Below are 144,179 nucleotides of genomic sequence, written 5' to 3'. Positions count from 1 at the left end.
GAGATTGCACCCAGATCAGGCATTCGATAGAGCCAAATGGCGAAGCCGATCACGACGAGCCGACCCCGCTTGTGAACGGGACAAAGGCTGAAGAAAGAGAAGATTAGCACACTATCGTAGAATCCCAGCCAGATGTCCAGCCCTAAGATGGATCCTTGTGTTACCCCCTTTCACTTATCCTCGAGCAGAGAGGGATCTCTCAGATAAATTTTCACAAGAGATACATAGCTCTGCAAGTGGAATGAATTTTCTAGTTTGCCTAGCGTATCGATCCATCTTGGGGAATTGAAGGCACGAACAGCACTTCCCGGGGAAATCGATGGTTGTGTGCCTTAGCTCGATGAACCGGTTACATGACCTCTATAACAGCTTCGTATTGGTTCAGAAGTCTCCCCCTTATGAGCTCTTCGAACACTTTCCCAGCTCCGTCAAGTATACACACGGTCTGCTGACGGCAAATGAGGTAGTGGAATATCCTTTCCCTTTTCTAATCAACGCGAACCTCGTTACCTTCCAGCGGTAAAAAAATACAGTCCTTCAGCATTAAACACGCGGAGTAGCAAGTTTGGCCAATGGTAGAACACCAGTGCCCGGTTTCTGCAGAGCCCCTGTTTTCTGGGTGGTAAATCTTAAACTGAATTTTCACTGATTCACGATTCCACATAAACTGGGTTCTGCCAGCAGCGATCCTCCTGACCGTGTCTACGGCATGCTATCCTGTTGCTAAATCTCCAGAAGGTTGTTGTTTAAACTCATGTAACACTTGGTAGACGTTATCCGCATTCGACTTACTCATTTTCTACTGAGCAGTTTGCTCGTGCATTGCTCGGAAAGTTCCTTCACAACGAGTTTTTGAACTCAAGAATTCTAAGAGGTGATACCGATCCGGGTATTGGTTACCTCTAGACATTCGCGCTTCCTCTACTTCAACCTTTTCTGTGAGGCAGTGAAGACTTTGGAGAGCGCATAGGCTCTAGATTAGATGCTTGAGCCTTCTCTCCCAGTAGCCCGGTGGTCACCTAACAGAACGTGTGTGGCAGGTATTTCTGCTCCACTGTTTTGGGCTTGATCTTATAGCGGATCTCGCTGATAATTTCCGCAAATGTCTTACGTACCATCGGTTTAATGAGAAGAGTCGGCAGTGTAGTCCTCTTCGTTTCTTCGTCTTTTCCTTTGGTAGTCCCCCATTTGCAGCCGCCTTAACTTTGTACGGACGGTTTTCTAATGACGCCGTATGTTCCTTCCTATGGTCCTTCTTTAGCTTCTTTTTTGAGCTCTGGAGACAATCTGGATGAAACCTCCTGCATACGCGTCTTCCTTTTTCCGCTTTTTTTCCCAGCTGGCTTTCCGAGGGACTGCTTCTGATCTGTTTGACATTTACGATGTTCTCAGCAGGAAGTGCGGTTGTTTTTGGTTTTGGTACCCACGTCCTCATGTAGAACAAAATGTGGTCTAGGAGTTCTTCCAGTTCCCTTTTTCATGCCTTTCCCGACATTTTTCTGGAGAAAAGTTGTAAACAGCATACGTTTCACCTCTGCCGCGCATTTCCTGATACACCTTCGGCTTATGTCCGAATTTACTTGCTCAGTTTCAGAGATTATTTCTAGACTTTTTTCCGGAGTGAAAACACTGCAGGGTACTGGTTAGCCGTCCCCGCTTTAGCAACCGTTCACATTGCGAGACTTTCTCTTTAACATATTTGGACATGAGAATCCCGGTCACCCATTGAGTGCTTCAACCCTTGTTGCCTCTTTCGCTGAACGCTTCAGGTAGCGAAGCAAAGCGGAACTCACAGACGGATCAGCGCTCACTCGAGATGACGCGGTCTGCTTATACAATTCGCTGCACAATATCTGGCTAGGGTGTCGAGGGGGCTGGCTCTTAAGACACGGTACAACTAGTAACTTGGCAGAGTTAAGCTCACATCCCCGCATCGACGTCGTCAGAGAGCTGTCGATAGCTCCAAGAACTTTCATGGTGTGCACTGGTCACTCGCGATTCTCTCTTTGCGGGGAGACTTTCATAAGTCTACGAACTTTTCGAGCACCTCGGCGACGTTACCTGTATCGTGACCGGCCTGTTAAAGATCGCAAACGACCCCTGAGAGCCACTTTAATGACTAACATGACAGTGCGACGATAAAAAGGGAATCCTCAGTGAATAAGCAGAAACCAAGAAGAAGAATGACTAAAGGCTGAAAAGATGGAAAATCAAAGTCCAAAAGATGAGTTTCTCTCAGAGTGCAAGCTGAGGTTACCCTTATGTTGCGTGGAGAATTGGTGGTATCGTCAAGGAGCCCCCCCCCCCCCCCCACAGACCATTATACGTATGGAAGAGTTTTGGAAAAATTACCATTCGCTTCACGGAACTTACTGATTCAAAAGTTGCGCTATGATGGATTCGAATCCAACAAGACCTTGAGAACAAATAGGTTCGGAAACAGAGCGCAACCATTTGGGCAACATTTTCCCCGAAGAATGTATATCATGTGAAATCTAAACCAATACTGCTGACTGTGCCTCTCGAGGAATATATCCAAAAAAAACTGCTTGACCCGGCTTATGGTTTACTGGGCAGCAGTTACTCCAACACGGACGGTTTGGAACCTCTCTAGATAAAAACCCCTCATGTTGCGGAAGCAACCAAGTCGCAAACTATATACTGCAATCACGGTTTTTTAGATTGGTCAATGTCGTTGTACGTTGCCTGCAGTAGAAAACCCGAATGTCAGGCAAATTCTCGACACATGAACTCAAGAATGGAGAGAGACGCATCATTATCGGGAGACGCTGTACTCACTTTGGTTTGCCGGCCGTGATGCAGTAGGCGAATGTTCCAAAGGCCTAATTAGGGCGACAAGACCCGAGTCTGCACGCGGACTCATCTGAAGTGGCAAATTGGCCACCAAACCTTACCAGGGGTATACTCGTACCATGGGAACCGGGATAGCTCCTGGACTCTCATACTTCGGGTGAACTCCCGTTGTCTGTGAGTACAGCTCGGTTATTTGCGGTAGGTCCCCTAGTGGGAGCTTCATGGAGCTATGGTTATGCCCAAGTGAGAGGAGACCTTCGGGTCTCGGCGTGGTGTTGCGTTTCAACACGGGTGCCGTACTCGTTAGTTCGGTAGAGATTTAGGTATGGCTTGCATCCACCAGCATGAATGCTGAGCCATGCACCTGGTATAGACTGGTACCGTTGTCGCTTGTCTCAGCGGGGCCCTGATTGTGGTCACAAAATCAATCCGCGTCTTAAGAAGACCGTGGAATTAAGTCGCATGACAGGTGCTCACGTTAAACCCTCAAGGACTTAACTTCATTGTCTAAGTTCTGCCAGCAACGAGCTTTTCTTTTGTTCATTGCACTATGGAGTCTTTGTTTAGCTGATTTGTACCACGGTGGTGTATGCCCTCTCCCTGGTCACTGCGCCTGATGGCGGAACTCATGACACTTTTTCCGCAGAACGTCAATTTCTGCCGTTCACTAATACAAAACACGCCTAGGTGCTTTCCGGGCATAGAAGCTCCGCAGGCTACTGTTATTACGTTCATCATCGAAGTACCTTGCAGCACGGCTACGCCTGTTTCAAAGCCTTCGACGAGTTCCACGCGCAGGGAGATCGTTGGAGATACTTCCTTCGCAGTCTAGAAACCGGAACATTGGCGGGGATTCAATGTTTAAAACTGCGAACCCCATTCTCACTGCCATTTTCAGGATCCGTTTCTTTCTGGAGTCTGGATGAGATACGCCGCATTCAAGAGCCCTAGTATTGAAGTTACCCCATATCAGGATCCACCCTCCGTGCTAGACGTCAAGCATACCTCAAAAGTCCAGCATCGTCTCACTCGGTATTAGATAAACACCAAAAAACGTTATCCCTATGCACCCAATCCAAACAAACTCAAGAGCTCGAAATCCCCGATAAGTTGGGATACCGTAAAGTGGTAGCATTGCTTCGTTAGTGTTCGCTGACTACCACTAAATCAGCTTTTACCGCCATAGTGAACTGCGCTATCGACCCGTGAGAGGTTGCATTCTAGTGTATGCTACTTTATGAGATGCAGGGGAAACGGAAAGTTGGTGTACTGCCCCTGTTACACATCGATAGGTTTGAAATAAAAATAAAATCAAAAAATGACTCACCTATCTCGTTGATTTCCGAGCTGCCCCAAAGCGTATGTCCTGCACTGGCGTCGTAGCCTATCAACAGGTTGACTTTCTTTGTTGCTATGGTGTTTGTCAGATGTTGTAGTACTTTTGGCGGACCTGATCGGTCGTGAGCCATGTAAACCGAGGAAATATACACGTTCTCTGCCCCCGCCTACTCCAACTTGACCACGACTAGGTCGATGGAGCTCAGGTCCGAACCCAGAAAAGCGTGCAGACTCTTCCTCGCGAGAATACATGCTCTTCGTCTGTCCTGATCAGCGTCTCCTGCTTTAGAGCCCTTTGATGGTTCGGTCGCCTCCGACCCAGGGCTCCTGTATTAATGCGATGTCGATGTCTTCCTCTAGGTGGAAGACAAGCAGATTAGCCGAAGGGCACTTCGAGTGCTGAAGATTTATCTGCGTTAATTTCAGCTTAATCTGCTTGCGTGGGGGGTTCGTCAGTCCCCGTCGGACCGTCGATCGTCACCTCCTTTAACAGTTCATTGACAGCGTCGATTGGATCTAGGTCGTCGTACGGTTTTGCAGAGCGGAACACTTTTACCTTTCCGAACTTCAATTTTCAATGCCTCCAGGCACTCTTCGTTTATACGCAGTAGAAAAGGTTGGCTGTTTGTCTGAGGTTCTTCCTCCTTGATAAAAACTCAGTCGTCCATAAGAATCCTGGGGTTTTGAAGGCGCAGGAATTGGACGAACTTGACCTTATCCATGCGAATCTTCGGCAATCAGATGCGAGCGACCGGTCTCCTGGGAATCTCGTCGTGAGGGATGAGTTTGAGCTTTACGCCCTCCCAGGCGTCGCTAATCTTAGTGACGCACGAACCGAGAAAGTCCCTAGAGAATTGGTTCTCGCAAGCTATAACGTGAAACTCACGGACCACCTGAGGGGAATCAAAGCAGGGGATGAGTACCGTGTTTGCCTTCGGTGTCCGGGAGATGCTCAAAGACCATCCTCGAGGACCTGACCTCAACACTGGTCCACAACTTCGGCGCTAGTTTACCGCTAGCAGAATTACCTGGCGTTTGTCATTGTATTCCTCAATAATCGCCTGGTATTTAGTGAGGTCTTTTTCATCCCGCTCGTCGGCAGTACCGACCTCCTTATTCTTAGCAATCTTACTGAGAATATGCATGGCCTTCTGGTACTGGCTCTTGAGCAGGACGCCAGTGAACCTTCGCTTCTTAGTCGGTTTTTGTGGAGGCCGACGTTCTTGTCGGTTTTCACTTTCGAGGGATCCCCCGATGTCTAGGGTTTCGGGTTAGGAATATTATGTCTAGTAGAGCGAAATAAAGTCCAACTTCGCCCCTATTTCATCCTTGAATTAACACCGTAATTCTAAGAAACAACAACCAAATTCCCTTAAAAGTTTCCTGTTACATTTCGCAAATGTACTTTCAGAAGTAAGTTAGATCAAAATTACAGAGCATACCCCTGAATAAGAGAAAGGAAAAAGAGCTCTAAGGGTAGTTTCTTAGGTAATAAATTTTTTCATTTGTTAGTTTTAGGGTCGGTAAATAACATTGTTTGGTGAAATAAAAACTTCCCTCCTTTGTTTCAAACCGCAAGATATACGCTCTTCTAGAGGATCCTTGAAATGGAAAGCTCCTTTGATTATTTTCAGGATAAACTCTCGGAAGTTACGTGGGATTATTTGCGGGGGATATCTCTAGGTCTTGGGAAGAGTCAATAGTGACGTGATTGTTTCATCCTGTTCGTGAAGTGTATCTAATGTGTTGAAGGAGCGCCGAAGGACCTTTCCTCTTAAGTTACTAAATATAAATATAAATTTCGTAACATCATGAGAGAGTAAGACCCAAAAAACAGATGAAAATAGTTTGAAGGTTCATTTCATCTACAAAATGCAAATAACAAAAGTTAACGCAGGAATCTCGAACTTACCAGAAGTTATTAAAGAAAGTCAGTACTTAGGAAACAACCTTAAATTACTCAAGAACTAACGCAAACTTTGCCGGTATGAAGTATTGCGACAAGTACCCACCGGTCACAATCTTAATTTTAACCTGTCTTCATTTTCCGACCCAGTGAAATATTTGTCCTTCTTAATTGACTTTACACAAGTTGCTCAGGACATTTACTAACAGAAAACTACTTCCCTTCCAAGACAAATTCCACCATTATTTCCTACGATAAGGAAGTACGTGGAAAAAAAACCCTCAATCCTAAAATAATTTCAAACAACAAAGCGACAAATAGGATTCACTTAAGGGTTTTTTTTTCGTCCTTCCTGGTCTTCGTCCCTCCCAGACTTTCTGTCCATTGTAGTAGTCGTCGTTGTGTCTCTGGAAACATCATAGGGACGAAATCGAACAAGAAAATGTTCAGTGGCTCCTTTTTTTTACAACAGAAAGGTCAGTCATTCTCCCCGTCATCGTCATCTGAGTTCTTTATCCTTTCAGCTTCCTCTTAGTGGAGCCTCCGTGGTTTCACGAGTTGGAGCAAACAAAAGGAGCTACGACAACAAAAGATTGAGAAAACTTCTTTCTTCTTGTCGTTTGACGATGGAATATGGAGTGAAAAAACTTTTGTCGTGCTATTGGCAGCCACTTTATCGCGACCAAGTGAAATTAATGATTTAAATGGGGGGACGAGGCGAAGATGGCTATAACGAAGAGGTCAGAAAGAATAAGCTTTTCCGGGAATAATGTCTGGAACTTTTCCTTTAGTCGAATAGGAAAAATAATATAAGTTGGAAATATTAAAATTGTCTAAAGTAGTGATCCTGCCATCCTGATTTTAGTTGCAATTTTACAGAATGATGAAGTAGGTTGTCTGATAGTGCAATTAAATGCAAGGATTACCTTCAAACTGATGCAAGTATAGTTCCTGAAACCCAAATAAAGACATGACAGTTATTATTATTATTCTGTTAAGGGAAAGTCGCACTGCGTCCTTGAAGAACTATTGTGCCCCTTTCACTGGTTATAGTGTACCTGTTGATCATAGTATCTCAAGCAGGCCTGTTTTTTTTTTTTTTTTTTTTTATGGATGGAAGTGGAAATCTTAGAAAGACGCTGCTGCGCCAGGTTGCAGCAATGTGTGGGATTCACACCCACTAAAACCACCTTCACTCTTACGCCCCTCCCCGCGGGACCACCGTAAAGTATTACTTCGCAGGGGAGGCTCTGGTTTGCTATACCAGCTCGTCCATGTCACGTCTCCGTCGCGCCGCCTTCCGAGCTCGATCCAACTCCAGGAGTTTTGTCTGCACCACGGCTACTGCCTCATTTACCGCCATCCAGTTTTCCTCCGACTTCAACATCTCTTCCACCAGGTTGGAGGGCTCGATGTCCGCCTCTAAGATGCTGTTCAACCTCCTTTTCTGCTGCAGAAATCTGGGACAATGGAACATAACGTGCTCCGGGTCCTCGAGTGTAGCACCGCATTCAGGACAGTTGGGAGACTCGTCTAACTCGAAGCGATGCAAGTACTTCCTATAGCCACCGTGTCCCGTAAGGAACTGTGTCAGGTGGTAATTCAATTCTCCGTGCTTTCAGTTGACCCATTTCTCGATGCACGGGATCAATGTATGGGTCCACCTGCCCTTGTCGGAGTTATCCCATCGTTGTTGCCACTTGCCACACAACTCTCTCCTGATGGCTTTTCGGAAATCCACATTCACTTCGGCTGGATTTGCCTTCCGTTTTTCGTAGAGCCAGTGTGCCTCGCTCGCTAGAAGATCTATAGGGATCATTCCTGCGATAACACACACTACCTCCGTCGACGCCGTCCTAAATGCGCTGCACACCCTTAGCCCAATTAGCCGGTATGCCGAACACATCTTCTTCCGGTTGACAGCGTGGTTCAACGCTCCCGCCCAGACAGGGGCCGCGTATAGCAGGATCGACCTCACCACTCCCGCCATGAGTAACCTGCGACTATACTTCGGCCCTCCCACGTTAGGCATCATCCTTGCAAGGGATGAGCTAGCATTTGCTGCCTTCTCTCGCGCATAATCCAAGTGTCCCTTGAAACTCAGCTTGGCATCGATCATCACCCCCAGGTATTTGACAACCGATTTTGAGACGACCTCACGATTACCAACCTGGATGGTAACCGTATTGTTCTTCCTACGGTTGGTAATGAGGGCCGCCTCCGTCTTTTCGCCCGCCAGGTCCAGCTTGGCCATTCGTAACCATAACTTGATGGTATGAATGGCTTCATTTGCATAAAGCTCCACGTCCTCGGGATGCTTTGCAATTGCAACTACCGGCAAGTCGTCCGCAAAACCAATCAGCGTTGTCTCCTCCGGCACGCGAAGGCCAAGCACTCCGTCGTACATTATGGTCCACAGCAGCGGTCCCAATACAGAACCTTGAGGAACACCTGCTGTCACAATGTACTCCTTCGGCCCGTCGTCCGTCTCGTACCAGAGAAGTCTGTCCGAAAAGTAACTCTCGATGAGCCGAGCCAAGTAGCTAGGAACACCCAGTTTGGCCAAAGCGCCCTTAATCCAGCCCCAGTTGGCTGAGTTAAAAGCATTTTTGACGTCCAGTGTCACCAGAGCACAGCATTTGCCCGTGGCCATTGCATTTCGAGCCAATTCCACGACCTTTACTACTGCATCGACCGTAGAACGGGCTCGCCGAAACCCATATTGCCGCTCTGAAAGGCCACCCGCAAGCTCGATGAACGGGAGCAGCCTGTTGTATATCACCCTCTCCAACATCTTCCCCATGGTGTCTAAGAGACAAATAGGGCGATATGAAGAGGGCACGCCGGGTGGTTTTCGGGACTTCGGTAGCAAGACCAGCTTCTGCCTCTTCCACTGGGCGGGAAACACTCCTTCTACCATGCACGATTCGAATGTGCTTGCGAATCACCTTGGTCTGGCCTTGACCGCCACCTTCAGAGCCCCGTTCGGAATTCCGTCCAATCCCGGAGCCTTGCTGTCCCCAATAAGTCTGCAGATTTCCCAAAGTTCCTCTTCGGTAACATCAGGGATCGAGAATACGTCCTGCTGAGCTGCCAGTTGGGGTTCTCTTTCGTCCTGCTCCTGCTGCGGGAAAAGAGTTGCAATTATTTGCAACAAGAGCCGCGGGCATGTCACCTGAGGTGATTTTCGCCCGCGGATCTTCTTCATTACAACTTGGTAGGCTGTACCCCACGAATTCGTATTAGCCTCCATGCAGAGCTTCTGGTAGCATTCCCGCTTGCTTCTCCGAATGGCCTTCTTAAGGTTGCTTCGCAGATCCCTGTATTCCTCCTCACGCTCCTGGTGCTCCGGCCTTCCCCTTGTCCTGTGGGAAAGTCTCCTCGCTCGGAGACAAGAGGATCTCAAGGCAGCGATCTCCGTGTTCCACCAGTAGTTTGGCCTCTTGCCGTGGTGCAAACGTCGTCGTGGCATCGTAGCGTCGCATGCTTCGGTTACACACTGAGACAGCTGTGTGACCCTTTCCACCGCTGTTCCATCCGGATCATGGGCTCCCTCCAATGCGGCCAGGAATGTCTCCTCGTCGAAAGCTCCGATAGACCAGCAAACCACCTTAGCCTTTCCACCTCCAGAGCGTCGTTGACTGCTTCCCCGGTTCCCAATGCAGAGGAAGATGGCCTGGTGGTCACTGTGGGTGTAGTGCTCACTCACTTGCCAAGCCATCCCCCTCACCAGTGAAGTGCTAACAAATGTCAGGTCAACGATCGAACCCGACCCTCTTCCTCGAAAGGTGGGCACGCATCCAACGTTGGCCAGCACGATGTCCAGCTCCGCAAATGACTCCAACAGAATTTGACCTCTGGTGTTCGTCGATCGGCTTCCCCACTCCAGGGCCCATGCGTTGAAATCGCCCGCAATGATTTTAGGGCTGCGGTCTCTAGCATCCAACACCAGACTGTCTAACATCTCCTCATATTCTGCTAAGGTTGCACTAGGAGGAGCGTAGCAGCTGTAAATATGGACACCGTTGACCTTCGTCCTTATAAAACCGGCTGCCGGGGGGGCCATGACTTCCTGAATGGCCTGTTTTCCGCACGCCCAGATTGCGGCGTTGCCAGACGCATCCACCGCCCAAGTCGCACCGCCGTAGTTTCTGTACGGCTCGCAAATAACCGCGACATCGACATTCGACTCCCGAATGGTTTACGAGAGCAGGTCTGCCTCACAGTGATTGAGATTGATTTGTATCAATCTCATTTGCCTGTGCGGTTCAGCTCCCTCCTATATACCGGACATCTGCTGCTTCCCGCGACATGCCGGTCGTCCACGCCCTCTTTCCCACTGCATAGCAAACACCGTGGATCTCCGGTGCAATCTTTGATGAGGTGGCCCTCTTCCCCACACTTCCTGCAACTCCTCGACCTATCATGCTGGCTAGTGCATGCCGCCGCAAAATGGCCGAAATCGAGGCATCTGAAGCATCTCTTTAGAGAGATTTGCTCCCTGAGCCTGCACACGACCCAACCTACTCTTACCTTGCCCGCGGTAATTAACTTAATAGCTGATTCCGCCGGCAAACTAATAATAGCAGTCTGTGTGCCACTATATGCCTTCTTCATCCTTTTTATGGCACTCTGGTCTATATCGCCAAGGTTGAACTGCTGCTTTAACGCAGCACAGATGTCCTCCCGTGAGGTGACTTCATCTAGGTCCTTGCATTCAACCACTATCTCCTGTTTCCGAGCTCTTACCTCAGCTTCCTCTCCAAGTACACTTTTCACATTCCCGCGGAAGTTATCAGCCGACTTGTCGGCGGATTTACTTAACTCCAACATCAGATCCCCTCTCTGTGTTCGCCTGATACGGCTCACACTATCCCTCAAATCCTTCAATTCCAGGTCTGACTTCACCTTTCGGAGGATGTCGGCATAGGACATATTTCCCTTCTTGGAAATAATTATTATTTCCGGGCGGAGCTTCTTTTTGTCCTTTTTTCTCTTGTTGCTCACCTTAGTCCATTGTTCGGGCCTCCGGGCGTTGGTTTCTTCCACTTTTGTAGGTGTTGTGGCTGCAATCGTGAGATTCCCGACTTTCGCGGGAACTCTCGCCGGCTCCGCCTTCTTTGGTGAAGAGGCTTTTTTCTTCTCCGGGACTTGCTGTGGTCCAAGAGGCTCGCTGGTACCGTCTCTAGCCCGTTTTCCTGTCTCCCGCCTGCTTTATCACGGGGAGGTGTCACCTGCGTTTCCCTTGTGACCTTGCCAACTGACGCTTGGAAATTCTTTTCTTCGAGTGCCTTGATATAAGACAATTTAATGCCTCTTATCAAGGCTCGAATATTTTGGTGGATATTCCGCCTCTCCTTGATGAACTCGCACAGTTCATTTATTCGTTCCCCGAGTGTAACGAACGCCATTCCGGTATGTTCCCGTTTGCTTTCGCGCCTTGCGCCACAAGGAATGATCTCGATTAAGGGACTATTCGTATTTCTTTCAGAATCCCGCGGCGAATCTCGACTACCAAAAAGAACCATTGTTCTCGGTGGTGATCTCCCAAGTTTCGAACTCCTCCTAAAGGGATCCGGTGTGGACCTAATTTCCACTCCACCATTATCTCTTGTAGCATTAGATGCCACAGTAGCCAAGTTTCCCACTACTAAGGCACTGCGGTCGTTGGATATCGACGGCCGGGAGCCCGCTTGCTCACTCCCAAAAACCGCCGGCGCTGGGTTTCCGAAGCCCTGCACCGTAAAAAAACGACTTTTCTCCTCTTCCATATTTGGTTTAATTTCTGGGTGTCCTTCCCATAACCAATTTTTATCCACGGGTGGGCGTTTACTTCCCACCTACCCGGCCTGCGCATAAGCATGCCCATACACGCACATCTCCGGATGCGTGCATGTGCACACCCATGACACATTCGCCGAGCATTCCCTTATCCGCACGAAGGGACGCGCCTGATGGGAGATTTGGCAACTCCGCACAGGTCAAGCAGGCCTGTAACCGTTAGGAACTTTAGTATGTTCCCCACTTCCAGACGTTTCAGCTTTGCATCTGGTATTAAGTGTTCTCCCAGATGTATCGACCTACTTTGCACAAGTGCCGGACACTGTCCCAGGATGTGCATAGAGGTTTCGTCCTCCTCCTCACAAAACCTGCAGGCAGTGTTCGTAGATATCCCTAGCTTCCCTAGGTGATAGTTCAGCCCACAATGACCAGTGAGAATTCCCACTATGATTCGGAGGTTCTTTTTGGTGAGGTTTAAGCAATCCTTTGTACGCATGGGTTCGTATCCCCCAATAAGCACCCTGGACTGCTCCATCCCTGGTAGGTCCCCCCAATATAGTTTTCTCAACCGGTTCTCTTCGTTTCTTAGATTCATAGCCATGAAACCGTTTCCGATTCCACAGAAGGGTTCTGGTCCGTGTAAAGGCATCCCTGCTCCCTTCTTGGCTAGTTCGTCCGCTGCTTCGTTGCCTTCCAACCCAGCATGGTCTGCAACCCAAAGTATCCAGACCTTGTTGGACGAGCCGAGTGTATTCAGTCTCTCAAGGCATTCCCATACCAGTTTAGAGTTCACCTGGTTGGACCTAAGTGCCTTGATCGCTGCTTGGCTATCGGTGAGAATAGCTATGTTCTGCCCCCTGTAGTTCCTTTGCAGATAAAAGGAGGCACATTTGTCTATGGCGTAAATTTCCGCCTGGAATATGCTAGTGTACCTGCCCATTGGCTCAAAGTACATTTTCCTTGGACCAATGACACCGGCACCCGTTCCCTCTGCTGTAAGGGATCCGTCAGTGTACCAAGTAATCAGTTGCTGGTTTAAGCCATATGTCGCAGCCACGCTCTCCCAGGTTGCCTTGTTACTCCAACGTGTTTCAAACTTCTTATCGAAGTGAAACCTCGTTGTCATGTTGTGCGTCGGTATCAGTAATTCGGGATACCGGCTAGAAAGGATATCATTCTTCCTTCGATTTAGGCAACTCCCCGCCTCACTCATACTACCGGCCATCCTGAATATTGATCTCCTTGCCTGCATCTGTATGTGCAGATGGAGAGGGGTTAATCTCAGAAGGACCTCCAGGGATGCCGTTGGGCATGTCCTCATTGCCCCACTGATACACACGCAAGCTAGCCTTTGGAGCTGATGTAATTCCCTGGCTTGTGTGCTGAGTTGGGTTCTTTCTGCCCAGATTACCGCTCCATAGGTAATCATTGGCCTTACTATTGCAGTACATATCCAAAGTAGTATCTTCGGGCTGCAATCCCATTTTTTTCCTGCTATGGATCTGCAAGTCATCAGAGCCCTCGTGACTTTCCGACAAGTGTTTCCGACATGTGTCTTCCAGAGTAATTTTTGGTCTAGCGTGATTCCCAAATATTTGACCTCTGTTTCTCGTTTCACCTCCATATCATGTAATGTTATGGGTTTCAGGTGATCCAGCTTACGTCTCCTAGTGAATGGTACTATGATGGTTTTGGTTTGGTTCCTGCACCAAGCACTAGTAACCCTTAATCCAGTTTGGATTCTATCACATAGAGTATCTTCATATTTGCCCCTACAGATTAGAACAATGTCGTCCGCGTAGCCCCGGACTTGTATTCCAGTATTAGTTAACACGTCCAGGAGTTCATCTACTACTATACTCCACATCAGCGGCGATAGTACTCCACCCTGTGGACAGCCTTGAGTGGTGTTCATGATAATAGAATTTGTACCTGTTTGTACCTCTATTTGTCTGCTTTCTAGCATTTTGCCCATCCAGAGTGCCAGGGTGTTTCCCACTCCTTTGCGGCTCAGGGCATCCTGTATCTCTGCGTGCGATGTGTTGTCGAATGCTCCTTCGATATCCAAAAACGCGCACAGTGCAATTTCTTTTGTTTCTATGGCGTCCCGTAGTACCTCTATCAGCTGGTACAGAGCAGTTTCAGTTGACCGTCCTGCCCGGTAAGCGTGTTGACAATGATGACATGATGTAGGGGATTACGCTTTAGAACGTTAGTTCTAATATAGTTGTCTATGACCTTCTCCACCGTTTTGAGTACGAACGATGTTAGGCAGATTGTCAGAAAGATTTAGGGTGAAAAGGATCCTTTTTACCCGCTTTCGGAATAAAGACCACTTTTGCCCGTCTCCATGCCCTTGGTATGTAACCCAGTGCTATGCTCCTCCTTACCACCCTCAGAAGAGACTCTAAGATAATTCCTAGGCCTCTCTGGATAAGTGCTGGGAAAATGCCATCTACTCCGGGAGATTTCATTGGTTTAAAAGTTCCCACTGCCCATCTTAGTCTAGCTTCTGAGCATACCTCTTTTGTTAGTTTCCAGCTCTCTTTCCTTCCCCTTTTATTCGTTGTTGGGGTGTCAGGCAGATTGTTGTCGCCTGCCGCCGAGGGGTAGGACCCCGGGAAATGCGTTCTGAGAAGCAGGTGTACCCTATCCTCCTCATTCTCGGTGAATGTCCCATCTTCCTTTTTCAAGCAGACAGAGGATATTCCCCCGTGTTTGGCTACAGCCTTGTACAGCCTGGTTGCTTCTGTGATCTGTTCAATCCCTTCACAGAATTCCCTAAAGCTGTTCCGTTTCGCTTCCCTGATCGCGTTGCTATACGCAGTCAATGCATTTTTATACCTCCGCCAGTCCCCGGTCTGTTTTGCCCGGTTAAAGAGTTTTCGTACCTCGGTTCTCATTCTGGCTAGGTTCTTGTTCCACCATGGTACATCCCTTGATGACTTGACTGTCTTAGTCGGACAGCTGGCCTCATATGCGTCAATGACGATTGTGTTGAGGTCTTCCACCACCGTTTCTAATTCCAGTTCGCTCCTGACGTCACCGCCCCCTTGAAGGTGGGCAATTTTGTTGCTCAGGTGCGTTGCGTAGGATTCCCAATCCGTTCTCTTGGGATTCCTTATTATTCTTTTTATTTCGGAATTACCCTCAATGTTGAATCTGATTATCCTGTGATCAGACATTGAGGGTTCATCCGACACCCTCCAATTCTTGACCATTCCGTTCATTAGGGTATTTCCTAGAGTTATATCTAGTACCTCTTGTCTGGTGCTGGTCACAAATGTTGGAGTGTTCCCTACGTTGTATATTTCTAACTTATTGCTAAGAATAAATTCGAGAAGGTACTCACCTCTATGTCTCGCTGCTTCCCCAGACTTCGTGGTGGGCGTTGGCATCGCAGCCGAGAAGAAGTGGTAACGCCCTCTCCTCGCAATACTTCGTCAGCTTTGCGCCTTGTTCCGGTGGAGCCCGGCTCTCGTCTCCTGGGAAGTATTCCGATGCTACAACTGCCTCTCGAGTGCTCCTCCCGGCTTCCAATGAGACTTGCATAGAAAGAAGGTCCCCGGTTAAGAACTCTGAAAGACATATGTATTTTAAAGTACGTTTAAGAATTATGCAAGCTCTTGGTTTTCCACAAGAGGAGTCCCAAATTACCTGCATGTCTTCTCCTTGCAGACCGCGAATCTGCCCCCGGTACACCTAGGGCTCCTGAGCCAGCACTATACCAATGTTCTCCTTGGAATTTGCCCTTGCAATCACTGCAGATGCAGCTCTCGCATGGTGGAGACTTATCTGGGCTATCTTAGTGCTGGCCATTGGCTCCGTTATTGTTTGGAGCTCTTCTCCACTGTCGGAGTGTCACCCTCCTCCTCCGACGTGGCGCTTTCCTGCGCGTCGCTGTCCACCCCGAGCCCTAGGAGGTCTAGGTCTAGGTCGTCCAGCTTCTGCTCTTCACTGGGCAGCAGGTCTATTTCCCTGGTTGATCCCGTTCTTTCCGCCTCTATGGCTTCCGCAACTTCTTCAGGGACCTCGGTAAGTTTTTCACTCGATGGCTCCTCCAAGGTCTTTTTCCTGGGCTTTTCCTTGTGCACATGCACGGGTATGTTGCCAAATCGGTAGTTGATATGACAACTCCGACGTTTAATTGCCTCCAGGGATCGGTCATCTGCCCCGATCGTGAGGAGTTTACCCTTGCTCTCCACCTTGCTTCTGAAGACTCTCCATAGTCGAGTACAGAGATCTTCATTCTGAGCAATTAGGAGTCTCATAAGGTCTTCCGTTTCTATTGCCGCGGCCTTTGGCAGAAAAACTGTCACCATGTGAGCTCCTGGTATATCATCCCCAGCACATGTCGACAATTCTACCCCTTCCCAGCCTGGCAATCTGGGAACTATGGTTCTAACCTATTCTGTGGTTCCTTCCGTCGCACAGTCCACCAGTATAAGGTCTGGTCGAAAGCGTATCCCGGTGAACACCAGTTTCGACGTCCAACCCTTGATCATAGCAATCCAATTCAAAAGGAGACCTAGTTAGAGAGCTAACTCCACCCCGTGGTATAATATCTAATAGTGGTTCCACGTGGCGGCGGAAGGGAGTCGGGGGTGGTTTTAGTGAGTATAAATTCCACACCCTGACGTTCCCAGACCCACCGTGGTTTGAAACCACGATACCGAAACGCCCCCAAAGTTTGAGAGATATCAAAAAGCAGCCGCAGAAATTTAATGTGGAACTTATTTCAGTTCTTAAAGAAAAATTTATAAAGGAATCCCCCTTCCGCTTCTTTTCTGGATATAGAAAAAACAAGCCTCCTTTTCGGTTCATTTGTTATGAAAAGCCACCCACAACCGTCTTTATCCACCCCCGAACTAAATGTGTTCCGAACATTATTATTGCAAACCAAATTATATTGAATACCCTCTCCATCAACCATCATGGTGGAATTAGTTGAGTCCTGAATGGTATATTTTCAATTGAATTTCGATTTGAGCTTCCATAGTTGAAAATCGCACCCTCTTGATAGTAATAAAACTCCAATTTTCATGTAAATTGACTATCGAAATCAGCAAAGTACTCCTGTTCGGTGGGAATACAAAACCAATCCAAACATTCTGTAATTATTTTCAACTAACCTCAAACAATAGCTTCGGTCAGATAGTACCTATCGATGGTCAGTTCCACCCCACCGCACGTGCATTATTTAAAATAATCATTTATAACTTTTGCTGCCGCCATAAAACAAATCAAGGTAATGTGTAGATGGGTTACAAAAATAATACAATTTTCCAAAACGTACCCAGCTAAGTGCTGCACACACAGAAATCCTGTTAAACAACAATTATTTTAATTATAAATATAAATATTAAATTTCATCACGCCTACGTTATTGTATTATGCCGACTTTTCCGTCTCCCCGATGCAATTGTGTTAATTCATTCCGGCAAGCGGCCCAGTTCATTTTCCCAGCGCAAATTATATTTTCATTTCACCCTCATTTCTGCTTTCATTGCGGCCCATCAATTGCTCAATTCCATCGTCCGCTAACGGGCAGGGACCATCAGACAGTCGGATAAGGTGGGGCACTTTATTAAGGACCATACATGTCGTCCGTTCAGAGTTCCACAATGTGATAGCCCAGAATAATTTCCTTCTTTTTTCCTCTCCATCCCTTTGTGTGTTTTTACCATTTGTTTAATTCCATCGAGATGGGATTTCAGCCACCTGATATGGGGATGAAATGGTTGGCAGGGAGGATGTTTTCGAGATGAAAGATCGATGTTTCATGCTTCGAGTGTGTATTGATTTCAATTACTCACTCCATTAGGGAAGCAACTAGGATGGGGTGACTGTGATTGTCTACGATTTATAACTTCAAGTGTAATGCCTCGAGGAAAATCTTTGAAGATATACATCTCTTTCAAGGATTTTGATTTCGAGAACGATGATCCACTGTTTTCTTTAAAGCATTGAGTCCGCATGAAGTCCTTGACCCCACATGAAGTCCCAAAATAAGTCCCCAACTCCCAGCTTATTGAAAGAGGGGCGAAGACGGCTACGGTTTCGTATTAGGGCAGAGGCAACTAATCAGACACTGCCTCACTTCTACCCTGGGAGCAGCGTGGCCGAAGTGGCTCGTAGATGTTACACGCTCCCTTTTATAATACGCAAAATACGACAAGGGACCCCCTGCAGTTCGGACCAAAGCTTGGTCGGAGTTAGACAACTATTCTTTTATGATTGGAGAGTTCTAAGTCCGCATCTACTTGATGCTGGACCGACAGCGTCTGATGAGTTGCCTCTGCCCTGGTACGAAACCGTAGCCATCTTCGCCCCTCTTTCAATTTTAGAACTTTGGATGTTAAACCCAAAAAAAAGGGTCCCTGGACCATAAAGAGTGGGAGCAAGTTGCTCCCCATTTGGTCCGTTCCGGCATCAAGTGGATGCGGGCTTAGGACTTCTCAATCCTCCCATCTTATTTGTTTTCGCCAACAACTGCCTATATCATTTCTGAAGTTCAAGTTTTACTCAATTGGAATCAAGTCAAATTTTAGTTCATTAATAAATTGATACAAAATTTCGTTTCAGAATAAATGACCCACAGTTGACTTCTGCGCCTCCATATTGTGATTATCTTCTCCAAAGGGTATTCTCGTTAGGCAAAGTTCAAACTCGTCCCTGTCACTGACAAATTTCAGACACGTGGAAACTACATGTTCCAGATCCTTACCTTCACCTTGACATTCAAGAGGGAGTTTTCATGCCCACCTTGTCCTATCAGAAAGTCAATTGATAATGGACATCTCTATGATCTCACACAATCTAAAGCTGGATATTTGAAATCAGATTGTGTATCCCCCCCCCCACCCTTTTTTTCGTAACTATCCTAATGTTCCCGCTACACTTTGGTTCCAAGCGTTCTCCCCTATCATCGCCAGCGTACTCCATTACCAGGCAATCTTCACATCTCATCAGCCAAAATGTCAATGGGCATCATCCCCGCAAGCATGAATGATGCACTGTCTCATGCTATTCGAAATGCGTTAGCAATTCTTACCGCACACAGACGGGGGAGTTTCCAGCCTTAACATTGAAGTCCTGCGTCCAAATTACACGCTCTGACTAAGGCTTCACCTACTTCTCTCCCCGTTTTCTCGCTCGACTGAGTCAGGTGTTTCTCGAAAGTAAACCAAAAAACTGGCGCAACACGGAGGTAACTGATGTAATATCAGCGATCCTTACATTGGCCTAATATCTCACATGCCCAGACAATCTTCAAATTTTTTTTTTTTTTCGTTCGCGGAGGTGAAACATCTTAGGAAGACACTTAGGACTCCTGTTCGGCCACACAACAACGGAGTTAGAGCGGACCCGTGCTGGATTTGCACCCATTAAAAACCACCCCCAGTCTCTCTACCTCTAGCCCCGCGAGACCACCATTTAGGTGTTGCTTCACGAGGTGAGTTTGCCTCTAGGCACTCACGATTCTCGTCCTTTGAGCTTTCCTCATCCTTCTTTCCTTCCTCAGCTTATTCTGTATTTTTACGATTGCGGAGAAAACCGTAAGCTAATGATCCTTTGACCTCAGCAACTATACTCTGTCGTGTTCCGATAGCTGAGTGGTTAGAGGACAAGACTGTCGTACGGAAGGTTGCGGTTCATATCTCACTCGTGGTAGTGGGCAGTGATTTCACGTCAAATACCAGTCAACTCAACTGTGAATGAGTACCTGAGTCAAAACAGGGTAATAATCTCGGGCGAGCCCAATACTGACCACATTGCCTCCTATAGGATGTTGTCATCCTACACGTCTTGAACGGAGTGCTCTAATACACTTCAAGGTCCTGATCCAATTGGATTGTTGGGCCAACGATTATTATTAACTCTGCTCTCGCGGCTAATGTTCCTTCCCAGCGTTTGGTTCAGGCTCATTCTTTCCATTGTAAACTTTGGGCAGTGAAACATCAGATGTTCTGCATCTTCCGGTGTGCCACTGCAGGCAGGACAATTCGGCGAATCATCCAGCCCGAAGCGGTGTAGATACCGCCTGTAGTCACCACCATATCCCTTGAAGAACTGGGTAACGTGGTAGCTAGTTTCTCCTTTGTTTCCGTCCAAGTCATACCCTAATGTTGTGAATAAGCCTGTACGACCACTGGCCCTTAGAAAACTCGCCCCATTTGCGTTGCCAGAGATCATGCGACTTTGACCTTGCAACGGAACATAGGAGTTCCGGATGCCCCTCAATACATTTGGCATGGTATAGTGCACTCATTTTATTCGCCAGAATGTCGACTGGCATAATGCCTGCCACCACCAATAAAGCCCCATCTGAAGTAGCTCTGAAAGCATTGTAAACCTTCAAAGCCATCAGCTAGTAAACCGTCTACATAGGACACGCGTACTCTGGCTAAAAACAATCTTCTACAGTGTTTCGGCCTACTGACATTCGACAGCGTTCTTGTAAGTGCCGTGATGGTTTTAGCAACCTTTTAAAATGAATACTCTAGTTGCTCCTTAAAGCTCCACGAACTCAACGAACTTCCACCTTTATAGTTTATTTTTTCTACGATTCGTTATTAAGACCGCTTCCCTTTTCTCATCCCCCAAAGTGAATGTGGCTCTTTCCAGCCAGCTCATAGGCAACGCCTACAATTGTAGCCTTCTGGGAAAGGAAGCTGTGACGATGCACTCTTTAGGAAGCTCATCCGTCTCGCATCAAAGAATTATCTCTGAGAGGTATTTCTCTGCCAGACTCGCCAAGTATCCAGGAACACCTGTGTCAGTCACGATTTTTTTTTCCACTGGGCAGAGAATATTCCTTCTTTTAGACACGCCTCGAAGGTGTTGGCGAAAAGGTTGGACCTAATCTTAACTTCTAGCTTCAGAGCTCAGTTAGCGATACCATCCAAACCTGGGCCCTTATTGTCATCGATCCTGCCACATATTTCCCGTAGCTCCCTCCCGGTGACTCGGGATATTAGACACTCATGTATCTGAAGCACCGTTTGTCTTCTGCTATTTTCATGGTGTGGAAGCAGAGTGGTAATAATTTCTTTAAGGCGACGCAATTGCCTGTGCGTCTCCTTTTGATTGTCCCTACCGGGCTTTCCCCTTAGCATGAAAGTATTTGAGCAACCATTGCAGCAGCCTGCGCAAAGTATAGTCATGTCACCTTCACATTGCAGAAACGAGCATATCCGCCAGTAAAGCTGGCCTACCCGTTCCTTATTATACGAAGGAATATACCTAGCCAAGCATCCACAACGGCTACGCACCATCGTTGAACGAAATGCACTGTTGTGGGTTTATGCGTCGACAGAAAAAACAAGAGTAAATAATATGGCGACGAAACGCAACCTTGCCGAACTTCGCTGCGAACTTCAAACTTCAAATTTATCTCGAGGCAACATGTAACGTTTTGCGCCATCATATGTTGCCCTGATAATAGCTATTGATTTCTCCGGAATGCCTCTCCTGTGTAGAACATTCCAGACACATTCCCTGTTGCCACTATCAGCAGCCTTCTGAAAATCGATGAAGAGCAGATGAAGCATAACTAATGATCTGCCCCATAATGATCCGTAGAGTGTTAACATAATTAAGGCAAAATATGTCATAAAAAGTTCGACGGACAGGCTATATTGTCCAGTACCTTTACGCCGCTTAAACGCATTGATGATCAAGATAATTTCCCTTCTGTTTGGAGTAGTAGACCATACCCCCTTGTTAGGATGAGACACTTCATCCGAAAGAGGCGGGCCTTCACCAGATGCGGTATATGGTAGCGAAATCGTAGTTATTTGCGGCAACTTCTACTCTAGCGCAATAGTGAATTCCTTTTTGTCACGGCATACGCTACCTATTATTTCTAGGGATTCGCCCTGACGCTGTTGCTTAAACGAGTTTCACGTTCACCATCGTCCACACTAGCAGTAAAAGCTTCCAGTTCCCTACGCTTCTGTATCCGCCTCTATATCCCTGCAGTCAGCTAAACCCTAGGACGCCCCTTCAGGATTGGAGAAAAGAACAGCAAACCGTGTTGAACTTTGGGGTCCTATCTCCCACTGCGAGAAAATGCGGACGCGATATGTGAGCGAATGCATTCGAGAAGCGATGTTCTCCATCGAGGTCAATGTCAATGGTTATGTTCCACATATCCAGAGGCTAATTCCTAAATCTATTGTTGGTCACGATGTGGTCCAACTGATTTGATGCAGGCTCTGTGCCCAAACAATGTTGCCAGCAATGACGGGACGATGGAAGCTTCTGCAAATCTCCCACCACTATCTTTGTGATATCCATATGTCCAAACAAGGCATTATCGAAGCCCACTCTCGCTTAGGTTACCCATCATTACCGCAGTGGCACTTTTATGAAGCCTCTCTTGGACTGCGTTGAGTTGCTCATCGAAAGCCTCCTTATCTCCATTGATATGCAAAAGTGCACTATTTGGATGTTCCTCATCATGAAGCGGAATTTCACACTAAGTATTCTGTCTAATGCGGGTTCCCAGGGCAAGAGGACATGACCAACGGATGCGGTGAACATCAATTCAACACCAAATTCACACCTACATCCGGCGGACTTATTAGAATGCAACAGGGCAGTGCCCTAAATGGGAGAGAAGTACTCCCCAGAGTCCTAGCATATTAGCGCGCCCAGCCTCAGAATGTTTAGCCTGAATTGTTGAAATCCTCATTTAAGTTGAAGGATGCGAGCATTCGCTATTATTGTTCAACTCCCCGAATCAGAATCCAATCATAAACCCTTGAAAAAAGCAAAAAGTCGTAGTCGAAAGATCAGTCCGATTCCGAGGCGTGGTAGCCAATGAGGAAACATAATTGATTTCGAGAGTTCCAGGTTGCTAACACAAATCTCTGCCCAATTAGTCGCCTTTTATGACGAGCAGGGAATAGTTTGAGTGAATTCTATAACCCCCAACTCACTGGAGAGTCTCTACCTCAGCGGGGCACCGACTTCACGTCTTAATAGAAAATTATATTAGTCCGGATGGGTCTGATCCCACCAACCCCTGAGATGCCACGGCCATTCAGAATTTAATAACTCTTGTGGGAAATTGCTAAACCTCCCATCATGCCCATCCCTTCGTGCAGATAAAGCAATGCCCGGTGGTTGTACGCATTCGGAGGTTTGCATGCGTGGACGTGTTTATGCACAGGTGGGGTAGGTGGGACAAAAACACTAACTATGGGAAGGGCACCCAGATCAAAAAGTCAATATAGAGGAAGAAAGGAGATTAGAACTTACGAGGCAAGTGCCCGAAACCCCAGTGCTGACGGCTTTTGGGAATGGGCAACCTCGATATCCTTCAACTCCAGTGCTCGGTTGTGGATTACTTGCCCACCGTTGTATTTAACACTTTAAATGGTCTGGAGTAAAAGACGTCTGAAAAAGTACATCACTCCCGAGAACACCGGTTACAAAGTCATGAACAGATGCTTCGCAGACTGGATATTCGTCAGCTCACAGTGGGGAACTACTACCGCTAGAGCCACTTTGGAGAAGCTCGATGAGCCTACGATCACCTCCGAAACTGAAGTGGAAATCAGGGATGCTTCTGGGAAGCTAATAAATTCGGAGGCAACGACACTGCTCAGGCAACACAGGTGACGCCCCCTTAAAACCGGAAGGGCGCTTAACTCGAAAAAGGAGTAGAGCAGCAAACCAGTTTTCTTCTCGCAAGACGCAAAAAGGCATAAGGGCCTATCATCGGAAATAGGAAAGTTCGACAAAATAACCAAAATTGGGAAACAACGGGGCCGACTTCAATGAACTCAAAAAAGATAAAGCCCTAGAAACGAACGAAAGAAACAAGAACCAAGGTTGGCGGAAACAAAAACGCGACTCGTAAAAGAAAATTACGGCCCGAATCGATCATTATCTCTAAAAAAGTTGATATGACATACGCCGATATTCTTAGGAAGGTCAAATTCGATTCGGAACTGATGGACCTTCAAAAAAGTGTCAGCCAAATCAGACGTCCAAAAAAGGAGATTTGATGCTGAAACTGAAGAAAAGATTGTGATACCATGTGAAGACATTGATGAAATCACTAGAAAAATAGTTTGGACAAATCGAGTTAGTAAGATTCCTGAATCAGAGGACTGAGAAAGGCGTATGGAAGCGCGCAGACTGCAACTATTAGCTTACCGACTAAAGTAACGTTGATTCAAAGAACAGGTATCCCGCAAGTACTATTTTATATGCCTTGAATTTGGCCGCATTGCGCTGAACTGTGATTAGCATAAGTCAAGGATGGGCCGGAAATGTGGGGTAGATGGTCATATAATCAAGGAGTACAAGGTCGACTCTGTATGTAACTGGCAAGGTCCCAATATGGGCGTGCGTTCGTCAACGCAAAAAAAGCTAATATTTACATATATAGTTGCTATGCTTCACGAAGCGCGAATTCTAGGTATACTAATTTCGGGTGCAAGAATTCGAAACCCCAAAATCATAGTGTTCGATTTTAATGCATGGGCTGTGAATTGGGGTAGTCGCACTACAAATACTTGGTGACTGTAGCACTACACTTAGTGCCTGGAAACAGGTATCCCCTTTTCGAGGGACAAACTCGTACTCGCTAGTCGATTTGACATATGTGAGTACCACATTGGTGAAGAGAATGGCCTGGCTGGTTAGTGAGCACTATACTCATACCGATCGTCAGGCAATTTTTGTCCAGACCGAAAATGGGTCAAACGACGATGTCCGTTCCCGCTGAAATGGAAATCATGGCTGGTCTGTAAGAACATTTAAATCGGATACTTTCATAGAGATGCTATTGGGAGGCCATAATCTCGTTGGTGTTGTTTCAGAAAACGTAGCCCACATGATGAGACACATAATGAATGCATGCGTTGCTGCCATGCCGGAGCGTCAAATCCTCCCTAATAAGGAGTCAAACTACTGGTAAAACGAAGAAATCGCGGATTACGGGCTTTATGTTTTTGAGGAGGAAGGATCTGCCAACGATTTAAAAGAAGATCAGACTTCGGCGAGAAGTAAAGAGAGAAGAGAAGTAAATTCGAATCTTCAATGTAGGCTTAAGCAGGCTATATGTAGCAGCAAGCGAAAATGCCTTAAAGAGCTTTACACGGAGGCGGAGCAAAAACCTTAGGGTACATCGTACAGAGTTGTTATGCAAAGGAGAAGGGACGGACGCCACAACAGACCTGCCGGCATCTTCTCGATACCGTGATGTCGCTCTCCCCCGCCTCCCGCAAAAAGGGGAGCGCAAAAAATATAAACAAGAGTTGGACGTCTTTGCCATAGTAGCGGTTACTGAGGAAAATCTTGCGAAGATTTGGCGGGGAACGACTGGTTTGAAGCTACGCATGGTAGCAGGAGCTTTCTCCGTTCGATGGAAGACGCAAAAACGCCCAATTGGCCTTATAGAGAGGGTAGCAAGAAAAAGCAAGGAAGGGTCATGTTCAAAAGACGTCTCTCAATCATTGAATATACTGATGGCCTGTCGGAGGTGCAGTTTTGAAGCTGGGCTGTCCCGGACGTTGGACGTCAAAAATGCGTTCAATACGGCCAGCTGGAAGTGAATAAAAAGCTCATTGGCTAAAACGGGTGTCCCTAGTTAGTTGACTAAACTACTCGAAAGGTACCTCTCGGGAAGAACACTATGTCTGGTATGATACGAATGAAGAACCTTAGCAATTCACCGTCACGCCATGGCAGGTGTTGGGTTCTCCGGTGGAGTGTAATGCTCGAAAATTCTGAAGATGTTAAATTGTTTACTAATGCATCTGTTGGCGTCCTAAAGAGATAATCGAAGATGGTTTGACATTGTTGAACAAAAGACCGAATTTAGCCTTGATTGCCAATCGCAGGAAATGAAATTCAAGGACACCTGGACTATGCCTATAAGAAAGCGGAAAATATCAGTCTATCGTTAGCACGGTTGTTACCGAATATTGGAAGCCTAAATTGAATCCATAGATTATTTGCGGGTGGAGTGTTTCGCTCTACACTATTAAACACAGCACCGGTCTGGGAAGAAGCACAAGCGTGTGAGAGCAATCGGAGGGAGGCAAACATAAATTAACGCTTATTTACGCTAAGGGTGGGCAGTGTCTTCAGGACAATCTAAGGCGAGGCAGCGTGTGTTGTTGCGGGAATAGCCCCGATGGACATTCTGATAAGAGAGACACGCTCTCTGTATGAGAAAAGAATGAATCTAGATGGAAACGATACAGAATGCTGGAAAAGTGGCTGCAACTTTGAGGTGACACGCAAAGGGGTCCCTGGATCCACACTCTGGTTTCCAGTATTGTGGACTCGACCACTACACGACGAGATTAACTGGTGATTACAGGAAGCGTATGCTTCGATTCAGGTTGAATGATTCTCTCTTGTACCTTGAATTTGGTTGTACACCTGGGGACCCAGCACATGTCATGTTCTACTGCCCGCGATTTTGCTCAGAGAGGAAGAGTCTGTAACACCCTCTGAAAATCGGGATAAGCCTTCAACAAACTGATGCGCAGTGAAATCTGTAATCAAAAGAAGAGACAAAGCCGATGATATGATAGTTGTCATTCGATAATCGGGCTTTGATCTACAAAAGCATCTTCCCGTTTTCTCTAAATTCGATTCCCAGTGCCTTCGACCTGTTTCCAAAGGAACAGGAGAGACAAAACTGAGTTTTTTTTTGAGGCACAAAACACGACTTCAGAGACAAAATAAATCAAATAGAAAAAAAATGAACCTAATGGGGATTATTAAAAAAATAAATTAAATTTATAAATTTTTCATTAGTTTTGTATCTTTTGCTGTTAAATTTTCCATTTCAAACGTACCAATGGTTTCGATACATTTTCAGGTTGGTTTAATACCGATTTCGATCCTCTTCAAATGGTCAAACCACACTACAGTACTCCACTAGGATTACCCATGGACACGTCTTATCTCCAATGTCTCGACAGCATCTAGATAGTTTTCCTACAAGGTAGATATCGAATGTTCCTCCTCAAATATCTTTTATATTCTGAATAGTCCTTGCCACGCTTGGGTTTCAATGGAATGACAATGGAAATGGTAACAGTTGCTTGCTCCTGATATCGCTGGCCAGTTCGCCGGCATGAATGAGAATCAGCCTGAACTGGATTCCGACCAAGCTGTTGGTGTCCATCGTGGTTCTACACGATTTGCAGGTTTTATCAGACAAGGTGGACAATTTATATTCATTAGATAAATATTGTTCTTCTCTCGGGTTCATCTGCAACATCAGAATAAAATAGCTTAGCATGTGACTGAACTCGTATCGTGCTATCATAGGGAATCCCTAGCTCCATGTGGACAGCTCTAGGAACAATACAAACTCCGTGTATATCCCGTTGTATATGGTTCGTGAACATTTGCCATGTGAATCGTCGTCCTCTTTGAAAATTATTCAGTTGACCCACAAAATTTAGATATCGCCAGCACCGTTCGTGCCTATAGCTGGGAGAAACCACAAGCAAAAAAGGGCCACCCCATTCACAAGTCCACCCTGGGATAGGGTTATGCGGAAGGAAAAAATGTAGGAAGACATGGCCTGGGTACATTGGCAGAGTTTATCACAAAGAGCAATTTGAACGGAGGTGGAGCGAAAAGTTGTGTTTTAATTATCTGAGAATTAGATTGAAACGGTAAGCGTTTAATAAAACGGTGCCGGTGTTTATCTGTAGCAGGAAAATTGGAAACGGCCATGCAGACGTGCATATTTATAAAGGGTGAAATCCAGCAGTTGGTTGGGGATTTTATTGCAGTTTTTGCTGGAGGAAATCCTTGTCGTTAGGTGGAAGGGTTGGAGCGATTTGAATATTTACGAGAAGGCTATTGACTGGATGAAGCTTTCACTATATTTAGTCGCACGGTTGGGGTCGTAGTTTCTTTGAGGGTAATCGGCACCGTGCTGATACCATCTTAGTTTGTGAATTAATGTACTAACCAAACCCTATCTCCACTTGGTGACCGCTGGGAGCTCTTTCTTAACGAAAAGCTACAGACGGAGAAGGATGAAGGCGAGTCTTCCGCGCCTAAAAACGGGACAAACTGTACCAACTGGTCGTCCAGATTGGGGGTTGAGTAGGGCTGACAACCCTACACGGAAAACAACTTGTTACGAAGCCACAACAGGAGCCTCGGACAGGACGGACTTTAAAACGACGGACCCGATTTGCGCATTTTCTCATGGAACGTGTGCTCCCTGTACAGAGATGAAGCTGATGAGCAGCTAGCCGATACCCTGTCCCAATATAAGGCTGATGTAGCAGCGTTACAGGAGATGGGTTGGACAGGGACCGGTTTCCTGGAGAAGAGCCACTACACCATATATTATAGTGGCCATTCAGTAAACCATGTGCTCGGAGTAGGTTTCTTAGTCAGCCAAAAAATGAAAACCTGCTTTAACGGGTCACTTACGATACGGGGTGTGACGTCCCCGAGGTGCCCGAGTAGGTAGTTCTGCTCCCTAGCTGGCAGCATACCTGCGTCCTAGGTAGTAGCCTCGAGAAAGCTTCTCGGTGAAGAGCGAACCGCGAATGACCGGTACACGTCGGGACACACTGGGAGTCTCCGGAGCCGTCGACAACTCTCTGTCGGCGTCGATGGGGTGATGTGAGCGTAGCTCTGCCAAGGTGGTAGTTGCGACGTGTATCAGGAGCCAGCCCCTTCGGGACCCTGGTCGGGAAGTGTGCATTGAACCGGTATTAGTAGACCGCGTTGCCCCGAGCGAGCGCTGATCCGTCCGTGAATTCCGGGATCAGCTAAGCGTAGGTCAGGCCTCAGGGAACTGGGGTAGGGGCTGTGTCCCCGAGGGTATACCCGTTCTTGACTATTGCGACCCGCTCCCTTGCACACGATGCGCTGGTTACTTTTTCAAACTTATAAAAAAAACGACGAAACAACAGACAAGGAGGAAGAGCTGAGTGCGTTTGGACGGAGCACAAAAATGCGTCGTTCACCGCAGCGATCAGTGAAAGAGGCAACGAGGGCTGACATACCCGATGAGATACCGGGGCGCCCAAATAAAGAGGAAGCCTCATCAAGAGGCGCGACTGACCGTGCGGAGATGGCAACTCCATTACCTTGCAGTGCCCCTGTTTTGGAAGTAAGCTCAGTGAGAAACGCTAGTCCTGAGCAGATGGATTTGGACACAAATCGAGTGGAAGTGCATTCGACCGTCCTCGCTAGAGCCGAAGAGGAAAGGCTCATCAGAAAGTGCGCAGCAGTGGTGAAACGTATGCGGCCGGCAACGTTTCTTCAGAGGAACGTCAGCAAAGGCGTCAAAAACGGGCTGATGGAACTGGAGGAACTACTGGACCGCATTTCCTTTTATAGACGCACGTGGAGAGCAGCGGAAGACGATTGTAGAGCAGAAAGAGTCGCACTCCCCGCTGAGAATGCTGCTTCCGCCAAACGGACCGCAGATAGCCCTCTGCAAAGTGAACTGGGGAAAAAGCGGAAAAACGACGACGTGCCTGAAGGAGACCTTATCGAAGTAGTCTCCAAGGCCCAAAAAAAGAAGGCGAAAAAGGATAAAAAGAAACAACGGACTCCGTCGCCAGAGACACGTCTGTCCAAAAACAAGGAAGCTGCCAACCAAAAGCCAGTAGCGGAAAAAACGAAGAAACGAAGAAAGACTAGACCGTCGGCTCTGCTCATTAAGCCGACGGAAGGCAAGACATTTGCGGAAGTCCTTAGTGAAATCCGCTACAGGATGAAACCCGAGGAAAACGGAGCAGAGGTGTCTTCGATACGGAAAACGAGGAGTGGTGGAGTTCTCGTCGAACTGGGCCCAAAGACGACCAACAAGAGCACGTTCTGCGAAGCGGTCAAGGGGCTATTGGGGGAGAAGGCTCTTGTTTCCAGCCTAGAACCCATGTGCTCTCTAGAAATGTGGGATCTTGACTGCCTCACAGAAAAGGCCGAAGTAGAGGAGGCGCTAAAGCGTGAATGTCCAGAGGTAACCAATGCCCGAGTAGGTATTACCTCTGTAAATGCTCGAGGCCAAAAGCTCGCCGTGGTGGAAGTCCCCGAGCAATATGCGAGGAAACTCCTTAAAAGCGGGAGAATCAAAATCGGATAGATAGTATGCAGGGTACGAATGCGGATAGTCCCCACCAAGTGCTATAGGTGTCTGGACTATGGACACACGTCAGCAGCTTGCAAGGGTCCGGACAGGAGGACAGCATGCCGGAGATGCGGCCAAGTGGGTTATCAAGCGAAGACTTGCAAGAAAAGCGAAAGTTGTGTTCTCTGCAGGGATCGTGGCGCGTCTGGCGAAAGCGTCGCACATACTGCGGGCTCGGGACGGTGTCCGATCTTCAGGGCGAAATTGGAGAGGGCTAGGGTGCGAACGCCATGATCCACATTTTGCAAATTAACATGCACCGGAGTGCAACCGCTCACCAGTTGCTAGCACAGTTCGCTGCGGAAGTAAATGCTGATCTAGTGCTGATTAGCGAGCAATACCGAAACAAGTACCCGTCCTCATGGTAGCTCGACTTATCGGTACCGCTGCGATCTGGGTTCGGGAAGACGTTCGACTTCGACGGATTTGTCTGGATCCGGTGTTTAGGGATAACGTTTTTTAGCGTTTACCTGACGCCGAATGAGTCGATTCCGGACTTTCAGCGCCGGCTTGATGCTCTGGAGGACGCCGTTTCGAGCACGGAGGGATGAATCCTGGGTGGCGGTGATTTTAATGCCAGGGCTCTTGAATGGGGCATGCATTAGTCAGACTCCGGAGAGAAACGGATTCTGGAAATGGTGGCGAGAACCGGGCTCGTAGTTTCAAACACCGGATCCACGCCAACGTTTCGGCAGGTTGTGAAGGAAGCATTCTTGACATCACTTTTGCGTCGGAATCTCTGGCATCATCGGTGGACGAGTGGCGAGTCCTAGAAGACTTCTCGACAAGTGATCATCAGTACATTGCGTTCGGAGTGTTTGACGCTACTTACTGGCGAGCACCAACACGACGTTCCCCCTGCGTGTGGAATGTCGCGAGGGTGAACATCGGAAAGTTCGTCAAAGCTCTTGGAGCAGGTAGAGCCGCGCTGGGGGCACTCCGGGGGGTGGTGGTGTCGCAGCTGACACCGTCGTAAATTCAGTGATGAATCTGATAACGACGGCGTGTGAGGCTTCCATGCCCCGGAGAGGCCCCAGGCGCGACAAACCTTCTATGTACTGGTGGACGGCAGAAATTGCCGACCTACGGAAGGAGTGTCATAAGCTCCGCCGTTTGGCACAACGTTTGTACGCCAAAGAGGAGGCATGTGCCATAAAGGCACAATATAGATCAGCAAAAAGGAGACTCCGCAGCGCTGTAAATAAAAGCAAGGCTCGCGGCTGGCAAAATCTTGTTAATGAGGTGAATGATGACCCGTGGGGACTTGGCTATAAGCTTGTCACTCGGAAAATCGATGGACCGCATTGTGCGGGCATTGTTCCCCAGACACCCTGTACGGGTTGATGTGAATAGCGCGAAAGGCGTCGTGGATTGCCCCCTTTTCACAATGGGAGAACTCGAAGAAGCAATTCTCACTATGAAAAACAGGAAGGCGCCAGTTCCTGATGGTATCCCGGCGGAAGTTTACAAACTGGTGTTCCGCCAACGGCCAGAATTGCTGCTGGAAGTGTTCAACGCGTGCTTGAAGGAGGGCATTTTTCCTTGTCGCTGGAAAGTGGTCAGACTCGCGTTGATCAGTAAGGGTAAAGGAGACCGGGAACTCCCGTCTGCATACCGACCGCTGTGTATGCTTGACACGGCCGGACAAGTGCTCGAGAAGCTCATGAGGGGTAGATTCGCTGAAGCGATCCGTGCTGCCGGGGACTTATCCGCAAGGCAGTTCGGGTTTAGAACAGGGAAATCTACAGTGGATGGTGTTATGGAGGTCGTAGATGCGTTTAATTGAGCCGGGGCACACAGCCGCCGATCTCGAAGGATAGTGCTCCTCATAACGCTTGATGTCAGAAATGCCTTCAATTCCGTAGGATGGACAGATATGCTAGGCACACTAGAGAACTACTTTCACGTGACAAGCTATCTCTTGCGGATATTGAGGGATTATCTGAAAGACCGCTCCCTGCTCTATGAGACGCTAGAGGGTCAGAGGAGGATGGAAATCACGTCGGGAGTAGCGCAGGGATCCATCCTAGGGCCGGACATCTGGAACGCTTCCTACGATAGTCTGCTGAGACTCGATATGCCCGAAGAGTCGCGCCTGGTCGGTTATGCAGACGACGTTGCGACACTTGTTGCCGGACGCACTGTTGAACAGGCGCAAAGCAGACTTGGCATATTGATGCGACGGGTAAGCGGATGGATGACTGCTCACGGTTTCAACCTTGCGCTGGAAAAAAACCGAAGTAGTCATCCTGACCAGAAGGAGAATCCCGACCTTGCATCCCATATCGATCGGCGAGTTGACTATAGAGTCAAAACCAGCGATTAAATACCTTGGTTTAATGCTCGACTCGAAGATGAGGGCGGACAGGGCTGCAGCAGGAGTCACGGCCTTGAGTCGGCTAATGGCGAATGTCGGCGGCCCTATATCAACTAGGAGACGTCTCCTCATGGGAGCAACGCAGTCCGTCCTTTTCTATGGTGCGGAGGTATGGGCTTATGCCCTTGACAAGGAGGTGCATCGTAAACGCCTCGCTCAAATGCAGAGGCGGGGAGCTTTGCGTGTGGCGTCTGCAGACCTAGACCGGATACCGGTTGTTGCGCCGTTGATGATGAATTGACTGGATGAAGCACGGTTGGGGTCGTAGTTTCTTTGAGGTAATCGGCCCCGTGCTAATACCATCTTAGTTTGGAATTAATGTTCCGTAGTTCAAATCTAAACAGCTCATTGAGGCTCGTAGCTCCAAATAGGAAGATTAATGTTCCTTTCATCCTCCACGCGTTTGTTGGTTGGCTGTGGAAGTCATAAGTTTTCATCCGAGACGTGGAAACACACTGAGTTTTCTATGTTAGTGCATTGCACTATGTGCACGTATCCACATTTTCCCGTAAATCAGCCGGAATGCATCCGTCTAAGACTTTGTTTGTGTGGACGGAGCTGAAGGATGTTGTTAGTGGAGCACATCGTAATTCGTAGCAGAAGACAAATTCGTGGTAAATTATACATTGAGTTGAGAACTTGGGATAAACTTTCGAAGAAACTTCCGAGGAACATCAAAAGACCCGGCACTTGGAAGTTTTAAATTCACATTTGTTTTGTTGCAGCTGCTGACGGAAGCAATGGGAAAGAATGGCGCATAATGACATACTTTGTACAACTGGATCCAGAGGATTGAAGAGTGATGATTCCGAGATGTTAAAAGCATTGTATTCGCCGAAGTGTAGGTAGATGTGCCGCGAATTCAAAGGACGAACGTCGAAATTGAGCATCCTCTCCTGAAGCTAGACTAGGAATGCATGAACTCGATGGCATCCAATCCATTAAGCCCGTTTGATAGCTCCCCTCCTGCCTTGGGGGTGGTGGTACCTTTATAAGAACCCGGTCTGGCGTAGCTTCCAGATACACGACTGGCACGTTTGTATAATTGATGACTTTGTTGATGCTTCTTGTGCATGTAAATCCTCAAAGGCAGGTGATTAACTAAGATATTTACATCTGTTGCAGTTAGATCTCACCGAAGACTTTGCACTTTCCATTTGGATAATGATCCCTTTGAAATTCGAAACACTTGCTCTGTGTAGGTAGACAAAATGAAGTTCACTAACATTCCACCTTTATCATTAACTCATGACGGTGTTCCACCTAAAGGATCCTTCTCCATAATAGCTTTCTTCTTTCTGACGTACTTACTTCCCTTGCGTCAGCCCTCGTTTGAGAGAACCACAAAGGAGCAATTCACGCGGAAGGCTCATAACATTAAAGTCCTTTTAATAACCTGTGCTCGTTTTTCATTTTCCTCTCTACTTAGTGTCGCGGATGGACGGGGGATGAAACGAGAAAATTTCGATATTACATTCACAAACGAAGAAGGAGAAAACTTTCCCAGCAGACGACGACTAGTGGTAAATTTAAGGATATGGGAATTTCTTTTTCTGGAAGTAAAGGTTCTTTTGTTGTCACTTCGTGAGATTTATTTCGGTGAGATTATGAAGCCGTGAGTCGAGTAAGGAAGTGAGAAGAAATTATGGCATCAGGAAAGGACGAGAGGAATGACAGAGAAGTTGTTTTGGAATTTATTCATTTTCCTCGGTTATTTGGTCGTAGCGTGATGAGAGAGTTCGAATCGTAAGCTCTTCAGATTCGTTAGGTGAATAGGGGTTTCAAAAGGGATAATCTATCTGCTCTAGTCCTTGAGGAAAGATATGAACAAACATTATACGAATCTCCACTTACATCCCCTCGGACACCACCTTGTCGTGGTGGGGGAGCTTGTGGTAGTTCACCGCACACTGAGGATGTCCAAAAACACATGAAGCTGGAAACAAAGGATTGTAACTCGCCAAGTATAAGAAGTCATAGACTTCGAATCCCCCCGCGACTCTAAGAACTCAGGTCGTGGCCGAGGAACGGATTTTGGAGGCCTCACCTAATTCATGTTCTTCCACGGAGAAATCTGTGGAAGAACCTACACCCGGTGTCTAGGGAGCGGTCAGCCAAAGGATAGTACAGCAACTCCCTTAATGAGAGGAACTGGAGATCTGACTACGACCGGCCTGTTGGTGACACTGTTGCCTAACTCTTCTAAAATACGGGGGAAAATATGGCTCGGTTGAAGGAAACTTTAGCCGTAAAGGAGAAGGCACTACAGGCTTACCTGTCAGAACTTTCTCCTCCATATCTACCCGGAAAAATGCAAGAAAGGGAATCTGGCAATGTGGACGTAAATGGTCTAACGCCGGTATGTGAAAACATACCCATGCAGCCCGGACTTCGCGAACCCGGGAAGGCCCCAAGCCGACGACAACGGAAGGCACTGCCAAAGAAGGTAAAGTTTCTTGAGAATGCGGACATGGACGTTGCTACACCACCAAGTGTGGCGGTGTCACTTATGGCTACAAACATAAGAGTCAATCAAATCAACCTGCAGCATGCCAAAGTCTCTTCCTATCTACTGGCGGCAAAGTTGGCAAAGATGCAGGGCTGTCCTTATATATTTCTGGTTCAATAGCCATTGGTTTGGTTTAAACAGAATCTGTGGTATTGGATCAGGCAAGGGGGCTAGGATCTTCTTCGATGAAAAATCCTCGAGACCGATGGCCTGGGTTTAAATGTCAAAATTGTTAGAGGCAACCATATTGAGACAATTCTGTTCCCAGGACCATGTTGTAGTCAATTTTCAACACCCAGTTAATGGTAAAAGGAGAAATGTCATAGTTGCCCCTGCTTACTTACCCTATAACTCTTTGTGCCTTCCGCCGACGCAAGAACTAGGGGATCTGGTAGTGTATGCAGAATCAAGTGGCCTTGAACTTTTAATAGGTTGTTATGTGAACGCTCAGCATATTTGTTGAGGCAGTAGCAAATCTTAGAGGAAAGAAACTGTTTGATTTTATCACTTCAGCTGCTCTGACAACCGAGAACGTAGGGTGCGCCCCTAAGAACGTAAGGACGTTCGTAGGGCCAAGAAGACGTGAAGTAATTGACCTAACAATCTGCACTTCGAAGTTGTTACAGTTGATTAGAAACTGGGGAGCGCTAGATAAGGTCTCACTGTCAGATCACCGTCACTTAAAATTTAGTCTAACTATTGCAGGCGAACAGCCTTACTGCAAAGACGGAATCCTAGGAAAACGGATTGGATGAAGTTCAACGAACTTCTTGGCGACAAAGTTGAGCTCCCTAGGCGACTAAGGGCTCCTTTGGCGATAGAAGATCAATTGAAAACTCTGAATCGCACACTTTTAGAGCGCTTTGAAGAGGCTTGCCTTACTTCCCGAGGCCAACATGGTAAAACGGTTCCATGGTGGAACCAAGAACTGCAAAGACTCAGAAAATCAACCAGATGACTTCTAAATCGTGCTTGCAAAAGCAATAAAGTTGAAGACTGACTAAATTTCCGGAACTCACAGCGTTAAGGCTCGTTAAACGTTCGAAACGAGCCTCTTTTAGAGCATACTGTGAGGATCTGGAAGTTTAAAGGGAGACTTCCAGACTGTGCAAAGTCCTTAATAAGGATGAGTCGGCCAAGTTGGACTGGATGGTACTTTTGCGAATTCCGGAGTTGAGTCTATACAGACTCTCTTGGAAGTACACCACCCGGAAGAACAGCCTCAGAAGAAGTGAATTGGCAGTTTATGCAAACCCTTCAACGTGAAGGTTTTGCAAGGGGAATTGGGACACTGCGAGAGTGGTTGTTACCAATGAAAAGCCGAGCAGTGCCATATAGGCGTGCTATACTATCATTGGAACACTTCAAAGCACCTGGCATAGATGGCATCTTCCCAGCGATACTAAAGGAAGGTATAGAGCATTTAGAGCAACTTCTAAGAAATATTTTTCGAGGATGTCTTGCTCTGGGCTACGTGCCTTCCTCTTGGCAGAAGGTCAAGGTAGTCCTCATACCAAAGTCTGAAAAAAAGATGACTATTCAAATCCAAAGAACTTCAGGTAAATCAGCCTAACATCATTTCCACTGAAATGTCTGGAGAGACTGGTTGAGCGTCACATTTGCGAGAAAGCGCTAAGGTCGCACCCACTAAATGAAAACCAACGTGGAAAGTCCTCCGAGTCTGCTCTTCATTCTTTGGTTTCAAAAATAAAGGATTCAACTCTGAATGGTGAGTACATGATGGAGGTGTTCGCGAACGTTGAAGGGGCTTTTGACTGTGCGCCCTTCCAAAAGCTCTATAATGCCGCTAGAGAGCATGGTGTTGACGAAACTCTAATAAAGTGGATCTACACTATGCTAACGCAGAGATTGTTTGGTGCTGAAGTGGGGGTTGATGGCTACCTAACAACGGAAGCACAGAAAGACTGCCCTCAAGGAGGTGTGCTATCGCCACTTCTGTGGAGTATGTTCATCAATTCACTACTATGCGAACTATAAAATCTGCCAATACACGTTCAAGCTTATACGGATGACGTGGCTATGCTGGCTGTTGGTTGAGATCTCGGAATGATGTGTAGAAATGCACAACACGCGGTTGATTGACAGTTGGTGTCGCAGGCATAGACTTTCAATAAATCCAAATAAAACCACAATGGGATTATTTACAAAAAGCAGGAAACTGAATGAGAGAACTCTCCGAAGAAGTGAAATATCTGGGAGTTATTCTAGACAAGAAGCTTGTTCCGAACGAACATGTAGAGATAAAGATGAAATGAACTCTTACAGCTTATGGGCTGTGTAGACAGATCTTTGCCTATTCAAATAAACTTCAATCATTGTAGGGTCGTTCAAGATTTACTCGAGCAGACCATCTACGAATCCGAGGTGGAAATTGCCATCATTAGCGAACCCTATAGAAACCGTCACGGTGGCGTATGGGTTATAGATTCGTCTGGTGGAGCAGCGATATGGGTATGCGGTCGACAAGCCATCCAATGTACTGGGAATCAGACATACAGCGGCTTTGTGTGGGCGAAAATAAACGGGGTATATGTGTACAGCTGTTACGCCCCACCAAGCTTGACACTGCCTGAATTCGAGGAAATGCTTGACAGCCTTGCTCTCGACGCAAGGGGTCGTAGTCCAAGGGTGATTGCTGGTGACTTCACTGCTTGAGCCCGTGAGTGGGGTAGCAGAGAGACAAACGCAAGGGGCCGCAGTCTATTAGACACTTTCGCACAGTTGGATGTTGTTCTGGCCAACGAAGGATGTGTAAACACCATTCAGAAAGGGGGCTCTCAATCGTAGACCTAACTTTTGTCAGCCCTGCACTGGCACGTAGTATGTCTTGGTGTGTCAGCAACCACTACACCAACAGCGATCACCAGGCAATCTTCTTTGGGCTATGGATGGAATCAACGGGCATAAGATCATCATGCCCGAAACCGAGAAAGATGTCAGGCTGGTCCGCTAAAGCTCTGGATGAGCAGACCTTTATGGAGGTGTGGTTAGACCAACCTAATGAAGCAGGCGCCTCTACGGAAAGAGCTGCCCATGTTGTCCAATGCATCGCCGAAGCGTGTAACGCGTCCATGCCGAGGAGGTACTCATTCCCCAGTAGAAGACCAAACTACTGGTGGAATGCTGAACTGGCCAACCTTCGATCAGCCTGTCACCGAGCCAGAAGAGCGGCTCAAAGAGCGGTAGGCAGAATCGACCAAGGGCAAAAAGAGCGCGCCTATAAGGAAGCCCGCAAAACCCTCAAGCTCGCCATCCAACGGAGCAAGAGGGAATGCTTTAAGGAGCTCTGTTTAGAAGCGGACGTAAACCCGTGGAGGAGCGCCTATAGAATCGTGATGGGGTGATTCAGAGGCCGATCATCTCCGCAGATCACGTGTCCTACACTCTTGTTAAAAATTATCCAAGTGTTATTCCCTCAGCAAGAGGAGGGCATAGACAGCTTCCAGCGACCTCTGAACGACACGGCAATACCGCCAGTCACCAGTGACGAGCTGCTGGAGATCTGCACTAGAATAGGAGATAATAAAGCTCCGGGTCTGGATCGCGTGCCGAACAAGGCCCTTAAGCTTGCCGTGAAATCCAGACCGGACATGTTCGCTGAGTTGTTCGAAGCGATACGTAAACGAATAAAATAGACAGGGGAATCGAGTACAATGGACCATTAAGGTCTAAGTGCTCAGAGGTTTTCTCTCCCTCACCTCAAACACACACACACACACACTATACTATCTGAAATAAATAGGAGTCCTGTGTCCTATTCTTTTGATCCTTCTCATTAACCCTCTCTCATCTCCCAAAAAAACCGAAACCGATAGTCATCAATCTAAATCTCAAACCGAGACAATTACAATTGATCCACCTCATTATTAACTCCTAATGAAATCTCAACTCTTCCTCTTTCTAACTTCTACACGGAAAAAAAAGGATCCCGACTGCCTTTTCATAAGGACATTCTGAAACACTCATTCAAGGCATTCACCATTTTTCCCTTACCATAAATATCCATTTCATATTGGGGAAACCGCAAAGTAAAAATGGTACATTTCCATTTTTTATCCAATTAAAATTTATGATTACAGTTGTGCAATTCTTAGCCTAGTCCTTTCATAATTATTTGGAAATTAGGGACGCAATTAATTCTAGAGGTATTTAAATCAATTAACTCGACAGATTGCGAAAAGACTTTTTAGTTTAATTTTTTGTTTGTGAAATTATTCTTGGGGATGGTCTCACTGGACCGAAATAATGAACTAATTTAGTTAGTCAATTTGTCAATTAGGATTTATTAGATTTTGATGGGAAAATGGAGAAAAGGCAATGGGGTGGAAAGAATTTCTTCAAAAAAATCTCATTCTTTAAGGTTTTCTGTAAAATAAAACATTATTAGAATCCATTCGATATCTGTCTGTCCTTTTGCCTGTCTGTCTGTCAGTCTTTCTCAAAGTTAAATTTCAACCCTTCCTACTCCCATCCGGCTGTACAATTTTCAACGACACCATCCACCAAATAGTCCGTCAATACACCGCAGCAATTCGGCAAGTATGTGACGAACTGATCCCATCCCGTCCCTTAAACTAGCGTAGCCTCATTACCCTCCCTGATGATATTTTAAACGATATCAAATTCAAAAAGACCCTCAAGCGGAGATACTCTCCGCAATCCTCTCACCTATTTTCCGAAATCTGCGAACTGGACAGGTCCATCCACGAAACAGCACTGACCTTTTACACCCAATGGGGGAGGGGACCCCTGGAAGATACGAGTAGGGAAAGTGATCTGTGGGGATGGCCAGTCTCTCAACCGTTCCATCACAATTCAATAGGCACTCCCTCACGGATTTACATTCGCTTCAAAGCAGAGCTCCTTAAAACATTCCCTCTAGTTCCGCTGGATGGCAAGCTTCAGATTTTTCCGGGCTACCTTATAATCATGCTCCTTTCGTCCCTGACCACTCCTAGCTATTTCCCTATGAGCCGTTTGGCTGCTTCGGTGGCAGGCTGGCCAATTTACTATTCTACCAGTAGTTGGGTCTTCTACAGGGGAATGAGCACCTCCGATGCATTGTGTGACATGGAGAGCTCCCTCCGTGAGACCGCCCCTTTCGTCCAATGCTTTTGCAGACCAGCCTGATGTCCTTATCGGCTTTAAGTATCCCTTTTCCCCGGTCTGTGGTTGCCTATTCAATTCAGAGATGATTGCCTGATGATCGCTGTTGATGTAGTCCTCGCTAACGTGCCAGGGCATGCCACATACAAGTGCAAGGCTGACAAAGGGCTATGATTGAGGAAGACTCCCTTTGTGAAAGGTGCTTGCATCATTTTCATTGGCCAAAACTAAATCCAACTGGGCAAAAGCTTCTAATAGACTTCGGCGCCTTGCGCTACTCTCCCTACTTCCCCACTCGAGGGCCCAAGCATTGAAGCCATCGTCAGCCACCTTTGAACTTCGTCCCCTTGCATCGAGAACAAGTTTTTCTAACACGTCTTCAAATGTAGACAATGTGAGATTGGGCGGGGCGTAGCAACTGTACACGTACATACCGCTTATTTCCGCCCACACGAAACCACTGGCCGACTGACTCATAGAGCATTGTATAGTATAGCTTGGCAACCGCATACCTGCCAGTTGAGTCAGTGACCCATACATTACCGTCATGGTTTCTGTAGGGTTCATTTTTGATGACAATTCCCATCTCAGACTCGTAGGTGGTCTGATCAAGTAAATCCTGAACGACCCTACAATGACTGACGTTTATTTGAATAAACCTCAGTTTTTTATTGCAGTCAACGCCTTCCTAAATTCCGGGTATTTACCACTTTCGGCGATATGCCGGTTATCCCTTCCTTCCTCTCCTTCGCACAATAGGCATTTGGAGTCCCTATTGCACTCCTTAGCAATATGTCATTTCCCCCCACACATTCTGCGTCGATCGGATCGATTAATGCGACTTGTGCATGCCTTCGCGAAGTGTCTAAGCATGAGACACTTGAAACACCTCTTTAATAAAACCAGCTCTCGCAGGCGGGAGATAACCCATCCATTTCGAACCTTTCCCGCCAACAATAACAACAATTGTTCTTTCAATGCAGTGTATATTTCTTCTCTGGATGTTACTTCGTCAAGATCCTTTCACTGTATGTAGATAGCCTGCTTTTGGGCCCAAATTGCCACGTTTTTCCCAAGCGAGTTCATCACGGCGAAGCGTTCGGTGGCTCAAACATGGGATCGCTTTTCTGGATCGTTCGGGTTTTGCTGACATTTTCACACAGATGTTTTAAGTCGTGGCCAGATTTCACCTTTATTAGAATCTATGCGTACGACAAATTGCCGTTAGTGGAGATTGGAATTGCCTCTGGGCAAATTCGCACCATCCACCATTTTCGTTCCCCTTAGGTTTTCCTTCGATTGCTGACGTTCCCACTTGGGGCACAGGTTTTTACCTTCCGTGCTTTTAGTTCCGTTCTTCGGAACTGCTAGTGTACTTTTTCCTCTTAGGTGTCTGCTGATTCCCTAGCAGATCGCCGTCTTTCTCCCGGGCTCTTTTCTTTGATGGCAGCTCGCTTAAGCTAGGGTTCGGTGTCACTTGAGTCGCCTGTGACACTGTTGAAATGATAGGTTTTGCCTTTTGCTTGGCACTTCTTTCCTCCTGCTGTTACCTATTATAAAGAACCCTAATGCATCTCACTTTGTTTTTAATAGCTTGTTGCACATTGTGCTTGTCCTTGACGAACACAGTTAGTTCAACTATTTTTACTCCGAGTCAGGGCCCTGTTCTCTATGAGTATTGGCCGGATCATTCCTTCTAAATGCACCTTCACCCGTAGCACTTAACGTGCTTCCCCGCGTTTTATTTTTCGCTGTCTTTAAGATCGGTGGAAATCGAAAAATTGAGCAGCTTCTCCTGAATGGGTCCCCGCTTGGACAAATGCGGTGGGTGTCGAAACCGCCTTAGTCGGGCAACAATCTCCTTCTAACCTATCATATTTTGCCTTCGTCATTGGTGTTATTGGCGAGTTCTTGTTTCGCTTGAACACCCTCATCTCCAACTTTAAATTACTTGTGGCATTAGATGCCACGGTGACCAAGTGGTCCACCACCGAAGCACTGCGGTCTAGGGATATCGACGACCGGGGGTCCGCTTTCTCAATCCCAAACACCTCCGGAACTGGGGTTTCGAGCCCCTACACCATAAGTTTCCTCCTTCTCTCGTTTTTTTGTTATGGTTGTTGGTCCAGGTTATTCCGTGCCTGGGTGAATTTTTATATCAAATCTCATTTTTTTTTGGGGGATCCTTTTGAGGGGATTCTTCTTTATTACACTCATTTCTTCCATTGTCGGTACTGCAATTCCTCGATCCTCTGCCATTCCTTCAGTATCAGTAAGTTGATTTCCAGCTGCCGCCGGGCCTTCTCGATACTGGCGTACTCCCGACCCAGAACGCCTTGTGATCTTCCGACCTCCTCTTGGCCTGTGGCAGGATCGTTGTACATACCTCCGTTACCGGGGGCAGCAGGAAAAATGAAGCTATCCGGTGTCAAAATTCCATCATGAGATACCTAAGGGTAATGATCGACGCCAAATTGAGTTTCAAAGGGCACTTGGATGGATGATGGATGATGATTGGGTGATGTCTGATATCGGAGGACCAAAATATAGTCGGCGGCAGCTTATGTTCCTGTCTAAGTGAGAACACTGGACCGACCACACGGTAAACCGAAGTGTGAGTTCGGCATACCATTTTGCGCTGAGAGTACGCGGCGTATATTGGACAGTATCGTGAGAGGCAGTATGTGTTATGGGGGAATGATTCCCTTAGATATTCTCACGAATGAGGCACATTATCGCTACCAGAGAAGGACAAATCCGCCCTTGGTAAATGCAGACTTCTGGAAAGCAGGTGGTTTTAATGGTAGAATAATTTCAAGAAAGGTCGCGGCCAAATTGAATACCCACCTAGCACAGGTCCTTTCGAGACGCAGTGGTTACAGGAAGTATTTACATCGCTTCGGATGTCCTGGATGCATCACAACGCATTAAGACCCGAAGCATGTTATCCTCCTTTGTGCAACAGTTGTGGATGAAAAATGTAGGTCGATAGACGCTCTCAGTGTAGTTAGCCGGCCCCCTACTCTCGCGCAGGAGATAATAATAATGATAATAATCGCTGACGCAACAATCCAATTGGATTAGGTCCTTGAAGTGTTTTAAAGAACTTCGTTAAAGACCGTAACGGTACATTGCAGAATCATAGTGCATAGTGTTTACAATCTGCAGTTTCGGGCCAAAATAAACTGTGAAATATCCTAGAACCCTTGGCTGGTGAGCCCAAGAAGTCCAAAGCACAACAACCCTCGGCTCAGTGCCAACCAGAGTTGCTACGCCATTCTTAATATAGAGTCTCCAGCAAGAAGCCAGCAGAACTCTCTTCTAAAGACTGACAAGATCGGCTTTAAGCCAGCTGGTGACCAACCTGTTTAGTGCAGGAACTATGACAGGCATTTTCTCTATCCTCGAATCGACTTTTATTTAACTTTGTTGAGGAGTAGGAGAGTAGGGGAGCAGAGGAGTAGAGGAGGAGAGAAGGAGAGGAGGAGAGGAGGAGAGGAGGAGAGGAGGAGAAGAGGAGAGGAGGAGAAGAGGAGAGGAGGAGAGGAGGAGAGGAGGAGAGGAGGAGAGGAGGAGAGGAGGAGAGGAGGAGAGGAGGAGAGGAGGAGAGGAGGAGAGGAGGAGAGGAGGAGAGGAGGAGAGGAGGAGAGGAGGAGAGGAGGAGAGGAGGAGAGGAGGAGAGGAGGAGAGGAGGAGAGGAGGAGAGGAGGAGAGGAGGAGAGGAGGAGAGGAGGAGAGGAGGAGAGGAGGAGAGGAGGAGAGGAGGAGAGGAGGAGAGGAGGAGAGGAGGAGAGGAGGAGAGGAGGAGAGGAGGAGAGGAGGAGAGGAGGAGAGGAGGAGAGGAGGAGAGGAGGAGAGGAGGAGAGGAGGAGAGGAGGAGAGGAGGAGAGGAGGAGAGGAGGAGAGGAGGAGAGGAGGAGAGGAGGAGAGGAGGAGAGGAGGAGAGGAGGAGAGGAGGAGAGGAGGAGAGGAGGAGAGGAGGAGAGGAGGAGAGGAGGAGAGGAGAAGAGGAGTAGAGGAGTAGAGGAGGAGAGGAGGAGAGGAGGAGAGGAGTAGAGGAGTAGAGGAGTAGATGAGTAGATGAGTAGAGGAGTAGAGGAGTAGAGGAGTAGAGGAGTAGAGGAGTAGAGGAGTAGAGGAGTAGAGGAGTAGAGGAGTAGAGGAGTAGAGGAGTAGAGGAGTAGAGGAGTAGAGGAGTAGAGGAGTAGAGGAGTAGAGGAGTAGAGGAGTAGAGGAGTAGAGGAGTAGAGGAGTAGAGGAGTAGAGGAGTAGAGGAGTAGAGGAGTAGAGGAGTAGAGGAGTAGAGGAGTAGAGGAGTAGAGGAGTAGAGGAGTAGAGGAGTAGAGGAGTAGAGGAGTAGAGGAGTAGAGGAGTAGAGGAGTAGAGGAGTAGAGGAGTAGAGGAGTAGAGGAGTAGAGGAGTAGAGGAGTAGAGGAGTAGAGGAGTAGAGGAGTAGAGGAGTAGAGGAGTAGAGGAGTAGAGGAGTAGAGGAGTAGAGGAGTAGAGGAGTAGAGGAGTAGAGGAGTAGAGGAGTAGAGGAGTAGAGGAGTAGAGGAGTAGAGGAGTAGAGGAGTAGAGGAGTAGAGGAGTAGAGGAGTAGAGGAGTAGAGGAGTAGAGGAGTAGAGGAGTAGAGGAGTAGAGGAGTATGAGGAGTAGAGGAGTAAAGGAGTAGGGGAGGAAAGGAGGAGGGAAGGAGAGGTGAAGAGGAGGAAAGAAGGAAAAGAAGAGTGGAAGAGGGGAAAAGGGACCACTTTAGGCAAATGGCAAGCTACATAAAAACCTTCTTGCAAGCGAAAATTTGTATGAAGGATCTTAAGGACGAGTTTCATTTTTGACTATCAAGAAGAGGGTTACTCCTTAAACTATGTTACATGCATGTACATTTGTTAAAACATATGTCGATTTTTCTTTTGGGAGATGCTAATATTCGGCCCAAAGATGTCAACTACCTATTTAATGCTGTCATTCTTATCTTTCAATCGTACTGTCAAGAATTGGCATTCATCTCGAGCTTTTCATCCCGCCATAGCCAGGAGGAGGGAGAATGCAGTTGTCCACACTCCTTAGACATTTATTATTATTATTTTGTTAAGGGAAAGTCGCACCGCGTCCTTGAAGAACTATTGTGCCCCTTTTACTGGTTATAGTGTACCTGTTGATCATAGTATCTCAAGCAGGCCAGTAACCGTTAGGAACTTTAGTATGTTCCCCACTTCCAGAAGTTTCAGCTTTGCATCTGGTATTAAGTGTTCTCCCAGATGTATCGACCTACTTTGCACAAGTGCTGGACACTGTCCCAGGACGTGCATAGAGGTTTCGTCCTCCTCCTCACAGAACCTGCAGGCAGTGTCCGTAGATATCCCTAGCTTCCCTAGGTGGTAGTTCAGCCGAAAATGACCAGTGAGAATTCCCACTATGATTCGGAGGTTCTTTTTGGTGAGGTTTAAGCAATCCTTTGTGCGCATGGGTTCGTATCCCCCAATAAGCACCCTGGACTGCTCCATCCCTGGTAGACCCGCCCAATATAGTTCCCTCAACCGTTTTTCTTCGTTTCTTAGATTCATAGCCATGAAACCGTTTCCGATTCCACAGAAGGGTTCTGGCCCGTATAAAGGCATCCCTGCTCCCCTCGTTGGACCTAAGTGCCTTGATCGCTGCTTGGCTATCGGTGAGAATAGCTATGTTCTGCCCCCTGTAGTTCCTTTGTAGATTAAAGGAGGCACATTTGTCTATGGCGTAAATTTTCGCCTGGAATATGCTAGTGTACCTGCCCATTGGCTCAAAGTACATTTTCCTTGGACCAATGATACCGGCACCCGCTCCCTCTGCTGTGAGGGATCCGTCAGTGTACCAAGTAATCAGTTGCTGGTTTAAGCCGTATGTCACAGCCACGCTTTCCCAGTTTGTCTTGTTACTCCAACGAGTTTCAAACTTCTTATCGAAGTGAAACCTCGTTGTCATGTTGTCCCTCGGTATCAGTAATTCGGGATACCGCCTAGAAAGGATATCAATCTTCCTTCGATTTAGGCAGCTCCCCGCCTCACTCATGCTACCGGCCATCCTGAATATTGATCTCCTTGCCTGCATCTGTATGTGCAGATGGAGAGGGGTTAATCCCAGAAGGACCTCCAGGGATGCCGTTGGGCATGTCCTCATTGCCCCACTGATACACACGCAAGCCTTAGACATTAGATTAAGATACGTTGGTACGACCTTCCTCATATTGCTATTTCTGTGTACTCTAAAGCACCTGTAATTCGTGTCAAATACAGAATTTTTATCAATTCAAGAAGTGTCAGAATATATGTCCAATTCCATCCACCATATTTGAATCTGCATCCATCATAATTGTCTTATTGTATGGAATCTTTCGAGCCCGCACCGTTCGTATATAGAAACAAACCTTGCACCCCACCTTTTTCCTTAGAAAAAATTGCAAAAAATTTAGATTCATATCTACCCATTCAATTGAAATTCAAAACCCAAAGTAAATTCCACTGAAAAGCCAACGAACGTATGAATACGAACTGATAAATTCCCATACGTTTCGAAAGAGTATGCAAGCTTCAAGTGTATTTCCCCGATATCCCGAAAATCCCATTTGATCCTTTACAAAAACGCTAACAGCAACGAGTCCTGAGCTGTTCTGAAACAAAATCTCAAAACACTCTCTCATCCCGCATACGAGGACGAACAGACAGTTCGACGCTGTTTAGAACAACAACCCTTCATCCGTGCCTATCTGACACTCTCCCCTAAATGTATATCTAAATCTCTTAAAAGGTTTGCCGCCAAATAAAATGTTTCCTTGTAAAGCCGCCCACCCTTCCTCTACATTCCTTTTCTTTTTTCCCTTCCGTTCTGTTCGCATCATCCGGTCGATGTATTCAATCCACTAATGACGTAGGATTCGATGAAAGCCACCCTTGCCATCGTTCCCATCGAGAAAGAATTAAACACACCTCTCCCAACGCTCCAGATGCTCTAAACGCGACGAGGAAAATCTGCTGTGCTAATTTGAATGGAAACTCAGCGGAATTTCCCTGAGTTGCTGAGTGTATGCTGTTTTAAAATGTATCTTTTCCCAACGAATATGAGAGGCTGGAAGCGAGATTCTTTAGACTCAAGTGTAATGGCTGCGTCGGATTGAAAGACGAAAAGCAGCAGACCGCGCCGACAGCGGCTTTCATCTCTCCCGGGTAGTAATAGGCTTTCCCTGATATTTTCCCAGCAAACAATGGCTTGTGACCTGATAAACAATCCAACCACCGAACTTTACTCGAAATTCACAGAAATCCCACAAGAGTGACTCCATCCCAGCCCTTAACCCCTTCACACCTCATTGTTTTGGCTTGCAAGGGTTCAACCCCTATACGGTTGTGTAGATGTGGTCTTTGCACGAAAAAGTTCAGCGGTTTTAATTCAGTTCGAGTCTGGGTTCAACACTATGTTGAATTGCTTCCACCATCCACCTCACCCCACCGCCAGCCAGCCTAACCTACCCCGAAAAAAAAGTTTTCTCTCGCTAAGAAAAGTTTGTTTTCCAAAAAGTACTCGTCCCTTTTTCTGCTGAGTGTATATAAAAATTTGCTGGGGTTGTAAGGGGGGGAGGGGGTTCAATCTCTTACTCGACGAAAAGTGAATTGAATGGATTAGTGAATCCTTTGAACTTTTCGCACTTTCATAAGTTGACTTTGAACTGACTTTCGTGTCTGTTTGCTGGCATCGACACGCTATCGACATCAACGTCAAAATGAATTATAAAATGGAAAGCTTAAATGAGTGTTTTTGCCGAGAAAGTATTTTGGTCTGGTGGAGTGTAATGCTATTATGGAACACTCAAAGGAAGGAAAGGGTTTCAAGGAAAAGATGGTTCGGGGGACATAATTTACGCCGCAACTCATAAAGTTAGTACGCCACAAAGTGTTGTTCTAGTTTGGAAATTTTTGTAGCTCAAACAGTAATTTGGACTTTGCTGTTTCTGGCACAGCGTTAAGTCGTGTAAAACACTTACATCAGTTTTGAGAGTTTCGTATTTGATTACGTTTTAACTTTAAATTGTATGGCTTGGCCTGAAGCTTGGATGGTTTCGAACAAAAGATGTTATGGTATCACAAAGGTCATACCCATTTTCCTTAGAGAGTCTCTCCAGCCCCAGCCCCGCGGGACCACCATTGAGGTATTACTTTGCTGGGTAGGTTTGCTCTTAGGCACTCATCCTTCTCCTATTTGCAGCTTTCCTCCTTCTTTGTTCCTTCAGCAACTCCTCCTGCATCTGGAAGATTGCGGAGCCAACCGAAAGCCATTTCTCCTCGGACTCCAGCATCTCAGTAACCAAGCTCTGCGTGGTCCTGCTCCTACCCAGCACCTGGTTTAAGCTCCTTCTCTCCATCGCAAATCGTGGGCAGTGAAACATCACATGCTCTGGATCTTCCGGTATGCCATCGCATCTGGGACAGTTCGGAGAATCATCCAACCCAAAGCGATGCAGATACTGCCTGTAGCAACCACCGTGTCCCGTGAGAAACTGGGTAATGTGGTAGTTGGTCTCCCCATGTTTTCGCTCAAGCTACACCCTAATGTTGGGAATGAGCCTGTGCGTCCACCGATCTTTCGTAGACTCGTCCCATCTGCGTTGCCAGAGATCAAGCGACTCTGACCTTGCCGCATTTCTGCCGCTGTGCATGTCCCTCCATATGTCTTGCATTGTACCGGACACTCATTTCTTTGGTCAGAATGTCAACCGGGATCATGCCTGCCACCACCAACACTGCCTCATCGGATGTGGTTCTAAAAGCACTGCAAACCCTCAAAGCCATCCGCCGGTAAACCGAGTTCACCTGCTTCCGTCTCTGAGAGTTTGCAAGCGCCTCTGCCCACACAGGCGACGAGTAGAGCAAGATGGAGCGCACCACTCCGGCTAGCACCAACCTTCGGCAATGTTTCGGTCCACCAATATTTGGCAACATTTTTGCAAGTGCCGTGGTGGCACTGGCTGCCTTTTGGCATGCATACTCTAGGTGTTCCCTAAAACTCAATTTGGTGTCAATTATTATCCCCAGGTATTTGATAGCCGGCTTTGATACGACCGTATGTCCACCGACCTCCACTTTTACAGTGTTATTTTTCCTGCGTTTCGTTATTAAGACCGCTTCCGTTTTCGCGTCCGCCAAGGTCAGCCCGGCCTTTTCTAGCCAAGACTTAACCGCTCTCACTGTTTTCGTTGCGTAAACCTCCACATCTTCTGGGTGTTTTACTGCAACAACCACAGCTAGGTCATCAGCAAAGCCGACAATCGTAGTCCCCTCTGGGACGTGAAGAGCAAGCACCCCATTCTACATGATATTCCACAACAGGGGACCAAGTACCGATCCCTGTGGTACCCCGGCTGTGACAATGTACTCTTTGGGACCCTCATCCGTCCCGTACCAGAGAGTCCTCTCTGAGAGGTAGTTTTCCACCAAATTCGCTAAGTATCCGGGGACACCTATGTCAGCCAACACCCCTTTAATTCTATTCGAGTTGACCGAGTTGAATGCGTTTTTGACATCCAACGCCACCACGGCACAGCAGCCGCTTCAAATCAGTGCACCTTTTGCCAGGTTTACCACCATCTTAATTGCGTCCACCGTAGAGTGGACGCGTCGGAAACCAAACTGGCGTTCCGACAAACCATTGCTGACTTCGACGATAGGCAGGAGTCTGTTTTAAATGACTCTCTCCATCATCTTCCCCATTGTATCCAACAGGCAGATAGGACGATACGACGCTGGGTTTCCAGGTGGCTTGCCAGGCTTTGGAAGCAACACCAACTTTTGCTTTTTCCACTGTACAGGGAATATTCCTTCTTTTTGGCACGCCTCGAAGGTGTTGGCGAAAAGTTCGCGCCTAGTCTTCACTGCTAGTTTCAAAGCTCGGTTGGGGATGCCATCCAAACTTGGGGCCTTGTTGTCACCGAACCTACCACATATTTCCCGCAGCTCCTCCACAGTTACAGGCGGTATTATGTCGTCATTTAGCTGGACAAAAATTTGCCTTCCCCTATTTTCGTGGTGAGGGAACAGAGTGGTAACAATCTGTTTCAGGAGGCGCGGACAGGTCACCTGGGGTGATTTCCGCAGCCTTTTCATCACCGCTCTGTAAGCCTCGCCCCAAGGGTTTATGTTGGCATGGTCGCACAGCTGTTTGAAGCAGTTTTTTTTGCTCTTCCGAATGGCTTCCTTTAGGCGGCCACGCAATTGCCTGTGTGCCTCCTCTCGACCGTCGCCACCGGGTTTTCCCCTGAGCCTCTGGCAAAGCCTCCTTGCGCGAAAACATGCGGCTCGCAAACTTGCGATTTCGTTGTTCCACCAGTAGTTGGGTTGCCTACTGGAGAGCAATCGCCTTCTGGGCATAGTAGCATCGCATGCTTCCGTCACCCATCGAGCGATCTGGGTGGCTTTCTCTCCAGACGTACCATTCTGGGATATGTCGGATTTGAACACCGCGGAAAACGTGTCCCCCTCGAAAGCTTTCACCGTCCAGCCAAGCATACCACCCGGCATTCTACGAAAACTCTTTTTCGGGCTCGATCCGCCCTTGATCTCTATGCAGATTGCCTGGTGGTCGCTGTGAGTATAGTACTCACTGACATGCCAAGCGATTCTACTGGCTAAAGTGGCACTCACGTATGTCAGGTCCACTATAGACCCCAGGCCCCTTCCCCGGAAAGTGTACGAAGACCCAACATTCGCCAGTACCACGTCCAGCTCCGCGAATGCTTCGAGGAGAACACGTCCCCTGACATTAGTTATCCGGCTGCATTGAAATCCCCTCCTATTATGATCGGCCAACGTCCTCTTGCATCCAAAACAAGAGCGGCAAACATCCGCACACACTCGACGAGTGTAGCGCTGGGTGGAGCATAACAGGTGTAGATGTGGATGCCCTTCACCTTCGCTCTGATGAAGCCCTCCTCCGGGTGCTCCATTATTTCCTGGAAGGCTTGTTCTCCACAAGTCCACAGCGCTGCTTGGCCCGTTTGGTCTTTGACCCAAACGCTACCACCGCGGTTTCGGTATGGTTCATTTAGTATAGCCACATCGATGTTTTTCTCGCGGATGGTTTTCGCGAGTAGATCCTGCACCGCCTCGCAATGGTTGAGGTTGATTTGTATTAACCTCATCTGCGATTTGTGCTAAGGGCTCTCCTGTATTCCGGGCACCTGCTGCTGCCTGCAATGTGCCGATGGTCGACACCCTCCTTTCCTTTGCACAGTAGACAATTTGGGTCAGCTCCGCAGTCCTTGCTGATGTGGCCTTCCACTCCGCATCTCCTGCATTGCTTTGACCTATCATTTGGGTTAGTGCATGACTTCGCAATGTGACCAAAGCCAAGGCATCTAAAGCACCGTTTTAACGCCACCTGTTCCCTAAGGCGACACATTACCCAGCCTATACTCACTCTCCCTGCTGCTAACAGTTTGAGTGCGTTCGCCACTGGTAGGCTGATGATGGCGGTTTGTGTTCCCCCATAGGCTTTCCTTAGCGTTTTCACCGCCGACTCTTGTAGTCCGGCAAGATCGAACTGTTTCTCCAACGCTTCGCGAACCTCCTCCTTCGTCGTGATTTCATCGATATCTTTGCAGATTATAGTGATCTCCGGCCTGCTAGCTCTTATGTCAGCTTCCTGTCCTAAAGTCTTCCCGATTTGGCTCAAGAATTTGTCCGCGGTTACATCCTTGGATTTCTTAAGTTCCAACATAAGATCTCCCTTCTGGGACCGTCTAATGCGGCTGACGTTGTCTCCCAAATTGGTGAGTTCGGGGTTTGCCTTCACTTTCCTGAGAATGTCGGCGTATGACCCTTCGCCCCGTTTGGAAATGAAAATCACCTCCGGTCTAATCTTCCTCCGATAACTTTTTTTCCGCGGTTCTACCTTCCTCCAAGCTTCCGCATCCGCCTTTGAAGGTTCGATCCCTTTTTTCGAGGTAGCCACTGCAGTATTTTCCCTGGTAGCTTCAGACGTACTTTTCATGAACTCCGCCTTTTTGGGAGTTGAGTCCTTTTTTCTTTTCGGGGTTTGCTGGCCTGTTGAGTCATTCAGCTTCTCGCGCAGCCTCTTCCCCGGTTTCTCCCCTTTTGTGTTTTGAACCGGCGTTACTTGAGTTGCCTGGTTCACTTTTCCAATCGGCGACTTCCCTACTCGTTCATCCTGGGCCTTGCCGTACGTCAAACGGATGCCTCTTATCATGGCCCTTATATTTTGGTGAATGTTCCTGCGCTCCTTTATAAACTCACACAGCTCCATGATCTTTTTACCGAGGGCAGCAAAGGCAGCTCCAGACTGATCATTGCCCAAAACATCGCTCGGGTGAATCGGCGTCAGCGATTCTTCCTCATCGAAGACTCCCGCTATAAGCTTCCCACTGGGGGTAGCGATCGTGGGGGCTTGTGCCCGTGTGGGAGGGGATCTGCGAAAAATCAAGCTCCTTCTGAACGGATCCATCACTGGAGCCAGTTCAAGTTCCTCCCGTACGCTTGTAACATTGGATGCCACAGTAGCCAAGGTTCCCACTACTGAGGCACTGCGGTCGTTGGATATCGACGGCCGGGAGCCCGCTTGCTCACTCCCAAAAACCGCCGGCACTGGGTTTCCGAAGCCCTGCACCGTAACTTCATTCTTCTTCTGCTCCTCCATGTTTGGTTTTATTTCTGGGTATCCTTCCCATAGCCAGTTTTTATCCACGGGTGGGCGTTTACTTCCCACCTACCCGGTCTGCGCATAAACATGCCCATACACGCACATCTCCGGATGCGTGCATGTGCATGGCCATGACACATTCGCCGAGCATTCCCTTATCCGCACGAAGGGACGCGCCTGATGGGAGATTTGGCAACTCCACACAGGCGGCCACTGTACACTTAGTACCGATAGAAGGGTTGGGTATCGCATCTACTGGTATGAATTCTGAGCCTACACTCAATATAAACCAGTACCGCCGCGCCAGCCAAAATGTAGTTCTGATTGTGGTCTCCGAATCAATTCGTGTTCAAAGAGGACAGTGGGGTTAGGCTGATAAGGCAAGTACATTAAACCACCAGGTCTTAACTGCACAGGTGGCCGGTGGTCGATTGAAAAACAATCCTTTAGCTCGAAATAGTTCTGTTGATTAAAATCCCCATTCATTGTGGCGATATCGACATGAGGAATCAGATACCCTCCAGCCCCAATTGTCTGGGGTATCGCAATGACATGGAGCAGGACATATCTGTGCTTACCATGATGTAGAAAAAGCCGGAGACAACAAACTGCTCCTCTTCCCTTCGTAAGGATATGCTGTTTTGCGGGATCCGAGGTATATCATAGAAGGGTTCGATTTTCGATAGTACCCCATTGATGGTGCTGACCAGTACTTCCATCCTCACCAAGTCCATAATACTTCCGTGACCGTATAACGTAGCCATCAGCTTGTTGTATTTTGCATCCAGTTCATCACAAAGGTCGACAGCTCTCAAATATATAGATATGACTTGGACGCCTAAACTACATGATCGACTCTTTTGTATCCTATATCCGTGTCATTTACCGATGTAACCGCCTAATCCAGTTTCTCGGTAAATTCCGTTAACTTGTGAGTTCTGGTGAAATTGTAAGCCTGTATCCGCTTGTCCAGCAGCAGGTTGTGCTGAGTCATAGTCTGTACCATTGTAAGCTGATAATTCCGGAGGGGGTTGATGTCGTCATAGACTTCGTCATTAACGCAGAATATGGTGGTCAGTATCTTCCCCAGCAATCCTCTTCTGAACCTAGATGCTATGTTCAGAAGCTCGTCAATCTTGCGGAAAGGATTGTTTTATTTGAAAGCAATATGCTTTATTAAACGATCGCAACGGGTTCACAAATCTTCTTTGTTATGTTGAATACAGGGACTATATTCTGACGGTCCTTGGAAAATTAACCTGCATCCTCAAGCTACCTCGGATAACTCCAGCTTGACCCAGCTTTTCGATGTGGTACCCAGGACGAGGCCTCAAGATGTGTGCGCGAACACCCAAGTAGCTAGAAAAGAAATCCGGCAGACCAGTATGGGCAGAGACGTATAGAGAAATCCGGGCCGAAAAACGGGTGCCTGCTGCTTCTTCCGTACTTTCATTGAAATTTTTGTTCTGGGCCCCCGAAAATACTGCAGGCCTGGGGAAATTTGCCCTTTTCACCCCCCTCTAGTCACGTCTGGGTATGTGTATGGGTTGGGACGTCAGACCGACGGTCGTGTTTTGTTGTAAATGCTCGCACATAAAAACATCTTAACTTTACGTTAGAAAGCCTTTCATGGCCAGATTTGAACTGATAGTAACATCTGGCTTACCGTTTCATGTATGGGATTTTCAGTGTCACGCGACCGGATGGACTGTTCAGATGTAACTGACAGGCCTGCCTGATCGTGTATGGGAGGCCTTAGGAGCATAAATATCTTTTCCCGGGAGTACTAGAAACAATTGTAGGAGTAGCTTCGGATTTTCAGTAGACCGTGTACTAGCCATCGAACTGGATGGGAAAAAAAGAGAAAGAGGCGATTTTACTGGGTAAGAGTCTCACATAACCGTCTGGCAGGAGCTAGCGGTAGCTTTTGAAGCTTTCTATCTTTCATCGACCAAAAAAAAAGACAAACAGATTTCGATTGGAAAGAAGTTACTCGGTCCGAACGACCCATTAAGTTAGATAAAGAGCAATTGAATCACCTTATTGAAGAATAAAGATGCGCGCCAGGCGACAGTAGAATTGGCACAGCGGAATATCTTCACTGCATGAAAAAGGTTCACAATCTTAAAGCTTGGGTACCACACGTGCTGCGTGAAAACAATAAAAACCAACGATGCACCATTGTTCCTCATTGTTCAACTCATAGCCAACGCATTTCCCTCCAATTTTTCTTTATTTTTTTTTCTTTTCATCGCTACTAATGCCAAAAAATCATGCCTGTATGAGCAAAACAAAGAATGAGTAAACCTGAAAAACACGAGCGACACCGAGAGCCTAACAAGACCTTCGACCTTGGAAAAAAATCTAGTAAGTGTGTGGTGGCATTGGAGAGCCTTAATCCACTTTGAACCAATAGCCTGGGCCTTATATTCAGCAAATGCAACGTTTAAAGCCATCCAGTAAAAACAGCCTCAGCGCTGTCATAGGTTCGTCTTCAACATGACCAATCAAGTAAATCTAACGCTCGATGTGGAAGCGCTTCATCATCCTCCTTCCGAGTTCTTCTAGTCAAAACCAAATGATTTTTACGGTAGCGGGCCTGAGAAGCTTGTCAAGGAGTGAGAACAGGTCATAAGCAATCACGGAGTTATACATTGTTGACTGGTTCTTTGCTATATTCTGTTAAAAAAAATAAAGTCTTCAAAAAAATTGAAAAAAAAACAGCCATGACTTATGGAATAATTCAACCATCGTTCGCGGCTAACTGAAATTCCCTGAAGCTTCCCCCACGACTTGATGAGACGATGGCACTACTCCTTTATTGTTCTGTGCCAAGTGCCTTAGGGACGACCCACCCGTCGACCATCTTGGGAGAGTGGATTCCATTACATCATCATCATCATCAACGGCCCAACAACCGGTATCCGGTCTAGGCCTGCCTTAATAAGGAACTCCAGAAATCCCGGTTTTACGCCGAGGTCCACCAATTCGATATTCCTAAAAGCTGTCTAGCGTCCTGGCCTACGCCATCGCTTCATCTTAGGCAGGGTCTGCCTTGTTTTCTTTTTCTACCATAATTATTGCCCTTATAGACTTTCCGGGTGGGATCATCCTCATCCATACGGATTAAGTGACCCGCCCACCGTAACCTATTGAGCCATTTTATCCACAACCTGACGGTCATGATAGATAGATTTCGTCGTTATGTAGGTTACCGAATCATCCATCCTCATGTAGGGGGCCAAAAATTCTTCGGAGGATTCTTCTCTCGAACGGGGCCAAGAGTTCGCAATTCTTGTTAAGAACCCAAGTCTCCGAGGAATACATGAGGACTGGCAAGATCATAGTCTTGTACAGTAAGAGCTTTGACCCTATGGTGAGACGTTTTGTAACGTTTTGTAAGCTGAAATAGGCTCTGTTAGCTGCCAACAACCGCGCGTACCCCTCACATTTGCCTCAGCATCACGGATCACTTTCTCCAAGGTCATGTTAAAGAGGACGCATGATAGGGTATCCCCTTCTCGTAGGCCGTTGTTGATGACGAATGGTCTCGAGAGTGATCCTGCTGCTTTTAGCTGGCCTCGCATATTGGTCAGGGTCAGCCTAGTCAGTCTTATCAATTTCGTCGGGATATCGAATTCTCTTATGGCCGTGTACAGTTTTACCCTGGCCGCGCTCGAAACGTCTCACCATAGGGTCAAAGCTCTTAGTATACAAGACTTTGATCTTGCCAGTCCTCATGTATTTCTTAGAGACGGGTTCTTAGCAAAAAAATTGCGAACTTTTGGCCGCGTTCGAGAGAAGAATCCTCCGAAGAATTTTTGGCTCAACAGGTTGCGGTGGGCGGGTCACTTAATCTGTATGGATGAGGAGGATCCACCCCGGAAAAAGAAAATGAGGCAGACCCTGCCTGAGATGGAGCGATGGCGTAGGTCAGGACGCCAGACAGTTTTTAGGGATATCGAATTGGTGGACCTCGGCGCAAAACCGGAGTGTCTGGAATTCCTTATTAAGGCAAGCCTAGACCGGATACCGGTTGTTGCGTCGTTGATGATGACGGTGATAAGGCACTCGCTTTCGCTTTGAAACAAAAGCCCGACAAAGCCTTCCCTTGTCAACTTCGGGCATTTGAGGTTTATCAGTCAGTTCACTTCCGACATTCAACACCTGTCTGGAAAGGATAACGTGGTTGCTGACGCTTTGTCACGTGTTGCAGAGGTCAAGATCTCCGCCACCGTCGAGGCACAGAAGGTCAATGCAGCTCTTCAGAACTTGAGGACAAACTGCAAATACACTGCTGGAGAGTTTCCTAAGTTCAGCTCAACATCAAGTGTATATTGCGGGGCCTCAGACAAGAGAGCGAGGTCATATCTTCCTGCCTATTTTCGAAAGGAAGTATTTAACGCCGTTCACGATCTGGCGCACCCAAGCATTTGGGCAACGAATCGGTTAGTCACCGGAAAGTATTTCTAGCCGTCCATGAAGAAGGACATTCATTTGTGGGCCAGACAGCGCATCACGTGCCAGAAGTGCAAAACAACACAGCATGTGAGGAAAGACCTAGCGGTGTTCACTCGGTCCACCACGCATTCCCACACAATCCACCTCCACATCATCGATAGGTTCCCGCGCTAGCAAGAGGCAATACCTCTAAAAAACATAACTGCACAATCTTTTGCAGAGGCCCTCTGTCGAAAATGGATTCCACGCTTTTAAGTACCGGCGATTATAAAACTCCGCCATGCTATTAACATAGTATGCTGGTCCCAAGCCCAGGTAAAGGAGGAGGGTTTGAGGCAACGTACTCTGTACTATCCTCAGTAAAACAAAAATAAAATGCTGAGATCAGGGAAAGAGATAAATCGAGTATAGTTGGATTTATTCTACTATGCAAAATCCTACCTGATCTCTCTTGGTGACAGGCCCCGCGACAGGTCCACCAAGAAAATGCATAGAATGTCGTTACAAACATGATGATCGGATTAAGTCAGAGGCCTCGGAGAAATGCTAGGGCGTCCACCTCAGTCGACGCGGCAGGGCGGGCCCCGGTCCTGTCGAGAAATGGGCAAGGGTTCTTGACGCATGGACGGCGTCAGGACGTAAGCAAGTTAGTCCGCACACAACGAACAAAACAAATACGTGTCTGCACGCTAAATGTTGGTACCCTAACTGGAAAGACCGAGGAACTCGCAAGAGCCCTTCGGAAAAGGTGCATTGACATCTGCGCTCTGCAAGAAACCCGATGGTCTGGTGCCAAAAGCTGCGACATTGAACGCGAACGCGGTAAAAATGGCTACAAACTTCTCTATTTTGGTAACCCACACACTCAATATGGTGTTGGCATTGCCATCTCAGAGGGTTTCCGTGATGCCATTAAAGAAGTCGAACGATTTGATGATCGGCTGATGAAGCTCACCATTATATCAGCTGATCGCACTATTCACTTCTTCACCGCGTATGCACCACAGACAGGCCGACCTGATGCCGAGAAAGATGCCTTCTGGCAACTTCTCGATGAAAAGACTTGTCACGTGCCTGCTGATGATTACATAATCATTGCCGGCGACCTTAATGGTCATGTGGGTGAAAAGGCAGACGGTAGCAGGTGCCATGGGGGAAAGGGGTTCGGAGCGCGCAATGAAGGTGGCGAACGTATAATCGATTTTGCGGACACCCATGACCTTGTACTTATGAATACATGGTTCATCAAACGATTGTCTCATCTTCCCACATTTTATAGTGGGAACAATAAAACGAAAATCGACTATATTCTCATAAGACGCCAACATTTTACCACTGTCACTGATTGCAAAGTCGTTCCCTATGAGACCATCGCACCTCAACATCGGCCGTTGATTGCTGTCCTGCGAATTAAGCCACCGATAAAACGGCGTGAGGAACGCACTGGCCCGCCGCGCATTAAATGGTGGCGATTTGGTGAGAAGAACGAAGAAACGGTCTCACTCATACGATTGCCAACCATTACGAATGTGGAAGAATCATGGAACCAAATGAAAGACACGATCCACAAAGCGGCCTCTGCAACCCTCGGGGTCACCAAGCCGGGTAAGCGGTACATCAACCGAGAGACTTGGCTTTGGAATGATGATGTTGAAATGAAGGTCCGTGAAAAGAAACGCCTCTACCACAAATTTCTCGACGATAAAACGCCTGCTAATTGGCAAATTTATAAGAATGCCAACCGGGAAGCAAAGAAAGCGGTCGCTGTCACCCGAGCGAACCATTTCAAAAATCTTTACGATAAACTGGACACTCGGGATGGCGAGAGAGATCTGTACCGACTTGCTAAAAGCCGTGATGAACGCACACAGGATATCGAACACTTCTGTTGTGTTAATGACAAGAACGGTACTTTGCTTACTGACCGTCGAGCCGCGACGGATAGATGGCGAGAATACTTCGAGCAGATTTCAACTGAAGAATTTGCTCATCCTTCACTTCCACAATCATTGCCGACATTTGGAGCAGTTCCACCAGTCAGCGCAACTGAAGTCGAGGAGGCAATAAAACAAATGAAATCGGGGAAAGCAACAGGACCTGACGACATCGCATCTGAGCTCTGGAAAGCAAAGAGCTGGGACCCAACACCGTGGCTCAATGAATTCTTTAACCGGGTTATTCAGGAAGGAAGAACACCATCTGACTGGCAAGAAAGTACCACTGTTCCAATATGGAAAAAGAAAGGTAGCCCAGCAGAATGTTCAAATTACCGTCCGATCCGGTTACTTTCCCATACCATGAAGATTTTTGAACGCATTCTTGACAACCGTATTCGCGAAATCGTTGAAATAACCGTGAATCAAGCCGGATTTGTCAAGAACTGCGGAACTACTGACGCAATACACACTGCGCGGTTACTCATGGAGAAACACCGTGAGAAGCATCGCCCTCTTTACATTGCCTTTCTGGATCTTGAGAAAGCGTTTGACCGTGTGCCACACGAACTCATCTGGTATGCTTTACGACAACACTTCGTGCCAGAAGAACTCGTGCGCTGGGTTCAATTGCTCTACCACGATCCGAAAAGTAAAGTTCGAAGTATGGCGGGTGTATCAAAACCGCTTCGTGTCTCTGTTGGAGTTCATCAAGGAAGTGCCCTCTCACCACTCCTCTTTGTCCTTGTTATGGACACCGTCACACGGGATATCCAACGTCCAGCGCCCTATACACTGCTTTATGCAGATGATGTTTTCCTAGCATCTGATAGCAAAAATGATCTCGAGCAACTTGTTCAAAAATGGAATGATCGCCTCATGCAACACGGTCTCAGATTGAATTTAAACAAAACTGAATTTTTGACGACCGATCCCCATGAAACAGGCACAATCACTGTCAGCGGCAGTGATCTGCCCAGAACTGAGCGATTTAAATACCTCGGGTCAACGCTATCAGCCAATGGAGAGCTGCGTTATAAAATTGCTTCACGCATTAACGCAACCTGGATGAAGTGGCGTTCCACAACTGGTGTCCTTTGTGATCGACGTATCAACGAAAGTCTCAAATCTAAAATTTACCGCAATGTCGTCCGTCCAGTCGCTCTCTATGGTTCTGAGTGTTGGCCGACCATAAAAGACAATGAACGGCGTCTTGCGGTAATGGAGACGAAGATGCTACGTTGGACTAATGGCGTCACACGTTTAGATCACATCCGAAATGAGGATATCCGCGATCGTTATGGGGTTGCACCGATCGTGGAAAAGTTGCGAGAGAGGCGTCTTCGATGGTATGGTCACGCAATTCGTGCAAACGACAATTCACTTGCCAAGATTGGTCTGAACATCGAAGTCGATGGTAAACGACCAAAAGGCAGACCTAAGCAACGGTGGCTTGATACGCTGGACGGGGATTTGAAAGCCTCGAGATTGCACCCAGATCAGGCATTCGATAGAGCCAAATGGCGAAGCCGATCACGACGAGCCGACCCCGCTTGTGAACGGGACAAAGGCTGAAGAAAAAGAAGAAGTACCGGCGATTATAACCACCGAACAGGGAATGCAGTTTGGGTCCTCCCGTTCCTCAGAATTGAGCAGATTCCTCGTTTTTTAACGCCACCGGACAACCGCTTACCACCCGCAGTCCAACAGGATACTAGAACGGTGGCACAGGACGTTGAAGGCCCTTTTTGGTCGCAGGTCCTTCCAATCGTTCTTCTTGGCCTCCGAGCAGCCAATCCCGAAAAATTTGCAACAAGTCCCGCGGAGCTGCTATACGGAGAAAATTTGAGACGCACCAGCGACCCTGTTCTCTATATCAGGTCGGGACTCAACGCTACCGGTCTGTTGCGTCTGCTCAAGGACGCAATGCCAAAACTGGAGCCGTCACCACCCGCCAACCACGCGGAAAACCGTGCCTGACTTGCGCAGGGATCTCGAATCCAGTACGCGTCCGCTTTGATTTGAGGGAACCGTGCGCCTGGTTGTGGCGGTTAGCATTGGGCCCGCCCGTGATTATTGTCCTGATTTGACTCGATTGGCATCCGAAGGCAAGTCAGTAAAATTTAAACAGCGACCTTCCGTATGACTACCTAGTGCAGCTATCCAGCTATCCAGACACTAAAATCCAGAATGCCCTGCTGATATCACCGGAATTCTAGCTCGAATTACAGAAAGCAAGCTTATACTGCTTTCGATAGCAAAAAGTCGAAGCCGTGAGGTCAGTGCCTACCCATTTTTCCGTTCTTTTCTGAAACAAATCTTAAACTCACCAAGAAAGCATTGAACAATTTATGGCCAAAGAAAAATGCAAACATGAATTTCATTTTTTTATAAAAATATTTTATTTAGAAAAATATTCGGCTTAAATTAAGAGAAGTTCATTTCACTTCAGCAATATTTACTCACAATATTATTTAAAGATTTGGTTTTCTCGATTCTTTTTTCAATTTTAATTATTTCCTCTCCTACTCAATTTATTTCATAAAATCAAAAAAGAAGGAAAATTATTCTTCTCGTTTTTTTTTTCGCCCTACTTACACTGTACATTTTTTTACTGCATTATTTCGAATAATACAAAATTTTCAGATACATTTTAAATCTATTCTAGATATCTTTTTTTGTATTTTTTTTTATTTATTTGTTTCGTTTATCTGTAGCAAATGCATTTCACATGTTTTTACTTTTTTTTCATTTTGTTGGTTTTTTTTGTATCACTACTCGATGGAACACTCGATGTTGACTTTTACATTCTACTTTTTTCCATTTTCACTTACATACTAAAATGTTTTGTTGGTTCAGTGTGTATTGTTTAGTCCTAGAAACTATAGATTTATCATTTACATCCGAAAGAATAGAATAGGCACATGCAGCGTACACATGCAGTTCGATATCATGTATTTATACGTTTGAGAGCGAGTCGTTCGGAAGGTGGAAGGGGAAATGTACGATTCAAGTAAATTATTCAATGAACGGAGTTAAATGAAATTTTGATTGATTGAAGACTATTGAACAGTGGAAAGAATATTTACAAAGCGAAAGGTCACATTTTCGGAATATTCTATTTGGAACTATCAAAGACGTTTTCCGTTTATGGCGACAAGAGTACAAAGAATTATTTTTTTTCTCGGATTACTACGGCTCGTTATGTTACTTACTATCTCCATTAGAAGCTTTCAAGCAGAAACACTCAGAAAGTGTATCTTCACACAGAATTCAAAATCAGAACAAAAAGATATCTAAAAATCACAAGCTACTTTGTACTCAAAAGCTCATAGAGAATTTGGAATGAATTCGACACGGATAAATTCAATCTTGAGAAAATTGGATGGCGAATACAGAACCACATGGTATCCAATTTTATGGCACAATAAAATTATACTTCAAAAACCATATGAGTCATAAACCTAAGTAAACTTACTTTATCAGAAACTCATGAAAATTCGATTTGATTTTTGTTTGTTTATTGCTAACAAAATACAAAATGCAATGCCCTGGAAACGTTTATGCTGAAAATAATAAATGATTAAATATTTGTGCTTTAAAAGACTATGCGTAAAATATGCGTAGCAACAGGCATGAACACTTCTTCCACGATAATTGGCGTAAGCTTAAATTTCTAGCGATAAATGAGTAACAAATCACTGCTCCTCCTCCTGAACTCTTTTTAATCATTACACCATCATATACCCTCGAAACCTAAAATGACAATTAACCTTTTCTTCTTTTCTAATTAGCATTACAATGCTATGCACCTGTTCATGCTAGTATTCAATTTAATGCATTCCGCCCAAGGGGTCTTGTACAGCCAATAGAGAGAATTTTCAATTTGTAAGTTTGTGAAACTGCCAAATGCGTACTGTTCTATTCGCAGACCGGCAAGTCAAGTATGTAATTTCCGTTGTTGGGAGTGGTATTCGCATCTTTGATGATTCTTCAGTTTTTTTGTTTCGGATGATTTATCAATTGGTCCTGATGGAAAGGAAGCGACTGGCAGTATAAAACAAATCATGCTGCGCAACCTGAAGAACACGTGACCGATCGAGAAGGGCAAATCTTGAAACTGGAATAAGTAATCGACGGAAAGGAAACAAGTCGGAAAACCGGAAGCTTCATGTTTCAGGCATAAAAGGTTTTGTGTTTCCTTATATGAGGAGCATAACGCAGTTCTCCATTGGCCGATAGCGTTGACTCGAGATAAATCGCTCAGATCTGTCAGCGGCGGTGACCTGTGCAGAACTAAGCGATTTAAATATCTCGGATCAATGTTATCAGCCAATTGAGAACTGCGTAATGAAACTGCTTCACGCAATAACGCAATCTGAGTGAAATGGCACTCCACAACCGGTGTTCTTTATTATCGACGTATCTCTATACTTCTGAGTGTTGGCCCACTTTAAAAGACAATGAACGGCGTTTTGCGGTAATGGGGACTAACATGTTTTATTGGACTAGTGGCGTGACATGTTTTGATCATATCTGAAATGAGGATATCCGCGATTGATATGGGGTTGCATAGATCGTGGAAAAACTGCGAGAGGCGTTTTCGATGGTGTGGTTACGTAATTCCCGTTAACGAGGATTCATTCACCAATATTGGTCTGCACATCGAAATCAATGGTAAGCGACCAAAAGGCAGACCGAAACGACGTTGGCTTGATACACTGGATGGGGATTTAAAAGTCTCGCGATTATGTGGCGCGGCAGGATCCGCAGCATTGAAATTTATTTCGAATGTTGCGGATGCGGACGGGTAGATGGCGCAGAACTCTCGACTCACTTTAGAACTCGCCACTCATTTAGAACTCGCAACGGGAGTGGAGAATTGGCGGTGAGAAAGTGCCGTTGGTTGGGACAGAAAGGACCGCATGGAAATAAGCCGGTCTCTTCTGTCTCCAACCGTGGCATAGAACACTTCGGGCCTGTGTGAATTCATTTTGTTTCAAGTAATTTAGCGTCTTATAATTTATGTTAATAGGCTTATTGACGCAGTGAGTGTAATTTGTAATAAGAAACTGATTGAACAAACCGAACGATAAAGAATAATTAAGGAAAGTCATAAAGAATTGATCATTCCAAAATTGTTGTAAATGGAGTGAAATATTGGTATATCAATTGATTTGAATATAACAGACGCTATTGATCAAGTTTGACCTATTATTTAACCGAGAAAAATGTAAACAAATTCTTATTGACGACGTGTATTCATTAGCGCACGGAAAATACGGCAAAATTACATCCAAATCCAAATGGCGAAATCGATCTCGACGAGCCGACTCCGCTTGTGAAAGCCACAACGGCTGAAGAAAACCATGCCATGATACAAACAAGTCGGGAAACCGAAAACTAGATGCCTCAGGTATGAACGGTTTTTTGTATTCTGTTTATAAATACATTTGAGTGTGTGGTTATATTGGGTTGGGGAAAAATAAATGTCGTATTTTATCAATAGATGGCGACACTGAAACATATCTTGTGTTGTACTTATCGCATCGGGTCATACTACCCGGCGATTTGAAGACGACAATCTTCGCTGCAAGTGTATCTTTGACAGTGTTGTGATCGTACGTTTCAGTCTCAAGTTATAGCGCGTCAAAGATGGATTCCACCAAGCAAGAAATTCGTCATATTTTACCTTTTTACTACCTGAGAGGTAAAAATACAACGAAGGCGGCCAAAAAAAGCGTTGGTTCGATCGATTTCGTTCAGGTACACCCCATACTGGTAGGCCAATCGTCGTAGAAACCGATAAAATCGTCGAAATCATCCAAGTAGACCGGTATGTGAGCACTCGCTCGATTGGCCAGGAACTGGGTATAGACCATAAAACCGTTTAGAACCATTTGCAGAAGATTGGATTCCAAAAAAAGCTGGATGCTTGGGTGCCACACGAGTTGACGCAAAAAATCTCTTGGACCGAATCAACGGCTGCGATACATTGCGGAAACGGAACGAATTTGACCCATTTTCGAAGCGGATGGTGACGGGTGATGAAAAGTGGATCACGTACAACAACCTCAAATGAACAAAATCATGGTGGAAACGCGGCGAGTCGTCCCAAACTGCTCAACTATGTCCAGAGCCTCAGTTCGGGCCTCTACTGTGAGCAACTCGACCGTTTGAAGCAAGCGATTGACTAAAAGTGGCCAGAATTGGCAATAGGAATGGTGTTGTGTTCCACCAGGAAAACACTCGGCCTCACACGTCTTTGATGACTCGCCAAAAGCTACGGGAGCTCGGATGAAATGTTCTATCGCACCCACCATATAGTCCGGAACTGGCACCAAGTGATTACCATCTCCTCCGGTCCATGCAGAACGCTCTTGGTGCTACTAAGTTGGCCTCAAAAGAGGCTTCCGAAAACTGGCTGTCTGAGGTTTTTGCAAATAAGGAGGGGGGATAATGAAGTTGCCTCTAAATGGCAACAAGTTTGTGAACAAAACGGCGCACATTTGACTTAAATCGGATAATTCGAAGTATTTTAAATAAAGCGTTAAAATTCGACCACAAATACAACATTACTTTTCCTGCAACCCAACATTTAGGTATGACACTCAACGCTAAGCTCAACTGGAAAGGACACATCCTAAGGAAGAAGGAGGAGCTAAATGGGAGATACAGATAAATGTACTGGCTATTGGAGAGGCATTCCCAGCTGATCATCGACAACAACCCTACAGTAAGGGTTTATTCTATGGCTTTTTTGAATTGCCGGCCTAGTCACGATTGACTTCTAGCAAGTGGGGTAACTGAGTTTCCATTCGTTTAAAGGGTATACCATCTCGTTGGTTAGGAGAATAGGAGGAAATTGGGGAAAGTAAAGGAAAAGGAAAAATCCCAAAGACTTGGCTGGAAGCAGCACCGTTTGATTCGGGTTCCCGATCAGCAAGAGCACATTCTCGAGCTTGATTTTTACTGGATAGAAGAACTGCTTGCAGTGAACGATGTCCGGACGGATCGGAGCCGTTAACGTCCGGTAAAAACGGATGCACATCGAAGGGAAGGAGCGCCTATGGTTTTCCGGACTCGACTCCAAGTGCTTTTATTGGTTTTCCTTTCGATTTTTTTTTTGTGAATTGTTGAACGATTCCGAAGAAATACGGTCCGCGAAGGAATGTGGGCTCGACTGTATCATTTGCCGATTGTAGTTGATGTATTTAATATATAAACGACTCCATGCTCACTCAATAACTTGGGAACTTTATCAGTTGGTCTAATGAATTAATGAATTTCCCATGAATATTGCGACTGTAATGTACAGTGAACACCAGCTCTTGCAATACATCAGGACAGTCGTCACGTTATCCCCGCATTATTTGTCATTTTTCACCGGAGATCCCACACACGAAAAAAAGTTTTTTTCACAACGCTGGCCTTGAAACTGCGTCAATATTGAACAATATTTGACTCATCCATCTTTCAATTTCTGTCCGGTACGTCGATTGGAACAACCGAGAGGTGTCTTGATATTATTAATCTTGACTTGACTTGAACAAATTTCTAACCTTTTCTGTAGAAATAAACATGAATGTCAACACACAGAGCAGACGATCATGGCACTCGGGTTCGGAGACTCACAACACCACGCGTGCGGTCGAGACGTTTTTTTTTAATTTCCAGAGTTAGCTCATGTTCTGGTTTATTTCGTTAAGCCGTCGCGAATTCCCTTGTTCGTTTGGTTATTTTTAGATCCAGTGAAGATCCACGCATCGGCATAGACACGCTGATTTTGTAAAATTGACACGCGTCGATATCGTTGTGGAACTCCAGACAACTGGAAAGATACAAGCTTAATTGAAGACAGTTTTTAAGGCCACCATTGAGTAGAGAGAGAAATAATGCCATATAGAGCACCTCAGAAATTAGAAGTTATCAGAAAATGTAATGTCATTTTTACTCAAAATTTGAATAAAATAGCATAGCAAAAAACGTTGACTGACGGTTTCGTCCAGGGCAGAGGCAACTCATCAGACGCTACCTCACCTCTGCCCTGGGAGTAGTGTGTTCGAAAGTGGCGGCGGTAATCGCTCCATTTGACATGAGTACGAATTATATTGAAGTGAAATCCGTTGTATGTTCAGAGGATGCAGGGAATCACTTGATGACGGACCAGACCAATTGGAAAGCCACTAACTTCCTATCTCGTGGTCCACGGATCTCTCTTTTGAATTAAACACCCAAATTTTTAAAAGAAGCTTGACTGACGATTTCATTCAGGCAGAAACCTCTGCCACTTGGCCACTTGGGTCTTTAACTCAAAAAGAGAAGTCCGTGAGCCACAAGAGAGGAAGTAAGTTGCTTCCAAGTGGTCCGGTTCATCATCAAGTGGATGCGGACTCAGGACTTCCTGCATCCTCAACAAAAAATACCACAGAACTTACTAATTTGGAAATCATAACGACCATTTGATTTTGTCCCCAGAACAAATGGAAATACTAATTTCCCAAGTGTATATCCAGAGAACCTAATTGAACCCATCAACTATTGTTCAAATGTACTTTCCAACAAAAATTACACAACCTAGAAATCCCAAACATTTCACATAGTCGAAACATATTCAACTAAAACATGCAAAATTATAATGTCGTACACCTCAACCTGTAACCATTCCCATCAATAAAGGCTAACATGTTTGTTGCTGCAGTGCCAGTATGCCAGCGCTACACGAAGCCAGGCAACAAAGCTGAACGCATAAATTACTCATCCAGTCTTGACTGATGTTAACAATTCCGCAAATTAATTACATAGGGAGACCACAAAACCCCTCTCCCACGAAGCACCATAATTTCCGAAGGCATGCATACCAGTTCAACGCAATAAGATTACTTCCTAAAAATGTAATCAGAACTTTCCAGACACGTAAAATACTCCACTTGATTGGGAGCAGTTTAAGGACGAAAAAGGAAAAATTGGTGGAACACCTTTCAAGTAGGCTTCTAGGAGCATATGAAATTTGCAATTCACCACTTGAATCAATAAATGCTCACGTAATTGCTACCGATTTTGCGGTTATACTCCAATACCTCGTGGAGAAAGTGTGCTTGCCTGTTGTATAAGGATATTCACGTATGTTTAGTCGCTTAGTCTACCAGAATTTCCGTTATAAGTACATATATACAAAATTGCTACTCATAGCTTTGTGATAACGCCTACGATGATGATGACGACGATAGTGATGCATTGAATCGATTGACAGAATTACAGCTAGACCGCATAATTGTATCACAACGCCTACTAATCCTTTCTGTCCCAACTCAATGCATAGCGCTTGCATCCCTCCATCGCGGATAGCACCCCACTCACTCCACACTCGTCATTCGTCCCACAGGCAATGTTGCTTCTGTCTCACATAATAAATGAATTGACTGCATTTTCGGCACGTTTTGATACCACATTTATAATTCTGTGAATTCTGTCCGTTCGCTGATTGATCGGTCCGATCACCCTTGCAGTATTTCAACCCGCAAGGATACCACCCCACACACATTTCCAGGGCACAAAAGCATGGCATTCGCAGATTCGACACCTCATTACATCGCGGACAGGAAGGCGTTGCGGCCGGTAACACTGGTGCTGAAGTTGATGAAGCTGCCGGAACTGCGACCGGGACAGGACCAACTGATTGTACGGGAAATTGATGTATTGCTGATTCTAAACTCGACATTGATGAACCTGTTGGATTAGATTTAAAGTTAAATAGGAACGGACAAATTCAAAATGTCGACCCCACCCGAATCAAATTCAATCCAACTGAATCCTGTCTCGGATCCCGGACGAATCGAATCAGGTGAGGCAATGAATAGACTGTAGACAATGTTTAATGATGCGTATAGAGCGAAAATGGAATCAAGGATTTGTAGGGCCTGGCGTGGATTTTCCACATTGTTCACTTTCCGAGAGGTTTTACTCCAGTTCAGATTTATCGTATGAGATATATCCTATTCTGCGTCAGTGAAAAGGGAGAATTCATTGGATTTCTGGGATTGCCTTTGAGCAGTTTGTGCCGAAAAATTCATGAAAGCCTAACTCATATGGACATGGAAAAAGGGGCTAGAATAAGGGGTGGTGCAGTCCCAGACTGAGGAGTTGCATCAGCTTAGATACTCCGGAACAGTTTTCCCTCCCTAAAAGGATGGGGAATTCCCTCCCTAAAAGGATAGGGAACCAAACATCGTGTCATCTGAACGAGCAGCGACAGCTCCTAATAGCACGCTATGAGTTGAAACTTTCCCGGAAAAGATGAACAAAGCGAAATTTTTTCAACATGAAACGTTTTTCTATAACGCGCTCCATATTTCAAATTTCGATATGTCTGTATATGTGTTTTTATTGAATCGTATAACTTGACAATGATGAATAGGATTTTAAAAAAGATATAAATTGGATAAGGGATAAGAGCATTAATAATGCCGAGAGTGAAGAGCTAGAGATTTTCCAATGGAAAGGTTTCGAGCAATGACTACTTGTGCTGCTTCTGCAGACAGTCAGGCCCGGGGTGGAACCACGGTTAAGCGTACAAAGCTTATAGATGAATGAATGTGGAAAAGGTTCATTTGCATTTAAACATTTTGTGTATCTTTGCGATAAGAAGCTTAAACGTAATTTTTCATTTAATCTTTTTTTTTTGCCGAAAAGCCAAACTCCCTTGTAACAAAGGATACGAAAAAAGCTATAATTCATTTTGTGAGGAAACAAGGCAGAATTGGGTCCTGTTGATAAGGTTCTATTTTGGATAAAATTCTGGTTAAGGATTTTGTTCAAATCTCCCGCTTCTCATCTCATCCCTGCGTTAGCGCGGACTGTGTGTGTACATTTACAGCGGTTCTCTATCAACATTACCGCTTGATGTCTATCATATCATTTTTGACGCGCAATTCGCTGTTTACTTTTTTCTATTTTTCGTTTCATTTTCGTTAGCTTTGTTCTCATCGTGCTTTGCACGGATAATGAAATTGATCAAAATTAATCTTTCGTTTTGTTGTTGATATCATTTCGTTCTCACTCAACCGTGAGTTTGGTTGAATGTCGAAAGAAGTCCGATCCCAGTATTTTCTAAGAACGTGTTTTTCAGACATTGCTTTTGAAGCGTTTCTCGAACATTTTTTAGTCCTTCGAGCTGGATTCGGGCTTCTTTAAGCTTACATTTTTTAAGAAACTGTGCGGAGTGTAGTTCGTATCTTCAACTTTGAATTATTGCCGATTACTCCGAACTATTTATGGTGAAGTGCGATTTTAGACTCAGTGGTGCGATCCTGTGAGAGCGCGTATTACAATACGAAGAACATTTGCACATTTGAACATTCTCAGTTTTACGAACTTTTAAATCTCATCAGTTAATTATGGCTATTATAGCCCAACAGATCAATTTGCAATATGTGGAGCAGATAACCTGAACAGCGGTGCTATCGCTCAGCTTACCATCTTCGAGGCTGAATCCAAATTGGTCATGGTTACCGATGCCTGGGAGAAAATATCTCGTGATCACCAGAAGATCATGACTTCGAAGGCCGAACTGCCTCTAGAAATTTCTTACTTTAAGGACAAATAGTACCTAAAAGCCAAGGTGCATTTCGTCAAAGCGGAATCCTCTCTCAAGGCACGCATAAACGAGCTGGAGCCTCGTTCTCGTTCCTCAGCAACCTTCAAAGCCTCTTTTCAAGAGTCGCTACAGCAGCGTGCACCCTTGCCGACAATCAAGCCACCAGAATTCTCTAGCAATATCATCAAGGTCGCGGTTCAAATCTCACTGGTGGCAGTGGAATTTGCATCGTGATTTGACGTCGGATACCAGTCGACTCAGCTGGGAATGAGTACCTGAGTCAAATCAGGGTAATAATCTCGGGCGAGCGCAATGCTGACCACATTGCCTCCTAGTGTACCGTTACGGTCTTGAATGAAGTGCTCTAACACACTTCAAGGCCCTGATCCAATATGGATTGTTGCGCCAACGATTATTATTATTATTATTATTATTAATATCATCAATTGGCCGTCATTCAAATGATTGCTATTTTTGTCGGTCGTCGAGAAACAAGGTGTCACCGAGGTTGACAAAATGCACTACCTCACAACCAGTGTTCACGGAAATGCTTCCCATTACCAATGAGGCGTTCAACTCGGCCTGGACAGCTTTGCAGAATAGATATGAGAACAAGCGGCTTCTCATTTCTGCCCAGTTGAACCGACTTTTTACGCTTCCAAGAATGGCGTCCAGGACCTCGAAGGAACTAAACACTGTCATCAACAGAGTGACTGAGGTGCTCAATTCACTTAAGGCGCTAGGATCGCCAGTTCAACATTGGGATCAGCTGCTAATACATTTCATAACTCATCGACTTGACCTGCAAACTCGTGAAGACTGGGAGCTCACACTGGGATCTTCAACAGAGTATCCAGCATTAGAACGACTCACTAATTTTCTAATGTGCCGCGCACGCGCACTAGAAACCATGGAAGGTAGGCTAATTCAGAAAGACAAAGAGAAGACTCGGCCTGAAAGAATCAATACTGGGAAACCACAAACTTCCAAAGCATCTCATGTGCATGTGACGCGATCATCTCATTCGAACTCTGCTCAGTTCGTCAAGTCTAAGCCAACGTCTAATTCATCAGCGAATTATCAGACGAGCTGCAATTTTACTCAGCCAGATGTTCTCAACCAAACGTCGAAACCCGAGGTCAAATCAATGCTATCGTTTAAATCAAACTACTGTTCTTGTTGCGGAGGAAATCATTTTGTAGTATGTCCAAATTGTCCAATTGTCCATGTCCAAATTTACAGATGTTAGACGCAGATCAACGGTTTCATCTTGCAACATCTCGCACTCTCTGCATTAACTGTCTCGGTATGCATCAACTGGAAGATTGCCGTTAGTTAGTTAGTTTAGTTAACTGGGGGGGAGCCGCAGCCGCGAGCACTCAGGCCATTATTAGGCCCATTATACTATCCCCGTAGTTGCCTATTCAATGGCTTCCCGCCTACGGTGTTCGCAGGCTTTAGCGAATCTGAGAACATTCTCAAGAGGCAGAGAGTGTGCAGATTCTTCATTGAAGAAAACCTTGCCAAGGTGTCTTCGTCTGAGATCTGAGGATGCCGGGCAGCTGCATAAAAAGTGCAGGGCCGTCTCCTCCTCCTCCTCACATTGGCTGCACACAGCCGAAGCCACTACCCCAATCTTTTCCAGATTGCCGTAGTACAAGGCGCTGTAAGATTTGTCGCGTTGCAGATCATTCAATGCTGAACCGTTTCTTCAGCAAGCCGTCTCATCAGAGCAGTCAACCCGACTTAGCTAATCCAACAAGGTCCAGCCACCCAGAAAAGGCAACACAAAATTGACCTTGGTGTAGTTCTCATCAATCAATTCAAACTGACAGCTCAAATCTCCAAGATTTAGCGTCGTCATCTCACATCTCAGCATCTTTCAACTCAGTGCGAAAGTCTCATCAACACCTCAAATCAGAAGTCATATCTCGTCCAACGGTTTTGCTGGCAACTGCTCAAGCTCTCATCTTAACATCGTCACGGAATTCTCACCCAGTAAGACTTCTTATCGATCCAGGATCGGAGATCACCCTCATCTCTCAGGAACTCTTTCGCACTCTCAACCTTGCTGCCTCGAATGTCTACATTCCAATTGTTGGAGTTGACAGTGCCTCATCTTGAAAAACAGAAGGAGCTGTGACCTTTACTTTGTTATCAAGATTCTCAACTCAACAAGCAGAGTTCAACGCACACATTCTCCCGAATCTCACCGTCGAATTGCCGTCAGTCGAAATATTCGCAAAGAGTTGGCCTCATCTTCATAATCTGGAACTAGCTGACCCAAATTTCCTCTCACCTGGCAAGATTGATATTATCATCGGTGCAGACTCCTACGGCAAAATCCTAAAACCTGGAGTTAAATCCGGTTCCTCAAATGAGCCTATGGCTCCATGTTTGGATGGACAATTCTTGATCCAGTCGATGACTCATCATCCAGTGTACCTTCCCATACTGGTTTCACAATCTCAAATGAGCAGCTACATGATAACATCTCCAAATTCTGGGAAATTGAGGATGTCTCGTCTCATCGGGAGGATTCGCTCAGCGCCGAAGAAGCACACATACTCGCGACAATGCAGGTCGGTATGTGGTGCGCCTACCCTTCAAATCGAATCCTCCACAACCCGGACAAACGAAGCACATCACAAAAAAATCGCTCATCAGGCTTATCAAACACATTTCTCATCAGCCTGAGTTCTTTAAGTTGTTCTCAGATTTTCTAAAAGAGTACGAATCGCTGGGCCACATGAAAAAAGTCTCAGTATATAAGGCATCACCTACTGAGAGCTCTTACCTACCTCACCACGGCGTATTGGGTGAAGATAGTCTTACCATGAAGCTGAGGGTCGTGTTCAACGGGTCCTGTAAATCAAGTACAGGAATTTCACTCAACGATACGTTGCATACCGGTCCGAAACTTCAGGCAGACATTTTCGATGTACTGTACAGCACAGTTGTTTGATCCTCTTGGATTAATCTCACCAGTCATTGTCCGAGCCAAAATGCTGATGCAGGACATATGGCTAGAAAAGATTTAATGGAATGACCCACTAACTCCTCAGATAACTCATCGTTGGAAGACGTTCAAGAGTGAATTGATTGATCTCGCAAGCCTCAAAATTCCACGCTAGCTCAATCTCACATCTGACCTATCACATGTCGAGATACACGGATTTTCGGACGCATCACAAACTGCAATGGCCGCAGCAGTGTCATCACAATTAAAAGTAACTCTTGTTTGTACAAAAACTCGAGTTGCTCCTCTCAAAAGTCTCATAATTCCATGATTAGAATTATCTGCCGCATTACTCTTCGTGAAGCTCATCCCACGCACACAAAAGGCTCTCAACTTGATCAACGTGCTAGTTACCTTGTGGACAGATTCATCGGTCACCCTCACATGGATTAAACCCCTCACAACTGATCAAGCACTCTCCATGGTGGTCAGGTCCAGATTGGCTAACCAAACCTTCTCACCAGTGGCCTTCATTCTCACCACTTGACGTCTCTCATGAAGACATGGAAATGGGATCGTCGGCAGTACATGTCGTCTCATCAACTCCATCTTTGCCTTTGGATCATCTCTTGACTCGATGCAGCACTCTCACAAAACTTGTCAGAGTCACTGCTACTTTACTACGTGCAGTACCAGTCTTCAAACGGACACCAGACTCCAAACTCGCAACTCGACTCTCACCCACTGGATTCGTACCACACAACAAGGATACTTCTAATCAGAAATTTGCATCCTTTCCCAAGGCAAGCCTCTCTTCAAGTCTTATGTACTGTCACGTCTCACCGCTCGCATTGATCAAACTGGACTGTTACGAGTCGGAGGTCGACTTCGAAACTCTCAGCTTGACGAAGATGGAAACATCGGCCTATACTTCCGAAAGACTGCGTACTGTCACACCTCATTATCGCCAATGCTCATTCTCGCACTCTACATGAAGGAACACAGCTCACTCTCAACTATATTCGTAGATACTGCTGGATCATCGGAGGCAGAGCCCCGATAAAATCATTCATCCAAAAGTGCATCACCTGTATACGAATACGAGGAATACGTGTGTGTATGGTGGGGGAGAAGCTACAGCTTCTGAGCACTCAGGCCGTGATGGCCCATTGTACTCGCTTCGAGGAATACGTGCTCAGCAGTTAATGGGCCAACTTCCTGCGAAACGAGTACAACCCTCATTGGTGTTCGAGCATACAGGAGTTGACTACGCGGGACCAGTGTCTCTCAAATATTATCAAGGACGCGGAGCTCGAACCTACAAGGCCTGGATCGTCGTCTTCGTATGTCTCTCAACATCTGCTGTCCACCTCGAGGCTGTCACGGATTACAGCACCGAAGGATTTCTCAAAGCATTTCGTCGCTTCACTAGTTGCCGTGGGATTTGCAAATCACTCACTAGTGATTGCGGTACTAATTTCAATGGTGCTGACGTCGCATTTGCGCCAAATTCTCGCAAATGACGGGACCCAGTGGAAATTCAATCCACCTGGAGCACCTCATATGGGTGGAAAGTGGGAAGCAGCGGTAAAATCCGTTGAATACCATCTGCAACGAACGATCGCCGACACGCTTCTCACTTACGAAGGCTTATCGACGTTCCTCGCACAAGTTGAAGCCGTTCTCAACTCACGACCACTGAGGATCCAGATGATATCTCTGCCCTCACGCCTGGACACTTCATTAGAGGTGCTCCCCTCAACACCATTCCTGAGCCTACACTCACCGATGTACCTACTTCACGTCTCTCTCCTTTCCAACGGATCCAGGAACGTTTACAATATTTCTGAGAACGCTGGTCAGCGGAATATCTGCAGTCACATCAGTCCATTTTGAAATGGAAAACATCGCACCACGACATCAAAGAAGGATCATTGGTTCTCATCTCTGATCCTTCTCCTCCTCCTCCATCAAAGTGGCCGCTCGCCAGAGTTATTCAAACTCATCCCGGCAAAGATGGTTTCACTCACAACTGCAACTTCCACATATACGCGACCAATATTAAAATTAGTACTACTGCCAGTTTCAACCACCGAGGGAGATTCTCAGCCTCAGGTCTTATCATCAACTTAAACTTCTCCAACGGGTGGAGAAGGTGGGGAGAATGTTCAAACTTCCCGCTTCTCATCGCATCCCTGCGTTAGCGCTGACTGTATGTGTAAATTTACAGCGGTTCTCTGTCAACATTACCGCTTGATGTCTTTCATATCATTTTTGACGCACAATTCACTGTTTACGTTTTTCTCTTTTTCGTTTCGTTTTCGTTATCTTTGTTCTCATCGTGCTTTGCGCGGATAATAAAATTAATCAAAATTAATCTTTCGTTTTGTTGTTGATATCATTTGGTTCTCACCCAACCGTAAGTTTGGTTGAATGTCGAAAGAAGTCCGGTCCCAGTATTTTCCAAGAACGCGTTTTTCAGACATTGTTTTTGAAGCGTTTCTTGAACAGATTTCTGTTCTAAAAAGGAAGTTGTTGCTGCATTTATCAGCTTCCCGGGAATGTTTGTTGATTTTGCTGAAATGGAAGCTGAAGCTTACAAGGTAATCTTGAAATGAGAAGCGAGAGTTGATGAATCATCATTAATTCAGTAGATTAGCTATTGCCGGATGAACTCAAAACGTCAGAGTAGCAGTAGCAACCCCTCAAGTTGCCAGGATTACATTTGAGGAGTCATGAAATTTCCAGGACAACCAGTCATTAATCCAAATTCCTAGAACAACCAATATAATCGCTTTATGATTACCTACCTGGCAGTTCGGCCCATGCTTTCAAATCAACATCCCTTACGTAGGTTGCGTCGGCCGCTTCCGAACACAATCCCGCTAAATGCCTTGTAATTGGTGCTGATCGATTAAGGTTCACCCATGCCGTCATTGTGAAACTCTCCTTGCCCTTGTCCTCCTCGGGCGTTCTTATTGTGCTTGGATTCTTTTGTCGGAGTTTTGCAACAGCGTCGGCTGACAAAAAGTCGCCTTTTGTGAATTTCGTTACAAAACACATAACTTGATATTGACTTTGACCGCGCTCCTCCTCGCCCAGGACCAGAGCTTTGAGAATTCGAACTTCCTGCGAATAGATACGATTTCAAGATAAAAACCAATTGAGAAGAAAAATAAACGTCCTGTCTACATCCATTGTTGGAAACTTTTATGCTTATAAAAACTTTACTTTGCAAATGATTTTTATTGTTCATTCCAATGTTTTTTGAATACCTCATCAATTGGTCTCACTTAACGATTGACTTGAGCGCCATTTTTTTGCTTGGCGAACTCAAACACAAATTACTTTCCGGGAAAACTTGATAATCTGCCTTTGAAGCAATCAACAATTTAGATAACTCTCCTTTCGGGAATCGATTATTTAAATTACTCCCCAAAGCACCCCATTTAGAAAAACATTTTCTTTATGTACTTAACTTACGTATGTCAAATACGGGAAAAATCTACGCGTGTAACTTTCCCAACAATGAATGTAGATATGCCATTCAAATGGTGATATTATTCCAAAAAGGGCAAAATAGGGTTCCATTTTCTGAATATTTCTTATATTGATATCATCGTTGCAAATGTAGATGCCATTAGGAATTGCAAATAAATATACAGAAGGGAAAACATCGAAGGCAAGAAATATGCAAATTAACTCCGCTCGGGGGCACACACAAATCGACAAGAAACATAAAATTGTATCTGCATTTCTCAAAAGAAGAAAAGATGTAAGATTATTACATTTCGAAAATCTATAAGTTGTGTTATGAGTGTGCCATCGGTCCTTTGAAATTCCAACGTAATAAGGTCGTCGCTAACGTTTGATGTTATAGTTTCCTGAACCACTTCGCCTCCCTGTAAAGAGAAAAATACAAAGGATGTAGCTTGAAATCACGTCACTCTTCGATGTACATATGATTATATCTAGGTGCACTAGTAGTAAGTGGGACACCTTCCCAATAGGTTCTGTGCGTTAGAGCGAGATAGCATGATAAAGCTTGCCTTTCAAGCTTTTCCACGAAAATATTCTTGGAGGTGAACATTTATTGTCAGTTTGTCGCGGGAATGATAACGATGTTGCTTGTGAAAATGCAAATTATTTGCTATAATTTTGAATTGAGGACTCTACACAATGTTATGTCGAGACGAGCGAGGTATCTTTGTTATCACATTCATATAGCTTCGACATCCGAATTCACTTTTGATGTGAATCGCGGTGGAGTTGTCGCCAAGATTTAAATTTGATGAAATGCCCAATTCCTCGCATAACCATACAAAATGGGAGGACACACGTTTCCCTTTCTTTAAATTTCACCCCTGTTAGTAGCCGGATCTTCGGACTTGGGCGATCCGTTTCACAAAGGCCCAGAACTAACATCCACGCCCGCATTAAACTGAACTCAGGTTCTTGGGCCTGCCTTCTATGGAACAGTGAGATGCAATTTGCTGCTGAAAATGGTGCCATCTTGGGGCCTTATCCGACTTCAGTCATTATAACCAGGGGAATCTCCTTTTCACTTCAAACCAGTGCAAAAAAGAAATTAATGTCCCAAACCACACCTGCAAGCTCGAAACTGCCTCAACAGTTTGAAGAAAAAGTTCACCAACTCAAACAGGCGACGGGGCTCCACATTTCTAGCGTATATAAGAGTGTCATGTAGACCTCCCTGACGTATGGACCCCGTCGCATCTCAAGAGCTTTAGTAGTAATCAATGTGCGTGGGAATCATTAAATATGCAAATTTCGCATCGTTTATCCTGCACTGTAGACGGTCCTGCAGTCTTAATGGCCGTGAAACACATACGTATCTCAGAATAAACCGAACCCGGGGTACTAGTATAATATTTACTGTTAAGCCAAAAATTCGATGCCAAGATCCTGCATTGCCTGTGAATTGGGGGTTGAAAATTCACTCAAAGCGTTCCCTGTTTGTCCCAAAACAGCGATTAAAAGGAATAAATATTTGTGGATAGCAAACCGCAGTTTTCGATTATTCTTTACGCTTTGGTAACGATAGTAATCGGAAGACAGGCTGACCTCTTGGTATTGACCTTTTGCTGTGGTCAACAATTCATGATTGGATTGAATTGTGGTATCGAGGTTCCCCGAAATGCTCGCTTGCTCCAAAGTCAGTGGTATAGGCTGAATATTCTGAGGTTATGTGCGGTAAGGTTGTAGGATTCTTGGGAGTAGGGGTAGGTAGGTATCAATGGCCGCTCCGAGGAGCCCAATTAGCGCTTTGGTGCGCCGTTTTGATGCCACAAACTCCTAAGACCGTGACTGTTGTTATAGGAACAGGGAAGCAGAGTCCAGCTGGCTCGGATCTTCAGAGCCAGCCCATAGCATTCACGAAGGAAAGCAACTCTCCGACCCTGCAGCTAGAAATCTCGCTGAGGTCCCCAAAGAATGGTTTACTCAGTGTCCGCAGTCTGACTCGAGCCAGAGCTGGGCAATCGCAGAGAAAGTGCATGAGGGTTTCCCTTCCTTCTCCGCAGCTTCGGCAATGCGAGTTGTAGGGTAAGCCGAGCCTAGCGGCATGGTCCCCTACGGGCCAGTGCCCCGTGCAGACCGCCGTAATCTTGAATGCATTTGCACGCGTCTGGCACAGGAGCTCTCGTAATCGGGCTATGTTATAAGCGGGCCAAATTCTCCTTGACTTTGCACAGCCTTCGCCATCTCAGGCCCGCGGCTGCTAGGTAGTGCGAGTAGACTCGGCCCCCGACCGCCGCCAGCGGAACACCGACTGTATTCCCCGAGGGACTGCCAAGAGCAGAGCCTTGCCTGGCCAATCCGTCAGCCCGCTCATTTCCCTCTACGTTCCTATGCCCGGGAACCCAAAGGAGAGTGATCTTGAGCGTGCCGCCCAGATGGTTGAGCGTCTCTCTGCACTACCCCACCAACCGGGAAGATGTTGTCGTCTTGTCTTGTCGTGTCGACTTCCAATATCGCCAGTACTTCCGCCTGGAATACACTGGTGAAACCTGGGAGACCATACGACTTGGATACACCGTGTGTATTCGAGAAAACCCCCGCGCCGACTCCATAGGCCATCTTTGATCCGTCCGTAAAGAATACCGTGTCATAGTCTTGCAACACGCCGCCGGTCTTCCACTTTTCCCAGGTTGGAAGGTCTACAGCAAAGTTTCTCGTGAAGTTCAGCTTGCGTGTGACATAGTCCGTGGGGGATGCCCAGATTTCCCGAGGTATTTCATCTAGAATGTTGCTGTGGCCGTAGGACTTCGCTGCCCAGCATCCGGACTCACGTAGTCTGACGGCACTGCACGCTGCAATATATTTGATGTGGAGATCTAGGGGGAGGAGATGCAGGAGTACATTGAGAGCATCTGCCGAACAGGAGTGCAGAGCCCCCGTAGCACCTGCACACGCGGTTCTTTGAATCCTATTAAGCTTCGTTCTATTGTATTTCTTCTTCAAAGCCTGCCACCATACAATAGATCCGTACGTCAGGATCGGACGCACTACAGCGGTGTACATCCAGAGAACCATCCTAGGCCGGAGACCCCATTTCTTCGCAAAGGTTCTCTTCCAGGCATAGAAGGCTATACAGGCCTTCTTAACCCTCAGTTCTATGTTCTACCTCCACTTTAGCTTAGGATCCAAGATTACACCCAGATACTTTACATTAGAGGAGAGAACCAATCTTTGTTCATTCAGCCGTGGTAGATGGAATTCAGGTATCCTTGTCTTGGTGGTAAATAGCATCAGTTGCGTTTTGGTTGGGTTTATGCTGAGTCCGCATCTTGCGGCCCACAGGCACACCTTTCGCAACGCTCCTCCCATGATGTCGCTGATAATGGACAGAAATATCCCTGATACTAATATCACCAAGTCGTCGGCATACGCCACCACCTTCACCCCGCTGCTGTCCAATGTACGTAAAATTTTGTCCATTACTATTAACCAGAGCACCGGTGAGATGGCACCACCCTGGGGCGTGCCTCTGTTCACAGCTCTGGTCAAGTGGTTGCCTCCCAGATCGGACTGGACTATCCTGGTACTCAGCATAGATATAATCCAATGCGTGGGATACCCCTCCAATCCAATACCGGTCAAGGCTTCCTTGATGGCGTTGGTACTGACGCTGTTGAAAGCTCCTTCTATATTCAAGAAGGCAGAAAGGATATACTGCTTGTACTGCAGTGACCGATCAACCGTGCCAGTTACCTCGTGGAAGGTGGTTTCTGTGGATTTTCCTTTGAGGTAGGCATGCTGGGACTTAGAGAAAGGCGTTCTCTCCATAATCGTCCTTAAGTGAATGTCCAGGACGCGTTCTAGGGTCTTCAGCACGAAAGAGGTCCGGCTGATTGGTCGAAAGTCCTTCGCGGACTCATAACCTCGCCAGCCTGCTTTCGGTATGAAAACCACCCGTGCGCGCCTCCAGGACTGCGGTACGTATCCTAAAGTGATGCAACTCCGATAAATCTCAACAAGCCACGGCACAACCCTTTCCTGCTGCTTCTTGGGAGTACTCCTCTGGAATTTATTGTACTCTAATTAGTCTAATGAAAGTAAGCGTGGATCTGATGGCAATTTAATGCCGCAAGTCGCGCCTTCATGTCCTGGAAACTGATACCAGACAAGCATTTATTGCGAGATTTCGATACAAAATAAAGAGCATCTCAATATTACAGTATTGCGCACCAACGGAGACTTCCGCTATAATGGAGAAATATGTTTGCTATGATCAACCCCACACAGTTCAGGAGACGTTTCCTAAAAGTGACACTTGATCCTGATGGGCAATTTGCATGAGGAGAAATTGCATTGATGACCGTAGCAACAACGTTGAAAAGTTTGTGAATTTCTCCAATGTTCACCGTCTCGTCTCCGATGGTGCAGTGCCTTAAGGTCAGTTGAATTTCAATTGATCGGGAGCGAAAAATCAATCAGATCGGCTACATCGAAATCAGCAGTAGATTTCGGAATTGTGTGAATAATCATCAAATCTGACTCTCAATATCGAAAAAAGCAGGACTTCCCATGCCTAAGGTTAGTTGGGTTTCAATTGACCGGCAACGTACATCGATCATATCGCGATCGTCTGACAAAAGGCGGTGACATCGGCTCAAGGGAGATCATCATTTGATGGTCGCTTGCCTTTGCTTGAGTATAGGGCCTAAATTGGCGCAAACGTTTCTCGATTTTTAGTTTTTGCACAAAATTTAAATGCAAAGACAAAAGTTAATTTTTATAATTTTACCATGAAGATGCTTTTATGCAGTGTTCAAATCTCCCGCTTCTCATCTCATCTTATCTTTGCGTTAGCGCTGACTGTTTGTGTAAATTTACAGCGGTTCTCTTTTCTACATCTCCGCTTGACGTTTATCGTATAATTTTCACGCGCAATTCGCTGTTTACTGTTCGTCCCGTTTTCGTTTTCGTTTTCATCTTCTTTTTTCTTCTCATCCTGCTTTGTGCGAGCAATAAAACCAACTAATCAAAATTAATCTTTGTGTTTTGTTTTGATATCAACTCGTTCTCACCTAACCGTGAATTTTGTTGAATCTCGAAAGAAATCCGATCCCAGTATTTTCAAAGAACGCGTTTTTCGAAGATTGTTTTTAAAGCGTTTCTCGAACATGCAGTCTAAAACTTTCACAAGAATTGGTCAGAACCTCCACTAAAATTGCGTCCCAATTACCCTGAAATTCGTTCAATCAACTGTTGCCTATTTTTGAGTCTGGGGTTCGTAGGAACACCATCCTTAACCTGGACCAATTTTTTTAATGGAATTGAAATAGGAAGAGTTGCCATACCAATATGTGCCAACATTCAGGAAGTGTTTACAAACCACTTCACACACACGTTGGATGGAGATAATAAGTTGTTGTTTGAGGAATTCAACATATTGATCGTGCAGACACTTCAAATCACTCCCGTGAAAGTTACCTTAGTCCCCAAAAAATAAAAGCTCAAAGACCTTAGGACCTGATGGAATCTTCATGGTAATGTATAAGCAACTCGACATATAAGCCATAGAGTAGGCCAATAGCAAACCTTGCCTCCTGTGCGGAGTTGTCAGATCTTTCATCAAGCGTGTCCCTTTGTGTGAATAAGGAAATATTCGGCGGGTGCGTATGAACATGCACTTGTACGCATTTGGAGGTATGGGCGTGTTTATGCACAGTTCAGGTAGATGAAAGAAAAACACACACCCGTGGAAAAAATGGCTATGTGAAGGACACCTAGTATAGGCGGCTTTTGGGAGTGGACAAGCAGGCTCCCGGCCGTCGATATCCCTCGACTTCAGTGCCTCGGCTAGGCATTACTTTGCCACCGTTGTATCGAATATTGCAATATAACCTGAAAGAAGAAGCATTTAAAAAGAGTACATCACTCCCGAGAACGCCTGTTCCAAAATTGCGGCTAAATGCTTCAGAGACTGATCATTCATCAGCTCACAGTGGGGTGACTACACCTGGTCGGGAGATGTCGCAAAATCTAGTGCTTGATCCCATACAGGAGTAGCTCAACGATACTGCGTTCTCCCCCGAAACCAACGTTGGTGAAGGAAGGAAATCAGGGATCTCCCGGAAGGCTAATAAATACCGAAGTGCACAGAGGGAAAATCATGTGGAGGAACAGTGCCAGAATACGGACGAATCATCGTTATTCCTACTCGGAGGAAAAATATTGGAATTGTCCGAATTAATAAAGGACAAACACAATGTGCAGATCATCTAACAACTGACAAGAGCGGTAAGCTTAAAAAGAGGAGTGGAGACGCAGCGAACGATTTTGGATCCTCGCAGGGTGCGAAAAGGCAGAAGGGCCTCTCATCGAAAAAGCTTAAAGTCAACAAAGTAAATAAAATCAAGGAAACAGCGGCGCCGAGTCCTATCGACCCCAGGGAAATAAAACCCGAAAAAGGAACAGGGGAAAGATGGACCAATATTGGCGGAACGAAAAGTGCTGAAGGGTCTGCCAACGATCTAAAAGACCACACTTTGACGAATCTTCCACGTAGGTTTAAGCAGGATATACGAACCAGCAAGCGAGGATACTTTGAGGAACTTTGCACGGAGGCAGACCAAAACCCCATACATGGTGGTTGTGAAGAAGATGAAAGGTCGAATACCACAAATGACCTCCCCGCATCTTCTGCTCGAATAGTGATGCGCTGCATATTGCATCAGCATTGGACGTCTACACCATATCTACTATAACTGAGGAGGATCTTGCGAAGATCAGAGAGCGAATCAGTGATAATAAAACTCCCAGTTTGGATGCTGTTGCCAATAGACCCCTTCAGTACACTGTTAAGAACAGACCCGATTGATTTATAATCGTATTTGCCTGACAGAAAGAGTTTTCCCCACTTAGTGGAAGAGCCAAAAACTAGTTTTACTCTCCCCAATAAAGAACCGGGACATCATCATACCGCCCGATTTGCCTTTTCGATACGCTAGGAAAGATGCTCGAAAGGGTCATTTACGATACACTTCCCTCTATCATAAAATATAAGGATGGCCTATCGGAGCGACAATTTGGATTTTGACAAGCCTACTCAACGATCTACACGCCGTGGTAGCATTAGACATCAAAAGTGCGTTCCATTCAGCCAACTGGGAGTAAATAAAAAGCTCATTGGCTAAAACGAGTGTGGCTAGTTACTTGATTGAGCGCCTCGAAAGTTACTTCGCGGAAAAGACACTTTGATACGATACGTATGAGGGATCCGAGCAGTAAACCGTCACAGCTGGGGTACCACAGGGTTCATTGTTGAGCCTTCTCCTGTGGAACGTGATGTACAGTGAGGTCCTTGACGTTGAAGTGTGCGCTAACGAAACTATTAGCGCCATAAAAGCGGGGCACGAGTCACCGGAAAAGTGGCAACAAAGACAGTGGGATGACTCGCGGATGGGTCGCTGAATCCACACTTTGATTCCCCATATTGAGTAGATTCAGCGACGATACGACGAGATCAACTGCCGCCTGACCCAATTCCTGTCAGTAAATGGTGGTTGTAAGAAGTATCTGCATCTATTCGGGTTTGATGATTCTTAATTTTTCCCGGAGCATGGCATGTTCTACTGCCCACAGTTTCGCTAAGAGAGGAGGAGCCTAGAAGATTCTCTGGAAATCAGCATACTCCCGCAATACATCGTCGGGGAAGTGCTAAATTTGGAGGGAAACTGTTGTACGGTCAACTTGGTAATCAAAAGAATAAAGTGGAACTTGGAAAAGCGCACAAGCAGGACGCGAAGAACGGAAGGCTTGGACAATTAAAGCGCAGTCCTCATCATCATCAACGGGGCAACAACCGATATTCGGTCTAGGAATTGCTTAGTAAGGAACTCAGGACACCCCGATTTTGCACCGAGGTCCACCTATTCGATATCCCTAAAAGCTATCTGGCGTCCTAACCTATACCATCGCACCATCTCAGGCAGGATCTGCCTCGTCTTCTTTTTCTACCATAGATATTGGCCTTATAGACTTTTTGGGCTGGATCATCCTGACCATAACGGATTAGGTGATCCGCACACTGTTTTGAGCCGCATTTTATCCACAAGACAGTCATGGTATCGCTTATAGAGTTCGTCGTTATATAGGCTATGGAATCGTCCATCCTCCTTTCAAACGCGGCCAAGAGTTCGCAATTTTTCTTGCTAACAATCCAGACGTAAAAGGAAGCCTGGGAAAACCAACAAGTCTATGAACTAGAAAAGTACAGGGAGCAACCGCACCAGGCGCGGAAGTTTTACCAACAAGTCAGCAGGATGAAGCCTTATACACCTCGATGCTCATCCTGCCCAGACAAAGAGGGAAATCTGATTTCCGTCAGTCACGAGATCGGGCAGTGAAGGGTACTTCAAAAATGTCCGCACTACGTGAATTTCGAGAGGCGGTGCCGAAAATAATATCAGAGTTGGCAGAACAGTCCATAAAGCAATTACAGATTTTGAAAAAGGTACACATATCAAGGAAAATCCGGCGTTGCTGCAGGAATGGGAGATTGAGCTTGCGGAGCCATGAAAGATAGTCAATCCGTGGAAGATTCTTTTTGAAAAAGAGGATCCAGGTGAATTTACGTTGTACAACTTCAAGAGCGGGACAGTCACGTATGCGGAAGGGGGACCAGACTACACAGTAATATTCAAGGATGTTTCTGACAAGGGAGTTGAAGAGTGTTAACGGGGACTGAATTGAGGTAAAGTGGAAGATTAACGTAGGATAAAGCCAGACATTTTGGAAGCTCTCTTGATGATGTCAACGAAGTGAGGAGTTGAAACGAAGTTTGTCATCTAATATTACGCCCAGGTCTTGGAAGAACATCAGTAGTGAAAGGGGTTGTCCACTAAGAGAATATGAAAAGGATGTTGGGAAGGGTTTACGCGAATAGCACATCCAGTGGCATTTGGAGACATTTAGAGCCAACTTGTTAACTCAGAGCATCAAGGTTGGACTGCAAGAGAGCATAGTCCAGCGGAGATGAAACAGAGGCAAATAATTTAAGGTCGTCCGCATAAAGCAAACACGGGCAGGTGTGGACGGGGGCGAGGTCTTTGCTAAAAAAAACAGGAAGAGAGGGGGCCAAGTACAGCCTTGGGGAACGCCAGAGAAAGGAGAGAAGGAACGAGGTAAGTAACCGAAGGAACGAGGTAAGAACCGAAGGTAAGTAACGCGGTCAACCAGTCGTTCACGTATCTCTCGAGGGTTTTAGGGCAAAAAAGGAGAAGAGAGATGGGGCGGTAATTCACAGTAAGAGGAGGGTTTCCAATCTTGAGGATAGGACTGATAACGGTTTATTTCCAGAGACGGAGAAAGTAGCATTCTTAGAGACTTTTGATGTAAATTATACACAAAGGAAGGGAAATATGTTTTCTACAGGTAAGAAAGAACAGGTCACGAAGCCCCATCTAGGCCAGGTCCGACATTGGTGTCAAGATTACCAAAGAGGATTTCAACCAAGGAAGGCGTAAGGAGAGGAATGGCCAGATATTTGGAGCAGTCCGCAGTAAGAAGAGGCATAGAGGGTGGAGTGGTCGAGGGAAAAAAACACGGAAGATAATAAGGAGCAGAGAAGGTCACAGGATTGTTGTGGGGAGTTGGCAGTGGGGTTAGCAAAACTGAGGGAAGAAGGGAGAGTTGGAAATGGAGTTAGCAAAACTGACAAAAGAAAAGAGCTTGGGTGGAATTACGGAAATAGCGAGTGTCGGACTAAAACAGTTTGAATTTACCGTGAGTAAGGGCAGCTTTGACGCTCGACACAGTGGAGCGCATAGCCTTAAAGTAAGCAAAGTCGGCGTAATTCTTAGAAACCCGAAACTTCTTCCGAAGTGCATGTTTCAGACGAATGTTATTGAGAATCTCCAATGTGAACCAAGTTAGGTACGAACGCAGGAAAGCAGGGAAAGAAGGTACATAACAGGAGAGGATATCGGACAGGACATCGTAAAAGATGTTAAGAGCTCGATCACACATTGAATTGCTTAATATGTGAACCCAGTTGATAAACGCTGAATTCAGACCGTCAAAGTTGGCTTGGCGGAAGTTGAACTTAGCAGATTTACGCGCAATTTTGGAGTTTGAACGTAGGAGCTTCGCTTCAAATTCAAGTGGGGGGTGGTGAGCGTCAGTTTTCACGTACGCGGATGTGCAAAGAAATAAAGAGATGTGGTGCTCGGGGAGATTGGAAAGGAAGAGATCGGGAGTGCAGCCCAAACAATTTTTGGTTGTATTGAAATTCAGAGCAGAGGAACTGTTCATAAAAGAAGAAATGAGAAGGGAAGAATGGGAGATGTTTTGGAAGGAATTTGAAGGCTAGGATGATTAGGCCAGTGGCGCATGGGAGCCTTAAAATATCAGCCAAAGAAGAAAGGCAGGGATGAGAGCCTCGCTATAAGGAGTTCAGACAAACTGTCAAACGATTCCTCATACATGTGAGAAGGGCAAGCACATGGAACGTATACACAAAGTAAAATGAAGAGAAGAAAATTGGGCGGAGAGACACGAAGAGCAACACAGTCAAATGTGAAGCCAGAGGAGAAAGAGACGAGTTCCGCGGGGAGTGTATTTTTTATTGTAATTGGGACCCCACCGCCAGTGGACTTACTCTGTCATATGCTGATGTTAATATGGCTTCGTCCAGTCAGCTTTTGGAGATACAGATGATAGGATGTTGCTGAGCCAGCGCGGTTCTTAAACCCCTAACATTCTAATAGAACAGACGGATAGCAATCCTGAAATTTACCCGCGAATTGGTGCGCTTGTAGGGCATGATGAATACATCTTCAGGCCAGAATAAAGATTGCCGAGGACGTCAACTCCGTGAGGACAAGTGACCTTGAAAAATGTAATCACTCGGTTGGTGTTGTTGTCGTTTGTCAATTTGACACACGACAGAGGAAAAAGTAAACCAACTTTGCTCTTTACATCAGTACAGTAGTTAGTACAGCAGTACAGTACATCGGCCGTAGAAGTTGCAAAGGCTACCCTGGAGATCAATAAATGTTTAGGTGGGGACACCACCTTTAACCCGGGGCGGCTGGCACCGGTGGATTAAGTGCCAGAGTATAGAGCAAAAGCGGAAAATTGAGCTTTGTTGACGACGGGAACGATGTCAAAAAGTGGAGCGGCTGTGTTCCGATTCGTGACCTGCTGAGGAGGCTACGAATATTGTCCCGTTGAAGGCGCGATGGGGTGAGACAGGATCGGAGGCTCAGTGGATCGTAACTAGTTGCTTAGGGGCTACTGAATCAGGGATGCAAACCCAGTTGAAACAACCCTGATATAGGGAGGCATTGCAGATGGCATCAACTCAGATTCAGTGAATTCAGAAGCCAAAGTCTCGTGGAACGAACACTTAACACACTGGGAAAACATAGGTAGCGACGACTTAGCAGATCGTGGCATTTTTGGCACTGCACCAGTGTTGCGAAGTTTTCGTAGACTTAGTGATTGTGCTGAATCGCTGGGCTTGGTTAAGTCATCGTTCGCCTTTCCCTCTTGCTGCACTTTATTATTATACTCTGGTAAGCCTTCCAGATATAGGCGTGGTGTCGGTCCATCAAAATTTTATTATTGCCGGGGTATAGTATACCGCATCTTGAAAGAACTTGCCGGTGGTCAGAAGTCTTTCGATGGTCCTCATCCACGGTGCCGAGCAGCTGAAGAGGTTGTGGAAGTGTTCAATGGACCATAACATTGTAGACTTTCTGATAAGACCTCCGCCCTTTTCCAAAGGGTCCAGAAGGTGTGCAAATTGCTGTCTTTGGAGTATCTCCATGAGTTACAGAAATTTGATGGTAAGCCTTAGCGAGATCAAGGTCCAACACAACAGTTTGCTAAATAATGCGCAAAGTCTTGGATGAGTGGAATGGGTTATCGATCCAGTATCGTCGAAACATTCAGACGACTATAATCTCCATAACGCCGTCATTCGCCATTGGGCTTGGGGACAAGATGGTGTGGAGATGGCTAATTTCTGTTGAAAGATCTCCATATACTCTGCTTAGGTAGCTTACTAAACACTTTCCACGCCACATCACTTCTAGGGTGGTAAAGGACGCATCTTAGAGAAGATTGGTATGATTGATATGGTGTTGAGCATCATGCTTAACTGGCTAAGAGGTTGTACATTCGGCAGTAATGCTGCAATATTTGCGTTGCAGGGCAACGTCCTCAAAAATTATGGTAAGAGTATTGTTGATCGAGCGGGTTGAAATTTTTCCCTGACGAACGAAGAGAGGTTGTGGGGTCTATCATGAACCTATGCTGCATATTATCCAGCAGCGCATCGTAACACAAGAATTCTGGGCCTAAAAGGGGGACACCGATGTCAGCTAAAATAAAGCGCCATGGAAAGGTCCTACGCAAGCCAAGACTCACGTCTACTTCCCTGTAGCCGAAAATTGTGAGGGATATGAAGTTGGCTGCCGCTAGTTTCAACTGCCGAGGAAAAAGCTTGTTAGGTCTGAAAACGGGGTGAACCGAGATTTCCGCGCACGTGTCTATCAGATAATTGTGCCTACTAAGACGTCACCGCATTCCCTAGCGAACGGAGTTTTTTGAATTCGCGAGAAAACTGCATGGGCTAGCGATATAGATGTAGCGCAAAAGGCTGTCAGTGTTGCAGAAAGCAATTACAGGAATATTGACGTACGAGGCTTCAACGATGGGTTGGTTGGTTGGACCAACAACTGGGGTTCACGGAAAGCCCACTGGATCTGATTGGTGAAGGCACCAGGAGTGAAACGTCCAGCAATTGATGTGCCCTCAGTGTACTTAGCAAACTTGAAGACGGCACGTTGAGCAATGGGGCGAAATGAGATAACGTAGATCTTTTGAGGATACTATATTGCAGCAACAGCACAAGCAGCCAGTAGTTTCTCCCAAGTGCGCCCTATGATGACAATGTTGATATCATCGGGCAGTCACTTGTAGACGTATTGTTCAATTTTGGAAGTTCACATTTTCCGATTCCAAATGTTTGATAGACACCAACATCTTGGTGACCTCGGCATCTTTCAAGGGAGGAATACTTAATAATAATAATTGTTTAATATGTAGACGTCCCACCGCACACAACAAGGATCACAATATACCAAACCCAACTACACATCAGGCGACCCCCAACTAGCCTTGTCTCGGCAAAAAGGGACTCTGCCGAGATCGACTTACTTTCTCCGGAAAAATTGAGGCCATGGCAGCCAACTATGAAAAAACAAAAAAACATAAACCCGCTAAGCAAACACAGTTAAACTTCGATCGTGACGATCCAACCCCGAGTGAAGGGGCAACCCTGAGCTCATCGATGGAGAACCTGAGTCTAGACTCAGATTCCCCACTTATTCAAGTGGGACCCAGTCCTTAACGGACGAGCCGAAACAGGCCCCTTCTGTCAGTACTCCTGACCCCAGGCTCCAATCGGCGCCACCTGCTAGGGCTAAAGTCTTGCCCATGGGTAAGCACCTGTCTACGGACAGCAAACTGCCTTCGGGCAAACCGCCTCCGGGCAAACCAACTCCGGGCAAATCGCCTCTGGGCAAACCGCCTTCGGGCAAACCGCCCCCGGACAACGCACAACCAAAGAGCTGTACCAAGGTTGAGGGGAAAGGAGCGTTCGGGGCACCTGCAGCTAAGGGGAAACCGAAGCGGCAGCGGTCCTCGATCGATCCTAATTCTTCGACACAAAAGGCAGCAAAGAGGGCTCGGCCGGCAACGGCTAGGCCTTCATTTGCAGTCAAGGCTATCGAAGCCGATGGATGGGTCCTGTATGACGACTCTAATCCATCCGGCTACGATACTGAGCAGTGTGAACAGCTTAGGAGGAAACTTGTCCTAGCTGTGAGGACTGCGTCCGCGCAAGGCATTAAGCTTTGCTTTGAGTCGGTAGGTGTATACCGTAAAATAGTACGGCTGAACTTTGCCGACGAAGACACGAACGAGTGGCTCAGGCAGTACTGCTTCTCCCTTAACGATGTGTGGGAGGGTACGCGAGTAACCTTGAAAAGGGTCTCTGAGCTTCCATCGATCAAAAAGTGCTCTCTCTGGCTTCCAGAAGAAGAGCGGAATGGTGTCGGGGTTCTGGAACAACTTGGTGTACAGAACAACCTTAACACTTCCACCTGGTTGGTGCTAAGCAGCAAAACAGGAGAGAGAACCGCTAGGCTGGGAACTTTTCTCACTATCGGTGTTCCCGAATCTGATGTTAAGAAGGTTCAGGAAAAATCGGGTTGCCGGCTCTACTATGGGCTGGGGTCCGTCACGTTACAAGTGTCGGCTCCTAAAACCATTGAAGGGGACATGCAGCCCCCGGCATCTACATCTGAAACGTAGATGAGGTGGTACATTTCCCAAGTAAATTTGCAGCATTGTAAAGCGGCGACTGCACTTATCAGTCGTCGGATCAATAGCTGCAAGACATTTATATACCTCATACAAGAACCGTGGGTTGTTGGTGGGGCAGTCAGGGGCCTAAACTTCCAACATATTGACCTATTGTATGCCAATGGATCAACCCCGCACCTGCATGGTAGTCTCCAAAGACTTCCAGGCTAACCTGGTTAACGACCTATGTGATGGCGACACCACATCGGCTAAGCTAACCATAAAAAGTCAACAGGGAGATAAAGAGATACTGTGGTGCTCTGCATATTTCCCCTACGACGCAGAAGACGTTCCCAGTGGAGCTATCCAATATGCCAAAAGTAGAGGCATGGGGGTAATAGCAGGATGTGATGTCAACGCTCACCACATATGCTGGGGAAGTTCGAACATCAATGCAAGAGGATCGAGACTACTGGAGTATCTAGTAGGAACCGATTTGCAGATCCTAAATGTGGATAATTAACCCACTTACTTCAACGTGGTCAGGCGAGAGGTCATCGACATCACGGTGGCATCTCCTGACATCGCGGTTCTGATCGGGGAGTGGAGAGTGTCAAACGATATCACACTCTTGGATCACATACGCATTGATTTCGTTCGGATCACATACGCATTGATTTCGTTATGGGCATGGATCCACCCCCACCCACTCCATTTCGGAATCCGAGGAAGACAGATTGGGTAATGTATCAAACAGAATTGAGCTCCCGAGTCACGATCCCTGGGAAGCGCATCAAATCCATTGCTGGAATTGAGAAGACAACCCAGATGATCACAACTAGCATGAGAGAAGCTTTCGAAGAAAGCTGTCCACTCAAGATGTCAAAGAAGGGTAAAACACCATGGTGGAACACGGATTTGGCAAAACAGAGGAGAACGACAAGCATGCTCCTTAATCGTGCTCTGAAGGGTGAATCAAGCACTAGCTCGAATCGCTATAAAGAGGCACAGAAGGCTCTAAAGAAGAGCATAAGATCGGCTAAACGATCACCTTGGAGACGCTTTTGCGAAGAGACTAACTCTCTTGAGGCAACCTCAAAGCTGAAGCGGATTCTGGTCAAAGAACGTAGCCAGAAACTGCGTTATTTACGTTTACAGAATGGGAAGTACACAGAAAGCGATGAAGAAACGGCAAATCAGTTGCTTGAAGTACACTTCCCAGGCAGCATCCAAAATCGAATCTCGGGGCCAACAGGTGCATACAGCCCTCAACCGAGAGACTGGAATCTGGCATGCAAAGTAGTATCACTGGAGCGAGTGAAATGGGCATTTAACTCGTTCCATAGATACAAGTCTGCAGGTCCGGATGGCATCATCCCTGCGCTAGTAATAGAAGGAATAGATGCCCTGGGTCTACACATTCGGAATATATATCGTGCATGCCTAGCACACGCTTATATTCCAATTAAATGGCGGGATATGAAGGTGTTGTTCAGTCCCAAACCAGGAAAACCTACCTACACAGACGCAAAAAGCTTACGAGCGATCAACCTAACGTCCTTTCTGCTAAAAGGACTAGAAAGATTAGTAGATCGGTTCATAAGGGATACACACATTCCTAAATGGCCACTTCACCATAGGCAACACGCTTACCAGAAAGGCAAATCCACGGAGACAGCACTCCATGAACTTACGGCAAAAATTGAAAAGGCGATGTCCGAAAAAGAATACGCCTTAGGCGCATTCATGGACTTCGAAGGTGCCTTCAATTATGCCTCATTTGCGGTAATTTGTGATGCGGCGGGACAGCATGGAATCGAACCGCTGCTAATCAGTTGGATCCTTCACATGCTAGAGTGGAGAAAAATCCACATATCGGTCGGCCAGAAGCCTATTGAAGCAGGATGTCTCAGGAGATGCCCAAAAGGAGGTGTTCTCTCTCCACTGTTATGGCTCTTGGTGATGGATACCCTGCTGTGGCTCCTGGAGGACAAAAAAGTCTTCGCGCAAGCATTTGCGGACGACCTAGCCGTAATAATTACCGGCAAGTTTGCGGACACAGTATATGACCGCTTGAATGCAACTCTGCATGTAATCCAAAGCTGGTGGTCCGCAATGGACTCCCGGTGAACGCTAGGAAGACTGGACTAGTTATGTTCACTAGGAACGTCAGATGGGGCAGCTATACGCTACCCACTTTAGCAGGGGCGGAAATCTGGCACAAACAGTCAAGTACTGAGGAGTACATTTCGACTCCAAGTTAACGTGGAAGCATCATATCCAGGAACAATATCAGATATCCTGCAGATTGCTCTGGTACTGTAGGAATGCGATAGGTAAGACCTGGGGACTTTCACCTAAACGGATACACTGGATGTATACATCCATAATAAAACCCATTTTGATGTATGCATGCATGGTCTGGTAGCCAAGACTGAACTTTGCTAACAGCAGGAAGCTGCTAACGCAGATTCAGAAACTTGGTTGCCTAAGTATTACTGGAGCAATGAGTACTACGCCGACTGCGGCACTTGAAGCTATCCTAAATTTACCCCCCATTCACTGACGCATATAGGTTCGATACCATTGGGGCGTGGAAAGGCGGCCAATCCAACGGGCATGCGTCTATCTGGAAATTCGTTGAAAAACATCCGGTAGCCTTGATGCCGACCAGATATGGTTTCCAGATTCGTCTTTGAAAAGACATACACTGTCGTAATCACCGAAAGAGAAGAATGCTCGACAAGTGGCCATGAGTCTTTTCAGATTACAGACCCAATAATCTTCACCGACGGTGACAGGTCTGTTCTCGGAGAATCCGATTATAGAACTGGCCTGACCTCTCGGAAAAATGACGACCATATTCCAGGCGGAGATATATGCCATTTCATTGGCAGCAGAAGAATGTCTGCGACAAAAATGGAGGGGTCGCATCATTCAAATCTGTTCCGGCAGTGGGGCGGCATTATCAACACTAAATGGCAACAACATATCAAGCCAGTTGGTATGGAGTTGTCATCAGGTGCTGCTGAAACTTGGCCGACTGAACGAAACATTCCTCATGTGGGTGCCGGGGCACTCTAACATCGCCGGTAATGAGGAGGCTGACAGACTGGCTCGCCGAGGGTCTGGATCCACAATGGTGGGGCCAGAACCAGCTCTTGGAATCCGACCATCTACTGTCAAGTCTACTCTGAAGAGCGAAATTGCAAGGATTCACGCAACCGAGTGGAGAAATCTGGACTCTTGCCGGCAAGCGAAAATCCTTGTGAAGGAGCCTAGGGCCACTAGAGCGGCATTTTTGTTGTCCCTTAAGAAGTGGGACATGAAAACCCTAGTAGGGCTTTTGACGGGACACAGCCCCCTAAACTACCACATGGAAAAGATTGGGGTGGTGGTTTCGGCTGTGTGCAACCAATGTGAGGAGGAGGAGGAGACAGCCCTGCACTTTTTATGCAGCTGTCCGGCATCCTCAGATCTCAGACGAAGACACCTTGGCAAGGTTTTCTTCAATGAAAAATCTGCACACTCTCTGCATCTTGAGAATGTACTCAGATTCGCTAAAGCCTGCGAACACCGTAGGCGGGAAGCCATTGAATAGGCAACTTACGGGGATAGTACAATGGACCTAATAATGGCCTGAGTGCTCGGAGCTGCGGCTCCCCCCAGTTAACTAAACTAACTATACACCATATAGATTGTCTGAACGTTGCTTCAAGCGATTACCATTTGCTTCTCCACACCCTGTCGAACCTACTCATGCCTTGATCTAAACAAATGCATTATTCCATACGTACACTAGGATATACTTCAAAACAGAGCATAAGGACCGGCCAAATCATGGTATTACCCATTACCGGCGCCCACACAATGGAGCAATTTTCCGAAGAGATTTCATGAGAATTCTTAACGACAGATTTTTTCATTTCATTCTGATCACAGAATAATTGACACATCCTGCCATTCATCAAGGTAATGGTTCAGATTCCGAAGTGAAATATTAAGACGTATAGCTTTGTATAATTAATGTCCTTGATCTATGATATTTGGATTCGAAATGAGAAATCCTATGTCATGATTTCAGATACAAATATTACAATAGGATAACGACTAAGGACTAGATTTCTCTTCGTATTATGATTAAATAGGATAAGATTACCATCAACAATTTAACAATAACATTCCCAGGGGATATCGTCAGGGTTTTGGTAATCAATCTTGAGCCATATAATGGGGATGATGACCCCTGCATGTGCTCGAAATTCAATTTGATTACGTGGCATATTCAAGATGAGTTCAGGGCACAATTGTTGGACCGAAATTTTCATAGTCAGATGCCCAAAAATCTTTCCATACTGAATCATCTCAGCACCAGGATTTAAGCTCGGGAAAAAAAACGCAAAATATCCTTTGGACTGAAAATCCCGAAGTTCCATTTGCTAGGCTCACTGGACTATGAAAACCATCGACTCAACTCACGTAAGCCATTGTCTTCATCTCAAATTAAATCAGCCTCAATCAGCAATTCCGGCTACATATTTTGTTCTAGGACCTTCACCAGATACTTCATAGCTTTTTATCTCGATGGTTGCCCTCAACCACAAACTCAGCAAAGAACGAAATGGGTCCAGCAGACCAACCAACCATCCATCGACTTCTAGAATTCAATAAAATGTACTTTTTGAAGCCTTGAATCATCACAGGAGGAATTATTTATTTCGGCGAAAATCTCGCACCTTTTCCTTGCAGATTCCCTGGCCAGGATATAGCCACGTTTTCATATATATGAATATACCATGAGCCTGCAGATAGCATCATGTGGCGGCACATCACATGGTAACTATGCATCGATTTTCTAACACATACTTTTACATACATAAACACATTTGTGGAGGCATCATTCGTTTTTTTTTTTCTTCTTTGCTTATTTACGGCTTAGGTTTGATGTGCTCCTAATACCTAGCATCCTTAGCTGAAGAATCACGGCTTAGTAAAAAGGAAGAGGAGCAGAAAGTATGTGTGAATGTTTGTAGGAACCATTAAGGAAGGAAACGACCTCGAAGAAGCAGATGTGTGGGCTAAGAGAGATGAAATCCTTCATATATTTGCTTATTTTCACATTCCGGAAATTTCTTGATTCCCTATTTTGGGAGCTTATTTACATTCACGATGGTAAGAATGTGTCCAAGTTTTTACATCTTCTTTTCTTATTCCTAAGAAGAACATGGATACGTTGACTTTAGAATAAATAATTGTATTGCTTATTCCGATATTTCGGGAACCAGTTGACCCCCTCCTCGGTGCTAACTTTTGTTCACTGCCTACTTTCTTAATCCTTCTCCTGGTTCCTTTCAAAGTTCTTTCAATCCTTGTGAAGAAAAAAAAGTCCGCTAGAGCCAAATCGCAGTGCATCGAAGTGCATACCATTTACACTGTAAATCACAGTCTTCTTCTATCCAAACTGTCGTCTCTAAGCGTTCCCATACCACTTGTTTTACGGCTTGCTTCTTACCTTTCCAACCGCTGCACATCCCGCTCCTTTTCCCCCTGCTCTGGCGTCCCAAAAGGATCTATTCAGCACCCTTTGTTAATTTTTTTTCTGAACGACCTTCCCCCTTCTTACTCGTTCCAGTTTGCTCCATGCCGACAACCTTAAGCTATTTTCCGCTATATCATCGCCTATGGACTGTGTTTCCCTTCAATCTAACCTAGACACTCTGGTTCGTTGGTGCTGTCTCAGCGTGTAACCGAAGCATGCGACGCTACGATGCCATGACGACGTTTGCACCACGGCAAGAGGCCAAACTACTGGTGGAACACGGAGATCGCTGCCTTGAGATCCTCTTGTCTCCGAGCGAGGAGACTTTCCCACAGGACAAGAGGAAGGCCGGAGCACAAGGAGCGTGAGGAGGAATACAGGGATATGCGCAGCAACCTTAAGAAGGCCATTCGGAGAAGCAATCGGGAATGCTACCAGAAGATCTGCATGGAGGCTAATACGAATCCGTGGGGTACAGCCTACCAAGTTGTAATGAAGAAGATCTGCGGGCGAAAACCACCTCAGGTGACATGCCCACGGCTCTTGTTGCAAATAATTGCAACTCTTTTCCCGCAGCAGGAGCAGGACGAAAGAGAACCCCAACTGGCAGCTCAGCAGGACGTCTTCTCGATCCCTGATGTTACCGAAGAGGAACTTTCGGAAATCTGCAGACGTATTGGGGACAGCAAGGCTCTGGGATTGGACGGAATTCCGAACAGGGCTCTGAAGGTGGCGGTCAAGGCCAGACCAAGGTGGTTCGCAAGCACATTCGAATCGTGCATGGCGGAAGAAGTGTTTCCCGCCCAGTGGAAGAGGCAGAAACTGGTCTTGCTACCGAAGCCTCGAAAACCACCCGGCGTGCCCTCTTCATATCGCCCTATTTGTCTCTTAGACACCATGGGGAAGATGTTGGAAAGGGTGATATACAACAGGCTGCTCTCGTTCATCGAACTTGCAGGTGGTCTTTCAGAGCGGCAATATGGGTTTCGGCGAGCCCGTTCTACGGTCGATGCAGTAGCAAAGGTCGTGGAATTGGCTCGAAATGCGATGGCCATGGGCAAATGCTGTGCTCTGGTGACGCTGGACGTCAAAAATGCTTTTAACTCAGCCAACTGGGGCTGGATTAAGGGCGCTTTGGCCAAACTGGGTGTTCCTAGCTACTTGGCTCGGCTCATCGAGAGTTACTTTTCGGATAGACTTCTCTGGTACGAGACGGACGACGGGCCGAAGGAGTACATTGTGACAGCAGGTGTGCCTCAAGGTTCTGTATTAGGACCGCTGCTGTGGAACATAATGTACGATGGAGTGCTTGGCCTTCGCGTGCCGGAGGAGACAACGCTGATTGGTTTTGCGGACGACTTGGCGGTAGTTGCAATTGCAAAGCATCCCGAGGACGTGGAGCTTTATGCAAATGAAGCCATTCATACCATCAAGTCATGGTTACGAATGGCCAAGCTGGACCTGGCGGACGAAAAGACGGAGGCGGTCCTCATTACCAACCGTAGGAAGAACAACACGGTTACCATCCGGGTTGGTAATCGTGAGGTCGTCTCAAAATCGGTTGTCAAATACCTGGGGGTGATGATCGATGCCAAGCTGAGTTTCAAGGGACACTTGGATTATGCGCGAGAGAAGGCAGCAAATGCCAGCTCATCCCTTGCAAGGATGATGCCTAACGTGGGAGGGCCGAAGTATAGTCGCAGGCTACTCATCGCGGGAGTGGTGAGGTCGATCCTGCTATACGCGGCCCCTGTCTGGGCGGGAGCGTTGAACCACGCTGTCAACCGGAGGAAGATATGTTCGGCATACCGGCCAATTGCGCTAAGGGTGTGCAGCGCATTTAGGACGGCGTCGATGGAGGCAGTGTGTGTTATCGCAGGAATGATCCCTATAGATCTTCTAGCGAGCGAGGCACACTGGCTCTACGAAAAACGGAAGGCAAATCCAGCCGAGGTAAATGCGGATTTCCGAAAAGCCATCAGGAGAGAGTTGTGTGGCAAGTGGCAACAACGATGGGATAATTCCGACAAGGGCAGGTGGACCCATGCATTGATCCCGTGCATCGAGAAATGGGTCAACCGAAAGCACGGAGAATTGAATTACCACCTGACACAGTTCCTTACGGGACACGGTGGCTATAGGAAGTACTTGCATCGCTTCGAGTTGGACGAGTCTCCCAACTGCCCTGAATGCGGTGCTACACTCGAGGACGTTATGTTCTATTGTCCCAGATTTCTGCAGCAGAAAAGGAGGTTGAACAGCATCTTAGGGGCGGACATCGAGCCCTCCAACCTGGTGGAAGAGATGTTGAAGTCGGAGGAAAACTGGATGGCGATAAATGAGGCAGTAGCCGTGGTGCAGACAAAACTCCTGGAGTTGGATCGAGCTCGGAAGGCGGCGCGATGGAGACGTGACATGGACGAGCTGGTATAGCGAACCAGAGCCTCCCCCGCGAAGTAATACTCCACGGTGGTCCCGCGGGGAGGGGCGGAAGAGTGGGGGTGGTTTTAGTGGGTGCGAATCTCACACACTGCTGAAACCTGGCGCAGCCGCGTCTTTCTAAAATTTCCACCTCCATCCATAAAAAAAAAAAATGGTTTACCGCTAAACGCTACTCCCTTAACGGACATTCCTTATCATACCTAAATCAGGATAGATCTAGAGCATGTATTCTTGCGAGGAAGAGTTTGCACGCTTTCCTGTGCCCGGACCTGAGTTCCAGTGACCTAGTTGTGGTCAAGCTGGAGCAGGTGGGGGCAGAGAACGTGTATATTTCCTCGGCGTACATGGCTCATGACCGATCAGCTCCGCCAAAAGAACTACAACATCTGACGAACACCATAACAGCAAAGAAAGCCAACCTGCTGATAGGCTGCGACGCAAATGCAAGGCATACGCTTTGGGGCAGCTCCGAAATCAACGAAAGAGGTGAGTCATTCTTTGATTTTATTATTACTTCAAATCTATCGGTGTGTAACAGGGGCAGTACACTAACCTTTCATTTCCCCTGCTCGGAGAACTGTGACGGTTGGGAGGAGGTCCTTGATATCACCCTAATAACCGACAACGGGATTCTTAGGGTGGAGGACTGGAGAGTGTCTGACCAAAGATCCTTCTCTGACCACAGTTGGATACTCTTCAGTCTAGATCTCGCCGCAGAGGTTTCCAAGCCCTCTAGAGACCCCCGGAGGATCGACTGGAGAAAGTTTGGTCAGGTAATTAAGAACAAACTCTCCGGTGCGCAAATTGGTAGGATTGGCACGACAGACCAAGTGGAGTCAAAGGTCGGGGCTCTGGAGAAGGCTTTTGATACCGCCTTCAAAGTCTCGTGTCCTGCTAAGTACAGCAAAAAGACCCTGCCACCGTGGTGGAACGAAGATCTCTGTAGTCTCAGGAAGCTGACCAGAGAAATCTTTAACATCTGCTACAGGCAAAAATACTGGCAGTCATACAAGGACTGCCTGAAGAAGTACAAGCCGGCCATCAGGACCGCCAAGAGGCGGTCTTGGCTAGACTATTGTCAGAACATTGAAAGCACTAGTGAATCCGCGAGGCTCAATAAGATTCTGTCCAAGGAACATAAGAGCCCATCCTTCCTTAAAAAGTCGGAAGGCTCCTGGACGGAATCTTCTAGTGAAACTTTGGAGCTGCTGGTGCAAACGCACTTTCCCTCCAGCGAGGAGGACTGTGAGTCAGAACCTCGCCTGGAGGGTTTGCGGCAACCCCAGCTGTGCGAGACTATCAAATCGGTAATTACCGGGGATAGGATCGGCTGGGCTATAAACAGCTTCTCCGCATACAAATCTCCAGGCCCAGATGGCATAATGCCAGTCATGCTACGGAAGCAGCAGGAAAGGGTTGTGCCGTGGTTTGTTGAGATTTACCGGAGCTGCATCACTTTAGGATACGTACCGCAGTCCAGGAGGCGCGCACGGGTGGTTTTCATACCGAAAGCCGGCAGGCGAGGTCATGAGTCCGCGAAGGACTTTCGGCCAATCAGCCTGACCTCTTTCGTGCTGAAGACCCTAGAACGCGTCCTGGACATTCACTTAAGGACGATTATGGAGAGAACGCCTTTCTCTAAGTCCCAACATGCCTACCTCAAAGGAAAATCCACGAAAACCGCCCTCCACGAGGTAACTGGCACGGTTGAGCGGTCACTGCAGTACAAGCAGTATACCCTTGCTGCCTTCTTGGATATAGAAGGAGCTTTCAACCAACGCCATCAAGGAAGCCTTGACCGGTATTGGATTGGAGGGGTATCTCACGCATTGGATTATATCCATGCTGAGTACCAGGATAATCCAGTCCGATCTGGGAGGCAACCACTTGACCAGAGCTGTGAACAGAGGCACGCCCCAGGGTGGCGCCATCTCAGCGGTGCTCTGGTTAATAGTAGTGAACAAAATTTTACGTACATTGGACAGCAGCGGGGTGAAGGTGGTGGCGTATGCCGACGACTTGGTGATATTAGTATCAGGGATGTTTCTCTCCATTATGAGCGACATCATGGAAGGAGCGTTGCGAAAGGTGTGCCTGTGGGCCGCAAGATGCGGACTCAGCATAAACCCAACCAAAACGCAACTGATGCTATTCACCACCAAGAAGGAAGGAAGGAATTCCATCTACCTCGGCTGAATGAACAAAGATTGGTTCTTTCCTCTAATGTAAAGTATCTGGGTGTAATCCTGGATCCTAAGCTAAATTGGAGGTTGAACATAGAACTGAGGGTTAAGAAGGCCTGTATAGCCTTCTATGCCTGTAAGAGAACCTTTGCGAAGAAATGGGGTCTCCGGCCGAGGATGGTTCTCTGGATGTACACCGTTGTAGTGCGTCCGATCCTCACGTACGGATCTATTGTATGGTGGCAGGCTTTGAAGAAGAAATACAATAGAACGAAGCTTAATAGGATTCAAACAACCGCGTGTGCAGGTGCTACGGGGGCTCTGCAGTCCTGCCCGGCAGATGCTCTCAATGTACTCCTGCATCTCCTCCCCCTAGACCTCCACATCAAATATGTTGCAGCGTGCAGTGCCGTCAGACTACGTGAGTCCGAATGCCGGACAGCGAATTCCTACGGCCACAGCAACATCCTAGATGAAATACCTCGAGAAATCTGGGCATCCCCTACGGACTATGTCACACGCAAGCTGAACTTCACGAGAAACTTTGCTGTGGACCTTCCAACCAGAGCAAAGTGGAAGACCAGTGGCGTGTTGCAAGACTATAACACGATATTCTTTACGGACGGATCAAAGATGGCCTATGGAGTCGGCGCGAGGGTATTCTCGAATACACACGGTGTATCCAAGTCGTATGGTCTCCCAGGTTTCGCCAGTGTATTCCAGGCGGAAGTACTGGCGATATTGGAAGTCTGTCGATGGCTGGAGCGTGATTCGAGCCCCAAGCGTAACATAGCCATTCTGACCGGCAGCCAAGCGGCATCGAAGCCTTGCACTTAACGACAACATCTTCCCGGCTGGTGGGACAGTGCAGAGACGCGCTCAACCATCTAGGCGGCACGTTCAAGGTCACTTTCCTCTGGGTTCCCGGGCATAGGAAAATAGAGGGGAATGAGCGGGCTGACGGATTGGCCAGGCAAAGCTCTGCTCTTGGCAGTCCCTCGGCGAATACAGTCGGTGTTCCGCTGGCGGCTGTCGGGGGCCGAGTCTATTCGCACTACCTAGCAGCCGCGGGCCTGAGATGGCGAAGGCTTACAAGCTGTGCAAAGTCAAGGAGAATTTGGCCCGCTTATAACATAGCCCGATCACGAGAGCTCCTGTGCCAGACGCGTGCAAATGCATTCAAGATTACGGCGGTCTGTACGGGGCACTGGCACATAGGGGACCATGTCACTAGGCTCGGCATACCCTACAACTCGCATTGCCGAAGCTGCGGAGAAGGAAGGGAAACCCTCATGCACTTTCTCTGCGATTGCCCAACTCTGGCTAGAGTCAGGCTGCGGACACTGGGTAAACCATTCTTTGGGGACCTCAGAGAGATTTCTAGCTGCAGGGTCGGAGAGCTGGGCTGGCTCTGAAGATCCGAGCCGGCTGGACTCTGCTTCCCTGCTCCCATAACAACAGTCACGGTCTTAGGGAGTTTGTGGCATCAAAACGGCGCACCAAAGCTAATTGGGCTCCTCGGAGCGGCCACTGATACCTACCTACCTACCTCATAGTGAAAGAAGACACAGGTCACTGCATGCTAAACTATCACCTGGGGAAGCTGCGAAAATGGCCGACCTAAAACCAGACGCAAGCCACCTAGATGGAGGAACATTTCTGCCGGATATAGGGTTAACTGATATATGATCTCACGCCCAGGGTCGTAGGTTGCTTAGGTAGTCCTGGTTAGAGTTAAACACATTGTCATTAATCAGCAACGACACCATAGAATTGAACAGTAACCTGGATATAGCTTCTAGACCATTCAGCAAACTAAGGATGAATTTCCAGAATGAAATTTGACAGTTTCGATGGGGTCTGAACAAAGTCATTAGTTATAATAAACTCAGACTGCTGGCACTGTTTTAAGCTCTCCTACTTTACCGTTTATTGTTCCCCTTCTCTATTTAACATTTTTCCCGCCGGTCATTCCTTCAACACAATTTCGAATCCCTTTTTTTGAAAAAAGTCTTTCCCATTTTGCCTCGTGTACAAAAACTTTCGCGCAACATCATTGTCCTATCATCAATTCAATTCAAACCCCGAAAACCGACCTTTGTGCCCGTTACTTTCCTCATCTCATTTTTCCAGATACATATATAATATACATAATCCTGGATATGGAATTCAAAAATGAAAAGGTGTTCGATTAAGGAAACCGGCTGCCATGGAAGAGTGGCAAGTGTTAAATAAATGCCGGGACCAGCATTGACAGAGGTCTGAGAGAAAGCAATCGAAACGAGTGGCAATAAATGTATAAAGAGCTGCCGGAGATTTCGGGAAAGCACACTAATATTCTATCCTGGCATATTTGATATTTGCCGTTGCCAGTATTGATTGTCAAGAGTGACGCCTGGGCGCCACTTGGTCATCCAGACAGTTTTATGGCACTTAAGGGCGACAGTAGTCTTATCCGGAAGTTTGTTCTTCATTCTCGTCCCTCCCCCCCCCCCCCCCCACGAAAAACAACTTCTTTCTCGGTCGATTCTACTCCCGTTTAGGGAAATCGCTTCACATCCTGCTATGCCAGGCAGCTAGCATGCGTGTGGGTGGGGGAGAAGTTTCTTTTTGTCGAGAATACCATGTGAGAGACGGACGAGCGTTGATGGTGGAAGAGGTCTTACTTTAAGTCGTGCTAGGTGCGAGAGGGGATGTTGCCATTCGTGTTTAATGTGGGCTACGCTTTAAGTTGTTATCGGGGACGTGTAATGTTAGTTTCCCTTAAAGCAACGAAACGTTTTATTCTGCATTTTGTATCCTTATCAACGTCGCCGTTGGATAAAAATCTGACGTCATATCCTATTTTCGTTCTCTCAATCCGCGCCACCTTTCCTGTGAGCTTTTTGTAGAAATGTCGTCGCAGAATCGTATCCTTTTTGAGGAGCCTTTTGTACTCGCAGCCGGCACAGTAGACAAGTTCCTCAAACTCTTGCCAACCAAGTGACAAGCGACTACGCGACTGCACCCCAATTAGGCTAATTGTGTTCGTTTATCTTCTTTTCAGTTGAATCAGGTTGTCAGGATATTTATGAGTGCCGACTCCCTACAACGATTACAACTTTGTCAGTGAGAATGCCTGCACATTTGTTGACTTGTTTGTTTGTCTGTTCGTTTGTTTGTTTGTCCACTCATATTCATTCATCAATCAACAATAATGGCCTTCCAGCAGTGTATAGTTTGTGGGGGCTCAACATGGTAACATAATGGTGGTTTTCGTTCCCAGGGTTGTATGGTGGCGGCGGTTGCCAGAGGGAAGATAGTCATTATTCATACAGATAAAAGCCATTGATTTGCCAACAATAGAAGCAAGTTTTGTCGAACTAAGGGCGGGGGGAGGAGTGGGCGTCATGATGTATATAAAACTTGTAGACTGCCTGTCTCGACTTTCCCAGCCCCGAACGAAGTGATTCTTCGGTTGATAAGCACTTTTGTAAATAGAATCGGGAAATTAATGAGGTCGAAGGATAATGATTTGTTTATGGTAATTTCGTTAATTGTAGCAATATTCTTATTGCTTGCATGAGTAGAGGAAATAACCTTTTGATTTATGCTCTGCGAAATGTTAAGGGGTAATTTTCGTAAAACCACCCGCTGCGTGGAGCTCTTGAGAATAAAGAGTATTTGTGTTGCGTGTAATCTGCTACGCTCTTCAATGAACCTTTGTTATCAAGGGTTTACAGTCGGTAATCGTTTGAATTACGATCTGTATCGAAAGGTCCTTGCTGTTAGCATACCATACATTTTCAAGGTAGCTCAGAAGCTCTTCGGGTTGAAATAGTTCTGACTAATTCAAGAATGGCCCCGACTGCACTGACAACGCTGACAGAAAAGAGGTCTGTTCAGAAAAAGCCTACGCGTGGAAAAGGATAGTAGAGAGTAGCGGGGAACCTAAGGGACGAAGCTACAATGCGTAATAGCACCCACATGGCAATGGAATTGGGAAGTAGAAGTAATATTTGAGGTCTGTGCATTATAAATCCAAGCGATAGGTGATATCAACAAGGATAACGCAGGCCATCAGGTCAGTAGAGTTTAAAGGGAGCACACATATCGAGGAAGGTAGTTTTATGTAAGGGGGATTAAAAGAAAGGAGACGAATTGCATGATCTACACGGAAAAAAATTTTCCTAAGGAATAAAGGAGGGTCTGAAACTAGGTTGAACTTTTCCAAGGGCAAGATAATCAGAGTTTCGAGAAAGGAGATAGACCGCGGCACTATGCACAACGAAGCTTCGACAGAGTGAATCGAAAAATGTCCAGTCAAAATAGGTATGCAATATGAAGTTAGACATTCTGGAGGGACGATTGTCGACATCAAGACAGTTCTGTCAAAACGGAACTTATCAACTAAGATTACACCGGGGTCTTGACAAAGAGAGCAAGAAAACGAAGTGGGAGAGAATTTAAGTCGCATTTGCTGTAGCTAGTGCCAACCCATTAACAAAACACCAGCAACACCAAAGTGTGTAAGTTCAACTGTAAACACAGTATCTTGAGGAAGCTACAGAGCAAGAAACCTACATACAGAAGGAGTAAATCAGGTTTCTAGGCGGCACATTGCATATACGCGGGTTAAGTATGGGGTAGCTAACTAACGCGTTTGTCGATGATGCCCACATAATTTTCCTGCGGGTATTTTCCCATCGCAGGCATCACGACACGATAAGTATCAAAGTGTGCGGAATTCTTCACTTCCAAGTGATTGAAGAAGATCGAACATGTGTAATGGTTTTCTTCCACCATACAAATTCAGGCAATGCGCCAGGAGACCAATCTGCCATGTGTAGCCTCCTTTCTACAGAGGAAAAGAGTTTAAGGTTATCAGCGTAAAATAGGAAGGAGAAAGTGAGGGGAGAGGGATTGTGGTTGATGAAGAATAAAAATATAATCAATGTGTGGCGGTATTTTTAGTAAAAGTTTTTAGAAATTAAAACTCGTCTCCGCTAATAGTAGAATTTTTTTATTATTCAGCAAATATCGATATTTCGAGAACAATTTGTTCTCTTCTTCAGTGCCGGGTGTGTGAAAATAGTAAAAGACCCAGAATCAATCCTTGTGAAACATCAAACCAACGGAAAAGAGGTACGTAGCCACCAAAAGAAACGCCGCAAGAACAATTAGAGAGGTAGCAGGAAAGCTATATAACGAAAGATAGGGGAATATCTAGTAATATTAAGACAGAAGTATCGCGTGATTAACAGAGAGCGAAGGTGTTAGGAGTAATTCATGTATATAACGTACATTTCTTGACTTCCTGCCTAGAAATTAGACTTTGGGCCACGAAGTTAACGGTAATGGTTGGGTCTAGTAGAATGGAAGCAGTGGACTGACGTTTGATATAACCGTGTTAAATTTTAGCTATAAGGAAATCAAAGTGAACGACCAATCAGTCATTGTCATACCTTTCAAACATTTTGAAACAGGAAAAAAGGGGCGAAATGGTGCGACATTTTTCAGAGAGAGTATAATGCATATTTTTATGATAGCCTTTCTCCGCAGCCTAGGAAGTTGATCACTGTCAAGGATTTTGTTAAAAATTATGCAGAGAAGCAAGGAAATGTATTGATATTTTTTTATCTACAAAGGTTAGGAAGGCCGTCGAGACCAGGTTGTCAATAAGATAGTCTAAGGAAGGGATAGAATGGATATTGGAAAATATGCAACACAAGCTGCATCGATTTGATTGATAGGAAAGGAGTAAAGGAGCTATACACTGAAGAAAAGTAATGATAGAGTAAATCATTCGATATTTGAGGTAAATCAACAAAGGAGTTTGAAAACTTGATAAAAATGCGAGAGGACTGGGCAGAGTTGCAAATGTTACGGAGGTGCATGGCAGTACGGACTGGACACTGGCCACATTGTTACTGAAGTTCGTTGAGCTTTAAATTGAGAGAAATTAGCATTGTTTCCGGAAAGGTTATACTTTTTTCTTACTAAGAGTTTCAGACGGAGATTCGTTTGGATCTCAATTGTGAACCAGAAGAGATGAATGTTGGAACTTGGGAGAGAGAGAGAAACGTAACAAGGGAACAGGTTACATAGAATGGAAGCTTGTTGACATGTTAAAGGGATTGCGGATGAGATCCCAATTGATAGTCATCAGGATTGACTACAAATTTTTGAAATTGACCTTTCAAAAGATGAACTTAGCAGGCTCGCAGAAATCATGGGTTTTGAGGCGAGCGCTTTGCGCATCAAATTCAAGAGCAGGATGATGAACATCAAGAGATTGGGAAAAGCAGTCAGTGCTGAGCAAGTTTAGAGAGAAAATGACCTAAAGTGCGATTTGAATGATTTCTGGTGGGGTTGAACTGACGAACGGCACAGATGTTCATGAAGGTGTATAAAAAAAAGAGAACTGAAATGAATTGTTGAAAAGGGTTAGAGAGTCGGGGACGTTTGGCCAGGTACGCAGAGAGAGGTCAAAGTCATAGCAAACAATGATAAGAAGAAAGGCAAAAGTTCCTCTTCAGTTTTCCAAAGCCCTCGTACAAGTGAAAGAGACTAAAATGTGCTTTAAGTGGAGAAATAGGTAATGTAAAACAGTCGTAATGAAAAAAAGAGGAAAAAAATTGGTTTATTATGGACTGTGGACTTAACAGCGTCTTTTGTTGATCGGCAACACAGAAACTTATTCGCAGTTTGTTCCTTTGGTAAAGGGTGATCTCTTCGGTCATTTCGGCTATGGATGACATCAAACCAAGCGTATTGATGATATTAAAAGCTTCGAAAGGAACGACTGCTTTGGGAAACAGAAGAGGAAAGACATTTGAAAGAGACAAAAGACAGCCTACATAACGACGAAATCTATGAACGATACCATGAACATCAGGTTGTGGATAAAATCTGGCTCAATAGGTCGCGGTGGGCGGGTAACTTAATCCGTATGGATGAGAATGATCCAGCTCCAAAAATTCTATAAGGTCAATATCTATGGTAGAGAAAGAAGACGAAGCAAACCCTGCCTTAGATGGAACGATGGCGTAGGCCAGAACGCCAGGCAGCTTTAAGGGATATCGAATTGGTGGACCTCGGCGCAAAACCGAGATCTCTGAAGTTTCTCATTAAGGCAGGCCTAGATCGGATACTGATTGTTACGCCGTTGATGATGATGAAAAGACATGAAAAAGAGGGGAGGGGGCGGCCGGGATGCAGTAGGCGAATGCTCCAAAGGCCTAATCAGGGCGATCAGACCCTAGTCTACACGGGGACTCATCTGAAGTGGAAATTGCTCACGAAACCTTACCAGGGGTATACTGATACCATGGGAACCGGGATAGCTCCTGGACACACATACTTCAGGAGAATTCCTGTTGTATGTGAGGACAGCTCGGTTCTTTGCAGTTGGCCTCCTAGTGGAAGCTTCATGGGGCTTGTGGTTGCGTTCAAGCGAACAGAAACCTTCGAATCTCGGCGTGGTGTTGCATTTCAACACATACTCCTTAGTTCGATAGAGATTTAGGTAGGTCTTGCATCCACCAGTATGAATGCTGAGCCATGCACTTGGTATAGACTGGTACTGTCGTAGCTTGCTTCGGCGGGGCTCTGATTGTGGTCACAAAATCAATCCGCATCTTAAGAAGACCGCGGGATTAAGTCTCCATGACAGGTGCTCACGTAAAACCCCTAGGACTGACTGCCCTTCAACACCGCCAAAAGTGCTCTTGCATTAAACACAGCAACTGCCAACAAGAAAGGTGTGAGATAAGTAGGTACACTAATGAGCCAGCTAAAATTGCGCATACAGCCGAACCGATCAAAAAATGAGTCGTCGTTAATGTAACAAAATCAGTGGGGGCATTAGATAAAGGCTGCAAAAGTTGCAAATTGAGACACATCTTGATCTGCACTAATAAGATGAACATCTGTTTGAAGTTTAGGGAAACGTCAACAATAACACGTTTGAAATAATACGTCGTTTTTGTCAAGAAAAGGACCATCAACGCATATCGTATATGCATTTACGGTGAACAGCGTCCATCAAAAAACTTCGATCGTATTGACTTGTGAATATATAAGAGAGGGAATAAGACGAAGCCCTATGACCACGTTACTCCGAAGGCAGAAACGAGGAAGTGTCTGGCAAATTAAGTCTGTACTGGACGAAACCGTAAGTACAAACTAATTGCTTAAGCAACAAGGAACGCTTCTTTAAGCAACACTTTTTATAAGTTCATTTTATCTTTGTCGCTCATTATAATTCATAAATTCACAATAAGTATAGTCGGTGAAAATACCACCAAGACACAGTGCTCTACGGGCCAGAGATGAGGCAACGTCTGGAAAGCTAATTTTGCTTGTGACGAAACTGTCAGATATCTTTTGATCTATTTGTGGAAGGGCCGTCTTGACGAAAAACCATAGCATGCGTTTTTGGATCGCCTTGCCGTCTATAAAGACATCAATTGTCAATTCTGACCGAATAAGGTAGCTAGCTGCTGTGGAAAACGAAAACCACTATTGCCTAAAGAACGACTTAAAAAAGGTTGAAGGAATAAGCCACAATCAAGTGAGCAGTTGATTGATTCCTACAAGGGAGATTGGTGGTCAAAGGGTAGTATAGGTCCCAGGGCGAAACGCGGATTGGTACCTACGATGGAGCATAAAACCTGGGAAATGCTTGCTGAACCAACACCAACAGCTCTACTACCAAACCCTATCTCCACCTCCACGTGGTGACCGCTGGGAGCTCTTTCGTAACGAAAAGCTGCAGACAGAGAAGGATGAAGGCGAGTCTCATCATCATCATCATCATCAACGGCGCAACAACCGGTATCCGGTCTAGGCCTGCCTTAATAAGGAACTCCAGACATCCCGGTTTTGCGCCGAGGTCCACCAGTTCGATATCCCTAAAAGCTGTCTGGCGTCCTGGCCCACGCGAGTCTCCCGCGCCTAAAAACGGGACAAACTGTACCAACTGGTCCTCCAGGTTGGGGGTTGGGTAGGGCTGACAACCCTACACGGAAAACCGAAGTTACGGAGCCACGAAAGGAGCCTCGGACAGGATGGACTTTAAAACGACGGACCCGGCAACGACAACGGATTAACGCGCATTTTCTCATGGAACGTGCGCTCCCTGTACAGAGATGAAGCTGATGACCAGCTAGCCGATACCCTCTCCCAATATAGGGCTGATATAACAGCTTTGCAAGAGATGCGATGGACAGGGACCGGTTTCCTGGAGAAGAGCCACTACACCATATATTATAGCGGTCATCCAGTAAACCATGTGCTCGGAGTATGTTTCTTAGTCAGCCAAAAAATGAAACCTGCTGTTATCGGCTTTGAAAACATAAGCGAACGGCTATGCACTCTACGCTTGCGAGGCAAGTTTAGAAATATAAGCCTCATTAACGTTCACGCCCCTACAGAGGAGACTGCAGAGTCGAAGAAAGATACCTTCTACGAGGCAGTAGAACGAACCCTCGAAGCCTGTCCCAGATATGATATCAAAATCATACTTGGGGATTTTAACAGCCAAGTAGGGAAGGAGCCCGGGAGTTCCTTATTAAGGCAGGCCTAGACCGGATACCGGTTGTTGCGCCGTTGATGATGTTGGGGAAAATACAGAGCAAGAAGACTACATATAGAAGGAGTAAATCAATTTTCTAGGTGGCTTAGGTATGGGGTAGCTAACTGACGGGTGTGTCGATGATGCCCACATCATTTTCCTGCGAGTATTTTCCCATCACATGCATCACATCACATCACATGCACCATACATACCAACAGCATCAAAATGATGCGCGAAATTCTTTACGCGCAAGTGTTTGAAAAATGTCGAGTAAGTATAATGCTTTTCTTCTACCGTACAAGTTCAAGCAGTGCGCCGAAAGACAAATCGACTGTGCAGTGTGTCCTCTTGGAATAGAAGAAAAGAGCTAAAAGTTATCGGCGTAAAGCAAGAAAAGGATAGTGAGGAGAGAGGGATGATGGTTGAATAAAAATAGTAAAGGGCCCAGAATCAATTCCTGTGCGACATCAAATGAAGGGAGAAGAGGTACATAGCTACCAAAAGAAATTGGGCAAGCACAATTAGAGAGATGACAGGCAAGCTATATAACGAAGCATAGGGGAATGTTAAGTGAGAGGATTCTGGACAGAAGTATCACGTGATTAACAGAGCGCAAAGGCCTTAGAGAAATGCATGTATATAACGTATGTACACTTCCTGCCTAGAAAGTAGCCTCGCAGTTAACAGTAATGGCTGGGTCTAGTACGATAGAAGCAATGAACCAACGTTTCACACAGCCGTGTTAGCCTTTAGCTGCAAGGAAGCCTAAGTGAATGGCCAACCAGTCGATGACATATCTCTCAAGGATTTTGAAACAGAAAGAGAGGAACGAAATAGGTCGATATTAATGCATATTTTTATGATAGCCTCTCTCCACAGCCTTGAAAGGTGACCACTGTCAAGGATTTTGTTAAAAATTATGCAGAGGGGAAAGGAAATGTATTGATATTCTTTTATCTATAAAGGTTAGAAAGGACATCGAGACCAGGTACAAAATTGGCGTCCAGGTTGACAATGAGATACTCTAAGGAAGGGATAGAATGGGTATTGCAAAATATGCGAGGCAGGCTGCATTCATTCGGGTGATAGAAGAGGAGTAAAGAAGTTGTACACTGAAGAGAAGTGATTATAGAGTAAATCGTTCGATAATTGAGGTAAGTCAGCAACGAAGTTTGCGAACTTGATGAAAATGTGACAGGACTGGCAGGGTTGAAAATTTTACAGATGTGCATGGCAGTGAGACCTGGGCATTGGCCACATTTTTACTGAATTTCGTAGAGGTTTAAAATGAGCGCTCCTAAAATGCTTATATTTTTTCTTGCTGCTAATTTCAAATGGTACTTCTTGTGGGTCTCAACCAAGGACCAGTATAGTTGAGAACACAAGGATGTGGGGGAGAAAGGGACGTAACAAGGAAATAGGTTAGGCCGGCTCTAATTACAGGGTTAATTTCAGGCCTTTGGCGTTCAAATTATTAGGGGGAGACGAACGATTTGTGCATCAAATTCAAGAGCAGAATTATGAGTATCTAGAATGACGTAAGTAAGAGCACCTGGAGATTGAGAAAAGCAACGCACAGGTAGCTTGGAGAAAACTACCCAAAGGTTGAATTGAAGAGCGTAACAGGTGTTCATGAAGGTGCACAAAGAAAAGAAGACTAGGATGAATTGTTCTTCTTTTTCTTCAGCCTTCGTCGTGATCGGTTTCGCCATTTTGTTTTATCAAAAGCCTGATCTGGATGCAATAGCGAGGCTTTGAAATTCTCATCTAGCTTATGAAGCCACCGTTGTTCCGGCCGACCTTTTGGTCGCTTACCATCGACTCCGATGTTCAGACCAATCCTGGCGGGTGAATTCTCGTTAGCGCAAATTACGTGACCACACCACCAAAGAGACCACTCTTGCAATTTTTCTACGATCGGTGCAACCCCATATCGATCGCGAATAACTTCATTTCGGATGTAATGAAAGCGTGTCACACCAGTAGTCCAAGGCAACATCATCATCTACATTTTTTTTGAGTCGGCCAACACTCAGAATCATAGAGGGTGACAGGGCAAACGACACTACGGTACTACAGTCAATCACGAAGAACACAAATTGTGGAACACGGCTTCATCCAGGCTCCGCTAATACATGAAGCAATTTAAATCGTTCAGTTCTGGGTAGGTCACTACCATTGCCAGTGATTATGCCTGTTTCATGGGAATAGTCAAAAATTCAGTTTTATTCAAATTCAATGTGAGGCCGTGTGCATGAGGCGATCATTCCATTTTTAGACGAGTTGCTCGAGATCATTTTTGTTATTGGAGGCTAGGAAAACATCATCTTCATAAAGCAGTGCATAGGACGGTGGACGTTGGATGTCCCGTGTGAATGTGTCCATAACAAGAACCAAAAAGAGTAATAAGGAGGCGCTTCCTTGATGAACACCAACAGAGACATGAAGCGAATTTGATACATCCGCCATTGTTCGAACTTTACTTTCTGGATCGTGGTAGAGCAATTGAACCCAGCGCACGAGTTCTTCTGGCACGTCGTAGAGCATATCAGTTAAGTTCGTACTGCACACGGTCAAACGCTTTCTCTAGGTCCAGAAATGCTTCTCACGGTGTTTCTCTATGAGTAATTAACATGTGTTACGTCAGTAGCTCCGCAGTTCTTCACAAATCCGGCTTGATTCACGGTTATTTCAACGTTTTCGCGAATAGGGTTCAAAAATTTTCATGACATGGGAAAGTGACCGAAATGGACGGCAATTTGAACATTCTGCTGGACTACCTTCCTCCATAACCCATTTGAATAATTCACTAAGCCATAGTGCTGGGTTCCAGCTCTTCGTTTTCCAGAGGTCAGAAGTCACCAGGTCCTGTGCCTTTCCTCGATTTCATCCATTTTATTACTTACTCGATTTCAATTGTGCTGACAGTTAGGCCTCTATGGGTTTAACGTGAGCACATGTCCAGTGGACTTAATCCCATGGTTTTCTTAAGACACGGATTGATTTTGTCACCACAATCAGAACCCCGCTGAGACAAACACAATGGTTCTATACTGAGTGCGCGGCTCAGTTTATTCAGACTGGTGGATGCAAGACCTACCTAAATCTGTACCGAACTTTGGAGTACGACACCACGTTTGAGGTCCGAAGGTCTTTTGTCCACTTGAACGTAACCACAGCCCCCATGAAGCTCCCGCAAGGGGGTCAAATGCAAACAACCGAGCTGATTTCACAGGCTTTCTCCTGAAACATGAAAATTCAAGGGCTATCCTCGTTGCCATGGTGACAGTATAGCCCTGGGAAGATTTCGTGACCCAAGCCACTTCAGATGAGTCCTCTTGCAGACTCGGGTCTGATCGTCTGATAATTAGGCTGTAAAGCATTCGCCTGCTGTATCACGGCCAGTAAACCAAAGTGAATACAACGTTTCTCGGTGTCACCACGAGAAAGTTCTCCACACTTGGTTTTGGTTTGGCCGACAGGGTTGCTGCTCCCTCTTCCGCACCCCCACCTTGAGCACCAAGTTGCGCTGACAGTGAAGCCCATGGTGTTTTACGTAGGCACCTGTCGTGAGACTTAATCCTACGGTCCTCTTCAGACACGGATTGATTTTGTGACCACAATCAGAGCCCCGCTGAGACAAGCAACAACGGTACCAGTTTATACCAAGTGCATGGCTTAGCATTCATACTGGTGGATGCAAGAATTACCTAAATCTCTACCGAACTATGGAGTACGGCACTCGTGTTGATACGCAACACCATGTCGAGGCCCGAAGGTCTCTTCTCGATTGAGCATAACCACAACCACCATGAAACTCCCACTAGGGGGGCCAACCGCAAATAACCGAGCTGTCCTCACATACAACAGGAGTTCACCCAAAGTATGTGAGTCCAAGAGCTTTCCCGGTTCCCATGGTACCAGTATACCCCTGGTGATTGCGCTGACAGGTGGAATAACTCTAAATGTCGGCAATCATTGTGGAGGTGGAGGATGAATAAATTCTTCAATTAAAATCTACTCGCCATTTATCCATCGCGGCTCGATGGTCGGTAAACAAAGTACCGTTGTTGTCATTAAGGCAATAGAAATGTCCGATATCCTGTGTGCGTTCGTGTCGGCTTTTAGCAAGTCGATACAGATCTCTCTCGCCATTCCGAATGTCCAGTTTATCGTAAAGGTCTTTGTAATGGACCGCTCGGGGCATTTTTATAAATTTGGTAATTGCCCAGCGCTTCATCGTCGAGAAACTTGTGGTAGAGGCATTTCTTTTTACGAACCTTCATTTCAACATCATCATTCCAAACCCAAGTATCTCGACTTACCTGGTTTGGTGACCCCCGAGGAGACAGACAAGACAAGTTCTTCCCGCGAGAAGCGGAAGAATCATAAAGGAGTTTGGCATTCACCTCGCTCGCTCGTAAAGAAAGCCGACGCGAACACATTATAAATTCTGCGCTCTTGGAAAATAAAATTTATAAAGTTATTTGCTGAAGTCCTTTTTTTGTAGATTGTTAAATTGGAAGATTCTACAGACTCTACAGGCTCTTTTACCTGGAGCAAACCACGTGCGTCCTGTAACCTCTTTTCTCAACCTCCAGCGAGAACCTGTAGCAATAACACATCATTCAATAAGTCCCGGGCCTAACTATGAAAACAACATTTTATTGGCAATATTCATCAACATAATCTCCTTCAAGGGTTATACAATCATTCCAACGCTTCTCTAACTTTTCAATGCCATGTTTATAGAACGATTTGTCTGTTGACTCAAAATGAGCCTCAGTAGCAGCGATCACCTCCTCATTTGAGCCAAATCTTTTTCCCTGGAGCATCTTTTTGAGATCCGCAAAGAGCCAGTAGTCGCTGGGGGTCAGATCCGGCGAGTACGGAGGATGAGGAAGCAGTTGAAAGCCTAATTCGTTGAATTTGGTCATCGTTTTGATTGACGTGTGGCACGGTTGTCTTGATGTTGTCTTCTTGTCTTCTTCATGTGTGGGCGTTTTTTCGCTATTTCGGCCTTCAAACGATCCAATAACACCATGTAGTAGTCGCTATTGATGGTTTTTCGTTTTTCGAGGTAGTCAATGAAAATTATACCATTCGCATCCCAGAATACGGACGCCATCACTGTGGTGGCCAACTGTTGTGTTTTTGCACGCTTCGGACGGCTTTCACCGGTCGTACGCCATTCAGCTGACTGCCAACTTGACTCTTGAGTGAAATGGTGAATCCATGTTTCGTCCATTGTCACATATCGACGCAAAAAATCCTGTTTATTGCGAGTAAACAGTGCCAAACAGCTCTTCGAATCATTGATACGTTGTTGCTTTTGTTCCATTGTGAGCAAACGCGACACCCATTTGGAAAAAACCTTTTTCATAGCCAATTTTTGGTGCAAAATAGTAAATGCACTACCAGTTGATATGTTCACCATCTTAGCTAAATCGCGCACTTTCATTTTGCGGTCACCCATCACGATTTTCAATTCTTCCTTGGTGTTTTCGGGAGTTACTGCCTCATTTGGCCGACCCGAACGTTCCGCATCATTTGCATCAGCATGACCGCGTTTCAAGTCAGCATACCACCGACAAATGGTTGTTTTCGACGGGGAAGAGTCCGGATAACGTTTTTCAAGCCATTGCTGAGCTTGAACAGTGTTTTTTCCCATTAGAAAACAATGTTTTATCAACACACGAAACTCTTTTTGGTCCATTTTTTCACGATTGCAAAGGTAGCGTCACTTTAACCACTATAGCTTTCTTGGTTATGTTTCGAATTACATCAAATTTTGACACATCTTATCTGAAGGTTGGTACTTCTGAACCTTGGTATATAAATGGCATTATTAGCGCGATCTCTACGCTGGTCCCGGGACTTATTGAACGATGTGTTAGTGACAGCATCACACGAAATCGCTACCACAAAGCATATCAGTCCTTATATTATTATCATTGTAATTTTTGCGGTATATGTGGAGCCTTTTGGTGATTATTTTTCATTCCTCCTCAGTGCTTCATCGGACCTTATTCTTTAACGTAGAATCAAAGTCTAAGACCATGGATTTAAAATTTGATACAAAGCTTATTAGATATTTGATCGATAACCCGCTAGTTGCAGGTTGGCTCCGAATTTTATTCAAAAGCATTCAGAGCTTTAAATAAAATATTTTGATAACTAAAACAAGCCCAAAATATAAGTGGATAATATTCAAATTCGAAACAACAAATTTGAATGGTTCACTCGTGAATTCCAACCAGCGTTACGTTGGGCTCTGATATTTACAATGATTAGAATTTCAAATGAGATGCGATGCCTTTCCAATTGCTTATAAATTTTGTTATTCATTCATATCAGGGAAATATTTTACCAATAGATTTGGGTCATATTGTCGTGTTAAAGGTATTTAAAGCATCCGGAGGAATGGGTCTCCCCAACTTAGGTCTTATTCTAATTGCTGTATAGAAAGTTCGGCACCAACGATTTGCATTTGTCTTTTAGGAAAAGGAAATTCCGATTGGGGTGTTTAGAGTAGTTACCCAATAAAAATGAGTCTTCTGGACTTAACGAAGTAAAACAAAAACGCGGAAAATAACTCTTAAGACTTTCAACAAAAAAAGAACAGGATATTAATGCGGATGCGTATCAGCCAACGCTGGAGACACTCCCTTAAATTTCATCTCAAATTTCAATGTGCAATCGAGATTCACAAGAAGAAGAAATGAAGATATTGCCTGAAAAATGCCGATTTCGTTGCGTGGTTAACAACTCTAATGAAAGAAAATTCCAGGTCATTCTCGACCAATATGTTACGTGCCAAAGTTTGATGAAATCTTATCTATTAATTATCGAGATATTGCAGTTTTAATGATATTACTGTTGTTTGTGTGTTGTTTTCGAAACAAGTGAAACAACGAATGTCATGCGTTAATTAAGCATTGTTGCCTTATAGCGGATATTCTTAAGCGATACGTTTTTGCCCAAAAGCGCCCTAAGATTCTTAGTGGTTTATTATATTTATAAAGATAAAAAATGATACTAAATGATTTTTATCCAAAATCTCGCAACCCTAAACACTATTTAATAATTAAACAATTGTTTACATTTCCAAAGCAAAATGATTTATTTGCAGTGCCATGTACATTGCCATGCTAGCGCACAATTAAATGCAGTTTGCCTATCGGGTCGACAGAAACCATAATAATGTGAAACAAGTCGGGAAGCCGGAAGGTATGAAAGGTTTTGTGTATTTAATTTGAGGGTGCATTTGCTGTCCCCCCTAGCAAATAATATACGCCTATATCATATGAGAATATCCACTTTCGCGTGATATAGACAACTTTAACCTGTTCGGCAGATATGCCTCTGTTGCCCAGTTGGTTCTCCTGGTTTTCATTCCGCTGTCGGCATTGGGGCTTGAATAATGCCGCTCCGGATGTGAGTTCCGCTTTGCTGATTGTATTTTTCATTCGTAGAGGGGTTCGGACGACTCTTCATTTTACTTTTGTAGGTGATTCGTGCTTTTTTTACGAATGTTAATTAATAACAGCGTCGCAGCGCCTCCGCACTCCCTGTAGCCACAGTGTCGATAAGAATGCCCTCCTTTTGGCGACGTAACCCAGAGGTATGGTTCCGGTAATCCAAACTAGCGGCAACAGTTGGAGCTTTTCGTTCGGGTGGTAGGTCCGGAACTCGTTCGCGGTCCGCCAACCGAAATGGGCGATCGGATAGTCGGGTGTCAGGGTATTCAACGAACGAATCTTTGCCAACAAAGCAAAGAGATGTATCAGCCCGTGCTCGTTCACGACTTCAAAAAAATAAACTCATTGGGGCTCAGTCCTCCAGATATCGCGAAATCACAAATTGATCCCGCAACTACTCAAACTAGCGGCGGCAAACTCAACTATACACACTTACGGCTACATGCAGTTGGACGTAAGTCTAGGACTTCGATGAACGTTTTTACGGCGTTTTTTTATAGCGGACATCAGCAGTCCCATATTAGGCGCAAACTTTCTAAGCCACTATGAGTTGCTAGTGGATCTGCAGAATAGGTCTCTTATAGTGCCCGTAACTTCGCTCAGGTCTTCAGGGAAACTTGCCACCTGCTCTACTTTCAGCCTTTCAAACATTTTAGCCGACCCTCGCATTCGTGCGCTTCTTCAAAAATACAGCAACATAACTACCGAAAGTAGTCTCTCGCAGCCAGCTAAGCATGATGTACAGCACCACATCCACACTATTGGCTCTCATATTTTCTCGTAGGCGCCACCCTAGAAACTCGCTGTTGGTAAGAACGAATTCGACACACTTTTAAAGCAGGGTATTTGCAGACCATCAAATAGCTGCTGGTCTTCTCCATTACACATGGTTCCAAAGTCCAACCGCAATTGGAGACCATGTCGTGATTACAGACGTCTGAATGCTCAGATCATTCCATGCCGTACACCATCTTGCGTACACTTTCGGACAACGAATAAATATTTCTGGCCGTTAATGAATAAGGATTTTAACTTCTGGCTCAGACAGTGCATTGCGTGCCAGAAGTGTAAAGTCACCAAACACGTACAGAAAGAGGTAGACTCATTTCCTCGGTCTATAAAGCGTTTTCACACGAACCATATCGACACTATTGGCCCCTTGCGAGATTCGCATGAGTTCATGAAGCAATACCTCTGGCCGACATTTCCGCAAAAATCGTACGCCGAGGCCCTTTGGCGAGAATGGATCCCAAGCTTTGGAGTTCTGGTCGAAGTCATTACTCAGCAGGGAATGCAATTCGAGTCTACCTCGTAGTCGAATTTGGGCAACCTCCTGGGCTTCAAACTTCACGGGATGATTGCGTACCACTCACATGCATAGGACACTGAAGGCCGCTATAATGACACACGATGTCTTGTTTTTCGTTTTACTTGGCCTACGTACAGCCCATCGCGAGGAGTTTGCCGCCAGTTCCCCCGAGTTGGTATACGGGGAGAAATTGAGATTCCCCAGCGATCCTGTGTTCGATACCAGGTCGGCCCTTTCCACTACTGGGGTTTTGTGAGATTTAAACCACCTCCGCCATCCCGTCATTCCTCGACGAGGGCTGATCTTCCAGAGGCCTGGATGTCTGCACTCACGTCTTGGTTCGCGTGGATACCTCCCCGAAGTCCTTGTAGCCACCATATGAGGGCCCGTATGAAGTGCTGAACAGAGGGGCGCATTTCTTTAAGCTTGACGTCGGTGGCAGGCTCAAGAACGTTTCTGTGATTAAAGTCTTTTGTCTCCGGCGCTGAGGCTTCGAGGAAAAGGGATGTACGGCGTGTGACATTTGATGGCGGACCAGGAGTCACGTTTGTCGCTAAAGCAGGGTGTCAGCTGGGGAACAGACAGCAAAACGAAATACGGTCAGACAGACAGACAATAAACCGATTTTAATAAGCTTTTGTTTTACACAAAGCCCTAAAAAGGAAAGCGCTGGGAAACATCCATTTTTTACTACTGAAGAACTGGAAGAGGCAGTCCTTTCTATGAAAAATAAGAAAGCCCCAGGAGCCGACGGTACCTTGGCAGAAGTATATGTATAGGCTGGTGCTTTGCCATCCGCCGGACCTACATACTGCTCGGTGTACTCAACACTTACTTAAAGGGGGCAGTTTTCTTCGTCGTCAGAAGGCGGCAAGGCTGTTGATCTCATGAAGGTTTTGGACGCTGATCATCGAGGTGGGGGACCCATCGTTGCTCCTCATAAGGCTTGAAGTCAGAAATACATTCAATGCTATAGACACTCGAAAGTTAATTCCACGTGCTAGATTACCTCTTGCAGATATTGCGAGATTACCGTAGGGCCGCTTCCTACCCTATGAGACGATGGAGGGCCACATTGGAAAAAGCACAAGGACCCATCCTAGGGATGGACCTCTGAAATGCATCTGATGTTAGCCTGCTAAGACTCGAGATGCCAGAAGATTCGCACCTGAACGATTATGCAGATGATGTTGGGACACATTTTGCTGGATGCACTGTTGGGCATGTCCAAAACAGACTTGTCATATTGATGCGACGGGAAAGCGTGTCGATCAATGAATCGTGAGTCAAAATCGACGGTTAAATATCACGGATCGACGCCCGACTTAAGAATAAACTTTCTTGACCAAATCAAAGCAGCAGCGGACAAGGCTTTAGCTGGAGTTTTGACCTTATTTCTGGCTTACGTTTGGGTTCCGTCCTCTAGCACGAAACATATTCTTATGAGTGAAAGACAGTCCATTCTAGTCAACTGCGCAGAGGTTTGGGATGATACCCTTGGCAAGGATGTGTATCGCAAGTCCTTATCAGAATTTTACGAGTAGCCTTTGCAGGCCGCGCTGTGATGATGTACTCCTTGCTAAGGAACGGAAAACCATCCACAAGCGTGGGACTCAAGGGAGGTGCTTGCTCATGAAATACTGTAACATGCACTGAAGCAATATCCACTCACTTTCAAAAACGAGTCAAGAGTCAGATTGACAGCACGTAGCATTGGCAACTTAGGTCTGTGGAAGATCCGAAAACTGTCATGGAGGCTTCGTGTTACCTGTATAAGATTAGAAAGGCACGATTCCTTGGCGGTGGCAGACTACACCGATAACATATTTTTTTCTTGTGGAAAGTGGTATGGAATCCGTTAGCAATTTTATACAGGTACAAGACGGGAACTGTTTCCAGACAACATTGTCAGAGAGGTGCTGAGGAGTCTCGACAGATGAGGCCGTACCGCGTATTTCGTTCGGATGGAAGTGGAGCTCGGCCGGTAGAATCTTCAAACTAGCAATTCTGTTCCTCCTCTGTCTCCTTTTGGAGCCAGGTTAGTTCTCTGATAGAGGGAAAGTTATTAGTTAGTATTCCGATCGCTTAACGTTTCGGGAGTTCAATACTCCGTGGGAACACATATTCAGCTAACCTACCCGAAAAAGGAAACGGGGACATGACCAGATATAGGAAAAATGGGGAATAGTAGATAAGAAAATACCCTGTAAACAGAAAACAAAACACTTAGCTCGGAAATAAGAACCATTTATTCTAAAAAATTCAAAAAAGTTCGTCCAGGGCAGAGGCAGCTCATTAGATTCTGCCTCACCTCTGCCCTGGTAGCAGCGTGATCGAAAGTGCCTACAGGTGGTAATCGCTCCTTTTTGTATAATTCCAAACACGACACGAATGCGAATTATATCCAAGTGAAATCCGCTTTATAAATTCCTTTGATTTGAGGATTGAGGAGGCCCTAAGCCCGCATCCTGTTGATGTCGGACTAGACCAATTGGGAAGAAACTTTCTTCCACATTTTGTGGTCTACGAACCCCTCGTTTTTTGAGCTAAATTCCCAAAAATTCAAAAATTTAAAAAAGTGACTGGCGTGGCAGGGCAGAGGTGAAGCAGCGTCTGATGAGTTGTCTGTGTTCTGGACTAAACCTTGCACAAGTCACAGAACCTGCAGACGGTGTCCGCAGATACCTCTAAATTCCTCAGGTGACAATTTAGGTTGCAATGACCAGAGAGTATGCCTACTATGATCCTACGGCTCTTATTGATGAGGTTTAAACAATCCTGTGCACGTTTTAGTTCTTCTTTTCTTTTTCTTTAGCCTTTGTCCCATTCAGAAGCGAGGTCAGCATGTCATGATTGATTTCGCCCCTGCATAAGCACCGTGGTCTCTATAGTTCACTAAGCCTTTCCTCATCATTCCTTAACGGCATAGCTATTAACACCTTTTCTGTTCCACAAAAGGATGCTGGTCCTTATAGCGGCGATGTTACTCATTTCCTGGCCAGTTCATCTGCTGCCTCATAGTCATCTACTAGATCAATATAGCCTGCAACCCAGAGAATTGAAACCCAATTTTGCGTGCCAAGAGTACTGAGACGTTTAAGGCATTGCTATACCAGTTTAGCGTTCCCCTGGTTGGACTTAAGTATGTCATAGCTCACAAGAAAAAGAAATGAAGATATTGCCTGAAAAATCCCCATTTCGTTGCGTGGTTAACAACTCTAATGAAAGAAAATTCCAGATCAATCTCGACCAATTCATATGATACGTGCAAAATTTGATGAAATCTTATCTATTAATTATGGAGATATTGCATTTTCAATGATATTACTTTGGTTGTTTCCAAAACAAGTCAAGCAACGAATTCTGTGCCCTGATTAAGCGATGTTACCTTATAGCAAACACTCGTAATAAAAATGTTTTTCCACAAAAGCGCCTTAGGATGCTTCGTGGAAAGTAACAAGTGGAATTGCTTCATTAACTAGTTGCCTAAAACCCATTCACATTGAAATTTCCCACAACTCTAAATTCTATTTAATAATTACGATTGGATAATCATTAACCAAAAATGAACGTCGATCCCCTTTTCTTATCTTTCGCACCACAAGGCTATGTACATTTCCATGTTACCACACAATTGGATGCATTTCTGTGTTTAATGAAGTGAAATTTTCGGATGTGCACTGTTTGATTAATTGTTCAAAGAAAAGAACGGGTTTTTTCAGTGGACCATTTGATGGAACGGAAGCGACCTGTAATGGACAAACAAAGAAGAGCGGATCCTTTTTCTCTGGCTCTCAAGCTGATGTCGTGTTGCTTGGAAGAAAAATAATTTGTATATTTTGTAATTGCAAGCCGCGAGGATGCAAAGTTGCATTGTCCAGGAAAAGCAAAATTTTCCCTTTTTGCTGCCTAATTTTTCGGCCAGATTCCATTAGTCACTGAGTCATTAGCTCGGGTGTCATCCAGGCCTTTTTATTAAAATGTCAAATTATTGGTAACCACTTGATGGAGGTAAATGCTCTGGGATGATTTGAGAGCAAGCGTTTTGTTGGGTAATGCTCTAAAGAAAAGACCTGTTTCGTCGGAATTATAAATGTTCTGGGGTCTATAACCAATTAGAAGTGCTGGAAGTTTTTTTAAAAATTGTTCAATGTCTTCTGGACTAACAGCAAAGGCTTCATCAGACACACATCGCAATGCTATGTTGTGTCTACTGCGAAATCTTTGTAGCCAACCGTTAGATGCAGCGAAATCTTAACTCCAAGACTTAAAGCTAGAAAGAAATGGGTTTCTCTTGAGCAGTTGGTCCCGATAATGGAGTCTTTTGACTTCGGACCTTGCAAAACCGGTTACAAACCATGGCATTAATATTTTTTTCCTTTTGAATTGACAAAGTCGTCCGGCAATAGGGATGTCCGCTAAGAGAGTTTCCAGTGTATAACGAATGGAAGTAAGGTGGTCTGTATCTCCATGTACACTAGCCGGAGGAACCCCCCCAAGCCGCGTCTGAAAGATCGGATGAGGATGTGATCCATTGTAAATCTTCCCTTTTCTCGGCCCACAAATTTTCAGGTTCCATGATTGCGGTCAAGTCAATATATTTTTGTTTTCCCACAAATCCCAAGGCTTTATGTAAAAGGGTTCATAGGCCGCCTTGGTATTTGACCACCGTGGTAAACCGCTAGACGCGGTTGGGGACCGCGGCTAGCCGATACGGTTGAAGTGACTGACATTTGTCCAACCGAGTAATAAGGCGGTTAGGATGCCGAACAATGCACAATTATCGGATATCAAACTCCTTTCCTTTGTGTTAGATGTCACAACTTTTTAAGGAGGCTGACCGCCACAATTTTCCAACGCAACTTGAGGAAAGGGATCTCTCTCTTCTTCTATCATTACCTCCTTTACTTTTGCGGGGTTGGGGTTCGAAGTGAAACTCAATCGTTTTGATATGAAAATAGCCCCACCTTGAAGTGCCATGACTTTTTGAAAGGAGAAGACCGCTACAAGCCTTCAAGGAGATTAGAAAGAGGGGCTTTCTTTTTCAGATCCTCCTCGTCCTCTCTTGATCCCGAGACAGGGTTGAAAAATTCAAAATTTTCCATGATGAACTTAAAAAACTCCACTTTGATGGGCCTTTATTTTGTTTGTTGGATGCTAGCCGCGAAACGCAGTTGAATTGACTAATGATTACCCCCAACATAGAGCGATTGGACTGCCGGCAAGCGAAATGGACACCGTTGAGTTAGCTGGTGCTATCTATTTACACTGCCTTTTAAAAGGATGAAAGGAATCCTCCATCCTTTACTCCAAGCACGTCACGAATGTGGTCAATTTGCATTTTGTTTTCAAGAACTGGGAAAACTAAAGTCTTCCGCTAGATTGCGTGGTCTGCTAAGGCCAGCCATGCGTTTGAGATAGTCGAACAACAGCTTGTTGAGGCAACACTGCTGGCATTTCTTCAGCCACGTGCTCCTGTAACTGTGTTTGTCGTTCTGTAATTGTGTTCGTGCCTCAGATACTGCATTAGGCGCCGCTCTCCATCGAAGGGTGAAACAAATCCTGCAACGGCCGAGTTTCTTTTCAAAATAGCTCAACCCAGCTCAACGCAACTACAGTACCTACGATCGTGAACTATTCGCCGCGTACCTCGCTATAAAATACTTCCGTTTCTCCCTTGAAGGCAGGCCGTTCACGGACCACAAGCCCCTTACATTCGCACTTAGACAAAAGCTCGACAAGGCATCCCTTCGCCAACTTAAGCATTTGAGTCATATCAGCCAATTTACGTCTGATATCCAACATGTGTTTGGTAAAGACAATGCTGTTGCAGACGCTTTGTCTCGAATTTCGGAGATCACAGTCCTCGCCTCGGGTGATTATACGGTAATCGCAAAGGCACAAAAAGACGAAGCGGAGCTTTAGAACTTGAAAGCAAATTCCAAATATCAATTCAAGGAGTTTCCTATTTTCGGCTCAAACTCTTACTTACTCTGCGAGACCTCAAATAAGGGACCCGCGCCATTCATTCTGGCCAATTTTCGCAGGGAAATGTTCCACGCGATTCGCGATTTTGCGCACCCAGGCATCAGAACGACAAACGGGTTAATCAGTGAAAAATATTTCGGGCCGTTCATGAGCAAGGACGTAAACTCTTGGGTCAGAGAGTGCATCGCCTCCCAGAAGTGCAAGATCAACAAGCACGTTCCCTCGGTCAACCAAGCCAGCTATCTCGACATCATCGGCCATTTGCGAGATTCGCACGGATTCAAATATTGCCTCAACCATTAACAGGTTTACGTGGTGGCCTGAAGCAATACCTCTGGTTGACATTGCGGCACAATCATCTGCCGAGACCCTATGTCGAGAGTGAATTTCGCGCTTTGGTGTTCCAGCCGTCGTCATCACGGACCTGGGAATGCAATTCGAATCTACTCTTTCCGCGAAATTAGGAAAGCTCCTTGGCTTTAAACGGCATAGGACTACTGCATACCATCTACAGTTCAATGGTAATGCTGGAACGTTGGCGCCGGACGATGAAGGCCGCTTTAATGGCTCGCGACGATCCGTCGTGGTCGCAGTCCCTGCCTTTCGTCGGAGTTTGCGGCCAGTCCAGCAGAGATAGTTTACGGGGAGAATCTACTCATGGCGGCTACTTCCCTTAAGAAGAATGGCCCCTCAAAGTCGGGTTTTTTGATATCATCATGATAAAGTTGTTTTTAGCAGCGCCATTCTCAGAGGTGGGGGGATAGAAAGTGTATCCAGCAGGCAGAGAGAAGACCTTCTTCCAATTTCTAACACCATTGAAGTGTTGTATCGATCACACCCCGTTGAAAGATTATGGTGCTCCGAAGCTATTTTTCTATCATTATTGCGGGCGGTCTCCTTTTATAACCCCTCCCCGCCGATCCTGCTCTGGACATCAGAGCAGGGCTAAACGACTTGAGAATGATTCGTCTGCTTAGGGACGCGATTTCGAAGATGCGGCCGACTCCACCGTCTCGACATGCGACATCGGAAGTCAACACCCCTAGGGATCTCGAGACGTGCGAACAGGTCCTCATCAGGGTGGACGCCCCTCGGAAGCCGCTGCAACAACCATACGAGGGCACTTTTATAATGCTTAATTGAAGCGAGCACTCATTCAAGCTCGACGTGCGGGGTGACCAAAGTCGGTCTCCCTGTCGAGGCTGTAACCTTTCGTCGGACGGACGACCGCTCCGAAAAAGCGTCCGCGAAGCGCAGGTTCGCCCAGTGACTCTCATTGGCGAGATCGCGCGGACGGCTTGCTTCGCTGAAACCGTGATGTGGCGGTGCAGCGGAGATGCGATCCTGGGACACCATTGTGAATTCGCTCCCGCCGCTATATTAATGGCCGCAGCAAAGTCGATAAGTGGCCTGGTAGCGACTGGAAGACAAATGTCGGGGAAGAAAATTTTTGGGTAAAGGAAAGGGTTCTGTTCACAGCCGCCGACCCACTTAACAAGATAAGAAAAATTTGTGGGTAAGATTGTGGAGTGAATAAAATAAAACTTTGAATTAAAATTTGAATCGAAATAGCAATTATTGGGAAATAAGACCCCCAACACAGGTATGGAGGTCACAGAATCTGCAGACGGTGTCCGCATGTACCTCTAACTGCCTCAGGTGATAATCTAGGCTGCAATGATGTGTGTATTCCTACTGTGATCCTGAGCCTCTTCTTGATGAGGTTTAAACAATCCTTCATAAGCACCCTGGCCTGAAGAGCTTCCTTAGCCTTTTCTTCCCATTCCTTAGCGTCACCGCTATTAACCCCTTTCCGACACCACAAAAGAGTGCTGTTCCTTATAGCGACGCAACGGACCCACTTTTTTCTCATTTTATGATGCCTTGGAGCCCAGAGAAAAATCAACGGAAAGACAATTTAGCTATCGCAAGCAATACTCACTTCCTAGCGTCTGAAAAGGGACCCGCTAATAGCAAATGCAGCTCATTTTACGGGTCGAAGCAATCAAAATAGCAGCCCCAATAAGAGCCACGGATCCACAGGATGGTACCGGCATCGAAGCTCGGGAACAGAATGCTCCAAAATAATGTCTGAATTGTTCACTTTCCTCAAAACAAAGCTGAAACTCATGGAATCCCCCAAAGCGTGAAGCTGCATTTTTACAGGCTGCCAACTTACATCCCCGGGCACTTGCCAGCAGAAGCATTCGTTTCAAATCATATCCCCGATCTCAGAATCCTAACGAGAAACTCCATTTAACCGGATTACGTCCCTCAAAGGATTTTCTCTGTCTGGTATTCCCCGTCCATGGCTGCAAGCAATCTATCCTTGGAATGCGGCTGTCCTTCACCAAAACTGACACTTCCTTTGTGGTTTTCGGCGACTAGCCCGCATTGCAGTCTGCAGCTCGAACGCGGAGCAGGTTTCCTCCGGATCCACAGAGCGTTCTGGTCTGCCAGCCAAGCCCCGTCCCAAACACAAGCTGAAACAATATTTCAAGAATCCACGGCGGCCGCATTACCTGGTTTTGTACATTTATCAACAGCTGACTCTGGCTGTCAAGTGTCAATTGCAGGAAAGTTAATAATCCAATAATCGCAAGACAATTCACTTTGAGCGGGTACACGGGGAACATTGCACTAAGTATAAACACTAAATTGCACTAACTTATCACGGGTTGCGCCCAGGTGCCGTCCGGACCGCGACTAGAATCGAAATGTTTGCGAGACGGACATGGAATTTGGTAATATACACACGCGAGCTCCCGCAACACGGCCACTATCGCTTGCCAGACACACTTCTTATCTCGACGCCATATTCAAATCGACTGACGTTTTGTTTTGACGTTTCGATAGCGAATTGTATGTGAAAGAAAGAATGACAGCGTGAGAAGTGTGAAGGGTTGGAAAGAGAAATACAAATTGTGCAACATCGTTTTGTGGTGGGTGCAACGAATATTTGTGTTCTTGGTTTAGCGTGAGCACAAACCTGGTCTTTTTCGGCAATGATTATTCCGAAATGTGGGTTTTCCCCTACATTCTGTGCCATAAAAAACTCAACAATGTTTGTTAATAATTTTGTATCAACCATGAGAACCTCAAAACTTGGCGAACACGAGACAAACAGTTTTTGTAAAAACACTGCGAGCTTTGAACCTAAATTAGGAAACACAAACAAACTAAAAGACCCTTAAGTCTGAGGTTATTTGCTTCAGAAACCCCAGTGGGAAGTGCCACTGACGCACAGTTCCAGAAAGCAAAAACCTGCATTTACGCATTGCTAACCACACTCTCAAGCCGAAATCAAATATTAAATACCTGGGAATCTCCCTCAACAACAAACTCAAATCCAACCCTCACGTCAGATCCGCTATCGCCAAGGCCTCTAAGGCCTCAGCTGCCTTAAAAAACCTCCTCCCATCCCGGGCCCTGTCCCCTGCCACCAAAACCCTTTTATATAAGACTCTCATTCGTCCAATCCTGACCTACGGTTTCCCAGCATAGGCTACCATGTCACCGAACGTAGCAGAAGCCCTCCAACGCTTTGAAAGGACGATACTCAGGAAATGCACGGCCAAATACAGAAGGCCAAACCTAAAATTTCACCAGAACTCTCTTCTGTACGACCTTTCCGGGGTTTGCTCCATAATTCCGCACATGATCAAGTTGTCGCGCGTCAGACTGAAAAAGTGGCTGTCCCACCCTAACCCGCTGATAAAAAATCTCGCTAAACGCAATGCACTATTACGCGAGCAGAGGTACTACGTGTCAGGGCTGACTCTCCTCTCGGACAGTAACTCTCCTCTCAACCATCACGCCTCCTCTCCCTCCTTCATCCCCTCCTTTTATCAAAACTCCTCCCCGGACTTTCATAGAGGCTAACCGCGTAAATCCAATGTTCTGGCAGTCAATCTCCCGCGCAGGTGTAGATCACCTTCTACTATTTTTTTTTTACTTAGTCCAGATTAAGACAATAGACACTAATTAGCCTGTACATAATGTAATACCTCCAAGCATTAATTTCTTCCCTAAATTAAGGTCCCTCCTTCTGCCAATTAAGCCCCACAATACATGCCCCGCAATCCCACAGTCCTTTTCATCCCTCCCTCCTTGGGTCACTGTCCTCGCACAGGCCCAAATCGAGTAAAAGGTAGCCTTTTCTCAGAATGCTAACACCATTGAGAAAGGACTGCGCTTTACTCCAATTCTGTTAATCAATCCTGTCCACCGGTGCCTAAAAACTCCCTTTTTCCCGTTTCCCAGTACGGAGTACTATTTTGTGTTATTTTGTTTAGTTTGTTTAGTTGTAAGTTATAAATTATTCTTAGGTTTAAGCACATGTTATGTCAAATGAGCACTGACATGCACTACCTTTTCACTTTATAACATGTAACCGGCTAGACCGGATATCTCCGTAGGTTAGCATTACATACTTAATTAGTCACGCTTGTTCCTTTTGTACCGCACATGTATTTCTTTTCTTTGCTCAATAAATAAATCTGAAATCTGAGCAAACTGAAAGAAAATGAAACATGTAATAACAATAACGATTGTCGATGATCAAAAGACAATCCTGAGTGGCCGGGGACGACCAAAAGAGGAAAGCTACCCCAAAAACAACCTTAAAAAACGGTGAAATCGACCGTGAAGTTCCGCCGGCAAATATTGAAGCTTTATCGAAGTGCTCGTCGGCACGTGCTTGCACACCTCAGTGCTAGCCAGGCTTGGGAATGTGGAGGTATCCTTTGAGTACTTCGATCCCACATATGTCCTCTCCAGTTCATGGGTCTGCACCGGATCCTAAAAAAATACAAACACGGGGATTCGGATGCACTTAGCAAGCCACACCTGGAAATAAAAATAAAAAAACCGCTCGACTTAAAAGGAGAATCCACGACGGATCACATCCTCGATCAATGTTTCAACTGCCTCAGATGTATTGTGAGGTGTGGCCTTTAAGGTTCCCACCCTACATACTTCTGTACTTCTGTAAAAAGAGTTCTACGGGGTTAAGGAAAAGAAGGTTAAGAAGGGAGTTTCCCTTTTTTACCAAAGTGTAAGTTGTTTGAAAACCAAGTTGCCGGGTTTCAACTTATCTGCCTTAACTTTCTAACACCACGACTTCTCATAAGTTATTCTGTCTTCCTTTGTCCTGTACGAAAATTTCTTTATCAGATTATCTGAATTTCCAACAATATTGTTCCCCTCACTTCCTTTTATTTAAACCGTCGCAGATGGCTTTAATCTTTCTATGCTCTCTTGGCCTAATACCCCCGGTCTTCCATCCCTCCCAGTAACTGTTCTCACCCTTTCTTTCCATTATCTACTTTCATTAACACCGGTGCCGCCTCCAATTTAACCTTTCCAGAAACCCCTAAATTGCACTCTAGATCTTGCCCTCTTCAATCTTCCTGTGCGTTGCTTTCGCCAATCCCCTCAAGCCTTCTTTTTCATTGTTCCCAACGCCCATCATCCCACACTTAAGTTTGATGCTCAGATCACCCAAATCCCTCTCCTCTCTCCATTTACCCACGATTATACACTAGGCACTAGATCCGCATTCTATCAGATCTCCTTCCTTGTTACGTCCCCTCCCGAATACCACAAAGAAAAAGAAAATTCCTAAAAAACATATTACTAAGAGTAAGTTCTCGCCCTCTGAAGACAATGCTGAATTGTTTTTTTGGGGAAGAGTAGGGTGCGCCAATGTGTTTACGCACAGAGTGTTGGACTCCCTTAGCAGTGCGCTGTCGAACTACCAATTAAACACCTCCCTGTTATCAGAGAACTGGTCTGGAAACGTTTGACACATTACTTCTAGCTAACCCCTTAAGAAGCCTTCGGGGTCAGCGAATTCCCTCACCAGCGGGAGGGGAGGAAAGGAAGGCAGTTGTTAGTTCAGAGGACCCCTTGCCATCCAGCCCTTCCACCGGTCTAGTTCGATCTTCTTCGCAACAAGAAGAGCCCGAGCGTAATGCGCAAAACGCTTCATCAGCCAGCGCTCCTCAGCATCTCTCTGGCAATGCTGTCTGGAGAGAACTCCCCTGTGTCTGCATAAAACTGTAGACGAAAGTCCACCTTTCTCAAGAGAAAAAGTGTGTTCGGCGTCTTCCACCAATCCATTGCAGAGCACACAAGCAGAAGATCACGTTTTCCCTCTTGCGTAGGTAAGACTAAAAACCTCCATGCCCACTTAAAAGTTAGGAGGGAAGTAATCCGTCTCACCATGCGTTCGGATCACCCACGGATCTAAATTGATGATGAGCTAAGAGAGTTGCCACTCAGTAAGTATGCGTTGACGTTTATCACAGGCAACTACCTCTTGTAAAGCTTCGCCCTTGCGGCGCTTGATACTTCCGCGATCACCGTCGCGGCCAATTTTGAGACAGTGGAATAAGCAGACTCTACTCACCAAGCTCCCCCTTCTCTGCACTTAAGAAACACGCTTTTATGATGCGTCTCCTAGTCAAGGGCGTCAGTCCACACTTCCGCGCTGTATAGCAGAACGGACGGCATCGCTCCTATAAGAAGACGTCTCCTGGTAGATATAGGGCCGCCAATATTCGCCGTTAGCCGACTCAAGGCTGAGACTCCAGTTGCAGCCCGGTCCGCTACTGCCTTGATTTGAAGAAGCTCATCTTCGAGCATTAAATCAAGGTATTCAACAGCTGGTTTTGACTATATAGCCAACTGGCTGATCGATATGAGACGCAGGGTCGGGATTCTCTTTCTGGTCAAGATCACTACTACCATGAGTAGTCGTCCATCCACTTACTCGTCACATTAAAATGCCAAGTCTGCTCTGCGCCTGTTCAGCAGTGCATCCGCCACCAAACGCCGCAACGTTGTCTTCATAACCAACCAGGCGTGACTCTTCTGCTATGTGTTGACAGACTATAGTAGAAAACGTTCCCGAGGTCCGGCCCTAGGATGGATGTGATCTCCATCCTCCTCTGGTCCTCTAGCATCTCATTAAGCAAGGATCGATCTTTCAGATAATCCCTCAATACCCGCAAGGGATTGCTCGCCATGTGGAATGAATTTTCCAATGTGCCTAACATATCTGTCCATCTTACACACAGTGGTCGGTATACAGTTGGAAGCTCAGAGTGTCCTTTTTCTTTGCTGATTAGGCCTCGTCCTAGAGACAGGGAAAATTCCCTTCTTCAGACAAGCGCTGAACGTTCCGAGCATCAAGTCTTGCCGTTATTGGAACACCAGTCTCTAAACTTCCGACGGAATACCATCAGGATCTGGCGCCTTCTTGTTTTCATGGTGAGAACTGCTTCCTCGAGAGCCCTCGATGCTTTCTGCGCTGTTGACATCACCCCGTACGAGATGTCTGGGGAATAATGTCCATACAATACGGTCTATCTGGCCGATACTTAATATTCAGGGTTTCCGCAGAGCCCCGATTTTTCGGGTGACAAATTTATAGCCAAGTCCCAACAGGTTCTTATTTGCTTCGTTGACTAAATTCAGCTAGAGGGCTTCAGTTTTATTTATCGCACTGCGGAATCCCCTTTTTGCTGACCTACACTCTGCCTTTATGGCGCATGCCTCCTCTCGGGTATGCAAACGTTATGCCAAACGGCGGAGCCTATGAGACTTCTTCGGTAAGTTGGCAATTTCTGCAGTGCACCAGCACCTAAAAGGCTTGTCACGGCTGGAGCCCCTTCGGGAAATGAAACCTTCACACGCTGTCGTTATCAGATCACTATCATCCCCTAAGCGGCCTCCAACGCGGTAGATAGGTATCAATGGCTTCTCCGAGGAGTCCAATTAGCACTGTGGTGCGCTGTTTTGATACCACAAACTCTTAAGACAGTGACTGCTCTTACAAGAGCAGAGAGGATATTTACAGCCAACCTTGCAGCCAAAATTTACCGGAATGTCGTCCATCGTGTACCCCTCTATGGTTCTGAGTGTTGGCCGACTATAAAAGACAATGAACAGCGTCTTGCGGTAATGGAGACGAAGATGTTGCGTTGGACTAGTGGCGTGACACGTTTTGATCACATCTGAAACGAGGATATTTACGATCGTTATGGGGTTGCACTGTTCGTGGAAAAATTGCGAGATAGCCGTCTTCGATGGTATGGTCACGCAATTCGTGCTAACGAGAATTCACTTGCCAAGATTGGTCTGAACATCGAAGTCGATGGTAAACGACCAAAAGGCAGGCCTAAATAACGGTGGCTTGATACGCTGGATGGGAATTTAGAAGCCTCACGATTGCATCCAGATCAGGCATTTGATACAATAATATAGCAAAACCTAACACGACAAGCCGACTCGGCTTGTGAACGGAAAAAGGCTGAACAAAAAGAGGAAAGAAGAAGTCTGTCAGAAATCGGCTTCCAGGTCAAGAGAGCGCGCCGTTACCACTTGGCTTTCCTGAGTACGAAGGTATATTGCCGCGAAAGGGAAAGGGTACGCTCCAGAGTCTCGCACCTTACTTCACTCAGGTTGGAGAAAGTGTGCATTCTGAGGACCCTTGCTATCTTTATCGAGGAGCGTGGGCACGTTTCTAAAACCAATCATAGTGCGTTTTTGAAAGCCCATGATCGTAGTCAGTCCCTTTCCGATGCGTCGTTAACTTTTCGGTAACAATAAAGTTCCAAAATTTGTAACTTGCTAGCCCACAAATTGCTATCCCTTTCAGTCACCTATTACGAAAAGCAGGAAAGACTTAGAGTGTATTCGCAAGCCCCAACTGACAGGGCTCATATCCTCACCCACTCAATTTTCCTACTTTCTTGACGGATATTTCTTCACCCACTACCCTGAATCGGGCTGCCAAATTATCGGCACATTATGCTAGCCTCTTCCTCTGATTTTGATTTCTTTCAACCCCATTTCGTAACTGTACCTTATTTATTTATTTAATTAACGGACAACAAATAGAGAGAATTCCAATTAATTATTGTCCTCAGGAGGAGGAGGAGAAAGCAATCCTACGTTTAAAACTACTTAAAGTAGGGAACTTAAAAGGACCAAGCTGTTCTGCATTATAATTTCGGCAAAGCCTAGGAATCGGGGAATGAAAGTAGACTTCGAGCTCTGCGAAGGGCATGTTGAAAATGTCTGCGCTATGTGTGTTATAAGACGCAGGACGGCAGGTGATCTCGTTAGCGGCGGAGCAGTCCATCAGGCCCGAGGAAAGTTTAAAGAATGTGCATAGATCCAGATAGGATCTACGCTGTTGTAGGAAGGGAAGGTTTAGAAAGCGGACGCGGGAGGGGTAATCCACACGAGGGAGACTTTTCTTAAAGAAGAGAGAACGGGTGAATTTATGTTGCACATTTTCAAGGGCAAGACAATCACAGTTACGAGTGGGTGACCAGATCACGGAGCAATACTCGAGGGTATTCCTCACAAGGGAATTGAAGAGAGCTAAGGAGGATTGGATAGAGTCAAAATCAGAGGAGGAGCGAAGAATAAAGCCTGACAATTTTGCTGCTCGATTGATGACATCGAGGAAATGGGTGTCAAAGCGGAGCTTATTGTCGAAAGTGACTCCGAGGTCTTGAGTGGAATTTAAGCAGGATAAGGAATGTCCGTCAAGCGAGTAGGAGAAAAAAGTGGGTGAGGATTTTAGGGAGTAGCACATAGAGTGACACTTTCTGACCTTTAGCGCTAAACCATTAGTCGAGCACCAACGAACCAGAGTGTCCAGGTTATTCTGAAGGGAAACACAGTCCATAGGCAACGATATAGCGGAAAACAGCTTAAGGTCGTCTGCATAGAGCAAACAGGGACAAGTAAGGACGGGAGGAAGGTCGTTAATAAAAAATAAAAACAGCAAAGGACCCAGAATAGACCCCTGTGGGACGCCAGAAGAGGGGGAGAAGGAGCGGGAAGTACAGCCGTCAAAAGAGACGCGGAAGGATCGGTTGGAAAGGTAAGAGGCAAGCCATAAAACAAGTGGTATGGGAACGTTTAGGGACGAGAGTTTGGATAGAAGTATCTTGTGATTTACAGTGTCGAAGGCTTTCGCGAAGTCAGTGTAAATGATATGCACTTCTTGCCGTGAATTTAGACATTTGGCGACAAAGTTGGTAAAGTCAAGCAGGTTGGAGGCAGTGGACCTACGTTTAACGAAGCCGTGTTGTTCTTTCACTATGTGATGGCCAAAGTGGGCGGACAACCAGTCGCTGACATATCTTTCCAGGACTTTGGAACAGGAGGAGAGGAGGGAAATGGGACGGTAATTCTCGGCAAGCGAACGATCGCCACTTTTGTGAATGGGGATAATGAGAGCCTCTTTCCACAAGCTGGGAAAATGATTCTCTTCAAGGCTTTTGTTGAAAATAAGAGATAGGGGAAGAGAGATGGACTTACCAGTTTTGAGCAAAAAGAGGTTTGGAAGACCATCGTAGCCAGGTCCGACCTTGTCATCAAGTTCGCCAATGAGGTATTCGACAAGGATAGGGGTAAGAAGGGGAATGGTAGGCGATGCGGGGTAGGCTACATCTACTATCGGGAGGGATTCGGAGGAAGGGGGAGGAACATAGACTGACGAAAAGTAGCGGCAGAGTAAATCACAAGATCGTTGGGGGAGTTAGCTGAGAAGTCAGAGAATTTAATGGACGAAGGGTATAACTGGGGAGGGCAGCGGGAGTTGCGAATGTGGGACCAGAAAGGTTTCAGATTTCCGCGCTTTAATCAGCCTTCCACGCTGGACAAATATTCGTGTCTGGACTTACGTATTAAAAATTTGACCGAGGAACGAACGGGATTTGAAAAAAACTAAATCAGCAACGTTTCTAGAAGACAGGAAGTTCTTTCTCGTAGTCTGTTTTTGACGTAGTTTTTTGTGAATTTCAGTGGTCAACCAGACGGGGTAAGAGCGTAAGTACTTAGGAGAGGAGGGAACGTAACAAGGAAGAAGATCAGATAAAATAGTATAGAAGGTGTTGAGTGCTTGGTTACATGTAAATGGAGAGAGCAGGGGGACCCAGTTGATTGACGCCAGGGCTGAGTTCAGACCTTCGAAGTTCGCCTTACGAAAGTTGAACTTGGTAGGCTTGCAAGCGACAGGAGAGTGGAGTCGGGATATCTGAACATCGAACTCGAGAGCAGGATGATAGGCGTCAGGGGCAACGTAAGACGGAAAGGGGATTGGGAAAGATAACGTACAGGAAGGTTAGAGAGGACAAGGTCAAGAGTGCGATCTAAGTGGTTTCTAGAAAGGTTAAATTGGAGGGCCACACAGGTGTACATGAAAGTGGATAGAGGAAGGGAAGGGTGAGTCGAGTTATTAGGGAGGGAGGGAAGGCCAGGAGTAACGGGCCAGGAGAGCATAGGAAGATTAAAGTCACCACAGAGGATGAAAGGAAGTGCGGGAAACAAAACGGTTAGGGCCTCTGATAATCTGTCGAAGAAATCCTCGTACAGAGAAGGCGGGCTTAGGCAGGGAAAATATACACACGATATGATAAAGGGACATACGTTTGGCGGAAGGACACGTATGGTAAAAGAATCGTAGGAGGAGGAGGAGGAAAAGATGATTTCGGCACGGAGAGGGGACTTAACAGCTATTAGGGCACCTCCGCCAGTTGTCTTGCCAAGCGCAACGCAGTCTCTGTCACAACGAAACACAGAGTAACCTTCGAGGAGCTCAGAATCTAAAATTCTGTCATCCAGCCAGGTTTCAGAAATGCAGATGACATGATGTTGGAATGCTAAGACAGACAGTTTGAAATCCTGTGCGGAGTTGCCAAATCTCCCATCAGGCGCGTCCCTTCGTGCGGATAAGGGAATGCTCGGCGAATGTGTCATGGGCATGCATATGCACGCATCCGGAGATGTGCGTGTATGGGCATGCTTATGCGCAGGCCGGGTAGGTGGGAAGTAAACGCCCACCCGTGGACAAAAATTGGCTATGGGAAGGACACCCAGAAATTAAACCAAATATGGAAGAGGAGAAAAGTAGTTTTTTTACGGTGCAGGGCTTCGGAAACCCAGTGCCGGCGGTTTTTGGGAGTGAGCAAGCGGGCTCCCGGCCGTCGATATCCAACGACCGCAGTGCCTCAGTAGTGGAAAACTTGGCTACTGTGGCATCTAATGCTACAAGAGATAATGGTGGAGTGGAAATTAGGTCCACACCGGATCCCTTTAGGAGGAGTTCGAAGCTTGGGAGATCACCACCGAGAACAATGGTTCTTTTTGGTAGTCGAGATTCGTCGCGGGACTCTGAAAGAAATACGAATAGTCCCTTAATCGAGATCATTCCTTGTGGCGCAAGGCGCGAAAGCAAACGGGAACATACCGGAATGGCGTTCGTTACACTTGGGGAACGAATAAATGAACTGTGTGAGTTCATCAAGGAGAGGCGGAATATCCATCAAAATATTCGAGCCTTGATAAGAGGCATTAAATTGTCTTATATCAGGGCACTCGAAGAAAAGAATTCCCAAGCGTCAGTTGGCAAGGTCACAAGGGAAACGCAGGTGACGCCTCCCCGTGATAAAGCAGGCGGGAAGACAGGAAAACGGGCTAGAGACGGTACCAGCGAGCCTCTTGGACCACAGTAAGCCCCGAAGAAGAAAAAAGCCTCTTCACCAAAGAAGGCGGAGTCGGCGAGAGTACCCGCGAAAGTCGGTAATCTCACGATTGCAGCCACAACACCTACAAAAGTGGAAGAAACCAACGCCCGGAGGCCCGAACAATGGACTAAGGTGAGCAACAAGAGGCAAAAGGACAAAAAGAAGCTCCGCCCGGAAATAATAATTATTTCCAAGAAGGGAAATATGTCCTATGCCGACATCCTCCGAAAGGTGAAGTCAGACCCGGAATCGAAGGATTTGGGGGATAATGTGAGCCGTATTAGGCGAACACAGAAAGGGGATCTGATGCTGGAGTTAAGTAAATCCGCCGACAAGTCGGCCGATAACTTCCGCGGGAAGGTGGAAAGTGTACTTGGAGAGGAAGCTGAGGTAAGAGCTCGGAAACAGGAGATAGTAGTTGAGTGCAAGGACCTAGATGAAGTCACCTCACGGGAGGACATCTGTGCTGCGCTAAAGCAGCAGTTCAACCTTGGCGATATAGACCAGAGTGCCATAAAAAGGATGAAGAAGGCATATGGTCGCACACAGACCGCTATTATTAGTTTGCCGGCGGAATCAGCTATTAAGTTAATTACCGCGGGCAAGGTAAGAGTAGATTGGGTCGTGTGCAGGCTCAGGGAGCAAATCTCTCTAAAGAGATGCTTCAGATGCCTCGATTTTGGCCATTTTGCGGCGGCATGCACTAGCCAGCATGATAGGTCGAGGAGTTGCAGGAAGTGTGGGGAAGAGGGCCACCTCATCAAAGATTGCACCGGAGATCCACGGTGTATGTTATGTAGTGGGAAAGAGGGCGTGGACGGCCGGCATATTGCGGGAAGCAGCAGATGTCCGGTATATAGGAGGGAGCTGAACCGCACAGGCAAATGAGATTGATACAAATCAATCTCAATCACTGTGAGGCAGCTCAGGACCTGCTCTCGTAAACCATTCGAGAATCGAATGTCGATGTCGCGGTTATTTGCGAGCCATACAGAAACTACGGCGGTGCGACTTGGGCGGTGGATGCGTCTGGCAACACCGCAATCTGGGCGTGCGGAAGACAGGCCATTCAGGAAGTCATGGCCCCCCCGGCAGCCGGTTTTATAAGGACGAAGGTCAACGGTGTCCACATTTACAGCTGCTACGCTCCTCCTAGTGCAACCTTAGCACAATATGAGGAGATGTTAGACAGTCTGGTGTTGGATGCTAGAGGCCGCAGCCCTAAAATCATTGCGGGCGATTTCAACGCGTGGGCCCTGGAGTGGGGAAGCCGATCGACGAACACCAGAGGTCAAATTCTGTTGGAGTCATTTGCGGAGCTGGACATCGTGCTGGCCAACGTTGGATGCGTGCCCACCTTTCGAGGAAGAGGGTCGGGTTCGATCGTTGACCTGACATTTGTTAGCACTTCACTGGTGAGGGGGATGGCTTGGCAAGTGAGTGAGCACTACACCCACAGTGACCACCAGGCCATCTTCCTCCACATTGGGAACCGGGAAAGCAGTCAACGACGCTCTGGAGGTGGAAAGGCTAAGGCGGTTGGCTGGTCTATCGGAGCTTTCGACGAGGAGACATTCCTGGCCGCATTGGAGGGAGCCCATGATCCGGATGGAACAGCGGTGGAAAGGGTCACACAGCTGTCTCAGCGTGTAACCGAAGCATGCGACGCTACGATGCCACGACGACGTTTGCACCACGGCAAGAGGCCAAACTACTGGTGGAACACGGAGATCGCTGCCTTGAGATCCTCTTGTCTCCGAGCGAGGAGACTTTCCCACAGGACAAGGGGAAGGCCGGAGCACCAGGAGCGTGAGGAGGAATACAGGGATCTGCGAAGCAACCTTAAGAAGGCCATTCGGAGAAGCAAGCGGGAATGCTACCAGAAGCTCTGCATGGAGGCTAATACGAATCCGTGGGGTACAGCCTACCAAGTTGTAATGAAGAAGATCCGCGGGCGAAAATCACCTCAGGTGACATGCCCACGGCTCTTGTTGCAAATAATTGCAACTCTTTTCCCGCAGCAGGAGCAGGACGAAAGAGAACCCCAACTGGCAGCTCAGCAGGACGTCTTCTCGATCCCTGATGTTACCGAAGAGGAACTTTGGGAAATCTGCAGACGTATTGGGGACAGCAAGGCTCCGGGATTGGACGGAATTCCGAACAGGGCTCTGAAGGTGGCAGTCAAGGCCAGACCAAGGTGGTTCGCAAGCACATTCGAATCGTGCATGGCGGAAGGAGTGTTTCCCGCCCAGTGGAAGAGGCAGAAACTGGTCTTGCTACCGAAGCCTCGAAAACCACCCGGCGTGCCCTCTTCATATCGCCCTATTTGTCTCTTAGACACCATGGGGAAGATGTTGGAGAGGGTGATATACAACAGGCTGCTCCCGTTCATCGAGCTTGCGGGTGGTCTTTCAGAGCGGCAATATGGGTTTCGGCGTGCCCGTTCTACGGTCGATGCAGTAGCAAAGGTCGTGGAATTGGCTCGAAATGCAATGGCCATGGGCAAATGCTGTGCTCTGGTGACGCTGGACGTCAAAAATGCTTTTAACGCAGCCAACTGGGGCTGGATTAAGGGCGTTTTGGCCAAACTGGGTGCTCCTAGCTACTTGGCTCGGCTCATCGAGAGTTACTTTTCGGATAGACTTCTCTGGTACGAGACGGACGACGGGCCGAAGGAGTACATTGTGACAGCAGGTGTGCCTCAAGGTTCTGTACTGGGACCGCTGCTGTGGAACATAATGTACGACGGAGTGCTTGGCCTTCGCGTGCCGGAGGAGACAACGCTGATTGGTTTTGCGGACGACTTGGCGGTAATTGCAATTGCAAAGCATCCCGAGGACGTGGAGCTTTATGCAAATGAAGCCATTCATACCATCAAGTCATGGTTACGAATGGCCAAGCTGGACCTGGCGGACGAAAAGACGGAAGCGGTCCTCATTACCAACCGTAGGAAGAACAACACGGTTACCATCCGGGTTGGTAATCGTGAGGTCGTCTCAAAATCGGTTATCAAATACCTGGGGGTGATGATCGATGCCAAGCTGAGTTTCAAGGGACACTTGGATTATGCGCGAGAAAAGGCAGCAAATGCCAGCTCATCCCTTGCAAGGATGATGCCTAACGTGGGAGGGCCGAAGTATAGTCGCAGGCTACTCATCGTGGGAGTGGTGAGGTCGATCCTGCTATACGCGGCCCCTGTCTGGGCGGGAGCGTTGAACCACGCTGTAAACCGGAGGAAGATAAGTTCGGCATGCCGGCCAATTGCGCTAAGGGTGTGCAGCGCATTTAGGACGGCGTCGACGGAGGCAGTGTGTGTTATCGCAAGAATGATCCCTATAGATCTTCTAGCGAGCGAGGCACACTGGCTCTACGAAAAACGGAAGGCAAATCCAGCCGAGGTGAATGCGGATTTCCGAAAAGCCATCAGGAGAGAGTTGTGTGGCAAGTGGCAACAACGATGGGATAACTCCGACAAGGGCAGGTGGACCCATACATTGATCCCGTGCATCGAGAAATGGGTCAACCGAAAGCACGGAGAATTGAATTACCACCTGACACAGTTCCTTACGGGACACGGTGGCTATAGGAAGTACTTGCATCGCTTCGAGTTGGACGAGTCTCCCCACTATCCTGAATGCGGTGCTACACTCGAGGACCCGGAGCACGTTATGTTCTATTGTCCCAGATTTCTACAACAGAAAAGGAGGTTGAACAGCATCTTAGGGGCGGACATTGAGCCCTCCAACCTGGTGGAAAAGATGCTGAAGGCGGAGGAAAACTGGATGGCGGTAAATCAGGCAGTAGCCGTGGTGCAGACAAAACTCCTGGAGTTGGATCGAGCTCGGAAGGCGGCGTGACGGAGACGTGACATGGACGAGCTGGTATAGCGAACCAGAGCCTCCCCCGCGAAGTAATACTTCACGGTGGTCCCGCGGGGAGGGGCGGAAGAGTGGGGGTGGTTTTAGTGGGTGTGAATCCCACACACTGCTGCAACCTGGCGCAGCAGCGTCTTTCTAAGATTTCCACCTCCATCCATAAAAAAAAAAAAAACAAAGACAGTTTGAAATCCGACAGCTTGGTCCTTAGACCCCTTACATTTTGATAAAATAGCGTATAGTTATTGGAATCATTCAAGTTCGGCGAGGCAAGCGGGCGGACCGGAAATTTTCACGAATCTTAGACCTCTGATAAGGCTTAACGAAGACCCCCTGTGGCCAAAAGGAGGATTGGACGATAGCATCGAAGTCATGGGGATATGTCACTTTGAAGGAAGCTATCACTCGGTCAGGAGAGCCATCCTTCGTCAGCTTCACACAGGAAAGAGGTGACAAAGTTGAGTTGTTTTTGCTTCTGATATAGGCCAGAATTTCGTCGGGCGTATTGGAGTACGCTAGCCTTGACACGTACAGCTGTTTCGGTGACGAGGCGACGTTCAATTGGGGGCCGCTTGGACGACATGAGGTCGGAAAGGACTCCGGTTCAGCGGCGGCGGGCGTCGATGATACACAGGAGGAAGCGTGCGGTGGTGCTAATGTAGCGACTGTAGGATAAACGCCAGAACTTCGTAGCGGATCCGATGTTGCGTAGGGAACTTGTCCCTCGGATGGAGGATTTTTCAGTAGGCTAGCGGACGTCATCGGGTTGATACCATCTTTTATGGACTGGACTGGAATAGAGCGAGGCAGATAGAGGCAGAGAATTAGAATTAGTCGACCGGGGCGACTTAGGTATGGCGCCAGTTTTGTTTAGTTCCCCTGACGACTATTTTTCCAGCCTTGGCTCTCTAAACCTTCCTTTCCAACAACAACGTGAAACCAATCACGATTTGTTTATATATGTTTACCGGAAGGGGCAGGGGATAGTTCCTACATTAAGGGTAGGCGACAATTCCATCCCCAATTATGCTATGCAGTGAAATCGACTATTTCGGGGTGGCTGACGGCTGGAGTATCCTAGAAGTATATGGCATAGACGAATAGAGAAGGAGTGAAAGTTTCTAGGAAAATCATGGAAAGAGTTGAAGTGAATCATCAGAAACCGACAACAATAACGCATATGTGTCGCTGACACGTTAGGCCCTTCCAAAGTGAATCAATTCATTCCCATTTGTAATATTTGAGCTGATCTTCTATGGCCGGAATAAATGCTTTGTAGGGTTAAGAGAAACTCTTCACTTTTGAAATTCTGCATTGGCTCTTATTACCATTGACCCAAACCAATCTCTCTTCCAAATTTCCTTCGACTAACTTCATCCCAAACCAACGTGTCGCTGTCACCTTGACAAATCTGTCATGCTTTGTTGGAAGGACGTCCGTCTATCGTAAATTGCTTTTCGATCGGCATTTTCACATCACCTAGGATAAATACGAACAGTTGAATTGCTAAAATGTTGACTCTACGCGAACGGCAGATAAGTAAGTGTGCATTCAAGCGTCTGAATTAGCGCAAATCGTCTGTGCGAAGGATCAAAAACACTTCAACATGTCACTCCACGGTTTGCAGTGATTTGATATTTTCTTTTTTTTTCCAGATGCCGTGAAGCAAATGCTCAATCTGAATCAGCAGACGTCGAAGGCATTGGCAGTGGAGCCGGTTTGGAAAGTTTTAATTTACGATCGCATCGGGCAGGACATCATCTCGCCTTTGGTGTC

The 144,179-nt window shown here is 46.2% G+C and overlaps 3 protein-coding genes and 1 pseudogene across 4 annotated transcripts in view; 2 read left to right on the top strand and 2 right to left on the bottom strand.

Annotated features, from left to right (window-relative positions):
* Positions 1-61,837: 61,837 nt before the first annotated feature.
* On the bottom strand, positions 61,838-128,789 carry LOC119650905 (out at first protein). 2 transcript variants are annotated; one of them, XR_005249384.1, is made up of 5 exons: positions 128,500-128,789; positions 77,421-77,534; positions 76,443-76,761; positions 68,201-68,806; positions 61,838-62,643 (listed from the first exon to the last, which is right to left on the bottom strand). XR_005249384.1 is itself a non-coding variant. In XM_038054097.1 (4 exons), exons 1-4 carry the CDS (start codon positions 128,611-128,613, stop codon positions 68,448-68,450), a joined length of 906 nt encoding a protein of 301 aa, XP_037910025.1. In that variant the 5' UTR covers positions 128,614-128,789; the 3' UTR covers positions 67,550-68,447. The 2 variants fall into 2 exon arrangements, 1 of the variants encoding a protein (XP_037910025.1); XM_038054097.1 differs by lacking the exon at positions 61,838-62,643 and having other exon boundaries at positions 67,550-68,806.
* LOC119650907 lies at positions 71,169-72,679 on the top strand. Its single transcript, XM_038054118.1, has 2 exons — positions 71,169-71,997; positions 72,319-72,679. The coding sequence occupies exon 1, from the start codon at positions 71,221-71,223 to the stop codon at positions 71,920-71,922; it is 702 nt and encodes a 233-aa protein (XP_037910046.1). The 5' UTR covers positions 71,169-71,220; the 3' UTR covers positions 71,923-71,997; positions 72,319-72,679.
* LOC119661472 lies at positions 89,698-107,095 on the bottom strand (annotated as a pseudogene).
* A 14,996-nt stretch (positions 128,790-143,785) lies between the features above and the next one.
* The window catches only part of LOC119659259 (protein sly1 homolog), a 2,822-nt gene continuing 2,428 nt past the window's right edge, over positions 143,786-144,179 (top strand). The window contains exons 1-2 of the mRNA XM_038067254.1: positions 143,786-143,942; positions 144,059-144,179. The exon at positions 144,059-144,179 is cut by the window's right edge and continues 39 nt beyond it. Coding sequence (XP_037923182.1) covers positions 143,915-143,942; positions 144,059-144,179 — 149 coding nt within the window. The 5' untranslated portion in view covers positions 143,786-143,914. The remainder of the gene's footprint in view (positions 143,943-144,058) is intronic.

The sequence above is a fragment of the Hermetia illucens genome, chromosome 1 (assembly GCF_905115235.1).
Source record: "Hermetia illucens chromosome 1, iHerIll2.2.curated.20191125, whole genome shotgun sequence".
NCBI lineage: Eukaryota > Metazoa > Arthropoda > Insecta > Diptera > Stratiomyidae > Hermetia > Hermetia illucens.
Note: the sequence above shows the minus strand (reverse complement) of the source record. Positions and strands in the feature narration are given on the sequence as shown.

What these genes read in the sequence shown, in the direction of transcription:
- LOC119650905 (XM_038054097.1), bottom strand. Translation starts at nt 128,613, where the DNA reads ATGTTCCCCGTGTACCCGCTCAAAGTGAATTGTCTTGCGATTATTGGA. An exon ending in TGATAAATGTACAAAACCAG is followed by an intron (nt 77,535 to 128,499) that starts GTAATGCGGCCG and finishes TTCTCTTTACAG; the next exon opens with GGAGGCGAAGTGGTTCAGGA. An exon ending in AGCATGGGCCGAACTGCCAG is followed by an intron (nt 68,807 to 76,442) that starts GTAGGTAATCAT and finishes CTAATCCAACAG; the next exon opens with GTTCATCAATGTCGAGTTTA.
- LOC119650907 (XM_038054118.1), top strand. Translation starts at nt 71,221, where the DNA reads ATGCTTCCCATTACCAATGAGGCGTTCAACTCGGCCTGGACAGCTTTG.